Raw genomic sequence first — 144,179 nt, forward strand, 5'->3', positions numbered from 1 at the left:
TACACAAAGCAATGATAATGTTTGAAGTGACAAATATGTTAATTATCCTGATTTGGTCATTGTACATTGTATTTGATCATTGCACATGTATTGAAATATCACTTTATCTCATAAACAGGTCCAATTATGAAGTGTTACCTAAAAAGAAAAAGAAGAAAATATATACTTTTGGGACATACAAAAAAGCAGAAAGGAATAAAAGAAATAATAAAGCAAATATTTTCTAAAATTGCTATGATAGGTGATTTAATCTATTACTTAAACCTATTTAATCTAACCTCACATTTTTACAGATGAGAAAACTTAGATTCAGAAGGGTTAAAATCTGCCACCAAATTTTACAGTTTAGTAGAATGTGATTCAGCTGAAGTTCATCTACCTTTTTTTTTTTTTTTGAGATAGAATCTCACTCTGTCACCCAGGCTGGAGTGCAACCTCCGTCTCCCAGGTTCAACCAATTCTCCTGCCTCAACCTCCCAAGTAGCTGGGACTACAGGCAAGTGCCATCACACCCTGGCTAATTTTTGTATTTTTAGTGGAGATGGGGTTTCACCATGTTGGCCAGGCTGGTCTCAAACTCCTGACCTTACATGATCTGCCCACCTCAGCCTCCCCAAGTGCTGGGATCAAAAGCATGAGCCACCAAACCCAGCCTGAAGTCCATCTAATTCTAAAGCATAATTGCTTTTTACTAAACCATGATCCTCTCAAGGAAAAGTAACAAGGTTGAAAATAGAAATACGTTAGAGTGTAGGCTAAAATTTTCAGCTTGAATACTTCTATAATAGTGGTATTTCCGGGTGTTATTTTCAGGGGACTTTCCCCTTACAGTTTATGTATTTCTTGATTAATTTTCTTTTTGGTTGTTTAAATGAGCAATAGTATTTTTTAAGTAGAAGAGTATTAAAGAAATATTAAAGTACTTAGTAAAACTGAATTTAGACTGGTAAAAACCTTTTAAATTATTATCAAGTGTCGGTGAGAGATGTAGGGAGAAAAATCGTAACACTGCTAACTTGTAAACTAATGTGTAAACTAATAGTCTTTTTTGAGGGCACTTTGGCAACCTCTACTGTGTAATAAATTTATCCTCTGACTGGCTGAACCAAGTGGCTCACACCTGTAATCCCAGCACTTTGGGAAGCTGAGGTGGGAAGACGGCTTGAGATCAGGAGCTCAAGACCAGCCTGGTCAACACAGCAAGACCCCTATCTCTACAAAAACTAAAAATATTAGCAGAGCACGGTGGCATGCACCTGCAGTATTGGCTACTCTGGAGGCTGAGTGAGGAGGATTCCTGTAACCCAAGGGTTCAAGGTTACAGTGAGCTATGATTGAGCCACTGCCCTCCAGCCTGGGCAATGGAGGAAGATCCTGTCTCCAAATAAACAAACTAAAAACTTATCTTCTGATCCAATTTTAGTTCTAGAAATCTATCCTGCAGACATTTCTATATCAGTACACAAAGATCTGTATGTTCACTGCAACACTGCTTATAATAGAAAGGAAGAAAAGAACTAAAGAACAAAAGAATGAAGAGAGAAAGACAAAGAAAGAACAAACCTCAACTCCTTAATGGGGAACTGGTTAAATAATTTACCATAAAACCATATTATGGAATATAAATAATCATTAGAAAGAATGATGAAGATCAGCTGGGCACAGTGGCTCACACTTGTAATCCCAGCACTTTGGGAGGCCAAGATGGGAGGATCACTTGAGTCTAGGAGTTCGAGACTAGCCTGGGCAACATAGGGAGACACTGTCTCTACAACAAAAAAAAAATTTCTGTATTAGCCAGGTATAGTGGTGCACACCTGTAGTCCCAGCTACTTGGGAAGCTAAGGTCGGAGGATCACTTGAACCCAGGAGGTTGAGGCTGCAGTGAGTTGAGATCACACTAATGCACTCACAGTGAGTAGACCTAGGCAACAGAACAAGAGACACTATCTCACAAAAAAAAACAAAAATTGTGAAGATGTGCACTGCTGTGAAAACATGTATTTGTATTGACAAATATATGTATAGGTTCTGATGTGGAAACTGAAGCAAAATACAGTTAAAGAAAGGAAATCACAGAATATATATATAACATTATATTAAAAAGGGTAAATATGTTATAGATACATAAATAAAACTAGCCATAGGATATATGTGGGTGCGTATACAAACAGATACACAGACATATATAGAAAGAAAGATCTAGAAAAACAAAAAAATACCCTAATAGTGACTGCTTCTAGAAACAGGTGTGGGATTGGGTATATGCCTAAGTAACTTTCTCTTTTACTCTTGCAGAGGTTGACCCACATTTTCTGTAAAGGGCCAGTAATTAAATATTTTAGGCTTGTGGGCTATACAGTCTCTTGCAATTACTCAACTATGCTGCTGTGTAGCAATAAAGCAGTCATAGACAAAGGAGTGCAAGTGTGTTCAATAAAACTTTATGAACACTGATATTTGAATTTCATAGGATTTTCACACATCATGAAATATTATTAATCTATTTTTTTCAACCATTAAAAAATGTAAAGACCACTCTTAACTCCTGGGCCATACAAAAACAGGTGCTGGGCCAGATTTGGCCTACAGGTTACAGTTTCCTGATCCCTACTCTAGAACAATGCTGCTCAATACAGAAGCCATGAGCAGCACACCGCTACTGAGCACTTGAATTGTGACTAGTTCAAATTGAGATGTGCAGTAAGTGTAAAATTACAAAGGCTTAGTACAAAAAAAAAACCTCCTTAATGATTTCATGTTGAGTATATAGTATGTGAAAATAATATTTTGGAAATACTGGCTTAAATAAAATTTTTATTTTTATTTTTAAAGTAGAGATGGGGGGTCTCAGTATGTTGACCAGGCTGTTCTTAAACTCCTAGCCTCAAACAATCCTCCCATATCAGCCTCCCAAAGAGCTGGGCTTACAGGCATGAGCCACTGTACCCAGCCTAAATATATTTCTATTTAATACCACCTATTTCTTTTTATTATGTTTAACATAGCTACTAGAAAATTTTAAACTATATTTGTGGCTCACATTGTATTTCTACTGGATAGCATTGCTCTATATATTTCCACATTATCTGATTTGTTTTACAACAAGCTTTTATTTATCACCTCAGTAATTTTAATAATATTGAGTGAATAATAATCAATGCCAGGGTTCTACAAAGATTTGTCACTATACCTGAGAAACTATATTATTCAATTTTCTAAGAAAATTATTTCAAGTCAAGCATGGTGGCTTATGCCTATAATCCCAACACTTTGGGAGGCCAAGGTGATGAATTGCTTGAGCTCAGGAGTATGACCAGCCTGGGCAACATGGCAAAACCCTGTCTCTACAAAATATACAAAAATTAGCAGCGCATGGTGGTGCCTGCCGGTAGTTCCAGCTACTCAAAGGCTGAGGTGGGAAGACTGCTCGAGCCTGGGAGGCACAGGTTCAGTAAGCCATGATCATGCCGCTGTATTCCAGCCTGGACGACACAGCGAGACCCTGTCTCAAAGAAAAGAAAAAAGCAAAAATGAAAATTACTTCATTCCTGTAGCACCTAGAGGAAAGAAACACCTTCTATTACTGCTCCATTAACTCTGCTCTAACTACTTGAAACATGCAAACCTTCAGCTGCCCTTATAAAGAAAATGTATACAAAACAAATACTCAATTAAAATAGTTATCAAAATCATCTGGCAATGTAAGAATAGTCTCATTAACAACAGCTACTCAAAAATACCACAAATCAGGCCAGGCACTGTGGCTTATGCCTGTAATCCCAGCACTCTGGGAGGCTGAGGTGGGCGGATCACTTCAGGTCAGGAGTTTAGACTGGCCTGGCCAACATGGTGAAACACCATCTCTATTAAACATTAAAAAATTACCAGGACGTGGTGGTGCCTGTAATCCCAGTTACCTGGGAGGCTGAGGCAGGAGAATCGCTTGAACCCAGGAGGTGGGGGCTGCAAGTGAGCCAAGATCACACCACTGCACTCCAGCCTGGACAACACAGCGAGACTCCATCTAAAAAACAAAAATAGCATAAATCATCATCTATTAACCTTATAGAGATGTAGGAAAGCAGCCATAAATAACTTTAAGATTTCTTTTTCAACCCTATTTAGAAGATTTTTACATTTGAACTGTCAATGTTGATGACACTTAAGTTCTCTTCTATTGTACCTATTAAATGAGATAAACACATAAAGCTCATGAAAGTAGTATGTTAGTAAAAGATCAATAAATATTGGTAATGTTTACAATTTTTGACTTGTCTCCACCTTACAAATGGGATGTGTTCTGAAAAGTTCATTAGTAAGTCAACTGTTTAGAATTTGAAATGCATTTTCTTTTAGACATATATATATTCACATGGATATAAACATATAATTTCAAATAGTACATAAAAGTACATAAAGTAATACATATTATGTATACACATCTTAGTCCATTTGCTATATAGGAATGCCAGGAGGCTGGGCAATTTATAAAGAAAAGAGGTTTATTTAGCTCACAGTTCTGTAGACTGTACAAGAAGCATCTGCTTCTGGTGAGGGCTTCAGAGTGCTTCAATTTACCATAGAAGGTGAAGGAGGGCAGGCATCTCACAGCAAGAGGAAGCAAGAGAGAAGAGGGTGGTGCCAGATTCTTTTAAACAATCAGATCTTGCAAGAACTAAAGGAAGCACTACCAGGAGGGCAACACACCCTTCATGAAGGATGCCTCTCCATGATCCAAATATCTCCCACCAGGCCCCACCTCCAACACTGGGGATCAAATTTCTACATGAAATTTGGAGGGGTCAAGCATGCAAACTACATCAATATATAATTTTAAAATACTGCTCAATGTCAGGATATGAATGCCAGGTATAAGTTTATTCTCTCTAATATCAGAGGGGCTACTTCCCCAATTTTCTAAAGCACTAAGACAATCTTAAGCATAGTAATCACTAAATAAATTCTTAGTTAATATAATTGTATGTGTTCAGGCTGGGCGCGGTGGCTCAAGCCTGTAATCCCAGCACTTTGGGAGGCCGAGGCAGGTGGATCTCGAGGTCAGGAGATCGAGACCATCCTGGCTAACATGGTGAAACCCCGTCTCTACTAAAAAATACAAAAAACTAGCCAGGCGAGGTGGCGGGCGCCTGTAGTCCCAGCTACTGGGGAGGCTGAGGCAGGAGAATGGCGTGAACCCAGGAGGCGGAGCTTGCAGTGAGCTGAGATCCGGCCACTGCACTCCAGCCCGGGCCACAGAGTGAGACTCCATCTCAAAAAAAATAAAAAAAAATATATATAAATATATATATATATATATATAATTGTATGTGTTCATTCTAGATCTTTTTGCTCTGGAGGATTTTTTTAGTATGAAAAGGAGAAAACATAGGTAGAATAATATAATATTCTCTTATATTAAGAGTGCTTTGTGGAAAGGAACTAGAGTTATAGTTTGGCATCAAACAACTGATCTAGGACTGTTACCTGCAAATTATGGTGACATATTTAGCCTCAGTATCAGAACTTTCTAATAACTAGGATATCAAATGATGTTATCATTTCTATGAAGTCATCTTTTAAAAGCATGAAGCATTCCTGAATCAGAAGGCTACAAACCTGAACCTTATTTTGTTCCTAAACCTTAGAGCCCTTAATTGAGATGATTTGATGTTGAAGTCTCAGACTTTTTAGGAATGGCCACTATAACAAGTCAATATTTAAAAATAATTCCATCTGCTATAGAACTATTAAGATGTTTATATTCAGTGCTCCCTCCATGAAGCCCCCATGACAATTTTTTTTTTTAGAGCTGAGTGTTAGGAAATGCCTCTTTCCTTGAGAAATGTTGAGTGCATGTGTGTGTGTATTGGGAGGGTGTTCTTCCTAAATGCAAGGAAAATATAACTGACTTTTTCAACTGACTACGAGGAAGCTTACAGCCAAATGTGAGGCTCAACTGTAGGAATTCAGTAGGCTTTATAACCCATTTAGTTGACGTTTTTTCAACTTATATCTTAACTTCCTACTCTTTTATAAGATCCTTATTTATGAGTTCTTGAGTCTTACTAAATGTTTAAAGCACACAAATGTATTTATTTATAAATTGCCTCAGATTTTTTATGAATCAAGGCAGAGGAAGAATAAATGTTTATGTTTTTCTTTGTTTGCCTTACATATATCCTCTTGAGTCTCTAAGTCAAAATATCTATGTGAGAGAGATACATCTTGCTTGAACATATGGAAATGGGACAATCCATATACAGGAAGATAAGGACAGTTCGTGATTAGACTTTCTTGGGCATGAAACATGTTTGATCTTCATAAGTGTGTTTACCTATATCATTTATTACCTATAAAGTTAAATACAGTCACATGTGCATATTAAATATACAGAACATTCTCCATTTTCCTTTAACATGGGTACAGAAGCCCTGATTTGTTCATACAATATCCATGAAAATAATAATCTCTTTCTGCCACATAAATTTTTTTTCATGAGCAGAGCACTTAAACAACAATTGTACCTACTAAACCTGGGTTTTATGTAAAGATTATTTCAGAGGGCACTGGAAACCCCAGGTTTCTCTTCGATCCTTCAGTTCTTTAGAAAGCAATTTCTAACCCACCAGTTCTACCACCCTTTTAATCTCCATAAATTGTTAGTAAGAGCTGCATCAAGGCATTCTGCCATCAATTATTTCACAACGGTAGCTCATATATGCACTATCACTGATTATCCTAAAGAAATACTGCACTTAAGAGAACCAACTCTAAATCATCATACATCTCATTCCAGCAGGTGTAGCTAAGAAATGAAAATAAAACTAATTATATATACCTCAATATTTATAGAAAAATTAAATTTCATATAACTTTCCATTCAGGTCTTTCAGAGTATTTTGTTTATATATTTGTAATGGTAAACATATAAAGAATGTATTGAAACAATGGCCTTGTAAATTATTCTATTATCCAAATCCTAGAACAATAACTTATGTAAAACATTTAACCTTAATATACCCTTTACAGTTCAAGATTTAGTTCTTCATTAAAAAGTGAACTTTAAAATATATAAATTTGATTTAAAATTTTTTGAATATGTTATTAAAAAATCTTTCACTCATTGAAGTTTGCCATTTTTTATGGGTGAGTTTTTTTAAAAATTTATATTGGATACATAGCATATGCTTTTTGTTTTTGAAGAGGTAACCTACTCCAAATGTTCTATTTTCCTTCTGTTAGATAATTATACATTTTTAAAGACATACTACATGCCAATGATAAGCTGGTTTCATTTAAGCTGCTTCTGATTTTCTCAAGCAATTCTTATTTCTCTGGCTTGGTATTTTGGGCCAAATTCCAATGGCTGTGGTTTGTGACATTTTTGTGTAATTTCCATGATCTCTAAAAGTAAAAACACCAGTTTGAATCACCTTTTCAGTATTACCCCTACATAATTCCCTATACAGTGACAAGATCAAATTGCCTTTTACATTTAGTACTTCACTTTCAAAAACTTTATAATAAACCCTAGATTTACTAGAGTCAGATCCCACAATTTATTTCACAAACTGGATATTCTGGGGCAATAATCAGTAATTTTCAAGTCCATCTGACACATCTCTTGTGGTTTAAGACTCTCATTTTATTAGATTTTTTTGGGTTTTGGTTTTCTTGAGAAAATCTTATAAGGCAACTTTATTAAAAGTCAGGTTTTCCTTGTGGCACTCACTGTCTGAATAAAGAGGCTTAATGAATTGTTTCACATTAAGCTTTTTAATGCAAATTATTAAGCAATAATTAAATTGCTTAAAAATCTACCAAAATTTGCATTGATTTATGAGGTAAACATTAGCCTATTGCTTCCTTTTAAGAACAATTCTCAACCTACAATTCAGACAGATACATATGAATACAAGTATCTGTCAACTATTCCCTCAACATTAATAGTACACAGAAGAACAAAAGGGGACAAAATTGGGCGAATTACTCTCTAATTACTATATTGTCACAGCTGTTCCTTCTAAAATGTACACAGGAAAACTTTTTACTAACAAATCCAACAACCTAATAATCAATTTACCAAAACATCAAATATTGGAGTTCTCCTTCAAGTAAGTGATGGGGGCAATAAATAACCCAATTACTTAGCCCAGATGTTAAAAACTGACACCTTCCTTGATAATTACACAGTAATTTGTAAATGTAAGATGACACACCTTTAATGAGACTTGTAGGAGAAAAAGAGTTTACATTAGTCACTAAATCTCAGATTTGAAAAATGTGACAGTACGTGAGAAGCTATAAAATAATGTATTTTTAAAAGCTTTGTGTATTTACTCTAATTAGGTTGTGCTGGAAGCATGGTAGAACACTTAGAAAAACTAACACCTCACACGAAATAACAGAAATATAATTTTGCTTAAAATTCAAAAGACTCTTTTTTCCTATAAAAGAGTCATTTAATGACATTCCAAAACATCTAAAAAATGTTGTTCAATGGAAATATCACTATGTTCTAAAATATTTTAAACGTTCTATATGCACAAAATATACAATAAACTTGCAATTCAGAAATAAAAAATTGTATTTCAATATTGCCATTGTTTTTCCCATACATGTATTATTACTCTAAAAAATAATTTTTAACATAGAAAAATTTGAATTTGTGGCTCAGGCTTCTAAGTCTAGGGTGAAATAATTGGGACATACTGGATAATTTCCCTATTTTTACTCCCCTGTTATAGCCCAATGTTATTCTCTACTCTGACTGTAAAAACTGGTGTTACAGTTTGACCCTAGAAGGGGAGGTTTCTTGTTTTGTTTTGTTTTTATCGTTAGGAGGATGGGAGGAGGAATCATTTCATTGGACCATATTATAATAATTTTGACAACAAAATATCTTCATCACCTACTATTCATTCTCACACTGTACTAATAATTGTGTTAGCTTAAAATATGTTCATTGGTACCAATTATCATTGGTCAGAAAACAATTTTCAATTTAAAATATCTGAATCTCAGGAAAAGGATCACAAGATTTTTTTGAGTAAACTTCTAGGAGTTTCTATTTTGTGAAGAAAATATGAAAGGATTACTGTGTTACATAGAAATAACAAAGCTTTATAAACACAAGTGTAAAATTACCATAAGACATTTAAAATAACTGAAATGAACACTATTGGAAAAAGGCTTATAGAGGGACTAAAAAGAAATGAGAACTAGATCTCAGAAACTGATGAATTTAGCAAAAAAAAAAAAATGTAAAATAATTCAAATAAACTTTGTGTTTCATCTCTATGGCAGTTTTATTTTCCTCTTTATAACCTCAAATTTTGCTGCAAAACACTAGTTTCCTTAAGATGTTTCTTTATTACCTTCCCAACTGCAAAGACAGTATTTTAAGGCTACTTCTACAACATAAAACTTTTATTAGTCAAATTATTTCACAACTAGTTTAACTGCAAATGTAGCAAGTGTCTCAGTTCTAAAAGGCACTTACGTTTTTGGGTATCAAGCAGAAAGTTATATTTTCAGTTAGTCTTGATGAGGAAATACAAGACCCACTGGAAACCTATTCACCACCTAGAAAAACAGTATTTCCCTCTAAGTACTGCCTGGACCCCCACTTCAAAGTGGGTATGTCAGAAGTTTCTCAACTCCTCCCAAGTTCCTTTTGCTGAGCTTCTGTCTGCCAACAGCAAATCCAAACTGCAGAAGACTCTTTCTTCAGAATTTTTTTGCTAAATATTTTTGGCCCTAAGGCTATCCAACACATCAGAGATTTTCAATAAATTCCACATTTTTGCTAGAAAGCCAGGAGAGTGTTTTATCTAGAAAAATCTTATCTTTTTGTCTAGAAAAAATTTCTGTATCTGCCACAGCCTATCTTAGTCTGCTTTCAATGTTATAATGTGTGAAACTATAAAAACCTAAACTATGAAAAAGGCAGGTACCAAATCACATAGAGCATACTATCCTTTGTGTGTAAAATGGTAGTATGCTTCTAGATGGACAGGCTATTCCAAAAGAAACAGGTAACACCAAATACTCTGAGGGGAAGAACTGGGAGGCTTGAAGGATAGGAGAGTGAGAACCATTTCTTTTCACTGTATTCCCTTAGGTAGTATTTGCATTTTATTTTATTTTTTAATTGTATTATTTTGCTGGGTGCCAGCATTGTTTTTTAAGGAAAACAATAAGAAAACACTCCTGAGAAATACATTTCCTGTGAAATGCAGTTTAGTCAATAATATTTGAGAATCTACTAAGTATAAATTTCTACTAAGATATAAAAATCTACTAAGTATAATTTAGGTACACGATAATCTGATGAAATGAATACAAAGCTTCAGTGGAATATCAATTGGGTTATATTGTATCTATATATAAATGTACATACACATCCTTCAGACTATATCAATTTTCAGAATCATCCACACACATCCAAATAGTGTTTCCGGCATGAAGATACGTAATTTCTAGAGTGAGATACAAACAATTGACAGGGAGAAATGTCAAAAATTGTAGATTTTTCTTCCCCAGAACTGTTTACCTATAGTGATGGAATACTATTTGACTTATCAAATTCCTACGCAGTCAGAAAGTGACTCTGCAGAGAACCTTCAGATGTGATAAAGTGCTTTTAATTTAAAGAGGGAAGCATTCCAGATGTATATGCACTTATAACAGGACCCAATGCAGTTGAAAAACAAAATAAGCAAAAATTGTAGTACAACCACTTAATGTTAACTGCTACGTCAAAGTTCTACAAAGAAAATTACATGAGATGAAATGTATAGCCTGAAAACAGAGTAACTAATAATCATCTGGAAAAAATTAGAATTGTAAACACCTTTCAATTTGGACAACTAATCAATATGGAGATTATGATAATGGATTTCATTTTTGAAATACATTTGAACTTGAAAATTAAATATAATGGTCTACAAATAACTTTTATATTCACAGATGTCATAACACAATTATTTTTTACTCACCCTGTTGTCTCTGAGAAACGTTTGAAATGACTTTCTATTTTATTTAATACATACAAGTAAACAATACAATTTAAACTAAACTGGAAACGTAAAATCCAAACTGTAGTTTTCAGAAGGATCCCAGCAACTGTTTAAATACATACATAAATGCTTCTTTGTGTATCATTAGTTTGTTTTTTTAAGTAGGTAATTCCAGTGCAGGTGAGGATGAAGACCTAGCCCAAGTGTTTCAAGTTCATAAAAGGCCTGTAAAAGTAGCATCGTGTTAAAACTGTAGCAATATGAATCTTGCTAAGTCAATACTGATGTCTGTAAACAATTCTTGTAACCTTGCATTTTACTTTTACAGTACATTAAAACATTACTCTTAACATTCGTCTGTCACTTCGTTCCCATAGGTGACCTATGACTTTTTCCCCCCTAGAAAGGGCAGATTCTTTGCAAAACTATACTGAGATTAACAAAACAATAATTTAAATCATAAGAACAAAACCATGGAGCACATTGCCACCAAAGAGCTAAAACCAAACAGAAAAAGGAATATGTAATACTGTTCTTGCCTTCAAAACATGTACTGTCAGGTTAAACTTAAATCGTTTCCACACACCCTTTTCTGGAAAAAAAAAACAAACACACACACACACACGTAAAATACTGCTTAAGAAAGCACTCTCCGTGTTTTTCTTTCTCCTGCTCCAGTTTCCAAGAAAACTTACAAATTTTATCTTCATTTCCCCGTTATCATTATTATTGCTGCAAGATTGTTTTCAAAATTTAATCAAATGCTTTGCACTTCTTTTGTCTTACGCTTTGTCTTGTTCAGTATTTAGTAGAGAGTTCGTAATGTCTAAGTATTCGGATAAAACTGCAAGTCAAAGGATGACAAAGTTTTAAAAATCTGTTTATCTATGGTTTTGTATTTTTCCAAAGAAACTACAATTTTCACCTGATTTCTGCATCCACTTTCATACCGCTTGAACAGGTTATATTTTTCCAATAACAACAAAAAGACCCATTGCAAACAACTAGAAATATTTGGAAGTTTTGATGTTTTGTCTTTCTCTTCTTTTTGATCATGATAGTGATGGAAGAATAAACTTAAGTCAGAGATATTTATTGAGAGAAAGAGAGAAAGAACACACACAAAGGGAAAGAAAGCAGTAAAAACAACTTTTCAAGTGTAAACTCAGTATGAAATATTTTAGGAAATAAAAATGTTCCCCCTCTTTCCCTTGTTCAATCTCCATCCCCACAGAGGAAAAACAGAATACTTACAAGTTAGTATCTGAGTATTTATCAGTGTATGTGTATTTTCTCTCTTCTTTAGGCTTGGATACTTTGAGCTAATTTGGAAGTGCCCGTTTGGTTGCCCACAAAATGATGCTTAAGGGTCTAAAGACGCATAAATTAGGGAGCCCTACAATGGCAAAGGATGGTCATTGTACCTCCTCTCTTTATGCGCTCTTACGGTGGGACCCAAGAGCCTTTTTTTTTTTTAACACTTTAGGTGATGGAGCGAATGAGGGACTGGTAACTGGAGAGGACGAAGCGAGCCCCCGCAACACCCTCCCCCCAAACTTAGCAGCATGTTCCCCACTCCGCAATTATACCAGACTTTGCATCGAAGTCGCTTTAGAAAACTGGGGTCTGGACGGGACCAGGCGAGCAGTCCTTCTTGTCTAGCCTCGACGCCAACCTCGGAGTTTCTATTTGTGGAGCTCGAGGGCTGGGGTAACTGCCGCAGATGGAGGAGCGAAGGATGGGAAAAGCAACGGGGGGTGATCTTTCCAAGAAACACCCAACAGCCGCTTTTACCTTTTTTGCCTCCATTATGGGGCGGGGGCTGGGGGGGGCGAGAGAAAAAGATGTCAATGACCATTGTTTGCTCGTTTGGGATGTTGCTCCGCCCCCCGAGTCTGTCGTAAACCTGGCGCCGGACTAAAATAAACCCCAGATCCCGCAGCCCGGGGGGCTCGCCGAGCCGCCGACTCCTCGTCACAGGCTCTGCTGCCGCGGCCGAGGTGGCGGCGACGAGCGGCCGCCGCGTCCTGCCGGCGCGCGCCCCAGGCCCCCTACCTGGTCGCCCGCCGAGCCATGTCGTTGAGCCCAAAGCACACGACGCCCTTCTCCGTGTCCGACATCCTGAGCCCCATCGAGGAGACCTACAAGAAGTTCGGCGGCGCCATGGACGGCGCGCCACCCGGCCTGGGGGCGCCCCTGGGGGCCGCGGCCGCCGCCGCATACCGCGCGCCGCCACCCGGGCCCTCCTCGCAGGCGGCAACTGTGGCAGGCATGCAGCCCCCTCACGCCATGGCGGGTCACAACGCGGCGGCCGCGGCGGCGGCGGCAGCAGCGGCGGCGGCGGCGGCCGCCACCTACCACATGCCGCCTGGCGTCTCGCAGTTCCCGCACGGCGCCATGGGCGGCTACTGCAACGGCGGCCTGGGCAACATGGGCGAGCTGCCCGCCTACACGGACGGCATGCGGGGCGGCGCGGCCACCGGCTGGTACGGCGCCAACCCGGACCCACGCTACTCGTCAAGTGAGAGGGGCCAGGAGCGCGGGACTGCGGGCGGCTCAGGCGTTTCCCGCCACAGCCGAGGGGCGCGGGGGCGCGGGACGGGGTGCGCGCGGCTTAGGCTGTCCTGGGACCTAGCGGGCGCGCTGGGCGTTCTGGGACGCGGCCCCAGACGCGCGGGGTTTCCGCGGACTCCGGGCGCGCGGGGTGTCCTGGGACCCGACTGGGAACGCGCGTGGGGTCCTGGGACCCGTTGACGCGCGCGGTGTCCTGGGACCTGCCGAGGGAGCGCGGGCCGTGCTGGGGCCCGGGGCCGCGGCGCTCAGGGGGTCTTGGGATTCAGCGAGGGCCTGGCAGCGTCGCGGCCGCCGCGGCGTGAAGAGAGGCGGCGGCTGGAGCAGCTCCCGGCGGGCCTGGAGCTCACCCGCCTTCCCCCTTGGGCCTCTTCCCCAGTCTCCAGGTTCATGGGGCCGTCGGCTGGCGTGAATGTGGCCGGCATGGGGTCGCTGACGGGCATCGCGGACGCCGCCAAGTCGCTGGCGCCGCTGCACGCGGCGGCGGCGGCAGCCGCTCCGCGAAGGAAGCGCCGCGTGCTCTTCTCGCAGGCGCAAGTCTACGAGCTGGAGCGGCGGTTCAAGCAGCAGAAGTACCTGTCGGCGCCGGAGCGCGAGCACCTGGCCAGCATGATCCACCTGACGCCCACGCAGGTCAAGATCTGGTTCCAGAACCACCGCTACAAGATGAAACGGCAGGCCAAGGACAAGGCGGCGCAGCAGCTGCAGCAGGAGGGTGGCCTGGGCCCGCCGCCGCCTCCGCCGCCGTCCCCGCGCCGCGTGGCTGTGCCCGTGCTGGTCAAGGACGGCAAGCCGTGCCAGAACGGTGCCAGCACGCCCACCCCTGGCCAGGCCGGTGCGCAGCCGCCGGCCCCGACGCCCGCGCCTGAGCTGGAGGAGCTGTCGCCCAGCCCACCCGCGCTGCACGGCCCGGGGGGCGGCCTGGCGGCCCTGGACCCGGCCGCCGGGGAGTACGGCGGTGGTGTCCTGGGCGCCAACCTGCTCTATGGCAGGACGTGGTGACAGCGAGGGCGCCCCGGGGCTAGGACCTGGTGCAGCCGAAGGGTCTGCAAGAAACTGCTAGAACGGATGGGGGAGGCATGCGAAAACTGACTCGCGCGTGTAAACGGCGATTCAAAACGAACCGGTCTCAGAGAGGGGCAGGCTGTGAACGTCTTTGCTGGGGGCGGGGGACAGCGACAGCCCGGAAACCGAGTAGTGTAACTTTATGCCACGAGGCTTTGAGGTGATTTTCTCCTCCTAAAAGTTCTTAAATGACGCGAAAAGATGGAGAAGTTCACACGGCGTTCTTAACCACAGCTCTCAAAGTTGGAAACTTTGTTGGCGTTTGTAACTCTAAAAATCAACCCAGCTTTAACAATGAGTCCTTTCTGAAGTGGAATTTATCTTGGGAGATTAATTTTCGAAGGGCCCCCTAAGTGCAATTTCATTAATGTTTGATTGAAAGTAAATTGAATTGTAGCTCAAGGTGGATCATACACGTAGCAACATTATTGCAGAGGAATTATTGCCATTTAGGTAATAGAGCATTGGAATCAAAATAGAATACTGATTATATGGATTGATGGAGCTTTTTAAATTTAATGCTGATTTCAAAATGTTTTGATGGTTATTTGGCAAATGAGTGTTTGTATGTTACCCTAAAAGAGGATTTTCCCCCCTAAGATGCAGCTCACCATAAGAAAGAAAGGTTGTATACTATTTGTATATGCAATCTGGTCTCCCAAAATCAACTGAGAAAATAAATAACCCTACCCTTCTGTAAACATGGTATTTACTCTTTTTGAGGTATTTTCTTGTCTGAATTTGAATACCTTGATAAAGTACTAGAACAATTAAAATTTCTAGAATTTACATCAATTAATCTATATTCAAAGCATGAGAAGAAGAAAGGTGATTTATTGAATTGTAATCAAGATATAAGGAATAAGTAACTAAAATATTTATAATTTTCCCACCATATTTAGAACCTAGGAGTTGCCCTGGTTTTGTTGGTGTTTTATTGTACAAATAATGTATTTACTCTTTACTATGCCGATTTATATTTCCTATGTTTCAAATGGATATTTAAATATAACTTAAAAGAAACAAGTTCTTTTTTCTAAAAGTCAAGTGGTCATTTCTTTTTCAAGTTTATACAGGACGATGCGTTTTTAAAATACTAGTTGTCATGATGTGACAACACAGTTAACTCATAAATGACTGGTATTGAAGTAAAAATACTAAAAGCTGAAGAATGTGCGTTTATAAAATTAATGAAAATTAAATAACATGGATAAAGCATGATTTGCAAATGATCAAAACAAATAGTTACGGGAGACCCCAAACCTCTTCTAATTTGAGATTTTAGAATTACAGCTTGGGGCTGAAACATTGTGTTTCACTTCATTGTTAGAACGTTTTTCTGAATATGCAACCTGAATTCATAAGAAGGTGTTTTAGAAGTTAAACTTGCACTTTTTCTAGATTTTTTTGTATAGTAATTTTTTGAAACTCTAGTTTCTTTCACAGAGGGAGAAAAACATTAAAAGAAGCAAGGAAATCACCCTTTATCAAGGGGTTGTAAAAGAATTTTTAGAAAATGAGATCTAATATTTGAAACATTTTATGTAAGAACAAATAATTTGAGCAGACAAATTTGTATGAAAATGTTACAATACACCCACAGAAAATTCTCTCAACTTAGGGGTTTTTTGGCATATTAATGGAAATGACTTTAGAAATGTTAACCAAGCTAGTAAGACTATTATTGATGTGCCAAATTTCAGAATGTCTGTTTATATTAGTTTGATTTCCTCACAATAGTACCATAATTCTGCAATTTTACTTGTAGAAAACGTTCTAAAAGTCCACATGGTTGGCAGTGTTTTTTGTTACAGTCCAATACCTACAAAAACAATAATAGCTTATAGTCCAAGGGCTCCGGGTAACATATTTAAAGAAAATAAGTCTTCATGGACAGTTTATTTCTGGAACAAAAAAATCCTTTAGACTGAAGGCGTGCACTTTCTTTTAAAAATATGTCACATTAAGAAGAAACAACTTTTATATATAGTATTTTCTGAAAGTGTATTTTGTGTGGGCATATCTTTTTTCTTTCAGCATTCCTTTAAGCAGTAAAAAACCCCAAGCCAGAAATAATTGCTGCAAAGGGCTTAACATTCTATACCCAGAGACTTACTGAGTGTATGTGTGCATATCCTGAAATTAGGGAAAGGTTTGATTCTTGCAGCTTAAAATAGAAATGTTTTTACCATAGAATCCCACCTTCTGATTCATGCAAAACAAGAGCTGTTTTCTTCTTTCTGCAATTAGTGCTTTGCAGATCTTTTATAAAAATACAAACGGCCGGACTAGGTGAAACTCATTAACTGAAGAGGAGGATAAGTGTCTCCACAACTAAGAGGGAAGACTGGCGCAGGGTCTGAGTGAAACAAAGGCCCCTCAAAGTTTGGCAGAGGCCACAGCAAACCTGTTTCAAAAATGCTTACTCAGCAGATGTGACCTTTTCCTAAATGTTTTTGGGTTTTACAACAGTTTGACTTATCTTTTCCAATTGAGGCACGGAGACCAAAAGCCAGAATCAAAGTTGCAGAGAGGAACATAGGGATTGCAGGTACTTTTCTGTAATATGTGTTAGGATGTATATTGAAGTGCTGTGTGTGCGAGAATGTGTGCAGTTTAGAAGGACACAAGGAGGGTGTTTTGTATATGGAAGGATGGGGGTGTAACCCAGTTGTCTTCTATTTAAGTCTTTGCCTAGAGCTAAAACTTAATGGTCAGAACAAGTAGTCAGTCAGACTTCTATCAACACAGATGTTGTGTTCATACTCCATTCGGCTAGCGACTGTTTACTTTCAATTTAAAGCAAACCAGAGACTCAATCCTGTTCACTGAATGCAAGCATCTTCCATAGACTTGCTTTGTTAACTGCATTGAATACTGATTATTTTAAAAGACTTTTTAGAATAAATTTGTGAGCCATAATTATATAAAGACCTATCGATTAGATTTTTAGATGTGAATTTGTGTCGAAGAGAACATACTGCATTATGTGGTGGCAAGACAAATTTCAGACAGAGTTCAAAGCATGGATAATACTCCCTCACTGCTTACCATAACCCTAATGTGTGGATGAAACCCTGTATGTTAATTATTTGAGACAGTTTTTTGAAACACTATTACTTGTTACCCTGCAACCCAGTGAGAGAACAATGATACATTTTAAAACATATAAATACGCTTTCACTACTAGTGAGATTTGGTGAACATCTGGGGAAGTTTCAAAGAAGATACCTAGACTGGGGAACTGCATTCGCATCCCATCAGGAATTTGCGCTCTCCAGTAAGTATTGAGATAACTTTGTGATTTCAGTATCACTTTTGTTTTTATTATTTTTAACTTTGGAGGTAATGGAAGTTTCTGGGAGAGGTGGGTTTGGTTTTGTTTTTGCTTTAGAATGTTTACCTGCAATTGAATGAAATGCCTTTCGTTTTTTGAAATTCCATGTAACCTTCAGTAATTGTTTAGGTGACTTCTAAAAAAAAGTTTCACTAGGCACATTGCCTAAATTTAAGTTGTGCAAACTATTTTGCAGTAGTGAACAGATGTATTCCTATTTCATACACGTCAATTAAAGCCCGTTCTCTTTTGGCCCTCATTGCATAAATAAGGCATGGAGAAACAAGCCACAGGAGGATTCTGCTTTACTGGGTGGAGGAGAAATCCATCGAGAATGGGCCGTTTGCTAGTTCATTCGTTTGGTGACTTTTTCCTGATGGGAAATAGCAGAGCAGTGAATCACCAGGAATAAAGTCTGGAGAGATCGCAGCTCCAGGACCCTTTCGGGGTGGGCAGGAGGCGTCAGTCAGTGGGACGGAGCCAGATCGAGGAATTGGGGGCTCTAATTTGACTCTTCAGGGAATGTCCGGATTTTAGATTTCAAAGCATAGCTAAATTCGGTTACTTTCACACTTGGAACTTAAAACAGCAGCCTCAGAAGGAAGACTATTTCTGGTATTCTACAGCTCTGCTGCTTGCATCTGTACAGGGAGTTGAGATGCAGCGGCAGGTTGAGAAGCTGCGGCGCCGCGTGGGGGGACGCGGACGAGGAAGGAGCTTTCCGCGCCCATCCTGTGCGTGCGGCCGGCTCGCGGGGCTCCCGGGAGGGCCAGTCGCGGGGTCTGCGGGCTGGGCCGGGCGGCTAATGAGCCGCTGGGGAGACCCAGGCGCCGGGCGCGTGCCCCACGTGCATCGAGGGCCCGGCACTTCCCAACCCCGCTGGGAGAAAGTTGAGCCAAGCACCTAGGACCTGAGCTCTGAGTAGCCCGCGGGTCCCGGGAGCCGCCACCATCCCGCCCCTGGCTGCGAGGTCGCCGCGCCCGGGCCCTTCATTTCGGTCCAGGCGCGCCCAGCAAGGGAGTGCTGGGACCCCAGCCTCACCCGGCCTGTTCCTGGCATCCCACGTCATCGTACGAAAATTAACCTATCGCTCATTACACCCAATTTGCCTTTGTAACGCTAAATGGCAATCTAATACCAGTTTGTAGACGGCTTTGTACATTAACATACATTACCCCATTTGATCTTTAAAGGGAAGACAACTGCTCATTACGGGCCCTTAGCCCCAGAGTAGTCAAGCTGTTTCCAGGTTCTAAGATTTTTTTTTGTTTGTTTAACTTTAATAGAAGACCCTGAAAAAATGTGCCGTTTAAAGAGAATATCATTGCGTACAAATAACTACTTAAAATTGGCCCAACGAATTTATTCTTACATCAGAATTTGGAGGAGATATTTACAGCTTTAAACATTAAAGCTCTAAAAAGCATTTTGCTTATTGAAATGGGCAGGGCACTTTCCTGGAAGATTCAAACGCGGAGACAAGTTGGAAAGAGATGAAGACTAAGGATGGAGAGGAAGCAGCAAGGGTGAGGTCAGGAGCAGGGCCTGAAGCTGGCTCAGCAAGGGAACACCTGCCAGTTCTGCAGAGGAAATCTGCTGTCATCAGTTTCTCCATCAGGCCTTTTGCTCAGATGTCTTCCAAACAGTGCTTTAAACATTCAGTCAAAAACTGAATTCTCAGGACAGCTTAAAATAAAACTAAGTCAGAACTAAAGGTCTGAGAATATAAAGAGTGGAATTGTGGGTTTTGACTGTTAACTATGAACAGTAAAACTTTTACTCCTTTGGAATATGCAATGCTTTACTGAGATGGCTATCTATAGTTTTAATATTTGGGAGATAAACTTACAGAGAAATTGAATAGAAGACATTATCCCTTGAATGTTGAGCAAAGGCAATTATGTAAGGGTTGGATTGGTAATTCCTGATGGAGAGACTCTTTGTCTCAACAATAAAGGATCCTGCTCTGGTCACCCATCATTAGCAATGAACTCAATAGCTACAAAATACCTTCCTATTCAAGGTTGAGGTGAGATTTTTTTTTCCCCCCACAGACTAAGTTTAACAAGTATGCTTCAGTTGAATATTAAAGCAAAGATGCCCTAAGTCAGGAGGTCAAAGAGAAACTTTACCTCATAATCTTGGGCTAGGAGGGAAAAACTGAAACAAAGCAATAGTCTGTGTGTGTCTAAATATGTTTTGGTAATCAAATGAAAATGCATATGTAAGTGCTGTATGTGAACTCCAAACACACATTTAAGCAATTTATAGTGTGCTTAGTAGCAAGGAAAAACATGAGTACAAATTGCAATCTAATGAAATACAAAAAATATGCTAAGGAGCATAAGACTATTTGGCCATTGTCAACTTGAAGATTTAAAACAAGTCCTTAAAACTGGAGCACAAGTCTACATTAAATTTGTAAAAATGTTATTTATCTCATAGAGATTTTTGAGTTAGCCAGATCAGTCACTGTTGTATTAACAACAAAGTTAAAGCTTTTGTTATGTCTTGCTGATCCTATCTTTTAAAATCTGCTTCTTCAAATTGACTTCTTTGTCCTTTGGTTTGGACATCTGATTATAGAAATAAATAGTTTTCTGCAAAAGTTAGTTTTAAAAAACCATGCTTGGTCAAGATTTTCAAAGTAGAAATACTGCAAAATAACAAGAACACAAAACAGAGTTTCAAAAGTTTAACTTTATTTTTTTTTTTTACTAAAGTCCAGAAATTTCTGTAAGACAAGTACATTAATGAAATGTTTCCAAAGAAATACTGAACAATATATACTCTAGTTTGCTGAGGGTTCCAGCTCAAGAGTTCAAACCTAATTCTTGTGCAATAAAAATCAGCATGGATCTTAGATGATCTAGAATACACTGTGTTTTGAAATCCACAGCTGGTTTCGTTTTTAACCATAATGAAAAACCAGTACTCCTATTCCATCAAATTGTGTTTTATAAGCAATAATAAATTCAGATCCACTGTATTATGCAACATACATCTTTGGAAAGCAACATAAACAGTGAGATCAGATCAGTAGAAATATACACAGTTAAAAGAAATACACAAAGTACTGTAGTTTTATTAAAAACTACTACTTGAGAAAGAAATCTTTCCACAAATAGCATAAAACTGTAGAATGATGAAAGGATTTGGGAAAGCTTTACAAAAGCTTAATTCCAATTGTATCTTCCTGAGGGTGGTGGCAAAGGGTATTTCCTTCCTTCTCTGGGATATCCCTGAAAATAAACAAAAGAAAAGAGTTTATTTTCTGGACTGATACTCCTGCAAGTCAGTTAATTTTACACTTCTATGGAAAAATACATCATAAGGAAACTGAGTATGTGTTAAAGGTACAGCACATGGAAAGGTCCCATAAACAGGTGCTTTGATCCAGAGCTTTAACACAAAGTTGTTGCAAAGTTGGAGGCTAGCACAAATGCTATTACTGAAAAATTAAAAAAAACCTTAACAATCACAAATGCACACAAATGCACTAGAGTTAAGTGTTTTGTGTAAACAACATGTACAGACAGTGGTTCTCAATTTTCCCACCGTCCTAGCAGTAGTAATTCAAGTCACTTTGTTGTAAGATACCCACATCAATTTAGACTTATTACACAAGGAAAGTAACTTTGCTTTAACCAAGGCAAGAGCTTGCTAAGTCAGTTAAGGCCAAATTGATTTTAGGGATTTTTTTATTTAGCAAAAAAAAGTAGGACATTAAATGATATATTAAGGTTATTACACAATCCATTAGCAATGACCTTTATAACAAACATATCCTAGAATGCTTGCAAATAACATTTCTGTATAACAAAAGATAAACCTGACACCTCTTCATTGTAAGTCCTTTTCTAGGCCTCTAGGGTTTTGAAATGGAACCCCCTCCCACCTCACTTTGCCACCCAGACAGCACTTCAGTACTTTAAATATGAACATGTGCAGACTCAAGGCCAGAATGTAGGCTAAGGCCTTGTTTGGCGATATAAAACTTTACTAAACATACAATGAAGTAATGATTTTATGTTTTTAACAACAGACTTCTGCAATTCAATAGTGCTTCAAAAATTGTGATTTAATAAAAAGTATCTCCATGGAAAAGAGACTGAGAAAGAAGAAATGTTATTTTCAAAAAGTCCTAAAAGAATAATAAACTTACCAATTAGTTTGTATCTTTTAAGTAAGTAAGAATTTTATCTCCTACAACAGCAGAGAGTTCCTTTAAAAGGAAGATCTCCAAAGGAGGGAGGAAAATGGATGAACTGGGGTCAGCAGTCTAGGCAGCCAGCCCCCAGCTCTCCTGCACAACTGTGTGGGGTTTTTAGGGTTTCAGTTCCTGACTTTGAAAATGAAGTGACTAGACTACACATTCTCCAAGTTTCTTCCAGTTACAAATATGTCCTCACTTCAAAAATGCTCATCACTGAAACTGCGTAGTGCCATCTAACCACAGTAACATAAACAGCCGTAATTCACTGATGTGATTTTTAGAGGTCCTGGTTTGAAAGAATTCAAAGCAAAATTCTATAAACTGATTTAAATAAACTGTAAAAAAATCCTCTCAGAAGACATTAACTATTTGCAGTTAAGGTGATTATCTTCTTGTAAGGTGGAGATATTTGTAAGAATACATCAAAAAAGTATACAACATATGTTCCTTAGCTGTGAGAAGAGAGGTCTTACTAATTAATATGTGAAGCACTGCAGAAGGCCTGGAGGCAACACCAGGTAAGCAATTTAAAAACCACTTCACATCACTGCAGGTGCCAAACTCCATAAACATTACACTTTGAATCATAGCATTCCAATCTTGTTCTCTAGTAAGGATTCCATTAACAGCATGTAAATACTGGCCAGGGTGTCAAATTGCTGGAAGAAATTATGTCAAATAGACCTCCGTCTTAAATGCTAAAACTGGATGCCGTAAAGAGAAGGAAATGAAGCTTACATATACTAAATTTGTCTAGGAATTATGACATCCAGTGATACAGCTGCTTACATTGAGAAGAAAAATATGTGGAAGATTATCAAGCAGAGATTTCTTTTATGAGGAGGGATATCAGATGAATCAAGACAGGAGACTTCTAAAATAACAACATTTTAAAATGACTTCTAAAAGACAACAGCTGAAAAAGTAGACTTACTTTCCAGCTTCCAGAAAATCACCCATTACGAGGGATCTAGGTTCTACTAAAGAACAATACCCTTAAAGAAAAAACAATGTTTTGGTGACTGACTATATTTGGACTAATTATCACTGACTGCTATGATTTAAAGGGCTTTTGGGTTGGAAATTCTTTGGCATCTTCAAGGTATATAACCTATTTAGTGAGGCGGGTAGGTACTCAACCCATATACATTTTTAATGACAGACCAAAGTTCAGCTAAGCTACTCTCTCAGTGTCTTCTCCAGAAATGTTGGTAAGAAAATATGGAGTCCTGTGAGGCTTGTTGAAATACAAAGTGAGCAGTATGCTTTTCATCCCACAACCCATTTACCTGTCTCCCTCCATGATCATCTCGTCTGGGTGGATACCCACCAGGCCCAGCTAGCATCTGGTACTGGTTTGGCTGGAAGGCTGCATTCTGGGTTTGCAGCATCCGGTTCCATGGGAGCAGGGGTTCAGCCCCAACGCCTCTGTAGAAAAGTACCAGGTTTACATCAGAAGCCACGCCTACTATACAGCACAAAGCCTAAAATTGGCAGGTATCATCTCCAAATTTTAGTACAATCCAATTTACCTGGATTTATCATATGGGATACAGAGTATCAGAATGGCCTTTGTGTCCCTTATATCCAGTATAATCTAACATGTTTCATGAAGCATGAGCATTTATTACAATGGATGTTTAAACTCAACTGAGAAGTTCTGACTTTTACAAATTATTTTGTTCATTTTCAATTGGGAAATTTCCTTTTTAGTCACTTAAAGATGTAGACCCAAGATCACCAAGTTGGCTACATTTAAGATGCTATCCAAACAGTAAACATGTACACGACAGGAGAATGAGGCTTTATTTTCAAAAATGTCCAGACTCATTCTTGGATCCATTCTCTCTACTTAATTGCAGGTTGCAAATGAATTCTTACTGCTGAGTATTTTGAATCCAGGGTAGGAGACTTGGCTGTTTTTTCCCATCCATTATTCTGTTCAATATGTCAGAAGGTCTGATTGGGAGGAAACCTTTTCAAGTTCTATTGATGCAGCTTTCAATTGACCACGGTGACCTAGCAACATGAGCACTAATTGGCATGGGCTGACTGGCATTTGGTGTAGAGTTTACATGGGAACACAGATTCAACGGCTATTATAACCCAGTTTGCTGTCCCAGATTACTAGTCGAAAGAAATGTTTTAATTGTCTTCAAGTGCCTATTTTAACTTTGCAGATGCAAAGCAAAAGGTGTAATGTACTAAATCATAACTTAATTAAAAACTGTCGCATAAACAATGTAGCAAGGATATATACCTTCTAAAGGCAATCACCATTTAAGACTTTACTTTCCCCTTAAGGCACTTTCCATAACTTCCATTTTATGGAAGGCACTATAAAGAATAAACAGAGGCAAATGCGCCAGTATATTTGAACATTAAAAGCTTTGGGGCCACTGACCATGTTAGGAGTAATTCAATAAAACTTTAAATTCACTGAAATGCTGACTAGCTGGTAATCAGTTATAACCATAGCAGCATAAGAATTTCAATTCCGAGGTCTTAGGGGAAAAAAGCCCGGTGCTGCGCTCACTGGGTAAAGCATTCTTCTCACATCTTTTCAAGCCTGAATCCATCCTCTCTACCCCCACTCTCCTCCCTTCACTTGGAGCTTGCCTTCTTTTTATTAAAACAACACCAGAGATAATTATTTTTGTGTGATGGCTCGAAGAGATGAACTGCTCTCTAAAGAACTCTAGAAAGACTAAAGCTTTTCTGTACAGTTGGTAGCTGAAACCAGAGCTCTAATAACCGTATGTTATAAGTAATTCAGAATACAATTAAAAATTTAAAAGTTTTTATCTCAGAAAGAAAATCATATGGCTAGGGCTTTTAATTATTTTTCAGGATAATTACTAGCACAAATATATTTTAGCAAGAATGCCTCCATCTATTTTAGCAAGAACAGCTCCATGTGCAGAGATAGGAATGGTCTCTTTCAGTCTCTGCAGAAGTGAAGAGCTAAACTAAGGTTTGTGCTGTAACCAAAGTCTCCTCAAAACTGGGCCAATTAATGCAAAACCCATACGCTAAAAATACAATTCATATCTTAACTGTGATCAGTTTTTCTTTTGAGTCTTACAATAATAAAATTCAACTGAGTTTTAGGAAGATCTGCTGGCATAAATAATATACATTATAAATGCAATTCAAAACTTTTATGTTCCAAAAACAGATTAAGAACAAAGCCACAGTTTAAAAACGCAAGTTCTTTTTGTTTGATTACTTATAATGTTTTTTGACAAAGGTAATTTTTATGGAAAAAATCATCAATAATTAAAATTAAACAGAAGAACAAAGCAAGGATGTCATGTACTACCCTCTTCTGACTTTTATGACAGAAAGGCCTTTATTTTCAACAAGTTTATCTATATGTCTAGACTAATTATATAATTTGCAAATACTTACAAAACTAAAAATTTGCCTAGGAAATTATGTTTTAAAATCTGGGATGGAAGCACAGAGACTGACATATCCTAACTTCTAAAAATTAGCAATGAGGCCAGGCACAGTAGCTCAGCTTGTCATCCAGCACTCCAGGAGGCCGAGGCAGGCAGATCACTTCAGCCCAGGAGTCTGAGACCAGCCTGGGCAACATGGCAAAACCCCGTCTCTAATAAAAATACAAAAATCAGCCAGGCATGGTAGTGTAGGGGCCTGTAGTCCCAGCTACTTGGGAGGCTGAGGCATAAGAATCACTTGAACCTGGATGGCAGAAGCTGCAGTGAGCCAAGATCATGACATTACACTCTAGCCTGGGTGATGGAGTGAGACCTTGTCACGATAAATAAATAAATAAATAAAGTTAATAAATAAGGCAACTTATTTGAGCCATTTGGCATCACAGATGACAACAATATTCTTAAGTTTCCAAATTGTTTTGGAACGTTACTGGAGATGTGAACTACTATGAATTTGGATATTTTAATACGTATGGTAAAATCGGAGTTTTAAAGGATTTTTCATGATTGAGCTTAACACCCATAGGAAAAAAATTAAATGGCTGCCTTGCAAATGACTGAAAAAGAGGCCTCCATTGACAAGAAGAATCCAAACAATGTGACAGAACTCAAGTGACAAAGATAACGCTGGGTATCTATTAACTCTAGGCTGTGTCTGTGTTGGGAGGATGTTCCTGTTGTATTTTTAAATCTACTAGATATATGGATTATACATACCATCTTAAACTAGGAAATTATTCAAGAAATGCAATGTAATAAAAAAAAAAAACACTCAAAAGTCTCTTAATAGGATTCTCAACGAACACTCAGAATAGTGCCATGGAAACATACTGAACTAAGGACTGGTAAAACCTGGTTCTGGAACAAAATGGTGTATTTCTTAAATGTCTGTAGGACTTTTATGATAGAACTCTATTATGCTCACATTTACCTTTTGCTTTCAGGTAAAATTTTAAGTATTTGACTAAAACTAAACCAAAAAACATCCCCACAAAACTTGTCACTAACCAGCTGGGTTCACAAAGTCAGAATAATACTAGTACTTGGCTAGGGTAGAATAAGAACAAAACCTGATGGACAGCAGGGCAAGGGAAGGGACAATGATGATGATCTTAGGAAAACTTTTAATGTCAACAGAGGGGAGGAAAGCTGTTGGGGCCTTAGAAGTGGAAACAGATCTTTTACTTCCTTTGAAGTCCCTATGTCTTTATATTATGCTCAGAGTAAATATTCTGGTAAGTTTTGTTCCAGTGAAAAGTTTCTTGGTAAAGAATGGCACAAAAGAGTGACCTTAGGTAAGTTGCTGAACTTCTCTGTGCCTCACTTTCTTCATTTGCAAAAATATAAAAATAATAGCATCTATTTCAATGCACTGCTGGGAGGAATAAATGAAATCCTTCTTATTAAAGGATGTTAACAGTGTTAACACTTCGTAAGCAGACAAACATTTGCCATTATTATCAGTATGGAAAGTCAGCAATAAGATAGGGAAACCAAGTATATAATTTAGGAAAAATTTACCCCTTACTCATTTAATTTCTGCTTAAAATTGGTGGTAACGAGGAAAATGAAACAGCACATACTGTGTGCTTTCAGAAAATATACTAAAATCAAAACATTAATACACATATTGCTAGTCATACTACATTTAATGAGACTTGCACTAAGTTAATACTGTCAGTAAACATCGAATAACATGATTCCTTGTATCCTCTTGAAGATAACAGTGAAATCAAGTTTTGGAGTCTCTGAAGAGTTATAAAGTTTTCTTAAAAGGGGAGCTGCATTTAGAACCCCATTTATAAAAATACTTTATTCATTTCAGATGTGAACAGATTAGAGATTGTTAACATGGCAGAGGAGAAGATAATAGAACAGATTAAAACTGGGAAGGCAAAAAAGAAAGCCTTATTATGATGTGGCTTAATTTGTTTTTGCATTTACTGATGTTGGCAAAAGCATCGTGAAATGATGCATTTTAAAGCTGGCCTTTAAAAATTATTCTACAGAAGTTAATTATTCATAACGTGCCTAGTTATCTTGCTGTACAGAGTCCATCTGACTTAGGAGCACACAACTTATCAATGAAGGAATACATGTTAAACATCCCTTGTTATTAAACCATGTCACATTCTTCCTAGTCCATGGTACTTATTAGACTGCAGATCCCATAATCCTCTTCTGAGTCCCTTCTGCGTTTAATTCAGTTCAGTCTTAAGTAGTTAAAGAAACTGTTTTCAGTGGCAACTAATAACTACTGACCTACAGTGACACTGCCCTACAATAGGCTTGTCAGCCCTGAAAAAGTTGTACCAAAGAAGCTGATTAGGACTTCAAGAGGTTTGCAGCAAGAATCAATGGTTGGTCTGTACTAACGCTGCATTGCCCGCACAGAAATGATAAAAGTGGAACACCATTAGTTATGCCTCATTAAGCTGCACAACCCTTCTAAAAAGAAATTTGTTTAGCCTGACCAAAACCTAATACCGTTTTAAGCTGTGTTGCATTTTTCAGGGCATCTCAAAAGCATCAATAAAATAAAGGCGAACAACCAAGAAAGTAAGAAAGTATATTAAACATGAGTCTTTTAATTCAAAGTATTAGCTATATACTTTCCTTTTAAAGGACAGGCACAAGAGAAACTGTTTTTGGTGAGAAAAAGTACATTTCAAACCACGGAGGTTTTAGCTTCCATAAAACCCGTAAGCCCCAAATGTTGGTGTCAGAAAGTATTTAAAAGTCATGTCTACTTTAATATTACCTGTCAAACCTTTGCTGCTGGAAAAGGGGAGGAGGACCTCGCCAGGAATCCTGGGGCCTCATATCTGAAAAAGAAACAGAAAGGGTTAAGAAGATTTTTTAAAGTAACCAATATTCAACTACCCAATATTTTATAATTAAAAGTTCTTAAAAAGAATCTGAGAAAGACTGTAAACTAAATAAACTAGTATCATAATAACACACGCCACAAACGTATAAAGATAAGTAACTAACAGGGTCAGCAAATTTTTTGTTTTATTATTTTTCCTTTGATAACAAAATAGGTTTGGTAATCCCTGGCCACTAAACTCACATAATCGTGTGTGTGTGTGTGTGTGTGTGTAAGTAAAGATACATATATTTTACACAGTTTTTACATTTATATTTTAAGTGCTATGCAAAAGGAAAGGTTTAGTTCTTTTCCATAAATAGAATACAAACTGAATGAACAGTATCTACAACAGAAATCCTGAAATTTTCCTTCTGAAGGCACAAATTGCTATCATTAACATTAAACAAAGCACACACAATCTCTCCAACACAAACCAAGAAAACAGGTTAATGAAGAGACCACTCATTTCTCCATCTTTTCTGATAGTTTTCTTGTAACACAAAGCTGAACTAGCAACATCATCTAACTAGAAGAAACAATTAAATGGCTCCTGCTCTTCTACGTAAACTGACGGATATGGGATGAAAGAAGCATCTGGGCCTGTCTATATCAACGAACCACAGCTTGCAGTCACTTCACCTTCAGCGGGGTCTGCTGTGACCTAATTAAAACTGCTGGTTCCAGAAGTTGTCTAATGAGATCACCCTGCAAGGACAGTAACCTCCTCTAGACTCCCGAGACCAAGGACAACAAGGCTTACCATAATGTATTCAGGCTCACATTTTAATAGAAACACAAACTAAAAAATGCTTTTCAAAATTACTTTCTTAAAGAATAGAAGAGTTGACAGCTTATCTCTGGTTAGAAACCAAAAATATATATGGTTTTTTACTTAAGAGAGAGAGAGAAAGAAAAAAGTAGAATCATGCTTTAAAAGCCCCATGACAAAGAACATGGAATCAATAAAATATCTAGCTGCTCACAATGACTCTAGCTCACAATGATTCTAGCTCACAACTGGCGGCCTCAGCTCTGGGCTTCCTTCCCATCTTGACATGCTGAGAAGGCCAGACTGAAGAAAGTTTTCTTTATGTGGACAAACTACCTGAAGGCGGGCAATCTGCAGCTGCCACAGCCACTCCCACCTCAGTCCATGGCCAGCTGGAAAAGTTTCTGCAGCCATACCCATGGGTGCCAAACATACCTCTCAGAAAGGTGCAGGAAGCCCTTTATTAGCTGTCACTTCCAGGCAGATTCCCATTGTGAATTAAAAGGTAGTATCTTTAGTCAATTGGAATTAAGTTCCTTTTTCATCTCTTAAAAACCAAACTACTAGCAGTCAAACTGAGTAACAATGTGGAGGATGCTGATTACCACACACTCCACAGAAAACAGAGGAAGACAGTTCCCCACCCTAGGCCCAGAGTAAGTTCTAAGTCATTACTACAGACTATACACTATCAAAACATCAATTTTTTGAAGAGGTAAAAGTAAAAAATTCTTACAATAATGGCAATGATTTGTATGGTTTATTTCTATGCGAAAACTTAAGATACATTTACATATGACTTTCAATGAGTTACCATTTGTGAGAAAGTAATCTACTGAAAGTAAAATCAATGTTTGAGCCACTTTTTCAGCTCATGTACAAAATTAGTTTAGTGAGAATCAGTTAAAATGTTCCCAGAAGAATTTCATTTTAGTGCCCTTATATACACGAAATTTACAAATGTAACAGAAGTCAAAAGTAGTACAGCAAATACCCATCCGGACCCCTGTCTACCTCTGTACTTCACATCCCCTGGAATCACTGTGGTTACCCTGGAAACACACCCTTTTTTACCATTAGGACTTAATTCCATATTGTGGTTGCCTGGTGTCTCTTTATGTATGGTATAATCGCAGGATACACATTCTCCATGGTACTTACGAAAGCTTCCACGGTGGCTCCCTAATAACATTAAAATCGAATGAGGACAATACAAAGATACAGCTACATTAAGAGAAACCTTCAGAAACAATCTAATGTTTTAAGAAAAATAAAGATGGGAAAAAAACTTGTCTATTTTCTCCTAGAAACTGTGCTAATGCAGATGAAGCCATCAACACCCATAATATATATTCATTAGACTCAAACATGCTATTCTTAGATTAAGCACAGCAGTATTTCTAAGTAGAACTGGAAGGTAAAGTTTACTAATATAAATGCTTTTTTTGGAGGAGGAAATAATTGTCTAACCTATACACCTAGAAATGTCTTAAAAAACAGCAAATGTTCCTAATATGTCACTTCTAGTGTGCCAGGTGCCTCTCTATTTTCCATTTTCTATCTCTCACCGCCAGGACAATTATTTTTTCCATATAAATTCAGCACATACGAATATTAACAGTTTTTTGTTAAAACCTAAGCAAATTTTCCAAAACTTTCAATAAACTCTGATGCAATTTTTAAAACACTCCTTGTTTTCAATCCAAAAAGAAAAATAAAAAGGCTCAAAGAAATATTTCAAGGTTACTTTTAACCAAATTTCTTTATATGGCTCTAAGTAACATATATAACCTGGAAGTATTCATAAAGTAGAAATATTTCCTGGCTGATCCGTAATGAAGTAGATGGTAAAACAAACTTATTATCATTCATTTGTATGGCTCTAACAGAAGATCCATTTGAGAGGAAGAAAAAAACTTCTAAGGTAGTGAATTGCACTTCAGAAGGTACAGGCGAGAGTAGAAAAATGACAGTTAATTTTTTCCTTTGGTCTTTAAAAACTTACCCCTTTTCTAGAGCTTTAAGGCCATGTAAACCAAGCTTCGCCAATAGCTTCTCAAGTGACAATTTACCTAATCAGCGTGGCAATCACAGAAAAGATTCCATGTTTACTGATTGCACTAGGCAAAAATCACTTTTCAATGTGGCTAACTGACAAGTTTACAGACTAAAATGAAGAGAAGTCACATTTAAGGTTCTCTGGGCTACAAAAACCAAATGCTTTATTCAGACTGAGTACTCAGGGCTACACTCGACTCCAACAAGTTATCAGTACTCTGACAATTACTCATCAGTCAAAACTGACACATCAAAGACAAATCAAACACCAACAGTAAGAAACACCTACAGCAGACATTTGACAGAGAGTTGTCAGTTTGACCAAATGGCCCTTCTTGAGTGCAATTTCATACTACACGAAAATGATTATACTAAAAATACTTTAGACTGAATAAATGCCTTAGAACTCAATCTTACTAAAACGAGCTATTTGACTAAATTTTAAAGTTCAAAATTCTATAAAAGATGATCTTTTATCACTTAATACTTTCACAGTACTTACTATATACAAGGTACTATTTTAAGTGCTTAGCTTCTTAAATTCATTTAGTCTGGTTCTTTTGTCAGATAAATATTCTTATCCTCTGTACTAGTTTTGAAATGAGGAAACTGGGGCAATGACCAAACCTGTCAGAGGAGGTCACACAGCTATTAAGGGTCAGAGTGAGGCCAGGGGCTATGTTCTGATAACCACTCTCTACTACACTGTGCAATCTCAAAGTTTCACATGCATTTATGCTGTCGGTTGAGATGGCACTTCATATTAATTTATTTCAGAAGAAGCAGAGGAGAATCACCCATGATTTTGTGCTTCTTAATCAGGAGGCTCAGAAACTTAGGGTTTCAACAAGGTTGGATGGGGGGTTTAACAACTACTCTCAACATCTTAAAAGTTTACAACTGACATTACTACTCATATCCAATTAGGATAGGAAAGAAAAATAACACACATTTTAGTTGTAAACATCTAGGCAAATACAGGATTTATAGGGAGAAAATAAGAAAACATCTTGGCTAAAACACTGGAATCTCTGCTCTTTTTAAAAGGATAATACTGCCCCTCAAAATCTGGCACTAAAATATAAAGAGAAGGGATCAGGTAAAAATCAGTATCAGAGGTTCCTGAAGCGCAAACCAAAACCCAGTATCACTCCAAAGAGCTCAGCTGGTCTGTTGAGGGATGGAAAGAGCGGAGAGGCGCTCTCGAAGCTGTGACAGCCTGGGTGAAATGAACCAGGTCCCCTTCCTGGTCAAGCCTATCTCCCTAGGGACAAAAAGGTACCTCTCTGCCCTCATAGTCAGAGGAAGCAATGGAGAGACACTTTACAATCCCGTCCATCCAAGTCCAAATCATCTTAAAGATGCTTTTCCTTGCCCTCTATCTCCTCCCTTTGGTGTTTTTCTTCCTCTTACAGCTAGATATGGAAGAATGCATGAAAGACTGATACACAGGTGAGGACTGGTTCTATATAGATATTGAATCTAGAAGTAACGAGATCACAAGACAAATATGTCAGAAGTCTTAATGACAGTAAACTAAAAGAAAATAAAAACCACAGGCCAGACGTGGTGGCTCACACCTGTAATCCCAACATTTTGGGAGGCTGAGGCGGGTGGATCACTTGAGGCCAGGAGTTTGAGACCAGCCTGGACAACATGGCAAAACTCTGACTCTACTAAAAATACAAAAATTAGCTGAGCGTGGTGGTGCATACTTGTAATCCCAGCTACTTGGGAGGCTAAGGCAGGAGAATCGCTTGAACCTGGAAGGCAGAGGTGCAGCGAGCTGAGATTGTGCCACTGCACTCCAGCCTGGGTGGCAGAGCAAGACTCTGACTAAAAAAAAAAAAACCAATAAATCATATGTTGGATTATGTGTAAAGAATATTAGGAAAACATCAGATTTCCTTTTTTCATTGTCTGCAGCATTTGCCTGAGCTTATCATACTTTAATGACCATTCTAGATCAAGCTAATTATTTATCCAATACATTTCTTACAAAAGTATCAGGGAATGATTTGTGAAATGACATGGTTGCCTTCTAGGAAGTCCAAACTCTTAACTCAAGCTTTCCAAGGTTTTCTTATAACCAAGAGCAATCAAAATCCATTAATCTATTCAAATCTTTTTTGAGCTTTTACATTTCTAGTTTATATGCAGACAATCCCCAAATTTCTCCCCAACTACGTCCTCTCTCTCTTGAGCAAGAACCTGACTCCTATGACCACCTAGCACAGATGCCTCTAATGTCTTTCAGGCACGCCGACCCTCACAAATCACTCATCACATTCTTTCATATTCCTTCACCGTCTTGGGTTTCCAAAGTCTGTGAAAAGCCTCAGGAAGCACCCAGGCACCCACAGTGGACACACAGGACTCTTCATTCCCTTCTCCCTCTCCTCCTCACTCTTCATATTCAATTATCCAGACTTTCAGCCTTCCCTTCCTCCCACCTTCCAGACTTTGGATCCGCTCTGCCACAGTGTAGTTCAGACCCTCATCATCTCTCCTTAACCCACAGAGTTGTGGTTCTAGAATGGAAATGTTGGTTCATTCTTCTGCTAAAGTTTTTAAAACCTTATAAACAAACAGACTAGTGCCCAAATTAAATCAGCAAGGGATAAGAACAGCCAACTTACGAAAGAAAAACTGGTCAGTAAAAATATGACCAAAGAAGCAATTGAAAAATCTTATCTTAAAACAAAGACACATTATTCCTTATCAAATTAGCAAGAACTTTATTTTATGTTAAAGAGACAGGGTCTTGCTGTTACCAGGCTGGCGCTATCATAGCTCACTGCAGCCTCAAACTCCCCAGCTCAACCAATCCTCCCACCACAGCCTCCTGAGTAGCTGAGACTACAGGCACATACCACCAAGCCTGGTTAAATTTGTGCTTGGATTACAGGTGTGAGCCACTGCACCCGGCCAAGAACTTTTAAAAAATAACACCTGGTATTGGTGGGAGTGGGATATTAGACATTCTCATACGCTATTGTAGGAAGTATAAATTTGTATACTCTTATTTAGAGGTTAATGTGGTGATATTGACCAAAAGTCTAGAAATTCACCATACCTTCTGACCCAGCAATACCATTTCTAGAAATTTAGCCTGCAGTTAAGAAATAAATATATTTTTAAAAGATTATTAGAAAAGCCCTAGATATTAAAAAAAATTAAGCAATATACTTCTAAATAATCCGTGGGTACATAATGAAAAATAAAAATCGGAAAATACCATGAACTAAATGATAATAAATATGTGAGACAAAACTTTGTGGGACAAGTCTAAAGTGATTAGAGAGAAATCTGTAACACTGAAGTGCATATATTGGAAAAGACCAAAAATAAATGACCTAATTCTCCATCTCAAAAACTTAGAAAATAATACCAATTTAATCCCCCCAAAAAGTAGAAGAGAATAATGAAGACAAAAGTAAAATCAATAGAAAACAAATGCACATGGAGGAGGCAAAAGGAAGAAAAAAAAAAAAATATATATATATATATATGTCAAGAAAGCCAAAGGTTAGTTCAATGGGGGAAAAAAAACAATAAAATTAAATAGGTTCTCAAAAAAAAGTTTCTAGCAACGCTAATCAAGAAGAGTGACTATATATTATCAGTATCAGCACTTAATTTTGAAGTCTTACAGTCATTAAAAATATATTTTATTTTATTTTTTATTATACTTTAAGTTCTAGGGTACATGTGCACAACGTGCAGGTTTGTTACATATGTACACATGTGCCATGTTGGTTTGTTGCACCCATTAACTCGTCATTTACATTAGGTATATCTCCTAATGCTATCCCTCCCTTTTCCCCCTCCCCACAATAGGCCCCGGTGTGTGATGTTCCGCTTCCAGTGTCCAAGTGATCTCATTGTTCAATTCCCACCTATGAGTGAGAGAGAACATGCGGCGTTTGGTTTTCTGGTCTTGCGATAGTTGGCTGAGAATGATGGTTTCCAGCTGCATCCATGTCCCTACAAAGGACATGAACTCATCCTTTTTTATGGCTGCATAATATTCCATGGTATATATGTGCCACATTTTCTTAATCCAGTCTGTCACTGATGGACATTTGGGTTGATTCCAAGTCTTTGTTATTGCGAATACTGCTGCAATAAACACACCAAAAGCAACGGCAACAAAAGCCAAAATTAACAAATGGGATCTAATTAAACTAAAGAGCTTCTGCACAGCAAAAGAAACTACCATCAGTGAACAGGCAACCTACAGAACGGAAGAAAATTTTTGCAATCTACTCATCTGACAAAGGGCTAATATCCAGAATCTACAAAGAACTCAAACAAATTTACAAGAAAAAAACAAACCACCCCATCAAAAAGTGGGCAAAGGATATGAACAGACACTTCTCAAAAGAAGACATTCATATAGCCAACAGACACATGAAAAAATGCTCATCATCACTCGCCATTAGAGAAATGCAAATCAAAACCACAATGAGATACCATCTCATACCAGTTAGAATGGCAATCACTAAAAAATCAGGAAACAACAGGTGCTGGAGAGGATGTGGAGAAATAGAAACACTTTTACACTGTTGGTGGGACTGTAAACTAGTTCAACCATTGTGGAAAACAGTGTGGCGATTCCTTAAGGATCTAGAACTAGAAATACCATTTGACCCAGCCATCCCATTACTGGGTATATACCCAAAGGATTATAAATCATGCTGCTATAAAAATGTATTTTAAAATCTTACGAACAATTTCTGGCAATAAATTTGAAATTTTAGAATGGGCACACTCCCAACAACAAAGAACTTACCAAAATCAACATAAGAATTACTGAAAAATCTGAAAAGCCAGTACTAAAAAATTTGAATCTATAATTGAAAACCTTTTCATAAAGGAATCTCTAAGCCCAACTGGCTTGACCACTGAATTCTTCTAAAAATTAAGAAATGATAACATTCTTAAGATAACCCAGAGAACAAAAATGTAGAAAATATTTTCTAACTTGTTTTATAACGCCAAAAAAAACTCTACCCCAGAACATCCAAAAAAGGGAAAGTAATAAAACTAATCTCTCTCATAATACATAGATTTTTAAAATCCCACCATACAGTGACATACAGAATGTAGTGACATATAAAAAATGATGATATATTCCAGAAATTAGGTTTACTCCAGAAATGCCATGTTGGTTTACCATTTGAAAATCAATCAGTGTAATTTACCATATTAACACAACAAAGAAACAACAACAAACAAAACCCCCAGGTTTTAGAGAAAAAAAAAAAGCATCTGATAAAATTCAATACCCAGTAGAAACAAAGAATAGAAGAACTTCCTCAATCTGATAAAGGTTATCTACAAAGAAAAAAACTGCAGCAAACATCATATTTAAAGATGAAATAGTAAAAGTTTCCCCCTTGAAACTGATTGGGAATGAAATGAGTATATCTACCATCATCACTTCTATTAATTATGAGAGGTCCTAGCTCGTGCAATAAAGCAAAACAAACCAAACAAAAAAGGCATTAAGATTAGAAAATAAATAAATAAAATGGTCACTACTTGGAGATGACGTAATTGTGTACACAAAAAAATTCAAAAGAACATACAAACTATTGGAAGAAATGAATCTAGTAAGGATGTCAGAAACAAATATTGAAAACAAATTTTCAACGAAGTTGGAAAAAAATCAACTTTATCTCTATATACAAACAAGCAATTACAAAATGATATTTAAGATACTGTTACTTAAAACATCAAAACACATCAATTATATAATATTGATTATTTTTGTCCTGAATTTTTTACTGTGATGATTTCAGACTTAAAAGTTACAAGATGAGTATAAAGAATTCCCACAAATGCTGGCATAAACCTCTATTCATCATATGACACCAATAAAAAAGCGAAAAAGCAAACTGCCAAGTGGAGAAAGATATTTCCAATATAAAACTACTCTCATAGCCAGAATATAGGAACGTCTACACAACAAAAAGATAGACAACCCAATGTAAAAAACCACACAAACCTTGAACACTACATCACACAAACAAAAATATCCCAATGGTTAATAAACAGTTTTTAAACTGCTCTAATTAGTCACCAGGAAGATGCTAACTAAAAGTTCGGTGAGATACCCACTCCCTGCTTAGTCAAATGGCTAAAAGTGCAAAGACTGATGACATCAAGGGTTGGCAACAATACGAAGCAACCAGAACTCTCCTCCACTGATGGAGGAGTGTAAATTCATACAAAGTGAATGTCATTTGGGAAATGTGCCTGACACTTTCATTCACTAAAGCTGAACATACACACAATCCTACAATCTTGCAATTCCACTCCTATGGAGTACATACCTATCATGAGTGTTTACATATGTGCATCAAAGGACGCACAGGTTTCATAGCAGTCCAATCCAGCAACCTTAAACCAGAAACCAACCCAAATGTTATTCCTACTGGATAGGTAAATACATGGTGATATAGTCCTATGATTCAACACTATAAGCAATGAAAATGGATGAACTCATGCCTGTAATCTCAACACTCTGTGAGGACAAGGCACGCGGATCACGAGGTCAGGAGTTGGAGACCAGCCTGGCCAACACGATGAAACCCCATCTTTACTAAAAATACAAAACTTAGCCAGGTGTGATGGCATAAGCCTGTAATCCCAGCTACTCGGGAGGCTGAGGCAGAACTGCTTGAACCTAGAAGGTGGAGGCTGCAGTGAGCCAAGATCGTGCCACTGCACTCCAGCCTGGGCGACAGAGCAAGACTCCATCTCAGGGAGACAAAAAAAAAAGAAAAGAAAAAAGAAAAAGAAAATGGATGAACTACTGCTACAAGCAATATAAATCTCAGAGACAAAGATTGAAAAAAAGGCAAGCTTTTAAAAGGGTAGTCATGTAGTAGCTTTTTAAACTATTAGGTAAAGTTAAAAAAACAAAAAGGTAATGTATGATACTATGATACTGCAGTCAGGATAGCGGTTCCCTTTAATGGGGGTAGTGCCAGGAAAGGACACAATGGGGGGCTTCTGAGGACTGATGCGTTTCTACTGAATCTGAATGGTGGATACATGAATATATCCATTTCATAAAAACTAAACTGTACAGTTCAATTTGGCATTTTATATATGTTACATTTCAATAAAAAAGTATGTGTAAAAATACATATACAATAATCTAATTTTCAAAACTTGGACACATGAAATAATAAAAAGAAACACTGCTTATTTCAGGACTATGGAATTATTGGTGTTTTCTATGTTTTATTGCTACATGCCACATTTTATTCAATTAACATGTACTGTAGTTAAAAATGCATTTTGAAAACATTTTTAAAATTAGTTTTCTTCCCCTCGTAATCTGTTCCAAGTATGCTCCCGGTCTAATTTTGTATCAGTTATGCTATGCTTAATATCACCCAACTACTTGCCATGTACTTCAAAGCTCATTGTTTTCTCTCAGCCTAGAGTAGCCCAAATTCCCTACTTTTGGGCTCAATTTAAATACCACATAATTGCCAATTTTTTGTCCATAAACTTTTTCACTTCTCCCATTCCTACGCCCTTTGAAAAGATGTTAAATGTCATTAGAGTCCCAGCACTAATCCTCAGTTGAGTCAGTGTTTACAAGTCACCAGGCAGAGGGTACTTGTTTCTTGCTCTAAATCAATCCCTACTTTACAAAACATATCTCCCAATTTTTTCATGACATAACTGAAATAAAGATATTCTAACTGGAATAGATTCTAATTAAAGTTGTTTGTAAGTATTTTGTACTTTGTGAGTACACATTAAATCTAATAACAGCCACAACAATGGCAAATAAGGAGTTACTTAACCAAAGTAATATTAATAAAAGTAGAGAGGGGACTCCACTATTTGAAATAAAATGCACAGATGCAAACAAGAGTTGTCTGTTTCCAAAGAAGGCAGACCAAGAACTATAGAACTGTAGGCCCCTAAGGGCATGAAATTCTCTCCTTTGGTGTAAAGCTAATAAATAAAAGAACCTGGCTTCTTTCTTTCCCTATTATTGGAACAGGATCCTTCTGCTAGAAGCAGAAGGCTATGGTATCCATGTAAATGGTAAAGAGTAACAAGAGGCCGGGCGCGGTGGCTCAAGCGTGTAATCCCAGCACTTTGGGAGGCCGAGACGGGCAGATCACGAGGTCAGGAGATCGAGACCATCCTGGCTAACACGGTGAAACCCCGTCTCTACTAAAAATACAAAAACTAGCTGGGCGAGGTGGCGGGCGCCTGTAGTCTCAGCTACTTGGGAGGCTGAGGCAGGAGAATGGCGTAAACCCGGGAGGCGGAGCTTGCAGTGAGCTGAGATCCGGCCACTGCACTCCAGTCAGGGCAACAGAGCAAGACTCCGCCTCAAAAAAAAAAAAAAAGAGTAACAAGAAAAAAGAAACGGATAGGAATGTGTCAATAACAGCTGGCTTTAAAAATATGTTGGATATGCTTTCACCATTTATTGGTAAAATCTTACGGCAAAGATAGTTCATTCAAAATGATTAGACTCTCCTGTTGTACATGGTATGACTTGATACTGCATATATGGAAATACCTAGAAATGTTATTTGCTAAATCTTATAGGAAGCAGCTGTTAACCACTGCACCAAGCAGATTCCCACAGCACCACTGACTCTGTACCTCTGTACCCCTTCTGTGCTTCACTGAATAGAAGTCTATAGTTTTCATGATAGAGTCTCACAAAGCTCCACTCAATGTCATTAAGCCATATAGCAAAGCTATACCGCCAGAGAGAGGGACAGAGACAGAGAGTGAATACACTAAAAACAGAGGGCCCTGAAAGAGTAAGACCTATAGAACCAATTTCTTCTTGGGTACTACATCCAGAAAATCTGGACTTCTGGTGTGTAAATTAACTGGCATTACAACAGTGCCAGGTGCATAGTACAAATATTTCCCATCAATTATCCATTTTTAACCTGGCACATTCTTTAATAAGTACAGCTTCGGTTTAAAAACAGCTCTGAGGGGTGTCTATAACAAAGTATCACTCTGGTTTTTGGAAATCAAATTTTTATGAAATATTTCAAACAATCAGAAAAAAATGTTTTAATGATATGACACTCAGATTTAACAAACTTGAGCATCCTTCCACACTGTTTCTTCTCCCCTATGCTGCCCTTGTAGCAACCAGACAACCAGGAATGGAGACACAAAGCCTTCATGAAGACATTTGTTTTGAGACACTGGCACATGACTTATACTTTTTTGATAAATGGGCATGACAATGGAGCTCAAAAATAACATTAAATGGGGATACAATTTAAAACTAATGTAAAATCTACGAAGTCTAACATTCAACTATCTTTTCTCTTTCCCAATGCAATCCAAATGCCATGTTAATTATTTTTGCGGTCAACATTTCTGACCTGTCCACAGAACAGATTATGAGGGGTTAAGGAAAGACTAAGGTCTTCCAGAACTATAGGGTTAAAGGTATAGTCCACCTAAAGCAGTGCCTGGCTATACTGTAGGTAATACTGAGATACAATTTGAATCAAGAAAGGGACACCTTTGTCTTTCAGGCAACTAAGTGATGACAATCCATATCTATCACATCTGATTTAATTATACTTGTATTAATGAAATAAACTGCAATCATTTCCACATATTTTTTTTGCCTGTTAACTGAGAAACAGATTTGTAAGTGAAGATTAAGGAAGAAATCCAAATTATCTTATTCATTTAACTATATATAGTCAAGATAAAAAACAGACCAAGAATAATCAGTTATCCTGAGCAAAAAGAAAAAAGCTGGAATAATCACATTACCTAACTTCAAATTATACTACAGAGCAATAGTAACCACAACAGTATGGTACTGGCATAAAAACAGGTAACCCACATCAATGGAACACAATAGAGAATCCAGAAATAAATCCATATATCTACAGTGAACTCATTTTCGATAAAGGAACCAAACACATACACTGAGGAAAGGACAGTCTCTTCAATAAATGGTGCTGGGAAAACTGGATATCCATATGCAGAAGAATAAAACTATAACTTTATCTCTTATCATATATAAAAATCAAATAAAAATAGTTTAAAGACTTAAATCTATGAAACTACTACAACAAAACTTTGGGGAAAATCTCTAGGATATTGGTTTGGGCAAACATTTCTTGAGCAATACCCCACAAGCACAGGCAACCAAAGCAAAAATGAACCAATGTGATCACATCAAGTTAAAAAGCTTCTGCACAGCAAAGTGAAGAGACAACCCATGGAATGGGAGAAAATATCTGTAAACTATCCATTTGACAAGAGTTTAATAACCAGAATATGTAAGGAGCTCAAATAACTCGATAGGAAAAAAACGTAACCTAATTTTAAAGTGGGCAAAAGATCTGAACAGAATCTCACAAAAGAAGACATACAAATGGCAAACAGGTACATAAAAAGTTGCTCAACATCATTGATCACCAGAGAAATGAAAATCAAAACTACAATGAGGTATCATCTTGCCCCAGTTAAAATGGCTTTTATCCAAAAGACAGGCAGTAACAAATGCCAGTAAGGATGTGGAGAAAAGGGAACCCTCATAGACCACTGGTGGGAATGTAAATTAGTATAGAGCTACCATATGATCCAGCAATCCCTAATGCTAGGTATATACCCCAAAAAAGGGAAATCAGTACATCAAGGAGACATCTGCACTCCCACATTTACTGCAGCACTATTCACAGTAGCCAAGATTTGGAAGCAACCTAAGTGTGCATCAACAGATGATTGGATAAAGAAAATGTGGCACATATACACAATGGAGTATACCGTTCAGCCACAAAAAAGAATGAGATCTTATCACCTGTAACAACGTGGATGGAAATGGAGGTCGTTAAGTGAAACAAGTCAGGCACAGAAAGACAAACTTCGCATGTTCCCACTATTTGTGGGAGCTATAAATTAAAACAATTGAACTCACGGAGACAGAGAGTAGAAAGATGGCTACCAGAGGCTGGGAAGGGTAGTAGGGGAAGGGTTAGGGAGGGGAGGATGGTTAATGGCTATCAAAAAATAGTTAGAAATAATGAATAAGATCTAGTATTTGATAGCATAGCAGGATGACTATAGTCAATAATTTAATTGTACATTTCAAAATAACTAAGAGTATAGTTGGACTGTTTCTAACACAAAGGATAAATGCTAGAGGTGATGGATACCCCATCTACCCTGACATGATTATTACTCATTGTATGCCTGTGTCAAAATACCTCATATATCCCATAAATATATACAGCTACAATGTACCCACAAAAATAAAGATAAAAAATATATGAAAGATTTTGCATAAGGTATTCTCTTACGACTCTTCTAACTAACATGTTTTTAAAGTTCACTGTCTGCACTGATACAACAAATCTTTTTCAGCAACAAAGATTAGAAACCAACCTTTGCTGTGATATTTAATTCATAATGTAAAATAACCGATTTGTAAAAGCTTACTTGACATAAGTTTTGGAATCTGGGCTTGTCCTCTCAAAAGCGGCCTGTATAAGTTTCCCTGGTAAGTCGCAGGTGGTGGTGCAGCATTGCTGTAAATGCCAGTTCCTGAGCCTCTTGGCATAACATGGCTATAAAAGGACCCAACACAAGAAAAAAAAAAAGATTGTATAGTGATATACCCATAATAACACAGCTGACACAAATAAAACAAATGCTCACAGCCATGTCTTCACTAACAGATCTGATTAAGATAATACAAACAAAAAAGTGGTTTATAATTAAAGCTCAAAACTACATAATGGTAATAGTGAGAGCAAATGTTCATCTGCCACACCAAGACTCTTAATTGATAACCACTTAAATATTTACAGCTTACATCATACAAAAACTAATTTGAATGTTTTTTCTTTTTTTGCATTATGTTTCAGTTTTGTCCTTAAGGATCCATGTTCTTGCTATCACTGTATACATGACTACTCTACATCTTGCTATTTTTAATTTACTATATCAAATACTTGCCTATATCTTTTCTTCATCTTTGTAATTCTTTCTTTTTTGAGACAGAGTCTCGCTCTGTCGCCCAGGCTGGAGTGCAGTGGCACGGATCTCCGCTCACTGCAAGCTCCGCCGCCTTCCGGGTTCACGCCATTCTCCTGCCTCAGCCTCCCGAGAAGCTGGGACTACAGATGCCCGCCACCATGCCTGGCTAATTTTTTTTTTTGGTATTTTTTAGTAGAGACGGGGTTTCACCGTGTTTGCCAGGATGGTCTTGATCTCCTGACCCTGTGATCCGCCCACCTTGGCCTCCCAAAGTGCTGGGATTACAGGCATGAGCCACTGCGCCCAGCCCTTCTTTGTAATTCTAACACATAAACCTGTAGAATACTTTACTATGTTGATGTCTTACACTTTACTAAACCATTTCTCTCATTTTGTACTAGTAGTATAGATTACAATACAATAGAAATATTTGGGCATATAATTATGCTCATCTAAAATTACTTCCTCCTTACAAATCCAAGAGGTAGGAATTTGGACCAAAGGTTAAGACTATCTTCTGAACTCACCGCTCTATTCAGAGGAAATACTATGTTGCTTTCCAAAATAGCTAAAATAATGCAAAAAGTTATCTTAGGACTATTTTAAATCTGCATTTCTTTTACTGCTACTAAGAATGAAGACTTTCCAAAACAATGACAATCACAGCTAACATTTACATAGTGTTTAGGAACTACCCTAAGCGCGTGACAGACATTAGGCTCACTTAATTCTTACAACTTCATAATTTTAAGAATATGTAGGTATAATTACCGTCTCCACTTCAGGCATAAAGAACTGGAGGCATAGAGTGGTTCAGTAAAGTTCACAAATATATTAAGTGGTTTAAAAAAAAAAAAAAAAGGGTATCTGAATCCAGACATTTAAGATCTAAAGCCCAGGCCAGGCGCGGTGGCTCAGGCCTGTAATCCCAGCACTTTGGGAGGCCGAGACAGGCGGATCACGAGGTCAGGAGATCGAGACCATCCTGGCTAACATGGTGAAACCCTGTCTCTACTAAAAAATACAAAAAACTACCCGGGCGAGGTGGCGGGCGCCTGTAGTCCCAGCTACTCGGGAGGCTGAGATAGGAGAATGGCATAAACCCGGGAGGTGGACTCCAGCCTGGGCGACACAGCGAGACTCCGTCTCAAAAGAAAAAAAAAAAGATCTAAAGCCCATGCTCTTAATCCCTCTGCCACACTATCCGTCTTAATATTTGTTGTATAAATTACATGCTGATGGTGACCTTCTGCCTAAATAATTTTTTGAATCTTAAGGTTTCCCCACTAATTGGAAATATCTATTTATAAGTTATCATTATTAATGCATGAATCCTAACTCATTAATATTATGGCAAGCCTGTTGCTCTTTCTATACCAGCTTTACCTACTATTGTTTACAAGTCCCCTCTCTCTATAGTATCTTCTACAGCTAGGAAAAAGACAATTCAGTAACTAATAAGGGCAAAGGATAAAAATCAAAAATTTATAGAAGAGGAAATACAAATGACTAATAAACATATTAAAAGATAATTTCAGTAGGCAGGGAAATGCCAATTCAAGCAACTATGAGATACCACTGTTCAAGCACTGGGCAAACAAAAATTTAAGAGACTGGAGGCTTCCATACCACTGTATTGGTCAATACTTGAAAAAGAGTCTCCATCATACATTAATTAATTCAGCTAAAACTTTCTTGTGGGTAAAGAGGAGGTTTTATTCCCTTGAAGTAACAGTCAGAAAAATAGTAAAACATCTTAGAGAAAGCAATAGAATTCTCATGCAACACATATAGCAATACATAAATGGAGAAGTGAATTTTTAAAAATGAAGAAAAGCAGAGCAGTATCAAAGTTATTAAAATATCTATAAAACAGTTGTATTTTATGGTCTGTTATATATTTGTGGCGTACAATAATGTGTTGTCCAAAATGCCTGTTTAGGTTTTAAAGACGGAGCTCCACTCTTTGCTTGGTTTTAAGTATGTAAGCAATGTTATGAGAGGACATAGTAGTAGTGGTGGTCAGCCATGGTGGTGAGACAAAAATGTATGTGTGAAACAAACTATTTCTTTTTTTTCTTTTTTGTTGAGAAGAGTCTCGCTTTGTCGCCCAGGCTAGAGTGCAGTGGTGCGATCTCGGCTCACTGCAGGCTCCACCTCCTGGGTTCACGTCATTCCCTTGCCTCAGCCTCACGAGTAGCTGGGACTACTGGTGCCCACCACCACACCCGGCTAATTTTTTCTATTTTGTTTAGTAGAGATGGGGTTTCACCATGTTAGCCAGGATGGTCTCGATCTCCTGACTTCATGATCTGCCTGCCTCGGCCTCCCAAAGTGCTGGGATTACAGGAGTGAGCCACCGCACCCGGCCCAAACCCCGTATTTTCATAAAGTTAAAAAAAAAAAAATTATGGCATAAATACTGACTTGTCTTGAGAGATGATTCAGAAAAAGCAAAATATACAAGGGCTAGAAACTGACAACTCACCCCAAAGTCCTGAAGGCTGCCTGATCCAGGTGCACAGGCCTCCGGTCACGGTTAAAGCCAAGCTGAGGCTTCCACTGCCGTCCATTGCTGGATTTTTCCCAGTCACTAGGTTTCAGTACTGCTGCTGGTTTTCTGACCATTTAAAAAGACAATCCTTAGTAATAGGGATGAAAACCATTTGTACAAAATAAACCTAGGTAATTTACTGTTGTTACCTTGCTCCTGGAAGCATTACAGCTTTAAAAATGTAATCTTCAGCAAACTGTGGGTCTTTAAAATTAATACTGGAAAAGAACAAGAAACAATTCAATGATCTGATTATATTAGCCTGTCTTAATTATCATGTCGACTGAGGTATTTTTCATGTTTAAGTCCTCTCCAAAAATTATTTTAGTTAATAAATGGGTTTGCCAAATGGCTAAATATCTTCCTCACCAAACTGTCTCTAATTCCTGGTACATATAACCTTCGTGTAACTTTCTCTGTGGGAAAAGTCATGCTCTAGCTAACTATTGGTGATGACAGAGAAATAACAGACATTGCCCCAACTCAAATTTCAATATGATATTGTAGACAGGTCGAAGAGGTTTATAACAACAAAAAATAAAAATAAAATAACCTTTAATTTTGTTCAGTCCATGGCAAAAAACCCCTAAGCATCTTGAGGCAGATTAGCCCCTATTTTAATAATTGATATACCAATAGAAATATTTGCAAAATCAAAAAATGCACACAAATAGCTAAGAAATCTACGGGGGGTGGGGAGTAAAACTCCAAAAAAAAAAATTGAACTTCACAGTTGGACCTTTGTATCCTTCTCTCCTAATGTGTGATTTTAATAATTTTCACCATTTGACAACTACACAAATATGCTTTTTTTTTTTTTTTTTTTTTTGAGACAGGTCTCACTCTCTTGCCTAGGCTGGAGTGCAGCGGCAACTCACGGCTCACTGCAGTCTCAACCTCCCAGGCTCAGAGATCCTCTCACCTCAGCCTCCGTCACTAGTGAGACTACAAGTATGCAACACCACACCTGGCTAATTTTTAAAATTTTTGTAGAGACAGGGTTTCCCCACATTGCCCAGGCTGGTCTTGAACTCCTGGACTCGTAAGACCCACCCACCTCAGCTTCCCAAAGCAATGGGATTACAGACATGAGCCACCGCGCCCGGCCAATATGACAATTTTTAAAAGACATACACTCAGGCTTTGAGTATAAGATGGCCTGAACTTCTTTTCTGGTGGTGATGGCGGTGGTAGCGGTATGTGTGTGTGTGTACCTATCCCAAAGGTTGGTAAGTACCTAAGTCTGTCTTCTGACACAGCAATGCTTCTTCCAGGACTCTGGTTATACACCAGATTTATACTTAAGGATGCTTATAACACTATTATTCATAATGTTTCAAAGACTGTAAAACCCAAGGGTATGACTAATAGTGGACTGGTTAAAAAACTGGAGTTCTTCCTTTTTAGGAAGAACTCAGATAATGTTTTTAAAAATTTAATAACAGAAGGCCGGGCGCGGTGACTCACAAGGTCAGGAGATCGAGACCATCCTGGCTAACACAGTGAAAGCCCGTCTCTACTAAAAATACAAAAAGTTGGCCAGGTGTGGTGGCGGGCACCTGTAGTCCCAGCTACTCGGGAGGCTGAGGCAGGTGAATGGCGTGAACCCGGGAGGTGGAGGCTGCAGTGAGCCAAGACCGTGCCACTGCACTCCAGCCTGGGCAACAGAGGGAGACTCCGTCTCAAAAACAAAAACAAAAAAACCCCAAAAATTTAGTAACAGAATACTGAATGACCTTAATGACATAGGAAACATATACACAACAGACTAGACATATTCATCAATCGATTATCAGTGATTTTTCTCTATAAGTTAGTAACTTGTTTCCTTTTTTTTATATTTTTCAAAATTCCTCCAATGATTACACTTACACTTACAGTCAGTTAAAAAGGTTTTTTAAAAAAGTTTTATTAACCTGGTTGACATTTTTAGTTAGCTATTTTCTTTTTGAATACTGCCGCTTTAACTAGACTCTACCCGCTTTACAGAAATTTTCGTTTTCAATTTAAGTACACAAAAATGGATTAACTTACAATAAATGTACCATGAGCTCAAGAACAGCTGAACAATACTTATTACTCAACTGGTTCTTCTTACAACTCACTCTTCACTGGCAACTGTCTTTAGCTCAGATTTTTTTCTACTGGCAAGATGGCATGGGGCAGGGCAAGGTAGGACAGATAGCGATAAACTAAGAGGATGACAGAAAATGGTACTTATATTCGGGCTCGTCAGGGCTTTGCAGATAAAAAGTCAAGTAACAAAGCAAGACTTGCAAATAGTGTTTTGAAGCAGGTATCTGTGTTTCATCAGGGCTTTTTTTAGCAGTTTGCCAAACTGTTAGAATATCTATTGCATGCATGGTTCATGGTGGCAGGGGGGTTATGCACACCGCCAGGCATCAAGCCTGCCTTCCCTTCTAATAAGAGAAATAAGGAAGAAAGTGGAAAAATGCAACAACAGGCACAGAAAAGATGCTGAGTCAAAGCATGTGTGTGTATACACCTTCCATACAAACATCTTTGTCAGTGGAGGCTAAAGGTATGTGTGTACTGGGGGGAGGGAAGGGAGAGGGAATGGGGAGGATGGGAATTATTTCACCCGAGGACCAAGGAAAACATCATCCAAGAGGCTGCGGTTTAAGATGAGACAGGATTGGTTACAGGGTGGCAAGGGAAACAAATGGAACAAAGATATGGAAAGGGGTCCCAAGGACCAAGGAACAGTACAGTTTCACCGGAGCAGCCCTTCTCAGTGGGGACGTGGGAGGGAATTAAGCCCTACAAAAAATGATGAGTGAGTACATTCTCAATTCTCCCAAGGAAAAAACATAGCTAGTATCATTCTAGAGATACAGGACACAAACTGCTACCTACAATCTGATACGTACAACAGATGCTTTAAGATCACAAGGCAGAATTCTCCCATGGAACTCCAGATGATGAGAAGGGCTAGATTAGAGTAAAAACGCATTTGTGCATAAGTGGGGCAGGAAGAAAGGTAACTGAAGCGGGTTATGGTCATGGAGGGTTTGTGTGAGTATAATGTGATGCCTTTGCAAGTAGTCAATAAGGACGTAAAAGTCATCAAAGATCATTTCAGAAAGAACAACTCAGCAGCAGTGTGCGAGAGCAGAGGGACACCCACAAAGAGGTCACCAACAGAGCCTAAGCAACAGTCTTTGACACACATCTGGGATGGGAATGTTGGGAAAGTAAATAAAATAGTAAGGCTGGAACTAGAATGGAGATGGAGCTCAGAAGAAGATCTCCAAGTCATGCACAGAAAGACCCAAAACTAAGAAAATGAAGGAAATAGCCAAGGTAGTAAGCTCCCAGGGAGAAGGGAAAATCCCAGGGTCACAGAGATAATCATTTCTGCAGGAGAATGGTTATAACAAGAGATTTAATAAGATAGCTGAAACTAAAGTTTGAGAAAACAGATCCATTTATTTCCCAATTGTTCCTTAACAAAATTGTTTTTAAAATTCCATTATTCATGCTCCTGCTCTGAAAGGGAAAAACTTTCCAAGTCAATAGGACAGTCTCCAAGATCATCCCTACTTCCCCTCAGAACCACACTCAACAAAAAGATCTACACACTTAATAAAATACAAACCATTAGGAGATAGAAAAGGAGTATCTAAAAATAAGTTTGGAAGTTTCCATTCAAAGACAAGGACACTAATGACAACAAAGTATTAATACCATTTTTCCTTGGATTTCTGAGAACAATTTGAAGACACACTCTCTCCTAAAATGGATTAAGCTTCCAAGGGTTGAACAATTTTTAGTATTTTAATTTGTTCCCAAAAATGTATGCTAAGATCTATTGTGTTTTTAGAAATGTATTTTTCCAATGTGATAACAGCCATGACTCAGATTCAAACAAACTTCCTAAAAGTCACACAGGCTAAGCAGGAACCCATTAGGCAAAGACTCAAAAGGTAACTTTTTATATGGATCCAAACTTTTGAAGGTCTTTTATTTTTTTCATGTCTATGTCATTTAAATTCCATCATCAGACGCAAAAGGGTTTACTTGTGGAGAGCTTATCTAGGGAAGTAGTAAGTAACACTGAGGTAAAGAGAGAAGCACCCTCACACAAGCTCTGAAAAGCAGAGGAAGGAAATGAGTTAACACAGCCTATAGACTCAACAGTCTGCCCAGCTGAGGTAAGAGACTTGTGTTTAGATTTGTATTACTTCATCTAATTCTGTAAACTGAAGTATTTTTAAACAATAGTATTTTTATCCACTTTTTCCAAATGCAGGTGAAACACTGTTGATGCATCAAGCTTTTATGTACCAGACCAGCTTTCCCCCAAGCAGCATAACAGATCCTTTCCTTGACAGGTAACCTATTTTAATCGCTTGGTTGTCTTCATAAACACACCAAGGGAAAAGTAAATAAAAATTTAAAACCTAAGCATGGTTGAAAATAAGAAAACTGAACAGTGCTTTTGTTTATATCACAAGTAGCACTTCCAGCACTGCTGTTAAGAAAATATTGTAGCAAAGTCTCAGCAGAAAAGGAATGGAATATAGAACGCCTTTTTCTGATTCGCTTTAAGAATTATCCTTAGAAATGCTATTTTAAGAATTACTGTTAGAGAATGTTAGCACACTTCACAAAGAAAGCAGAAAACTCCAAATATCAAGTTTCATTTTTACACAACCTTTCCCTGACACATTCCATAATTAATGCTAAATTGGCATACAAAGGCAAACTGTTCTTGCAGGGAAATTTCATGATTCATATACTTGACATTTTAAAACACTTAAAGAGTTTATAGAATTGTGACATTCTATCAGAAGAGGTTAACCAATTCAGCATCCTATAAAGTACTGCAGGCAGTGAAAGTGAAACTTTCCCAACTGTTTTCCACCATCAAATCCACTGCTGACTACATGTATTCCACTTCCTTCAGGCTTTGGATTTCGAATTATCTGCTTGCCAAGCACAAGCCTTGCAAATGCTACAGAAATAGTTACTTTAAAAATCCATCTTCATACACATCCACATTAAAACAAAAAATCTCCTTGAAGAGACAAAACATTCTATACCTTGTCTGATTCATCCAAAAATGAATACAAAAAGTCTGAGAAACACTCCCCTGAAGAAAAAAGTTTAAGCTCTTCAAAGACTTTGGAAAACACTTGTTGCAACATTATGAACAACTGAGCTTTTTTATGAACAACTGAGCTTTTTAAATATGGGTTTATAACTATGCTGCTGGGTGCTATGAGGAAAAAAAAACCTAACGACACTACTGCTGGAAACAACATACATAAAAACTGTATAAATTATGCTTTAGAAGAAAAGAAAAGCAATAAACGGCAGGCTATGGGGCAGGTGGAGAAAAGAAAGGAAGGGCACTTCAAACAACAGGAGAGAGGGGCAGAGGTCAAAGGGTACTGAAGGGATCAGCCTGGGCAGGAAGGAAGCATCCTGAGGACTTGGGGGTTCAGGCACAGAGCCAGGGCCCTGCCAAGCTACGTCAGACCTTGAAAAAGTAAAAGCACGCATATGCACTTACCCTTCAGATGACAGATTGGGAGGAAAACTCTTCTATGATTTTAAAGTCACATGCAGAAGCTAATATGTTGAGTAATTTATGGAATTAGAAATGGGAAAAAAATATATGATCTCCTAGGTTAGAGTTGACCATATTCTCTAAGGGTCTGTCTACGAATTTAAGGGACTTCAACAGCCTGTATAACATACTTCCTGAGCACTACAGATAAGAATGAATACAATGGGAAGAACTTACCTAAACTCAACTTGAGGAAACGATTTCTCAAATATCAAATGGGATACTAGATGTTTTTAAATAAGGAAGAGGAAAAAATGCCAGGAGTCAAAAGAGAAATAACTGGCAAATGACTGGTGAGTATATTTTGAGATTTTTTTAAATCTGAAAATTATAATTTAAAGTTATAAAGCAAATTTAACACTGGAATCTATAATGAGCCCTAAAACAAACAATGCAAAAATCTGCTGTAAAACCTGGATCTCAGCCTAATGTTGCCACCCTTCAAAGAAAGCACTGAAAATTACTTTTACTTAAGGGAAGTTAACTTCAGTCTCCCACAAATCTTCAGCAAATTAACCTAATTTAATTGATTTTATTATAAAGTTATTTTCAACATATACCTGAATATGCATTTAGATCTGGGATTTGTTTAATACATTTTTTTTTTTTTTTTCAGATGGAGTCTTGCTCTGTTGCCCAAGTGGCTGATCTTGGCTCACTGAGGCTTTGGCCTCCCAGGTTCAAGCAGTTCTCTCACCTCAGCCTCCCGAGTAGCTGGGACTACAGGTGTGTACCACCACCATGCCCGGCTAATTTTTTGTAGTTTTAGTAGAGATAGGGTTTCACCATGTTGGCCAGGCTAGTCTTGAACTCCTGATCTCAGATGATCCACCCATTCTGGCCTCCTAAAGTGCTGGGATTACAGGTGTGAGCCACAGTGCCTGGCCTGTTTCATAAATTTAATAATCTTGTGAACACAGTGTATACTAAATACCAAAGGCCCCTTTAGGCTCAGAAACAACCAACCAACATCATCATCCAAACAAAAATTCCAAAATGTGTCCATTAATTCTGTAACTCTCCTCTAGGCAAGCCTCTCTATCCTAATTAGATAGTTAAGTAGAATTAACTATTTCTAGAGGGTTAGGCAGGAAGGCCCTTGAATATATGCAGAAAAATTGAGAAGCACAAGCAAACGTGACAATCCAAAGAGAGAACCGTGGAATTAATTGGCCTGAAGCGCCAATGCTTTAATGCAAGCCAGAGACCCCAAGGGTTAATACAGTGTTCACAATGAATTTGTCAGAGCCAGATTGTTTGTGATGGGTTTAGGAGCGTGGCTTTCAATTCTGTACCCCACCCTTAACAAAAGAGCACAAAGACAAAGAGCCAGGACAAATTAGGTGTAAAGATAAACAAAAACTTATACCTAAAGATAAATGTAAGCAACTCATCCAGAAAGATTTTCCGAATTCACAATAGTTTTCTTTAAATAAAAGCCTTTCCAGAATGGCAATCATTTACTACCTGAATCCATTAAAGACAGGAAATAAACATGTTTATACTTCACAAAGGCAAATCTAAAAAAAAATCTAAAATATTTCCTGAGGGGGAGAGAAACAAAAATGGATAGAAAAGGAGGATTCAGGATTAGCAGGCTTTTATCAAATTCTTGAATACCTGAGATGTGTTTGCTTTAGTCTTACCTAAAGATTGGTGAAAATGACAACTAAATTCTGCCATCAAAATTTGTCATTATATAATACAAAAGAGTAGTCAATTTGTTGGCTTTTAGTCCAAACGGTCATATTACATTTTATATTATTTTTACTCAATAGAATATGCTGTCAGCACCAAAGAACTGAGATATAAATTAGTTTTCCAGAGACAGGAAATTAGCCCTTTAAGTTTATAATTGCTAATAAAAATTTTCACAAATATATTCTGTTCTACGTCATCTTAACTAAAATATACTACAGAATATTTTTGTTTTCAAACCCTGCAGGGCCTTGATTATAAACATAAGTAAAATAGTCTGTTGTAATGCAAGGAAGCTGTGTGAACCTCTGGGGTGTAGAGTTCTGTTTGTTCCTATATAACAAACTGCTAGATACTCCTACTCTTTACTTCCCACTTGCCTAATCCAGGAAGAATTACAGGTTGTCATGGGAAACCAGAAAACAGATAAGCAAGCATGTTAAAGCAGTAACCTTAACAATATACATAATTTAGAGTCAAGAGGCTCTGCTCTAAGGTCTGCAACACAGGGACTCTCCAATCTCAAAGCACTGGTGGATTAACAGCTGCCATTTCCTTGTGAATCAGAGGTCTTTTAAAATGGATTTGCAAGTTCAGAGCTATGTTCTCAGTGAATGCCATGAATTTTGGAAAACTTACCTGACTACAGTGTTCTGTGTCAGATCCCTTAACATAGGAACAGGAGAACATACTATTCTAGAAGGAAACAAGAGAAGAAACATCTATCTGTAAACTGTAACCTTTTAGGTAAGTGAAAATAAGATGTTGCTACGTTTGTTAGTCTTCAGAAAAGATAAATCATTAGAATGCACTAACACAAACAATAAAACCATTTATATCTTTAAAAAAACAGTAAGTACCACATAAATGAAATGGCTAACTATTAACCATAAGGCATTCAATCTCATTAACACTCAGAGAACTGCAACTATAAACCACAAGATGTCAATAAGCATCCACCAGACTGACAGAAATTAAAAGTTGTGACAAGGGTTTGCCAAAATGTAGAGAAACAAGATCTCTCAGAAACTGCCACTGGGATTACAACACAGTGTAACCACTTTGAAAACCCATTTAGAAATATTACCTAGAAAAAAAATGAAGATACACATACTCTATGGCCAGCAGTTCCATTCCTGGAAATGTACCCTTGAGACGTGGTTCACAAACTCTGGTCTCAGAACCCTTTTACATTCTTAAATCTCAAAGGGCTTTTGTTTATAGTGGTTATATTTATGAACATTTACCCATTAAAAATTATGACTAAGAAATTTTAAAATAATTAAAGATAACCCTACATGTTAACATAAATAATTCTTATGAAAAGCTATTTTTTACAAAGCAAAACAATGTCACTGTTGTACACTTTCAAAAATTTCATTAATATCTGGTTAGTATCTGTTTAATAGCTACTTTCCTCTGCTTCTATCTCTTGAGAGGCCTCTGAAAAACTCCACTGTGCACTCAAGAGAGGAAGTATAAGAAAAGCAAGTAACACCAGAACATCTTAGTATCATTATGAAAAGAGCTTTGACCTTCGGAATATCCTGCAAGGGACTCCCAGATCTCCCTGCACAAGGTGACACAGCTACTATGAAGAGCTGGGCTTTGGACGCAAGCCTTTTTCAGTCAGCAAGGTTTTGTCTTATTTTAAACACAATTTTCTCACTATTATTAGAAAATAAACATTTAGACAACAAGGAAAAAAATCCTAACTAAACTTCCTTCCAGTCACCTCAATTATATACAAAATGAAACTTACTGATCTGGAAGAATGGCTTCTTCATCCAAAGAAAACTTTCCTTGAATCCCATGACATAGTTCAGGGGGTACATCCACTGGCTGTGGAAAAATGCATTTCTGATCTCATATGCAAAGAATGGAAAACTGGGACTCAAGCAGATTCTTGAGTGTTCATAGCAGCATCATTTATAAGAGCCGAAAGGCAGAAACAAACCCAAATATTTACCAATAGATAAGTGGATTAAAAAGTACACATACAAATAGAGTATTATTCAGCCATAAAAATGTATGAAATTCTGATACATGCTACAATATCAATGAACCTTGAAAACATTATGCTAAATGAAATAAGCCAGACACAAAACCAATACAAAATACTGTATCATTTCACTTATATGAAGTATCAAGAACACAGGTATCAAATTCACAGAGGTAGAAAGTAGAAGTTACTAGAGAATGAGAAGGGCAGAATGAGGATATATTATTTAATATTATTTAATATTATTTAAAAGGTACAGAAATTATATTTGGGAAGATGAAAAAGTTCTGAAAAAGTGTTGATGGTTATACAACACTGTAAATATACTTAATGCCACAGAATTATCACCACTTAAAAATCGTTACAATGGTAAATTTTATGTTATGCGTATTTTACAATTTTAAAAAGTGCATTTCTAATTAACCAAATTGCGTAACATACCTCTGTGGAACCTGTCTGGTACAGCTCTAAAATGAAGTCATGGAGTGGGTGATGTTTCCCCACAAATAAGACATCACCTCCAAGGCTGTTTCTTCTGGCTAGGGGAAAAGAAAAGAATAAGACCTACACATAAAAAACTGCAAGACCAATTTTTATGAGCATAAAACAAGGGAAAGCATCTAAATGTTAAGAACTTAATTATAAAATTTATGAAAAATAATTTTAAAGTGATAAGTTAGACAACAGTAAGTTCTAGTATTTGATAGTACTGTGAGGAAGTTAGTAATTTATTACATATTTCAAAATAGAAGAAAAAAACTGTAATGTTCCCAGCACAAAGAAAAGATAAATGTGAGGTTATGGATATCCCAATTACCCTATTTTGATCAGCACATATTGTATATAGGTATCAAAATACCACATGGACCCCAAAAATATGTAACTTATTACATATCAATTAAAAATCAATTTTTTAATTATAGTGATAATCTAAATGTGTGATGTGCCTCTACGAGAAAAACAATATTTTAACAAAAAAGTTTCAAAAAGATCAATAATTATCATTTAAAAAACCCACTGAAATATATATAAATACACTGCAAGATAAAGGACAATGTTTTCTTATTTATAATAAACTCAATTTCTTAGTATAATACATAATCATTCCCTGAGGAAACATAAACAGTGTCATCTGATGAAAAGATTGTTCTAAAAGACAATCCTTTTGATACAGAAATTGTTTCTAGAGGCTTATTATAATGGTATTAAATTTTTCAATAGAGCCCAGCTTTGCAATTTCTGAAGATGAATACTTTTTATTGTCAGTATTAATTACAAAATACCTCCTTTTATGTCATATTTCAAGTTAGCACTCTAAGAGTACATGCTTTTGTTTCACCCTAACCTTTTAAACAAAGTAGTTATTATTTGGGGGAAGGAGGAGTAGGGGAGAAGGCAGATGGAGAAAATGAGTAATACCTTCCCAACAGGCAAAAGATACTTTCGTGCGTGCATATCGTATAAGAATCAAAATGCCAAAGGATATTGTTGAAGTATTGCTTTTTTAAAAATTTAACAAATACTTGTAAGTTAAAACATTTTATTTAACTACTACTCAACTTACAGATAATGAATTAAGAAGCAAAGTCAACGTCTGTAATAAGAAAATAAAATCAATGATTTATGCCCCCCTTTATGGGAAATTTGACAAATGGGGGAAGGAAGGTCTAATTTTATACAGAAATATAAAGTGTATATTACACAGATCAATGTTAACTAAGAAGTATAATTCTTACTCTCTTCTGGAGTGAGGTCTGGGTATACCTCTTCTAGGGCAGCTCGTAGCCTTCGCTCATCCACGAATGGCAAGAGGGCAACACCTGGGAAAACAAGTGCAAATGAACCACCCCTGCTACCAGGATCACCCAAATTCCAATTTATCATTGGTCGAAATCAACCTTTCTAGTAGAGTTTCCTTGCTGATACAAAAACATTTTGGAATTGAACTCTTACTGTCTCATTAAGCCAAAACTCAGATGCTAATATTTTCCATGTAGTGGCAGAAGAAAAAATTCTACGTATTTTCTATTCTTTAATGGCTTATGTGGAAAATCATGTTTTCTGAATCTTAACTCCATGGTGATAAAAATTTTAAATAAATGAACAAATGGCTACCTAGATACCAGTATATGTTCTCACTTTAGTTACTAAGATGCCCCTAAGCAAGCCAGTTACTCTCCCTAGGGCTTAAGCATGTCCTTTCATCTTTCTAGTACTTGGTTTCATCTTTTGTAAAATGAGAGCATTTCAACTAAAATACTTAATTCTGTTCAACCAGAATTCAAGGATCTCCTCCTGCTCTAAAATTCCATAGTATTCTTTTTACATTTTAAAGCCTACTAATTATATACAAAAAAATTTTAAAGACTTGCTTAAATAACTTGGGGGCAGGGGATAGAACAGAGGCTATTCATTTGAGGCTTAAAATGATCCTCTGGAGTATGCTGAAATTAAGGGCACTTATTTGGACCCAGATGCATAATTTTTGAAGAAATACATCACTAATACAATGCTATAAGAAAAATATACAAAGTTATTGAAGCATATGTATTTTCTGCTATACACAGTATAGGTAGTATTTTGGCTAAATAAAAATTTTAAGATACATAGCAAAGACAAATGCTAAATAGTGTTAAATAATTCTGAAACTACTGCTACTCAAAACCACTGTTATTTGTGACTATTCCCTTTAAAATTACGAGAAATGAAAAGGTTTCCAAGTCTTAATTATTTAGCTACTGCATTTTCAAAGTTAGGAAACATGTTCGATTTTACTACCTAGTAAGATATATTTTTTTAATTTTTAAGATAAGGTCTCACTCTGTCACCCAGGCTGGAGTGCAGTGGCATGATCATTTCTCATTGCAGTCTCAAACTCACAGCCTCAGTCTCAGACTCGCAGCCTCAAGCAATCCTCCCACTTCAGCCTCCTGAGTAGCTGGGACTACAGGCACATGCCACCACCACATCCAGCTAATTTTTAAAATTTTTGTAGAGATGAGGTCTCCTTGTGTTACCCAGGCTAGTCTCAAATTCCTCGTTTCAAGCAATCCTTCCAACTTGGCCTCCCAAAGTCCTCAGATTACAGGCGTGAGCCACTGCACCTGATCTTTTTTTTTTTTTTAAGTTAAAAAGAAACTAAGTTCTAGTATGAATTTTGAATGGCCTAAAAGAGTGATTTCAAGGATCTTAATATCTAACATGTGAGTCAGGTTATTCAATTACTGGTAAACACATGAAGAAAACCTAGGAAATTGCTAAAATATTATTTAGTCATACACTTAAGAGAAATATATCAAGGGGAAACTACAGCATCATGTAGCTTGTTTCCTACCCACTACATTTAAGATATATATATGTCCTACCCAGTACATATACATATATAAAACCATGCTATATATTTATATATATATATATTATACATATATATAATAAGACTTTTCTACAGTATCAATTCCAGAAGCTAAATCCAATCAGTTAACAATGTGAAGTGCTACTCAACAGCAAGGAAGTTACTAAGCAATAAATTAGCCCTACTGGCCAGCATAGAAAGGAATGCCTTATATCCAGATATGACAGAGCTGGAGTGAGCTGATAGTAAACATGAGAATAGCAGCTACTGTTTTTGAACACTTCTTATGTTACATGCATTATCTCACTGAATTCTTTCAATACCCAGAGGGAGCCCAAGTAGTGGTAATAATTTAGGTATTACACAGTCACTTCAAACATGAGCTCAGTATCAGACTTTCTGAGTTCAGGTCTTAACTCTGCCACTGTGTGACTTGATGGACTTACTTAAATTTTCTATTCATATATAAAATATACAGCAATCAAAACTACTATGCTATATATCTATATAGTACTAGGCAAATGGACCAAAATGATATTGCCTTTAAATAACGTATGTTGGGCCCAGTGCGGTGGCTCACACCTGTAATCCCAACACCACTTTGGGAGGCCAGGGCAGGCGGATTACCTGAGGTCAGGAGTTCAGGACTAGCCTGGTCAACACGGCAAAACCCCACCTCTACAAAAAATACAAAAAAATGAGCCGGGTGTGATGGCACACACCTGTAATCCCAGCTACTCAGGAGGCTGAGGCAGGAGAATTGCTTGGACCTGCGAGACAGAGGTTACAGTGAGCCAAGATCACGTCACTGCACTCCAGTCTGGGCGACAGAGTGAGACTCTGTCTTTAAAAAAAAAAATTACATATAATGTTGATAAGCACAAGTTTAAAAATATTGAAGTATCCAGATATATTTTATCTTCTATTAAGATGTACTCATCCAGGTAAGAGTTTAAGTATTATCATTACTTTCACTAAGTAAGTTTTAAAAACATGTATGAGGAAGAAACTATATTTCCCAACAGTACTAAATTTTACCTCAAGAAAAGTGTGTTCTCGCTACTGAGCTAAGTAAAAATATTTATATAAAACATTGTATAAAATACAAAAATATTTGAGGTCAAAATTTAAACCCATCCTAAAATTCATGTGAAATCTCAAGGGACCTTGAATAAGAATAAAGTTGGAGGCCGGGCGCGGTGGCTCACGCCTGTAATCCCAACACTTTGGGAGGCCGAGACGGGCAGATCACGAGGTCAGGAGATCGAGACCATCCTGGCTAACCCGGTGAAACCCCGTCTCTACTAAAAAATACAAAAAAAGCTAGGTAGGCGTGGTGGTGGGCGCCTGTAGTCCCAGCTACTCAGCTACTCGGGAGGCTGAGGTAGGAGAATGGCATAAACCCGGGAGGCGGAGCTTGCAGTGAGCTGAGATCCGGCCACTGCACTCCAGCCTGGGGGACAGAGCGAGACTCCGTCTCAAAAAAAAAGATTAAAGTTGGAAAACACAATTTCTGACTTCAAAACTCACTACGAAGCTATAGTAATTATAACAGTATAGCATTGGCATAAGAACACATAGCTCAATGGACTAGAATAGAAAGCCCAGAAATAAACCTTTACATATATGGTCAATTAATTTTCAACAAGAGTGCCAACTTATTCAATGGGGGAAAGAATGGTCTTTTCAACAAGTGGTGCCAGGAAAACTGGATATGCACACGCAAAAGAATGAAGCTGGACCATTACCTTACACCATATACAAAAATTAACTCAAAATGGATCACAGACTTAAATGTAAGAGCTAAAACTGTATAACTTTTAGAAGTAAACATAGGAAGAAAGATTCATGATGTCGGATTTGGTAAAGATTTCTTGGATATGACACCAAAAGCACAGGAAGCAACAAAAAAGATAAATTTGATTTCATCAAAATTTAAAACTTGTGTGCATCAAAGGACATCATCGCAGGGTGAAAAGATAATCCACAGAATGAGAGAAAATATATGCAAATCATATATTCAATAAAAGATTAATGTCTAGAATATATTAAAAAACTTCTATAATGCAAAAAACAAAATCAATCCCAATTCAAAATTGGGCAAAGGACCTGAAAAGACATTTTTCCAAAGATTTAGAAATGGCCAAAAAGCAAACAAAATGATGTTCAGTATCACTCATCATTAGGGAATGCATATCGCCACCACAGTGAAATACCATTCACACCCATTAGCATGGTTATTACTAATGAAAACAAAATAACAAATGTTGGAGAGGATGTGAAGAAATCTAAACTCTTGTACATTACCTTACTTTTCCCCTAGAGTTAAGTTATATTGAAAATATCCCATCAGTGAAAGAAATAATACATACCACAATGACAGAGTTGACAAGTCACCTGCATGTTTATATACTTAATTATCTACTTAATAAACCCAATGATTTAATAATTTACTTATTTAACACACACAAACATATATTTGCTTCTTAATTAATTTACTTAGTACTTTTACATCTCTCACTGTCCTATGCATCTTCTCTCTCTGCTTTAATTAAGACATTCTCCACAAAGCATCTTGAAAAACCCGAATCTCCAATCCATTTAACATGGAATAATACATCATCATGAAGCACACAACACTTATATAACCCCAATGGGTGCATTTCCATGATCATTCTACTGAAGTGATATGATACTTCCACTACTACATAAATCAAGCCAACTCCAAAGCCTCATGATTTTTCAATTAGTAAATTATATTATTTATTCCCCTTTGTCTCAAGACTCCCTCTGTAAGCCATTTCATTGGCCATTCCAACCACAGGGAATAAGAAAAAAAAGAAAATATGATTTTACCAAATGTGTTTATTACCCTAGGAAAATGTTTGGTGGAAGAAAGGGTTAAATAATTTGCTGCAGGATGGCTTTAGTGTGAAACAACAGCTGGTTTACAGTGTAAGAGATATTTCTTTATTGTATTTTACATTCAATCATCATCACATATTGGTTGAGTGGTAAACAGCACCTTAAAGTCAGTACTAATTTTATATAGCCATTCCTACAAAATCTGTTAATGGAATGAAAAAGTAGCAGGAAAAGTAATGATCAACATCAAGTATTTAAACTAAATAAAAGTTTCTGGCATATTTTTCAAAAGTTTCCATGGAGTATACGTAAATCTCCACATGGACACTCCTGTGTTTCTGTATTTCTCAGCAACCTCAAAAGGTGATAATGAGCTACTGACCACTGAATGTAACAAGCCCCATTAATTAATCACAAAGGAACCAAAAGATGTAATTATCAACCTATTTCAACCCAATTTACTGCTTCTAAGAATGTTATAATTAAATTTGCTATTAATCATTGCTAATCCCAAGTTGGATGGAGAAATATCAATATTTCACATATAACTCTTAAAATATTTACCTTTTAAAGTATGTATGTATGTATGTATGTATGTATGTATGTATGTATTTATTTATGAGACAGGGCCTCACTCTGTCCCCCAGGCTGGAATGTGGTGGTGCAGTCATGGCTGCCTGTAACCCAGACCTCCTAGACTCAAGCAATCCTCCCACCTCAGCCTCCCAAGTAGATGGGACTACAGGTGCAAGCCACCACGCCAGGCTAATTTTTGTATTTTTTGTAAAGATGAGATTTCACCACGTTGCCCAGGCTAAAATATTTATCTTTTACAGAATTCTTTCATTTCAAAAATTATGTTTGCTCATAGTTTTACCAGAAAAGAACATCTAAATTTTACCTTGCCATGCATATTTCTTCCCATTCAAATCAATAGCAAAATCTTCAGGATAGAAGTCAATTATACTAGAATCCTGTATCAGGGAGAAAAGTAAAGAATCAAAACAGAAGTCACACATCTCTGTTATGAAGAATTTGATATGACTTTCATTCAAGTTATAAGGTCTGATGAGAAAATAAAGTGCATTCCTTTTAAAAAATGTTAGGAGATATTAGGTCATTAATCCCTAGTAAAACAAAATGAACAACGTCATTTTAAAAGATGAAAAGAAAAAGCATTATTGTAGAAGAATTTTAGAATTGACAACTATGGGCCTCAGGCAGGCAGAAAGTAAAGTGTTTACATACTCTAACACTTCCTACTTCCTGGCTCGGTCTCACTCTTTCTAGCTAGCATACAAAACAAGTTCACAGGTGATTTTGGGTAAGGCAGTCTCCTCATCTCTGGTGGCTACCATATATGGCTGGAACAAAGAAAATTAAAGATTTACAGGTAGCTAGAGAACAAAATGACTGTTATAAAAATTTCTCCCCAGCCAGGCGCAGTGGCTCACACCTGTAATTCCAGCACTTTGGGAGGCCGAGGTGGGCAGATCATGAAGTCAGGAGATCGAGACCATACTGGCTAATACAGTGAAACCCCATCTCTACTAAAAATATAAAAAATTAGTCAGGCATGGTGGCAGGCGCCTGTAGTCCCAGCTACTCAGGAGGCTGAGGCAGGAAAATAGTGTGACTCTGGGAGGCGGAACTTTGCAGTGAACCAAGATAGTGCCACTGCACTCCAGCCTGGGCAACACAGCAAGACTCCATCTGGAAAAACAAAACAAACAAACAAAAAATTTCTCCTCAAAACAAACCGATCTACCGTGTAGGGCCAAAGAAAGCAGGAAATATATGTGTGTTTGGAGTAAAAAACATACTTTCTTTCTGTACTTCACTGTTTTAACTATCAGCTGCAAAAGCAATTGTAACTAATAGTAATAAAATGTATGACAAAAATCCTGTCACCCACACATTCAAAATACTGAGACTCACAGGATCACTCATGAGCTTCCGCCATGATGGAGGTAGAAAATTACCACTTGCAGCTGGAAAAACTCCCATAAGTTGTTCCAGTGGTTTAAACTGCAAACAAACAAAAAAAAAAATGTTAAAAGACCCAAGATTATTACCTAATCCAAAATTCTATAAATTTTATGACTTTAAGTAACTAAGCTTACCGGTTTTGTACCCTTCTCAAAATCAGATGGCATGTCTGCAATGCCTTCAAAGTCTGAAGCAAATGGTGCATAATGAAATGGATAATACCACTTCCAGGAAGCACAGCCCTAGAATCATTAAAAAGTAACAACAAAATAAAAAACCTATGTTAATGATGAACACAATTAAAAAAACAAAAATTAGACTGTTAACCTATAATACTCTATTCATAAAACACATGACTTTTGGTATATATTCCAAATACTGATCTTTTCCATGACTCCTAAAAATTGTTTAAGTTTAAAGTTTCTAATTCATATCAACGGCTCTGACTTTAAAAATACTACAAAGCATCTTTGAAAAATCAGTAGTTACTGCCAAACTTCATATTCACAAACACAATTTGGTGAAAATTTCTATCCTTAAAATACATTTGGTGACATTTCTTTCCATCTCTAGAGCTGTCATCATCAAGTAAAACCAAAAGCAGTCACAGCTGACATTTACTGAGCATGTAAGGTGGTAGGAGACATTATTGGAACAGCGGTTGAGAGTAAAATAGCCATGAGTTTCATTTTAAAATTCACCATTATATTTTCACCTGACAAGTTTCTTTTGACTACAAAAACATGTGAGTAAACACACCAACAAGAAAACAAAAGCAAGTTATACTCATAGGAAAGATATCTGTGTTTTGACAGTGTCTAGTGAATTTAAATCTTGACAGTAGGAGTAAAACACGCAAACAGAATACTTAATAGTCAATACTCAGTGCACTGTGTTACTGTCTACTTGTCAACAAACTTCATCTATTCCCAGGTCACACCAAATTTAACTTGGTTTGCTCTCTAAGTACAAAACCAGATATTAACTATCAGTGTTACAATCCTCAATATGTCTACCTAATCTCTCACCAATTATCAAAACGTAGGATACAGGTTATTCCAATTAGAATGTGCTTCATGTATCATCACTATATTATGAAAAGGGTAGCATTCAAATTCCTTTAGAATTCTTACTGTTATTTTCCAGGCTTTGTCCTCTGTTCAGTCATTTAGTGACTGTCAATTCATTACTCAGTTATTTTTATACTCCAATTTAAAAAGCACTAACCTTTCATCATCTTAAAGACAAAGTGCAGTCAACCACATTCTTGATGCTGAAAATACTTTTAACAAAAATTAGCTTTGTTTCTATATTAATACCTAAGAAGCTTCCAAGTCTTCACAAATAAGTATTTACAATTATGGACTTCTGAATAGTGAGCTTTAAAAAATGAGCCTGGGTTTGTTTTCAGGATCCAGCTCAATAATACTATTAGTACAGAAATTACCTGGCTGGGCGTAGTGGCTCATGCCTGTAACCCCAGTACTTTACAAGGCCGAGGCAGGCGGATCACGAGGTCAGGAGTTGGAGACCAGCCTGACCAACATGGTGAAACCCCGTCTCTACTAAATATACAAAAATTAGCCGGGCGTGGTGGTGCGCTCTGTAATCCCAGCTACTCATTAGGCTGAGGCAGGAGAATCGCTTGAACCCGGGAGGCGGAGGTTGCAGTGAGCCAAGATCACGCCATTGCACTCCAGCCTGGGCGACAGAGCAAGACTCCGTCTCAAAAAAAAAAAAAAAGAAATTACTATTTTTCTTAAATGATTAACTACAAATTCAGAGGAAAATATTCTTTTTGTACCTGGTAATAATATCTAAGAACCCAGCAAAGTCCTTCAACGTACGACTGCACAACTTTCCGACGGAATTTCTCATCAGCTGCATCCACATCAAATTTGTTCTTGTAGTACCGCTGCTTCCAGCCAGCTTCCCATAACCTAAAACCAGGCACAGCTCATGTATGCTGAATTAACACACCTTCAGTAACAGGCTGTCTACCAATTTATACCCCAAATCAATTTATATTTAATATCCAGGGGAAATGTGAAAGAGTTAAACAGTCATGCTAACACAGATTCATTTAATTATTTCTAAAAAGTCTAATTTCATAGGATTTATTATCAACTTAAAGACAGTTAAACATACCCCAATCACTGATTCTGGTAAGACCATTATAAAACCACATTTTCAAAATGTTATTGAAAAAGATATAGAACACATGTTTGCTCAAATTTTACTACTACTTTACATGTTTCTTTGTACAATTCTAAAGCTACATGTTAAGATTCAAATATTGAAGATATTTTATATAGTTCAAGTTCCTTAGTTTGTTAAAATATATTTAAACCATACAAAGAAAGTCAACTAAATTACTTAAGACTCACACAGGTAACTTTTTTAAATGTAAAAAATAAATTTATAAAAGAATAATCTAGACATTAGGCAGAAATTATATGTATACCTACTCTCTCTATCCTTGCTTGGGCCTTATCCCTCTTTCAGCTAAGAGCTGTTGATGGCTTAAGGAAAGGAGATAGAGATATATATAGAGAGACATACACATTCTATATCTCTATATATCTATGTATACATACACACACACAAACATGTATGTTATGGTAAAATCTAGAAGCAGGTCAATGAAGCCACTAAATTATCATTCATCACTGAAAATACAATGTGACCAACCACATTTTCACCCAATGTATTATTTTTTTTAAGAATCCATTTCTTATTCTCTAAGATTTAACATTTAAGGAACATGAAGAAGCCAAAGAACACTTTTAAAAATATCAGAACAGACCAAGAACATCAAGATGATTCTCCATTTAGGCCTCTTTTCCACGTGGCAGATTTCATATATTAATTGCAGTCATGTTTCAGAATATACCATATCAGTTTTAATCTACCCCTCCCACAACACAAAAGATTCATAGAATAACAATTAGAAATATCCCCTATCCATAAGGTGGATTATCACTATTTTACAGAAAATATTAATGAAAAAATGCTAAAAGCCCCAAGCATTTCTTGGTAGAGGCATTTTCACCCTTAATTATCCTCTAGGATTAAACAATAAAATACGAAACAAATCAAGTTACCTATTAAACTAGTATTGATCATGATGGCTACATAGTAAACAAAACCAAAGACATGCTGTAAGAGGAAAATCCAAAGTACAGAAAGTAGAGGATAGAAACTAAAGATATACAGAGTAAGTAAATGTTCAATCACAAGTAGACATGGATCTGAAATCAAAGGATGTTAGAAAAATGGAGAACCACACATGACCCTTGCAAAGTTTCTAATCATAAACACAAATCACACACTTTCCATGTCCTGCAAAAGAAGCATGAGCTGTAGGTGACTACCGTCTTGTTTACCTTTGAAATAGATCGTTTTCCTAAATTCTTAATGAGCTACAATTATTGAGATTGTTGGCCTTTTGCACTTGGAGCCCACGGTTCAAATCTGGATTTAATTACATGAGAGGTTGTTAATCTTATTATATAATGATCTCAAACTTCAGGATGAATTAAAGAATCAGCTTCCTATTTTAAATTTGACGTATACAGTTAAAGGGAAACTCCTCTCATGAAATATAATTGTGCATATGCAAGTTTGTGGTTTTTAAAAAACATACATATTGATCTCTTAACAGAATGATTTCTGCATATTTCATTTTGAGGAAGAACTCTTTCAATTGAGAAGACTAAGACAACCTATATTAAGTGTCTAAGTATAACTGAACTTTCTAGGTTAAGCAGCTTGAAAATTTAATAAGTCTCCAAACAGCAACATTCAGATCACATAGTCACAGCTAAACACCTCATGTCTAGCCGATCTTGTGCCTGGTCTCAGAGGGAAAAGTGGATTGGAGGACGAAAGCCTGCACGCATACTAATCTAGACACTTAGGTTTAACAGCTATAGCTTACACATCTCACTGGAATTTACTGACTATTCTAACCCTCCACATTAATTACTGATGGATAAAAAGATCACAGGCAAGCATCTGAAGGCACTGCTGCTCTAAGCTAAATAGCATTAATTAGACTGCATCTATTTCAGCAATTTGCTAACAAAGTGCTACCAAAAAATGGCTTCACCTGACATTATCCTCTGGCTCAGGTTCACTGTCACTGTCTTCTGCTTTTCGCTTAATTCCTCCTATTGGAGACGGGGAGCCATCAGATGTGAAACTCGTATTAGGAGATATTGAAGGACTCTGCAGATAATGATGACATTACAGAAGAAGGATTTCATTATTCATTTTACATAAGAAGGTACATCCAACCATCACTACTTACCGTGTTTCAAGTAACATTTTTAAAGCTACTACGTAGAGATGGTAAATATATTTAGAAAGTACAGACACTGATCTTGCTCCATTTCACTTCCCCTCAAAAGAAGTAATGTAATACCCAAACTTCCCATGCTCAAACTGAAAAGAATTAACACTATTAGGGCCACAAAAAAAAAAAAAAAAATGTTTCTGAAGCAAAAAAAAAAAAAGTTTTAATTTTATAGATTTTTAAAAATTATAGTACTTGAATTTTATTTTCCCTTGGTGGTTCACACTCACTTGTGACAATCAATTGTAACAATTCCTGTTAGGAATTCACAATCATTTGCCACCTACCAAATGGCAAAGCTATGAGGGGAAAAAACATACATATATTTTATATATATGTATAGTTCTATGTTACATATAAAATGTATTACATATCTAGCATATAATATAAAATAAAATAGATGTAATAATATATAAAATAGTCAATGCTGGTGAGAATGCAGTTAAATGTTTACTTAAGTCTTCAACCTAGTACAACCACTCTGAAAAGCAAGTTTAATGAGACTGTGTTAGAAAACTTAAATTACTTTATATGTTCTGTTTTAAAAGTCAATCTATAAATACAAATCTATTAGTCATCCTAGAAAAATGCAGATTTTATTAGTATTTCAAAGACTTAGCTGTCACTTTAAATTCAGTATTATCTTCCCATTGTACCTAACTCAATTAACATAATAGTTTAATTTTAATTAACATATTTTAATATAACCCCAACATATTTTAATATTTAATCTAAAAATTAAAAGAAAATCTTCTGCAACTTTAGTTACTCAGGCTAAAGGACCACATCACCAAAAACATAAGGGGCAGAAACATTTCCACAGTCAAGTTTTTCTTCTGTTACTCACAGTGTATTAGCTATTTCAAGTAAATTGAATTTTTTTAAAACTGAAAGCACAGAAGGCCATTTAAATGATTTAACAATTACAGTATCCACAGCACAAACACAGTTCATACCACGGGTCAAGAAAAGTTAACAAAATACGAAATCATATTTCACACAGAACTTAGAGCACTTCTCTTTTAAAAACATATAATGTCAATGTTATTAATGAAAAGGTACAGACAATACTGTCAAAAAAAAAAAACCCCAATAAAAATAAATACAGGAAGGCACTGTTGTACTTGGAAAACAAGGCAGGTATTACCGTATTTTAGTTATACATATCTGAGTCTGAAATACCAAATTCAACCTTTACTGGCTGTGTGGCCTTGAACAATTTATTACTTAACCTCTGTGGGCCTCATCTTAAAATAGGGATGATAATGTTCTGTTTCCTTACAAGTTATTGCAAGGATTAAATGCATCAATACATGTGAAAGATAACTGGCATGCTGCCTACCTGGTACATGGTGGTTAATCATTCAGTAAGTAATCACCATTGTTTTTTCAACACTACACTAATCCATTTCGATTAAATTATGAGAGCGACATTCCCATTAATTGTCTACAGAGAAGTTGTGTAAAACGCAAACTTTAACAAAATTAATTATTGACTAACAAGACGTAAACTCTACCTTTAGAAAACAAAAATATAATATACTTTCTAGAAAAAAAATGCGGTTCACCATTTAATGCTAAATCTCCACTGCTCTGCCTCTACCAACAAAAATATTCCTTTCTCAACATAACCAGATTCATATAAATTCAAATTTCTTCTTAAGCTGTTTTTTAATCAAATAGATATAATGAAACCACACTGAAGAATGCTAAATATAAAACCACATATATAAGGAAATGGAAGCTATTTAATAAAACACTAAGAATGTTAATCATCAGTAGACAAGTACTAGAGACTACAACCCAACAGCTCAGAAAAATAAAACAACAGAAATCTGTTACTTAAATGGCTCCCTTTAAATAAACTGGTAATTTGGCTTCAAAATTTCCTTAAATTTAGAACATTCTAGGTGAAAATCCCACTCTGCAAAGATTCGAATTCCATACCTCCTCTATATAGAAATAATTGTGGCAAGGGGAGTTAATTAAGACAGAATCAAAGAAGCAACCTCATCACCCATCTCCCCATTACTAGTCCCGTGGCAGATGTTATCAATCTACAGTCTGGTCCTGCGGAGTAATCCTACGAGCCTGAAGATAACACTGGAATCCTTCTTGAAGCAACCACAGCTGGCAAATTTTAAACCTGCCTGCCTCCCAAGATCAAAAAAGAAAAAGTACTCTAACCCCAACAGGACATATGACAACACCAGTCACTCTCAGTTCTGCTCTGCAGGTATGGTAGTCATTAAAATCTTGAATGATGGGCATCAGCTATTTCCGTTCCATATGACCATCAATAGGATAACTAACAGAATAACAAAAATTAAATATCCAAGCTTATTCAATTTCCTTGGATATATCATAGCAAAAGTGTATGTTCCTTCCTCTACTGTTAGATCAGGGTCTGTTCCCTCAGCCCTGCTGCTGTCCCACTGGGTATTCTGAGAACTCATGCTTTATTTCCACTACAATAGGAAGGTGGTGGACACAGTACAGCCTTGCAGGATAGGTTGATTTGCTTCCGGAGTTTGGATTTCCAAGTTCAAATATGGAAGAATACAAGGCAAATAAATGCATGCAGTTGCTGAGTTCACAAACAGGGAGCAACCAGAGTTTGAATAGTAAGGGCTACCTTAAGATATTTATTCAGATCTATTTCATGCTGAATTGGAGAGCCAGAGTTTACACCTAAGGAATACTATTTCGCAAAATGCTCACAACTGCCCACTGAAGGAAAGGGGAAATAAGGGAATAAAATCCATCCTCCTCCTCTTGCCCCAGCTTTGAGACATATGGCTGTCCCTTGACAAGCTTCTAGCACCATTCACCACCCTATTCTTTGGAGAAGGGGGAAGTAGTGTGTGGTTCATCTGCATTACAAAAACACTGTAGCCACTTGGCTTATTTTTGAGACAGGGTCTCACTCTGTCACCCAAACTGGAATTAGCTATCTCTTTATATTCGCATGTTATCAACAATCCTACATGCTTTTCTTTCACATCATTTGGATATTTTCATATTGATAAAGATGGACTTAACAGAACTAAAAATATCTCAAGGCAAAGCAATTAAGAAAAATTATAAAACAAAACTCCAGGCTGTGATAAATTTCACACACACATCCCCCTACAAGAGGCATGTGATATTCACCCCTCTTAAATGCCACATAAAAGTGAGCCACTTACAGAGTTATTCTGCATCCTCATTTCATAGGCTGCTTGTCTCGGATTACTGGCTACTTGAGAACCTGGTGAATTTCTTGAACCCAAGGCATGAGGAGTTAATATTCCACTAGGAGTGAAAGCTGGCTGATCTCTCTAACATAAATGGAAATGAATGTAGAAATTAAAATTAAATCACAACATAGATGACACAAAGAAGGCAATGGAATAAAGTCCAAACTGTAAGCACTTTACAAAACCCACTAAAAGACCAAATGATCTTCGTCTTAATTACAAGGTTGTCTACACTTTGATTTGATGGTAACTTATACCTTCCAAACAATAGTGTATAATACTTAATAACTCTGCCCTAAAGTACATATAATACGTTGTCCTGAAACATAGAGAAAATCTTTCAAGTCTCATTATGCTAATCCACTGCTTTTTACAATTACAGAAAACATTCAAGACACAATTTCAGGCAAATAAAAACAATATAATTTAGGTTAAAAAAAAAGTTGAGTTTGAGTTATACTTAGGAAATACAACTTTTTAAATTTATTTATTTATTTTTGAGGCAGAGTCTCACTCTGTTGCGCAGCCGGGAGTGCAGTGATGCGATCTCAGCTCACTGTAACCTCTGCCTCCCAAATTCAAGCGATCCTCTCACCTCAGCCTCCCGAGTAGCTGGGATTACAGGTGCACATCACCACACCCAGCTAATTTTTGTAGAAATACAACTTTTATTTACCCTTCACCTTGCTAGAATTTAACTCTTTATTTCCAATTAATTAGATACAATTATAGCTAACATAGGTGATAATCTTGGCTGACTGATAAAAGATACCGACTAAAATAATAATATGTAAGTAGAAATCAAACAAGCCCCTCCCAATCTAAATGATTTTGAACCCACTGCAACAATAAATAACTCTACTTTTCTCCCTTCTTGTTTCCTGAAATTGCTTAATTCTAACAAAACGTAGTAAAAATCAGTCCTTAAACTCCACACGCTTGAAAATCTAGTAGGGAAGATAAGAAAACAAGAACTAAAGAAGTTAAATGTCTATAAAGCATTATGCAATTAGGTAAGAAAACATGTATCAGAGGTAGGAAGCACCAGAGTTAATAGAAAGGATTGCTCAATCTGTACTATGACCATAACCAAGAAGGGAGGCCTTGTAGAAAAGGGAAGATGTCAGTGAGCTGCAAAGTCAGAAATCCATTCAGATGTTATGAATGAACACAACACCCTTAGCAGGGACATAGTGTATTTAGAAGACAACAGGGGATATGCTGGACAGCTGGAATTCAACGAGATGACAGTGTGCTCTGAACACCAAACTAAGATAGAATTGGATTCTGAGGGGATTAAGGAGTCAGTGGTGCTTTTAGAGCAGAGAAACAAGTTTAGAGTGTTATGTTCTAGAAAGATTAATCGGACAAAGATGTAGAAACAAGAGTATAGTAACTTTCAAGGGGATACAAAAGACTGACCATTTTTACTTAAAAAACAATACTTGATTGCTGTAAACCATTCAAATAGCTAAATGCCACCCACCTCTCACCTCCCAAGTGTATCCCTTCAGACACCAGAGCCTAGAGGACCTTCTTTAAAATCGACACCAGTGTTCTTTCTACAGGTAAAAAGGCAATTGGGTGGACACTTACGTCCCTGACCAAGTCTTACTGGACAAAGAATAAAGCTACTGTAATGAACATCTTCCTCATAAACTGTAAAATTACGCTATTGCCAATCTCATGAAATCAATTAAAACTCACCTTCATTCTCTTTCTTTTTTCTTTCTGTCGTCTTCTAAAACTGTCCTAAAAGTATAAAATCCACATATTCTGTCAAATAATTACACAAAAATGTCAGAGTTAAGCATTACCAGGAATGATTTGGGAGACAACTTAAGTTTTAAAGGACGACACCAGAAATCTAGGTATATGATTAAACCAGGCAACAAGACTATATGTTCAAAACGCTGCTTATCAGAACTTAACAATAGAAGACTGAATTTAGATACAATTTAATTGTTCTTGGTAATTCTGTTCAGAAAGCTTCTGAATCATTTCAGGAAAATGCAAAGCCATTATAAAGACCCTTGGTTTTATCCTGGAGCAAACAGGCTGTCAATATGGAGAAGACACAAGTAAGTTTAAAAAGAAAAAAAAAAAAAAAAACTCAACAATTCTTAAGGTTTAGTTGAATGTAGTTAATAACTAAGGTATCCATTTTTTAAAAAATCAGCAAGACAATTTAATTAGACTCTGTTACCTAAAAAGGGCTCTTACTCTGTAGCATGCATGGCACAATAGAGAAAAGAGAGAAGTGGGACTCTATGCAAACATTATCCCCCACACTGGCCAGATTCCATCAATCCAACGAAAAAAAGGAAAGAAATTCAGATGTATGCACAGCTTACTACTCTGGGCCAATTTAATTCACAGGCGAGGGTCTAGCCCATGATGATTCTTTCCCCCTACTCATTTCCAAATTGCAGCCATGGTTTAAACTGGACAGAATGTTGTGTTCATCTTGTTCCCTGCTAACCCTGGGTCATTCGTGGGCCTCCCATGCCCATGCCCAAGTTTCCCTGAGTATCAAGGAACTGAAATGACAGCTAGGGTGGCCACAGCTGCTGTTGTAGCCTGAAACAGGGGTCAGCGGATGCTATACTGACGGTCATCCTAGTAGGTACACTTCCAAGTCAGCCCTATCAACTGCAATATAAGGCCTTAAGGAAATTGGAAATTGGTGCTTTCTGCCAGGCAAAAAGCTGAATGCTGGATACTTAAGTCTCCTGCTCTGAACTGGAGCCCAGGAGATCAACTACCCTAAAATCTCCTCTGATGTAGAAACCACTAATTTATTTAATCAAGCTTCTGTCCCATCTTCAATGAAACTTCTCATGTGTAGGTCACCAATGACCTGCAGACTATGAAATACGTTAGTGAAACTTCAGTCCTTATCTGACCAGGATTCTTTCCTCCTTGGATCACAGTCTTCACTTGGCTTCCAGGAAGCTACACTCACCTGATCTCCTTCCCTCTTGCTATGTCTTACCTCCTCAACTCCCCAACTTCTTAACCCATTTATGCCGGAGGCTGCAAGTTTTTTGTGTGAAAAATCAGACCTTGGGGATGACCTTGAGCAGTAGGTTATAAATAACTCCCACAAGCTTATCATTCCAATAATGTAATACTGGGCACAAATGGGTTAATGTTGGTGCTCCCCTAGGCCAAGTACCTCCACTTCTCTCCTCCCATGGGAGTCATCACCTGGTCTCATGGCTTTAAACACCATCTACATGCTGATGGCTCCCCAACCAGGGCCTCTTTATACTTAGCATCTCCATTTGGCTATCTCAAACTTCACATGTCTGAAATAGAATCCCCACCCCACCTTTGCACCTCCCAGTTTTTTCATGAGGGTTGCTCAAAACATCTTTCAGTCTTTTGTCACCTTTCCTTCTCTTACACTCTATATGGAATCCATTTGCCAATCCCACTGGTTCTACCTTCAAAATATGTTCATAATCCAACTGCCTCTGATCATCTCCACTGCTACTATCCAGGCTCCCTTAGATTACTGTAAAAAAGGTTCCTCACTGGGCTGGGCTCACCGCTTTGACCTTTCCCTCCACACAGTGCTTTCAACATGGCAGCTAGAGTGATCCTTTTATAGTATGTGTCAAATCTTGTCACTTTTCTACTCAAAACCTTACACTGATGCACAATGAAGTTAAAAGTCCTATGATGACCTGTTGGGTCCTACCAGACTGGGCGCTCCATCTCCTTTCTGACTTCATCTCCTACTGCTCTTCCTTTGCCTCCTCTGCTCCTTCCACAGTGGCTGCTTGGTGTTCTGTGAAATCCTGAGTATGCTCCCGCCCCAGGGCCTTGGCACTGGTGATTCCCTCTGTCTGTAAAGTACTTCCTGCAAACATCTGCACGGTGTGCTCTCTCACATCCTTTACATCTTTAATCAAGGTCAGCTGTCAGTGAGGCCTTCTCTTGCCACCTTTTCTAGAACTGTAATGCCCAACCTCTCCCTTCCCAGATGCTTCCTCACCTGCTTTAGTTTTCTTTGTGGCACTTATTCTCTAACATTTAATGAGGTTTACTTAGTTACTGTGTTTATCTTCCAGCTTACCCAAGAGAATGTAAACTCCATGAGGGCAGGGATTTCTGTCTGCTTTTTTGTTTTTTGCTGTATCACTAGCAATCAGAACACTGTCTGGCACATGGTAAATACTTAAGTATTTGCTTAATAAATGAACAACATTTCCAAGATAAAAGGCAAACATCAAAGTTCATATAATAAAAAGCAACACATTTCTTGCCTAAATGCTCAACTTTAATAAGCAATTTTTTTTTCCTTTGGAGACAAGAGTATCGCTCTGTTGCCCTGGCTGGAGTGCAGTGGCATGATCCCGGCTCACCGCAGCCTCCATCTCCTGGGTTCAAGCAATTCTCCTGCCTCAGCCTCCCAAGCAGCTGGGATTACAGACGCCTACCACCACGCCCATTTGAAATTTTTGTATTTTTAGTAGAGATGGGGTTTCACCAAGTTGGCCAGGCTGGTCTCAAACACCTAACTCCAGGTGATCTGCCCTTCTCAGCCTCTCAAAGTGCTAGGATTAGAGGCATGAGCCACCATGCTTAGCCAATAACTAATATTAATTTATTCCTTTTCTACCATTTGTTCTGCTGGTCTGTTAAATGCCTATCTCTAAGGGTGGTAGTTACACACAAACAGAAGACCACCTGGGTGGACCTCATGGATCTCTCCCTTTTTTGTGCTATGAACTCCTTTGGAAATCTGTCAAATGCCAGGGACACACTTCCCGGAAAAATACATACATCTGGAAACTTTCCTACTGCATTTTTGAGGGTTTCCCCTGGTGTCCAATCATGCTGAAGGACATTTCATGACTTCAGGGACACCAACAAAGATCCAAAGCTTTAAAATGCCCTCTCCTCCAGGTCAGCTGAAAAATAGTATTAATTAAATCTGTAACACTATGGTATCTACCAAATCCCATACTTCCTCCTCTAATGCCAACTTATGGTGCAGAGTCTGCTAATGAGAAAGTAGAAGGCTAATGTAACTTGAGGTTTTTAAACCAAGTGGTACAAAGCATGTAGCAGCAGATCAAGGGATGCCACTCTAATTGTTGAAAAAGTAGTTAAAAATGTCTGTTCCAGTTGTCATCTGATCATCCCGACAAAGCTAGTTCTGTAATTTGAATTCTATATGCAAAAAAACTCTTGACATCACATAAAAACATTACCAAGTACTGAAGGCTTTTGGAAAGAATGCTTACAGTCAACTCACTATGTTACATAAAATGATGCCCAAAGTTCTAAAAATAAGAGATCACTAGCTATAGTATACAAAGTTGATGAAAACAAAAAATAAGATTCAATGACACATTTTAATGTGTTGGGAGATCGTGAAGCAATGTAGCAGTAATGTATGTTGTTATCTGCTTAAAATAGCCATGTGACTTTTATAAAACCGGTTTCTGAAAGGATTTCCTTACTGTTTCTAAGAAGCTATTATCTGCTTATTTTGACCACTGCTGGTCTCCCTTGCTACACCCTGCAATCACCCTCCAACCACTTTGCCTCCAGGTTGCTGCCCCTCCAATCCTATCAGCTCACCAGGGGCTCCCAAACCCTGTCCACAGACAAAGTGCCTGTCCATCTCACTGTGACCCCTCGAGCATGACTTCTCATCTCTTCAGGAATTTCCTTCTACCTCTCTAGAACTGGCTCCTCTTTCTCCTTAAATGTCCATAGTTCCCTAGACTTCTGTTAAGGGTACTTTTACTCCACACAAGCTCCCAGGGTCACACTCATAGTTTCAAGTACCTTCCATTAGTTAATGGCTCTCAAATCTCTTTTCAAGACTTCTGCCCTGAGCTTTACACACATTTAACAACTGCTTAATGGACTTTTCTCCTCTGAGGTGTCCTATAGCCCGTCTCATTAAACATCTCCAAAATGAAACTCAATTTCTACTTTGTCCCTACCCCAACCCATTCCACCCCTAGTGCTTGCTATTTTAGTAAATGGCACCAGCAAATTCCTAACTGCCCAAGCCAGAACCTGGACTTTTCATGTAAGCACTCATCCATAATAAGCAATCAATTTTCAAATGCTTTGTTACTTTATTTCCTTCTTGTGTTTCAATTTCTTACTTAAGAGATGCAGCTCTCCACAGATCCTACATTCTCCCAACCCTCTGCCCTGGCTGATACAATCCAACCCACACTCCCTACACTATCAATTCTTCTTGACCTGTCTTCCTGCCTTCAAAACATGACAGTCACTAGTTCGATCCCAGTAGTCTTCCAGCCTTGGTACCAGCATTTCAAATCCTATTGATTAGAAATGTGTTTGGATTTATATTCAGATTATGAAGACAGAAAAAAACATTACAATGCAACTCAAACAGGATACAATACACAGTTTTACAGAGGAAGCAGCACAACCTTTATAAAATAATCAAAGCACTGACCACTGACGATTACATTAGTCTGGACACACCATAATGATATCAAAACACACTCAAAGAGATTAAAAGTAATCACAGGATCATCATAGCCTATTAGAGACAGGAGCAATTTTAGCTACTGCAATAGAAACACTTTACCTCATCATCCTTTCTCTTTTTAAAAATGCTATCCTCAACTTCACCAACTGCTAACATGATCATCTGTACTCTTTGCAGATTGACATAACCACTTTCTGTAAGGTAACCCTGTAAGTGATAAAATATATGTAAAATGATCTTCTTATAAAAGCAAATACTTCTGTTTTGAAATCATTCAAGAATGAACTTACCCCAGTTTTGTGTACCACATTTTTGTATATGTTAACCAAACGGTCAATTGCATTTTCCCTGTCAGCAAGAGACAAACATTATACATTAGGACCATTATGCTTTAGGCACAGTAAAGTCAAGAAGCCTAAAACAGTAGTTTGAAAAGCTACACAAATGCACATACCTAATCTCTAACGACGGCAAATGAGGGAGGAAGTCATTTCCCACAAAGAAGCACATGAAAACCCAGTCATCAATGCTCCTCTCAACATCAAATGTGAATGGTAGGCTGGCCATGGTGAGTTCTCTTTCCAAATACTGCAACCAAAAAGGAATGCTGCCATTACAGCTATCAAAGGCACCCTGCTTTGAGTGCTGATTTCAATGATTATTGCTACATACCTCACGAAGAACATTAAGCCGAAGGAAGATAAACTCTCCTTCTGCACAAGGAAGACTATCGGCAAGTTCATCATGCTGCAAGAACAGGAATGAAGATGAAACAAGTCTACTCTACGTCCAGTAATTTTTTCCAACCAAGCAAATTTTAAGGCTTTTTCTAACACAAAAAATTTTAATATCACAAGTATTAAATTTTTAAAAGCTCACCAATCCATTTTAAAATAAAAATTACCCATAAAATCAACCACATCTAGACCAGGGGTCAGCAAACATTTTTTGCAAAAGGCCAGACAGTAAATTATTTTGGCTATTGGGAGACATATATGATCTCTGTTGAATAGTCTTTCATGTTTTATTTTGTTTTTAACAAGACTTTAAAAATGTAAAAAACACAGCTCACAGGGCCAAACCTGGAGGACTGAAGTTTGCCAACTGATGAGCTATACCCAACCAACCATTACCCCTTCCTTGTGAACAAATGTGCATAGACAACATGTATACTGTCTTTATTGTATTACATATCTGAAATAATACACTATATTAATCTCTTTTTTCACTTAATGATGTCTTTGAAAGAGGCACCATCGTCTTTTTCCCCCCCCCCATAAAGTATATGACTCAAGAGGCACCGTATTATTGAAAGAGAAGCCCCTTTAAAGGGGACTGCACATAACCAAGTGAACCTAAAATACATAAAAAGTGGGAGTAACTTAAAAGTCTCAAGAAGTTGTAGTTCCTTTTAAGAGTATTTCAAACAAATAACTTCCACAAACAAATTACAAGCTATGGGCATTATTATCTATGAGAACTAAGCCTCGTGTGGATATAGGCGATGTCAGAAAAAGTGCTAAGTAGAAAGGATGAATGTGTGCATGTTTTTGAATGCAGGTTTATTTTAAAGTACTTTAAAAGATACATCTCTATCGAGACTCCGTCTCAAAAGGAAAAAAAAGAAAGAAAAAACATCTCTGTGAAGGGTAACAGAACAAGCACATAAAAAACTAATCAACCACAATCTTCTCTTCATTTAAAAAACAAGGTAACTCAAATATTTAATGCTATTTAATTGTATATTTTAAAATGGTTGAAATATTTATGTCATATACACTTTACTACAATAGATTTTTTTTTTTTTTAATGAGGCAACTACCATCTCAAAGTTCTTACCTTTCCCTTCTTTTCTCTTGGCAAACCTTCACAATCTTTGACCTCATGTCCAAACTGATTACAAAGACCACATGGTTTGGGCTTGTTTGGTTTGAATTCTTCTCTAATAATGGTAAAGTTGGGTTCATGTGTGGCAAGGCCAAGCATAATGAGATCAGCTATCAATCGACAATGAGAAAAACACTGAACAGTGAGTATTCTGAGAGGATTCTTACCATTAACTACTATGAGATGCCAACACAAAGAAAAGTCCAAATGAACACCCAAATGAGCAGCAAAGCCCCAAACCCTGACACTTCCTGGCAGTTCCCAGTTAACAGGAAGTCCTCCAGATATGTGGACCTACAACATAGACTGCCACTAAGGATTAAACACTTGGGAAATTTTCCATTTTAAAGGTATGGGGAGTTAAAAGGTTGAAAAATGTAAAAAAGAAGAAAAGAAATAAAAGATCATTGATCACAGATTAAACAGCAACTCAATACTAGTTCCTTGTCGAACATAAAATAACCAAGGCATTTTGGAACTTCCAGGTAACCATGAATAATCCATTACTGCACACCAACCCATAGACTTGCTATGGTTTAATCCAAGAGAAGCAAATCCCAAAGAAGAAACCTACCATCTGCTCCACATAAACAATGATGAGTATTTGGGTCATGGTTAGGCTGGGCTAAACAAGAGAGAAACAAATATTTATATTAATATATTATATTCCACAAGAATATCACTTCATACCAAATATTTTCTATTCAATGGCTTTTTAAAAATAGAACATACAATCAAATATTGGTTAAGTAAGCTTTACCTCTTTGCCTTCTAATGTAATCCATGATTTTATGTTCTCCTTCACCAGGAGCACTAGCATCAGATAAAATAACCTATAAAAAAATTAACACTTTCAGCTTATCCCCAATTTTCTATAGGCACAAATATCAAATGAATTATATGTCTCAAGAAAAACTGAGAAAAGTGTTACAGGAAAATTTTCTGAATAAGGTGGCTAGGTGGGTGGGGGTATGTGAAACACCAAAACTATTTCATTGAAAATTTTCTGAATAAAGTAGTGTCTGTGTGTATGTGTAACACCAAAACTACTTCACTGAAAATTTTCTGAGTAAAGTAGGGTGTGTGTGTGTGTGTGTGTGTGACACCAAAACTACTTCACTGATTAACTTACTACATGGAATGGAAAGGAATGAAATGTCTGGGTCAGACCTAGCCATCAGACAAATTTATCATTCACAAGTTCCTATTTTCACTGCCATGCAAGAATATAGTGCTGGACCATATATGCCCCAAGAATAATCAATAACAGATATCTATTAAATATAATTTACCATTTTTCATTATTAGGGAAGCCAGCTTATGAACCTAAAATTACAAACAAGTTCATTTAAATATTATTTAAATATTTGGGAACATAGCCATTTAAGGCAGCCCCACAACTTACTAATCTTGCTGTATTTTGATATGTAATAATGGAAATTTCCATTTAAAAATTACTTTCCTATATATATTTTTTAAATCATGAATCCCATTTTATGGCGTCAGAGTGATGGCAAGATGACAAAATTGGCTTTAAGAGAAAATTCAGCTATCTAAAACCTAACCATGTAAGGATACCCCATCTCCAATAACCCTGGAAGCTTTTCTTTTCTCCGATAGTCAACTAGCATTTTATGGGGCAGGGCCGAAGGATAAATAATGTCAGTCATATCAAAGTACAGCCTTGAATGATCACCCTAATCTTTCTGAAGTATCAAAATGTGAAACTTACTGTCAAATTTTTCCACCCAGGGTCATTATTTAAACGATCAGCTATGTAATAGCGAAGGCATTTAGCAAGATTGTCCATGAATTCAGTTCCCTAAAACGATAGAAAGAAACAAATTAACCTATCATTTACGAGTTAGCAATAGCTAGCAAAGTATGAGACTACTTACTGGTGTAATACAGTTGCTGTCGAATCTTTCTTTTATTTCTTCTGGAGGAAGAAAGCCACCTAGAGAAAAGAGGCAACATTTTGTTCTCCCCATAAAAAGTGAGATACATTACTCAATATTAAGCCAGAACAACAAAAACAAAAAGTTCAAATACAAAAGGAAGTGAAGTCTTGTCGTCCGAGGAACAATGTTCCCGCACTGGGAAGAAAATAAGATTCCATCTCTCAAATTTAAATTATTATTATTATTATTATTATTATTATTATTATTATTTTTTGAGACAGAGTATCATTCTGTCACCCAGGATGGAGTGCAGTGGTGCAATTTCGGCTCACTGCAACCTCCGCCTTCCAGGGTTCAAGCTATTCTCCTGTCTCAGCCTCCTGAGAAGCTGGGATTACAGGCGCCTGCCACCACGCCTGGCTAATTTTTGCATTTTTAGTAGAGATGGGCTTTCATTGTGTTGGCCAGGCTGGTCTTGAACTCCTGACCTCCAGTCATCCTCCCTCCTCGGCCTCCCAAAATGCCAGGATTACAGGGGTGAGCCATCATGCTCAGCCTTTTAAATTATGTTTTAACAAGACTGTAAAACAATATATGGTACACAAAATATATTATACTGTTACATAAAAATTATGAAGTTATTCACTCTGCAAGAGAATATACACGCACACACACACACACACACACACACATATATACATATACACCAGTTAGGGGCCATATTGTTGTTAACAGTTCCTAAAATAAAGGTGCCTAAGAGAAATGAAATTTTAAAGGCCAAGTTCATCACAGCTTTACAGGATAAGAAATACAATTATCAGACAGAGGAATATAAAAATCCTATTTTTTCCTCTATATTACTATTAGCTGATTCTCAAGAAACAAATATATTTCATCACATCTTCAAAAAAAAAGACATTCTTAAAATCAGAAACACTGTTATAAATACAAACTGGTTTTAGAGTCTTAATTACAAGTTGCAGCTAAAGAACTATATACTTGTACACTTCCAGCAAAATTAAACTAATATAAAATGTATTGTAATTAGAGGCCTGAGGTGACTATACTATGGCATCCTTTTTCAACTGCAGAGTGCAATTATCTGGAGCCAAGACATTGTGGCTTTTCTGGTCTATTATAACCCTGTAAGTAGCAGAACACCAAACAAACTACTCTGCTACAACCATACCCTACCTCACACACAGGTGTGGTAGGAGAGAACTGTTCCAATTGGCATCAACACTCCCTGATCTTCCTTTTCTCTGAGGCTTAGTCAGTTCCTACCCGTGTAGCCACCAGGATTTTTTTTTTTTGAGATGGGGTCTCGCTCTGTCACCCAGGCTGGAGTGCAATGGCGCGATCTCGGCTCACTGCAACCTCCACCTCCTGGGTTCAAGCAATTCTTCTGCCTCAGCCTCCCAAGTAGCTGGGACTACAGGCGTGTGCCACCATGCCCGGCTAATTTTTTGTGCTTTTTTTAGTAGAGACGGGGTTTCACCGTGTTAGCCAGGATGGTCTCGATCTCCTGATCCGCCCACCTCGGTCTCCCAAAGTGCTGGGATTACAGGCGTGAGCCACCGCGCCCAACTGCCACCAGGAATTGTAAGGCTTTGGGGAACTGCAAAAATGAAGACATCCCACCCCAACCCCTCCAAACTTGAAGGAACCATAAGTGCTGTGCCTGCTCCATCAACCTATACTGAAAGTATGCAAATGACTTAGCAACAACCTGTAAATGTGGATCGAATCACCTCTGGCTTCCTCAGATAGACCTGAGTTTCAAAAAGCAAGCAAACCAAAGCTGATTTGAAGAAAATGTTTACAGAACTATAGCTTTCTGACAGCTGCCACAGAGAAAAGTAGTAAAAAGTACTTACTGTATTTCTATTTTACAGAGACATAAAAGTTTGTTAAAGAGCTGCACTGGCCCTGAGAGGGGTTGACAATCTGCACTCTCCACCAGAATTCCCTATTCCCAAGGCTTCCTTTTACAGGAGAGTTTGAAAATAAACAAGCCTATTAAGCCTATTGGTAGGATTTCATGAACTACTTTTCCTCAACAGTGAACACTGGATATTCTGGGATCCTTATTAAATTAAAAGCTTGCCTATTTGTAAGAAAAAGTTGCCACCACCCCCTCATTCTGCATACATCTTATAAAAAATCCAACTTCAAGATACATATTCTTTACCTTTTGCCAATATTTCTTCCCTGACTCGCTGCTTCTCGACTGCTGCTTCCATTCCTTCTTTTGATGCTCTGAACCTCCTTGAACGCTGCTGGTTCATTTTGGCACGTGGTGCCTGAAAATTTCATATTCCATAATACTAATCAAAATATTCACAAATAAATCTGTACATTATTTTGAATCAGGTGTTCTTTTAAAAGTAGTATACTAAAATGGAAGAAAGGTAAGTAGTGTGTCGAATAATCCTTTCATGACAGATACCAGATCATGAGAACTTAAATTTGGACCAAGAACCTAAAAGCTGAGCTCAATCAGGTGAATGAGTGCCATGTCAAATGGACAAACATCCTATGAAGCCCGAGCACTTATACTGCAAGTCCTCCCAGTCTAACACCAGCTCCCCTCAGTTAGGGTGCTTGATTCAAGGCATCCAAGAAAGAAAGCTCACTTTACTCAAAAGACCCAGCCAGCATTTGATGAGTAGTTACTACTGAACTAAGATCAGGAAGACCTTCTCTATGTCCACACCTAAAAGGAAGAATGGTCTCCAGATGGAATCCACAATGTCTCATAAAAAAGCAACAGAAAACTATTTCTTTATCTGCAGAATCTCAGTGCACTTCTTTTTCCCATAATAAGGTTTATAATTATTAGTCTTTCTTTTCAATACAGCATCGCAGTTAGAAAAGAAATAATGTTTTAACCAAAAGTACTTTTAAATCACTCTAACCAAATGCAATTTCACTGGAAAAGCCCAAATAAAGTGAACCAGATTGTAAGATTTTGGAAGTTACTGAACTGAGTTTTGGGGTGGGAAGAAACTGTGAAACATCCTGTTTACATCTAAATATAAGTTATTTAATATTCTCTTTAAACAATTTCCTTTTCCGTAGAACAAGACCATCTAATGTAGCCCTCTCAAGTACAAAGTTCTTTATCTACATTTATATATGAACAAAAAAAGTGTGTATAAACATGTACACACACATATGCATATAAATGTGTACATACTTGATGCAGCAGAAAGAACACACTGGAGTAAAGCTAAAGATTTATTCAAAAAAAAGTAGCTGAATATAAACTGAAATGTGCTCTAAACAAGACATATTCCTTTTATTTTTGCTCTTTACTCAATTCTAACTGCAACTTAGCAAGTTATCAGATAGCTAAAATTTTTCACTGAGTAAGACGAATCTCACAGAAAAGTTAATCTTCTTGGATTCAAAGTACTCTGGATTTCCAAAATCATTCCATTAGCCGCTAGAATGCGCTAAAATTAAAAGAAAGAATCTACTTGCACATAGCTAAATAAATTTAGAGTTATATCTTACCTTACACCTCGATACAGTTTGCTGGTCATTTATAAAATGAGCTACTTGGTATTATTATCATAGGTCAGTAACTTACTCCTCTCAAATCATTTTCATCACTACTCATTGCCTAGAGGATACAATCCAAACTCCAGGTGGTAAGGCTTTCTCAAGCTTTTGCTATACTTCGCTTCTCAATTCAAACCACTGGTAATTGCCAAAACATGTCAGTGTGGTCAAAGGCATGGAAACTGTGTTTACCTGCCACATTTGAGAAATCTGGAAGGTTCTCCCTCCCCAAATCCTGTCCCATCCATCTCCCACCACTACCCACCAATCTCCCAATTATTCTTCATTGTTAAAGAAATGGAACAAAAGTCACCTCTTCTCTATATCCTAACTTCCCTAGCAGCACTGACTTCCTCTTCCCTCAATACCCTGCATGTATTGTGCTTATAATGGCTATAAATAACTAAGCTCACTCATTTATCTATGCCTCCTTCCCTTTGACGGTAAGCCAAAAGTTCAGAAGCAAGGACAGTCACCAACATCCCCAGTATTTCACAGTACTGAGCACAAAATAAGCACAAAACACATACAAAAAAAAATCTGAACGAATGACTGAAGGATGAGGCTTTCTTTCTCAAGTTCATCACTGTCAACATTTTTCATTATTTAGCGGACTTTCATTCTAGACACTGGTAACACAGCAAAAACCAAAATGGAGGCTTCTAAGTTAATTATTTTAGCACTTACCACTCCATCTATTGCCATGTAGAGAAGTCGTCTTGGTCTTACAATACTGAAAAGTCTGTCAATGTACTCAAAAATTGCAACCATCATTTCATCTTCATTTTTTGGTGCTGGTCTATAATGACAACCAAACAATGTAATATAATATAGTGTTTCCTCTGTGATTTGCTATATCAGTGACAAAAACGGGTTACGTACTTGTCTTCAGGATGAGTACAGGGATGGATGATTCCATTCATATCCAAATACAGATTATCAAACTCCACATCATTTGGATTAGGTTTACTGGCATCAACTGGAATCTTTACACCATTGCATTCTTTTGGCTATGAGGAAGTGATAATTAATAGTAGTTTGATTGTTCAAGTCTAAAAATGACAGATCCTAGGCTCAGTATGAACTTGTGTTTCATTTCTGAACTGGAAATAAAACACTTCAAGTAACCTTTAAATTATAAGAAGTTATTTTATTCCTTAAAGCAAACTGAAGCAGGTATTTTATCTGTAGAAGTGGATGGCTTCTAAAACAGTTATTTTTGACAATGTAGGAGATGTATAGAAAATTCCCAAATCATTCAGGTTGTTCAAGTGAGAGATCATGGGAGTCATCTTAAAATTCATTCCCCTCACCACTCACATCAGTAAGTCTTGTCAAAGTAACGTAAAAAATGCTTACCTACTTCATCTCCTTTCATTCCCACCACTATGAACAACAAGAAGTTACCATCTCTAACCTAAAAGAGCACAACCTTCATCTAGTCTGCCCAACTTCTAGACTCTCTGGTCTCCAGCTCACTCTCTGCATTGTCAGAGTTCTCTTTCTAAAACATAAAACTATAAGTCTTAATCTTACCTAATTTTTCTAATGATTCTCACAGCAGGCATTTACCAATGAGCCTGGACCCTTCCTAGTCTCCTATCCTGCCATACTATTGTTGAGGCCCACTCACTCTCTTGTAAGTTCCTGGAAAATGCCTTTTAATCTCTCAATGTGGTCACATGATGCTTCTTTCAGAATGCCTTTTTCCTCCCTTGCCAACACCCACTTCCTGAAATATTACTAATTTCCAGGGTCTAGACTCAAATCAAATGTCACTCACTTTATAACATCTTGTACGTATCTCCCAAGAAATTAATTGTTCCTTCTGAATTTCCTCATAATTTTGCTTATTCACTTGTGGCACTTGCACTGTTTTACAATTAGTCAATCTACCCCAGCTACAGAGTTCTTCGAAAGGCAAGGACTTACTCACTGCCAGAGATACTCGATTATGTTTTTGTAAATGTTATTACCTTTGTTTTTCTCTCCCAGAGCCTCAGCGAAAGATTAAGACTATGAGATCTCATTTTTCCTATTAACAATAAGTCACTTAAAATAACAGTTCCTCAAACACATATAAAGCATCACTTGTAACAGCAAAAACTATAAGCAATTTAAAAGCCCATCATGTACATACTACATCATGGATGAAGCGCAAAAACATTATGTTAGGTGAAAGAAGCCAGTCACAAAGTACCAAGTACTATACAATCCCATTTATATGAAAAGTCTAAAATAGACATGTTTGCAAATATAAAAAGTAGATTAATGGTTACTTCATGTGAGAATGGAGACAGGGGAGGGAGATGGGTAGCAACTGATAATTACTTTTGAGAATGAAGACCCTCTAAAATCAGATAATAGTGATGACTGCACAGCTCTGTAAATATACTAAAAACCACTAAATCATATACTTTCAGCAGGTCAATTTCATGATATACAAATTATATTTCAATAAAGCGTTAGAAAAAGAAACAGAAATTTAAAATCAGGTATGGTGGTATGTGCCTGTAGTTTCAGCTACTTCGGAGGCTGAGGTGGGAGGACTGCTTGAGGCCAGGAGTTCAAGGCTGCCGTGAGCTATGATCACACCACTCATATAACATCCATATACCTGTGAGATGCAAGTGAGATTGGAAAAGCTAGAGCTAGATGGTCACAAATATACTGCCAAGACCAAAAAAAAAAAAGAACATATACAGTATACCATGTACAGAAAGTTATGAATAAATAAAACAGCATTCAATATCCCTCAGGGACGAACACATACGCAATAAAAGCATGGTGAAAAGCAAAGGAATGATAAACACCAACTTCAGGATATTGACTATCTCTGAGAAGGAATCACAGGAATGGAACTGGGCTTCAAGTTGCATTCAGAACTGAAGGGAAAGAATAACAAAAGGGATTTAAGGCAGAACAGAGAAGAAGCCATTAGACAATCTTCTGTACACACATGCTGTGAATCAAGAAAAAAAGGCTTGATCAGGAACAGTGAGTGGAATAAGTGGTAAAGAAAAAAGCAGGTCAATTCTTGGGGCGGGGGTGGAGTCCGTAGAAAAAGATAATTTGATGACCCCAAAATTAAAACACACTCTATGATGGCAAGAGGCTCTCTAACTTCTATACTGCGAAGTCCACATCTACCTTCATCCTGTCCAAGGACCCCACCACACTCAGGAAAATCAAAACTCATTCTTTGTGTCCCCCAGGAGAGCAATCGGTAAATATTTCAGACCTGCTGGCCATACGATCTCAGCTGCAACAACGAATATCTGCCTTTGAAGAGTGAAAGCAGCCATAAACAACACAACATGAATGGGTATGGCTGTATTCCAATAAAACCTGACTCAAAAACAGGAAGTCACTAGCTGGCTAATCCCTGCCCTAGTGCCTAGCACAAGAAAAGGCACAGCTCTTCATATGGAGTGGCGCTACTTCATATGGAGTGGCGCTACATTTTTTTCTACTATCTAGGAAAAAAATAAAGTATGGAGTAGGTGGGTCCTAGTTTTGAGAAAAGAGCTCCGGGTATTCCCAATAAGAAAACTGAGTATGTTTTCCCCTCAAGAGTACTGTAGACATGTCCAACACACTTACTATGTAACTTTAGAATTCCTTTCATCAAGAGAAGACTTTGATGCTCAACAAAGAACTGACTCCTCAAGAACCTTGTCCGGCCGGGCGCAGTGGCTCAAGCCTGTAATCCCAGCACTTTGGGAGGCCGAGACAGGTGGATCACAAGGTCAGAAGATCGAGACCATCCTGGCTAACATGGTGAAACCCCGTCTCTACTAAAAAAATACAAAAAAATTAGCCGGGTGAGGTGGCGGGCGCCTGTAGTCCCAGCTACTCGGGAGGCTGAGGCAGGAGAATGGCGTAAACCTGGGAGGCGGAGCTTGCAGTGAGCTGAGATCGCACCACTGCACTCCAGCCTGGGTGACAGAGCGAGACTCCGTCTCAAAAAAAAAAAAAAAAAATGAACCTTGTCCAATGCTGTACCAACACATTTCCTGTTCAGTTAAAGAGAGATCCTTAATCAAAGGGCAGCTAAAAGGAGAGCCACTCTGAACCCTAAAACCAATGTATTTCAAGTAATGACTTTTTTTTTTTTTTTTTTTTGAGAGATGGAGTCTGGCTCTGTCGCCCAGGCTGGAGTGCGGTGGCCGGATCTCAGCTCACTGCAAGCTCCGCCTCCCAGGTTTACGCCATTCTCCTGCCTCTGCCTCCCAAGTAGCTGGGACTACAGGCGCCCGCCTCGTCGCCCGGCTAGTTTTTTGTATTCTTTAGTAGAGACAGGGTTTCACCGTATTAGCCAGGATGGTCTCAATCTCCTGACCTCGTGATCCGCCCATCTCGGCCTCCCAAAGTGCTGGGATTACAGGTTTGAGCCACCGCACCCGGCCTTCAAGTAATGACTTTTAATTATTTTTTGGATTCCCCAGATGACAGACTGAGCACACACTGCAGTCTTCCCTTTCTACCCCGAGAACGCATGAAAGACCAAAAAAACAAATCTACTGTATAACTACAGCAGAAAACCAGAATTTCTGTGGCTGAGAAATGATGAGGGATACCTAAAATATGGGGAACCAATAGCCCTAACTGAAGATGGAGCGCAGTACCTCCAACATGTGAGAAGAGATATGCTGCCAAAGGTGGGCTAACACAAGTGGGCTCCAGGCCCAGAGAGGAGACTCAAGGAACAGCTTCTGGATGATTCATCAGTGCCAGTCACAGGAACAGCCAGGTGGGTCAACTCCTGCCCTCTCCTCTCCCTTCACCCAGCCAGGTCCCATGTGAGCCAGGCAACTTGAGAAAGGAGCTCCCAGAGAACGTGAAGGCTTAGGTTAGAAAGGCAGTGCAGTGCCCTGGCTGAGTAGCAATTCTCAGGAAGGAACAGAGAGCACCCCTACCAGAAGGCTGGCAGTCAAGATAGCTCTGCCTAGTAGGAAGCCTGCTCCTTCGTGACTTCATAGATAATAAAGCAGGGGATATATTTATTCCAGATAGGCAGTTGGGATATCATTCTATTGTGCATGAAAATGCCAAGAAATCAAGATAAAGAAGGGATTTAAAGAAGTAAATATACAAATAATGATGTTTGTATAAAATACATTACACAGGTTTTGAAGTCCTAAAATGAATTTCATGCCAACCTACAGTCCCAGTCAACCTTATGAAGATAAACCACCACCAATAGCTCAGTAGATGCATTATTTTTGTTTAAACCTACAAAGGATTTAAAAGCAACATTAGAAAAACCACGAATCATGTCTGAGATTCCAGGGCCATAGGAGTATCCCACTGAGGGAAGTCACTTGCCAAACCATACAACTCAGTTTTAGATTTCCCTTAAAGAAGCTTGAACTAGGAAAAGAAATTCAAAACATGGGTGATATTTTAGAGAGAAATGGCCAAAGGGCTAATGAAAAATTTAAATTACAGTATTTTGGCTTAAAAATTCAACCTATAATAAGACATTTTGACACTTGTGCGTGATTAGTATTTTTTCAAGTTGTACGTGTGTTAGATCTTCATTTTTATACGATGTTAGTGAATGAGGACTAATAATTACCACTAGCATTTATGGAGCACTTAACATGTGATAAGCACTGTTACAAGGGCTTTTACTCATGGATTATTCCATTCTATACTCACAACAACCTTGTGAGGTGTGGAGTATTCCACTTACAATTAAGAACACAAATGCTTAGAGAGGTTAAGTGGCTTTTCCAAAGTCACACTACTGCCAGGTTCAGGAACTAGGATTTAAAACCATGACTAAGAGATGGTACCTTAACCAGTATGTTAAACTCATTAATTGTAATTTCACTAGATTCAAAGTGATGTGGGCCGAGGTCTATATCAAGTACTACACAGGATACAAAATAGGCAAGGTGTGTGACATTGATCATCATTCCCTACATAAAGTCTTATCAGAAGATTTTATTCCAACATGACAGCATGAAGAGCTTCAATGACCTGCTCCCAGTGAAACCGGTAAATATTACTTTTAAAACAAAAACATTCAAAGCCTTTGGAAATGATCCTGAGGGCAAACAGCAAGCAACTCAAGAAAACCTGTAAAAATTTTAGAACGAAATTCATTTGCAAAAGTGCACAGTAAAGTTTGAAAAAAAAAAAAAAAAAAACAGCTGTTCTCAAAAACAGTGAAAGTAGAGTGAGGCCCAGTGGCTCAGGTCGGTCATCAGCATTTTGGGAGGCTAAAGTGGGGGAATCACTTGCAACTAGGAGTTTAACGCCAGCCTGGGGAATATAGAGAGTCCCAGAGCCCCACCAAGAATCAGGCAGGTGCAGTGGCATGTACTGTAGTCCCAGCTACCTAGGAGATTAAGGCAGAGGACTGCATGAGCCCAGGAGTTGGCAGATACAGTGAGCTGATTGCGCCACTACAGAACCATAGCCTAGGTGATAAAGTGAGACCCTCCACACACACACACACACACACACACAAAGCCAGGCACAGTTGCTCACAACTATACTCGGAGCACTTTGGGAAACCAAGACAGGCAGAGCACTTAAGCCCAGGAGTTTGAGACCAGCCTAGGCAATATGGTGAAACCTCATCTCCACAAAAAATTAGCCAGGTGTGGTGGCACATCTGTAATCCCAGCTACTCAGGAGGCTGAGGTGGGAGAATCACCTGAGCCCAGGAAGTCGAGGATGCAGTAGGCCAGGATCACACCACTGCACTCCAGGCTGGGCAACGGAGTGAGACCCTGTCTCAAATACAAACAAACCAAAACAGTGCAAGCTATGGTGAAAAGCAATTGGAAGGAGACTAATGGATCTAATGAAGATACAGGCCTGGACTACAAGCTAGTTTGCAGAAGAAAACTAGGCATTAAAATGGCTGGGAGGAGCCCTCCTGGGGTTGGCACAAATACCAAACACTGACCTCAGAAACTAATCCCCGGAAAGATCTACAATTTAGGAGTCCGAGTTCAGCCTGGCCAACATGGTGGAACCCCATCTCTACTAAAAATATAAAAAATTAGCCAAGTGTGGTGGTGCATACCTGTAGCCCCAGCTACTAGGGAGGCTAAGGCAGGAGAATCACTTGAACCCAGGAGATGGAGGTTGCAGTGAGCCAAGATCGCGCCACTGCACTCCAGCCTGGGTGACAGAGTGAGACTCCATCTCAAAATAAATAAATAAACAAATAAATAAACAAACAAACAAAGAAGGCCAATAGGTAGTGGGATAACATAAAAAGCAGTGAAGAAGTGGAAACAAACAAACAACAACAAAAGAACCCTGTCAACCAAGAATTCTCAGTCCAGGAAAGCTATGGTTCAAAACTGGGGTGACATAAAGACTCAGATGAATGAAAAGCTGACAGAATTGTTGCTAACAGACCACACTTTCAAAAACTACTAAACCAAGTTATTCCAGCTATAAAGTTACAAAAAGTTTACTAAAGTTACTAAGGCAAGTGACTCCAAATGGTAATGCAAGTCCATGCAAACAATAAGCACAAGTATATTTTCCCCTCCTTTATTAACTGAATTAAAAAGCAAATGTGTAAATATTATGTAGTATAATGTTGAGCTTATAAGGTAGAATGTAATATATGTGTAACATATTTGCCCTAATAGCACAAAAGGGGTGGATGGAAACAAAGTTGCAGTGGGCTAAGGAAATGGCTGCAGATGGTAAAGTAACACTTAAAAAAAAGTATTGTTGAATTATGTCAAATAACAATAATATACAAAGGGGGGATGGGAATTGAACTATATAGCAGTAAAGTTCAATAAATTTTAGCATATATTACTGAAATTAAGCTAGTATAAATCTGAATCTGATTCTGATAAGATACATAGGGTAATCTCTAGAACAATGACTTTGAAAAATATATATAGTGGGAAAAAATTACTAATGAAATTAGAATCCTTCTAGTAACTGGCCGCTGAATAAGAAAAGAAAAAACTTAGAACGCTGTATTAGAAAATAGCCTCTCATTGCAAAAGAAAGCACGAAGGAGAAATAGAGAAAAATGACGTGAGACATACAAAAAACAAAAAGTAAAACGTAGCGCTATCAATAATTACATTAAAATGTGAATGGATCAAACAATCCAACGAAAAAGTAGCTTGTCAAAGCAGATTTTAAAACATGATCCAACTATGTGTTATTTACAGGAGATATACTTGAGATTCAAAGACCCAAAAGAGTAAAAGTAAATCGATGAGAAAAGATAATCATGCAGACAGCAACCACAAGAAAACTGGAGTGGCTATACTGATATCAGATGAAATAGACTAAAACAAATAAAAAAATGTTACTGGAGGTAGAAGGTCATTTTATAATGATAATAAGTAAATCCATCAAGAAAAAGATGTAACAATTAAAAATACAGGTGCACCTAATAACAGCACCAAAATATACAAAACAAGACATATGGCAATTTAACAATGATAGTTGGAGACTTCAATACTCCACCTTCAATAATAGAACAAAACAGAAGATCAACATAAAAACAGATAACTTTAACAACACTATCAACAGAGACTTAACAGATGTTTATAGCACATTACACCTAACAACAGAATATATATTCGCAGGTGTACATGAAATATGCTCTTGAAAAAATTAAAAGCAGAGAAATAATACAAACTATATCCTCTGACCACAATGAAATTAGAAACCACTAAGAGAAAAAAAAATGGCAAATTCACAAATATGTGGAAATTAAACAACACAGTCCTAAATAACCAAGGGGTCTAGGAAGAAATCAAACAGGAAATACTTTGGGATCAATACAAATGAAGACACAATATACAAAATGTTTCAGAATACATATAAAGCACTGTTCAGATGGAAATTTATAGTTGTAAATGCTTAGATTAAGAAATATTTCTTCAGAAGTATTTGGCTCTGAAAAAGTTAATTTAAAAAAAATCTCAAATCAATTACCTAACTTTCCACCTAAGATACCAAAAGAGAGTAAACTAAACCTAAAGCAAGCAGAAAGAATAAAAGATTAGAGCAGAAATTAATGAACAGAAAATTTAAAAATAGAGAGAATCAGTGAAACCAACAAAGCTAGTTCTTTAAAAAGATCAACCAAAAATGACAAACCTTCTGCTAGTTTGATTAAGGAAAAAAGGAGGAAGACTCAAATTACTAGAATCAGAGACAAGAGAGGACATTACAGTTAAACTTATAAAAACAAAAAAAGGATACTAAAGAAACACTATAAATAGTCATACACCAACAAATTAGATAACTTAGATGAAATGGACAAATTAGTAGAAAGACACAAACTACCAAAAATGATTCAAGAAAGAGATAATCCGAATAAACCCGTAACAAGTTAAAGAGATAAAATCAGTAATCCACAAACTATTCACAAAGAAAAGAACAAGCCTAAATGGCTTCACGGCTGAATTACATTAGACATTCAAAAGAAGAATTAGTACGAATTCTTCATGAATTCTTCCCAACAATTCTAAACACACTTTATTGGGCCAATATGACCAATACCAAGACCACACAAAAACATGAAAGAAAAAACTGCAGACCAGCGTCTCTTATGAGCATGGATGCAAAAATCCTCAACAGAATAGTCAGCCCTCCATATCTGTTGATTCTACTCTGTGGAATAGGCCAATCACGGATCGAAAATATTCAGGAAAAAAAATGGACAGTTGTGTTGGTACTAAACATGTGCAGACCTTTTCTTGTCATCATTCCCTAAACGATACAGTAGAACAACCACAGCATTTACATTGTACCAGGTATTTAAGTAACCTAGAGATTATTTAGAATATACGAGAAGATGCGCATAGATTATATGCAAATACTAAACCATTATATATCAGAAATTTGGGCCTCTATTGATTTTGGCATCCAAGGAGGTCCTGGAACCAATCCCTCACAGATACTGCAAGACGACTGGACTAGCAGTCAGCAATATATTAAAATATTATACACCACAACCAAGTAAGATTTATCCTATAAATGCAAAGTTGGTTGAACATCCAAAAACCAATCAATGAAACACATCATATGAACAGATTGCAAAGCAAAATCACATGATCATCTTTATACAGAAAAAGCATTAGAAAAATCTAACACTTTCATGATTAAAAAAATACTCAACTAGAAATAGAATGGAAATTCTTAACATAAAGGGCATCTGCAAAACAAGACAAAACAAAACAAAACATCCAACAGTTAACATCACACTTGGTGGTCAAAGCCTAAATGCTTTCCCTCTAAAATCAGGAACAAGACAAAGATGCCTGCTCTTGCCACTTCTATTCTGGAGGTTCCAGCCAGGGCAATTAGGCAGGAAAAAGAAAACGTATTGGTATTAGAAAAAAAGAAATTAAACTGCATTTGCACATGACATGATTTTCTATATAGAAAATCCTAAGGAATCTACTAGAAAATTATTAGGATATACGACTTCGGCAAGGTTATAGGATACAAAATCAATATATGAAAATAAATTACATTTCTATACACCTGCAATGAGTATTCCAAAAATAAAATTAAAACATTCTCACAATAGTATCAAAAAACTAGGGCTAAATCTAACAAAGAAATGCAAAATTTATATTTTGAAAACTACAAAACATTGTTGACAGAAATCAAAATAGTTCTAAATAAATAGAAAACATCCCATATTTATGGAACAGAAGACTCAACATTAAGATGACAATACTCCTCAAACTGATTGACAAATTCAATGTGATCTATACCAGAATCCTAGCTGATTTATTTGTAGAACCTGACAAGTTGCTTATAAAATTTCATATAAAATTGCAAGGCAGCCATAATAGCCAAAATAATCCTGGAAAAGAATAAAGTAAGAATCATACTCTATTTCCTGATTTCAAAGCTTACTACAAAGCAACAGTAATCAAGACAGTGTGGTCCTGGGACAAGGATAAACATTTAGATCAATGGAATGGAATTGAGTCCAGAAATAAATGCACATAGCTATTATTAGCTGATTTTTACATGGTGTCAAGATCATTTAATGGAGAAAAGAACAGTCTTCAACAAATGGCATAGGACAACTGGAGAGCCAATGCAAGAAAGTGAAGCTGGACTATTACTTCACACCTTAACTCAACTCAACTCAAACAACTCAAAATGGATCATGAACCTGCATTTAAGAGCTAAAACTATAAAACTCTTCCAAAAAACAGGTGTAAATCTTTGTGACCTTGAATTCGGCAGTGGACTTCTTAGATATGCCACCAAAAGCACAAACGATAAAAGAAAAAAGCAGATGAACCGCACTTCATCATCAAAATTTTAAACTTTTTTGTTTGTTTTTCGAGACTGAGTTGTGCTCTTGTTGCCCAGGCTGGAGTGCAATGTCTCAAGCTTGGCTCACTGCCACCTCTGCCTCCTGGGTTCAAGCCATTCTCCTGCCTCAGCCTCCCAAGTAACTGGGATTACGGGCGCCCGCCACCACGCCCAGCTATTTTTCTGTATTTTCAGTAGAGACGGGGTTTCACCATGTTGGCCAGGCTGGTCTCAAACTCCTGTCCTCGAGTGATCCGCCCACCTCAGCCTCCCAAAGTGCTGGGATTACAAGCATGAGTCACCACACCCAGACAAAATTTTAAACTTTTATTCTTCAAAGGACACCATCAAGAAAGTAGAAAGACAATCCACAGACTGTGGGAAAATATTTGCAAATCATTTATCTCATATGGGGCTTATATTCGGAATATATTCTTTAAAACTCTTACAATTCAATAACAGGACAACCCAATTTTAAAAGGGCAAAGAGTCCGGGTATGGTGGCTCACGCCTGTAATCCCAACACTTTGGGAGGCTGAGGCAGGTGGATCATCTGAGCTCAGGAGTTCAGACCAGCCTGGGCAATATGGCAAAACTCTGTCTCAACCCAAAATACAAAAAGTTAGCCGGGCGTGGTAGTGCCTGTCTGTAGTCCCAGCTACTCAGGAGGCTGAGGTGGGAGGATGACTTGACCCTAGAAGATGGAGGTTACAGTGTGCTGAGATTGTGCCACTACCCTCCAGCCTGGGTAACAAGAATGAGACTCTGTCTCAAAGAAAAAGGGGGAAGAGGAGACAAAGAACCTAAATAGACATTTCTCCAAAAGATACACAGACGGCCAGTAAGCACATGAAAAGATGCTCAACACCACTAGTCATCAGAAAAATGCAAATCAAAACCACAGGAGATACCACGTCACACACCCACTAGAATGGCTAAAGCCAAGTCAGGTAACAAGTGTTGGCAAGTGTGGGATAGTTCTTTGGCTGGCCTTGGACCAACTCAGTTCCTTTTCTTGCTCATAGTTCTCAAAAGTGACTGTAGAATGTGATGGGAATGCAATATCCTGAAAAAGGGAAGAACTGCCTGAAAATGTCCAGCCTTGCTCCTGTCCCTCCCAGGAATGTAACATCTTGAGTGATGGCACTACTGCCTGGGACAAGGTGGGCTTTGTACCTTTCACCCCTGGAAGCAGGACGTTTTCCAAAGCATTAGCTCAGTGTGTCACATGAACCCTGAGGTGTATAACCCAGAGTGGGCTGCCTTTCGGGGTTCCTCTGCCGCCATGCAAGTGTGGCCCCTGCAGTCAAGATTCTATCTGCCCTGGGCCCATTTCCTGAGCCATGGGGGACCCATTCAGAATGAATCCTAGGCTTCTGTTGTCCTTTAGTGTCTATTTGTAAATAATAAACCCTCTTGTTGTAACACCGTACATGGATGTCCTTATCTCATCAGACTCAGACAAGCTGGTAAGCAGCACACAGTAAACATGCTTCACATCAAAAATGTGGAAAAACTGGAACCCTCATACATTACTGGTGGGAATATAAAATAGTGCAATCACTTGAGGCTAGGAGTTCAAGACCAGTCAACACAGGCAAACGCCATCTCTTTAAAAAAAAAAAAAAAAAAAAAAAGCCAAGCATAGTGACACATGCCTCTAGTCCAAGATATTTGGGAGACTGAGGCAGGAGAATCGCTTGAACCCAGGAGTTCAAGGCTGCAGTGAGCTATGATCATGCCATTATACTCCAGCCTGGGCAACAGAGCGAGAACCTGGGAAAGCGGCTGGCAGTTCTTCAAATGATTAAACCATGTAATCCAGCAACTCTACCCCTAGGTACACACCCAAGAAAAATGAAAACATATCTACATAGAAATGTAACATGAGGCCGGGCACGGTGGCTCAAGCCTGTAATCCCAGCACTTTGGGAGGCCGAGACAGGCAGATCACGAGGTCAGGAGATTGAGACCATCCTGACTAACATGGTGAAACCCTGTCTCTACTAAAAACTACAAAAAACCAGCCGGGCACGGTGGCGGGCGCCTGTAGTCCCAGCTACTCGGGAGGCTGAGGCAGGAGAATGGCCTGAACCCGGGAGGCAGAGCTTGCAGTGAGCTGAGATCCAGCCACAGCACTCCAGCCTGGGTGACAGAGCGAGACTCCGTCTCTATCTTTTAAAAAAAAAAAAAAAAAAGAAATGTAACATGAATGTTTAAAACAGCATTATTCATAATAACCAAAAGATAGAAACTGTTCAAATGTTTATCAACAGATAAATGGATGAACAAAATGTGGTATATCCATACAATGGCACAGTATTTGGCCATAAGCAAATAATAAAGTACTGAAACGTGCTACAACATGGATGAACTTTGAAAACATAATGTTAAGTGAAAGAAGCCAGCCAGAAACGACCATATTCTATAGATTCCTCTCATGTGAAAGTCCAGACTAGGAAAAATCTATACAGACATAAAATACATCAGTGGTTGCTTAAGGTTGGGAGAAAAGGTGACAGCAGATAGAGGGACAATAGCTAAAGAGTACAAGTTTCTTTTCAAGGTGATTAAGATGTTCTAAAATTGACTGTGGCGATGGATGCGCACATTTGTGAAAATACTAAAAATCATTGAGTTGTACACTTTAAATGGGTGAATTTTATTGTACACAAATCATATCTCAACAAAGCTGTTTAAAGAATGTGGTAACCAGCTCCAAAAAAAAATCATATTGGAGAAAATAGAATGTAGGGTAAGGATAAATGTCCGTCTTATTATTTTTCTCCCTTCCCTCAGAGTGATGCCTATCACAAAAGTAGTACTCAATGAAATGGAAGAGAGAAAAGAGGCAGTCGAGGAAACCTGGATTTCATTACATGAAAACAGTAAGACCACACTGTACACTACAACGCAGTATCACCAAGAGTTAGACTCAAAAACATCTCTGCCTTTACTTGGACACATAAAGTACTAAAAATTAATTCACCAAATAAAATTCTGAAATCAGATTTCCCAAATAGTTGCCATTTAGCAAATGCTTCTGTACTAGGAATGTATAACTGGTATAATACATCTAATCCACACAACCACCCTCTGTGATACACACATAGCCAACTTTCACTATTCATGAATCCCGTATTTGCAAATATGTCTACTCACTGAAATTTATTTTTAACCCCAAAATTAATAATCATGATACTTTCGCAGTCATTTGTGGACACGCACAGAGCAGCAAAAAATTGAGTCACCCAACACACACATTCCCAGCTGATAAAAATGAGGACACACAGCCTTCTGGTTTCAGCCCTTGCACAGAGATCACCAGAGGGGAAAACTGTAGGGAGCAGCACAGTGTAGCATAGTGTGATAACTTACACCAACTTTGGCCTGAGAATGGCTCCTTCCTGATTCTTCACTTGAAGAACTGCAATATTACTTATATAAAGTCCATTAAGGAAAAGCCTAACTTAGGAGCATGCTTTTGTAATAGAAAGCAGAGTCTCGGCCAATCACAGCAGTTGAGCTTCAGTCAATCACAGGTTGCCGACTTACCTGGCCATATTCAAATAAGCCAAAGATCAAACTGTTTCTGTATCTCACTTCTGTTTTCGAGAGCTCCCCAAACCTTCTGGTTCTGAGGGCCACTCAATTGGCAAATTGTTCACTGCTCAATTAAACTGTGTTATTTAATTTATCTAGGGCCCAGGCATGGTGGCTCCACCTGTAATCCCAGCACTTTGGGAGGCTGAGGCAGGCAGATTGCCTGAGGTCAGGAGTTCAAGATCAGCTTAGCCAACGTGGTGAAACCTCTACTAAAAACACAAAAATCAGTCGGGCGTCATGGCGCACATTGGTAGTCCCAGCTACTTGGGAGGCTGAGGAAGGAGAATAGCTTGAACCCAGGAGGCAGAGGTTGCAGTGAGCAGAGATCGCGCCACTGCACTCCAGCCTGGGCAACAGAGCAAGACTCCATCTTCAAAAAAAAAAAATTTATCTTGGGGTTTGGTTTTAACAAGAAGCTCCAGCTCTCCAGAGTTTAGGCATTTAAAAAGTCATTTTCCGATGGTCAGAAAGCTGATAAATGGAAGACTGCATGAGCCAAGCAGTTAAAGTACATGAAGTGAAGAAGCTGATGATTGAATCAGTAATGAGTACTTAGTAAGTGAGCAAAGAGAATAAAATGAAATCATAAAAACACAACCTAAAGCCGGGCGCAGTGGCTCACACCTGTAATCCCAGGAAGTCAGGAGATCTAGACCATCCTGGCTAATGCAGTGAAACCCCGTCTCTACTAAAAAAAAAAAAATACAAAAAATTAGCTGGGTGTGGTGGCGGGCGCCTGTATCCCAGCTACTGAGGCAGGAGAATGGCGTGAACCCAGGAGGCGGAGTCTCGCTCTGTCGCCCAGGCTGGAGTACAGTGGCCCGATCTCAGCTCACTACAACCTCAGTCTCCCAGGTTCAGGTGATTCTTGTGCCTCGGCCTCCTGAGTAGCTGGGTTTACAGGTGTCGTACCACTACACCCGGCTAATTATTTTTTTTGTCACTTTTTTAGTAGAGACAGGGTTTCACTATGTTGTCCAGGCTGCTCTCAAACTCCTGGCCTCAAATGATCCATCTTCCTTGGCTTCTCAAAGTGCTGGGATTGCAGGCGTGAGCCAACGTGCCTGGCCATCAATAATCATTTTAAATATAAATGTTCTAAATGGCCCAATTACAAAGCACACTAGAAAAACAGGACGGGCGCAGTGGCTCAAGCCTGTAATCCCAGCACTTTGGGAGGCCGAGACGGGCGGATCACCAGGTCAGGAGATCGAGACCATCCTGGCTAACACGGTGAAACCCCGTCTCTACTAAAAAAAAATACAAAAAAACTAGCCGGGCGAGGTGGCGGGGTGTCTGTGGTCCCAGCTACTTGGGAGGCTGAGGCAGGAGAATGGCGTAAACCCGGGAGGCGGAGCTTGCAGTGAGCTGAGATCCGGCCACTGCACTCCAGCCTGGGCGACAGAGCAAGACTCCGTCTCAAAAAAAAAAAAAAGAAAAACAATTTGGTGGTTCCTCAAAATGCTAAACACAGAATTACATGATCCAATGATTCCACTCATAGGTACATACTCAAAAGAATTGAAAGCAGGGACTAAAAAAGATACTTGTACACCAATGTGCACAGCAGTGTTATTCAAAATAGCCTGAAGGTAGAACCAGTCAAAAGTGTCCAGAGTGTGACATATACTCCCATATACTCCCACATACAATGGCAGTTATCATTCAGCTTTAAAAAGGAATAAAATTCTGAGACATGCAACAACATGGACAAACCTTGAAAACACTATGCTAAGAGATATAAGCCAGACACAAAAGGAAAAATATTACATTTACCAAAGGTAGCTAGAATAGGCAAATTTATAAAGACAGAAAGTGGGAAGGGGGACAAGGAGTTACTGTTTAACGGGTAGAATTTCTGTTTGGGATGATAAAATTGTTCTGGAAATAGACATTGGTGACAGTTGCACAACAACGTGAACATACTTGGTTCCATTGAATTGTACACTTAAAAACAGTCAAAAAGGTAATTTTATGTTATGTATGTTTTACCCCAATAAAAAGAGGGAGCAGAGATTCTCAAACTGTACTAAAAAGCCAGACCCAACTGTTATGTTACCTACAAAAATGTCCACTGTAAACATAAAGATGCAAACAGACTAAAATAAAAGGATAGAAAAAAATACACTATGCTAACACTAATCAGAATAACTGGCTGTATTAATGATGAATAAAATAGATTTCTGAGCAAATATTAACCAAAAATAGTGAAGGTCATTTCATAAGCGTATTATTCATCAAAAAACTAGAACAATGTTAAGCACTTATGTACCTAATAAAAGAGCTTCAAAATACACGGAGCAAAAACCAATAGAACTGAAAGGAGAAACAGGAAAATCCAAAAGTTATAGTCAAAATTTCACAGCAGCAGAAAATATATCCTTTTCAAATGCACATAAAACATTTATAGAGACCATATTCTGAACCAGTCTGATAAACTTCAACAGAACTCAAATTAAGTATGATCTCTGATAAGTGAATTAAATTAAAAATCACTAACAGGAAAAAATACCTGGAAAATCTCCCGTGTGTGAAAATTAAGTAACACTCTTAAACAACCAATGGGCCAAAGGGAGTTCTAGAATATATTTCTAAGTGGATGAAAATGAAAATACAACATCTCAATATTTGTGGCACACTGTTTAAACAGTATCTAGAAGGCAACTTATGGCACTCAAGATCTGTATCAAAGAAGAAACGTCTCAAAACAATGACCTCAGCTTCTACCTTAATAAACAAGGAGGAGAAAAAACAAATTAAACCCAAAGTAAACATAACAAAGAAATAAATATAAGAGCAGAATCAAAGAAATAGAAAACAGAAAAACGATAAAGAAAATCAATGAAACCAAAAGCTAGTTATCTGAGAACAGTATAGACAGACTGATAATGGGACAAAACAAAGAAAGTAGAATTACAAGTTTCAGGAATGAAAGAGGTAACATCACTACAGATTCTAACAATATTAAAAGGATAATAATAAGTTAATAGGAAGAAAAAACAAAAGAGAAGTAAAAACAGAAGGAGCGAAAACATTTTAATAACAAAAAAAAGGATAGTAAGAAAATACTATGAACAACTTTATGTCAGCCAATTCAACTACTTAGATCAGGGGTGTCCAATCTTTTGGCCTCCCTGGGCCACTTTGGAAGAAGAACTGTCTTGGGCCACTAATACTAATGATAGCTGATGAGCTGAAAAAAAAGAAAAGGTCTGTGCATAAATCCCATGATGTTTTAATAAAGTTTAAGAATTTGTGCTGGGCAGGATTCAAAGCATCCTGGGCCACATGCAGCTCGCAGGCCACAGGGCAAAATCTGTGAAAGATACAAACTAAAAAAGCTCATCCAAAAATAAATAAATAGATAATCTCAATAGTTCTAGATCTACTAAAGAAACTTAATTTGCAGCTTAAAGCCTTCCCACAAAACTCCAAGTCCAGATGGCTTCGCTGGTAAATTCTATCAAATATATTAGGAAGAAACAACACTAACTCTATACAAACTCTTCCAAAAAACTGAAGGAACTCAATTTGAGGTCAGCATTATTCTGACATCTAAACTAGGCATTAAGAGTGCTACAAGTATCTTTTGTGAACAGAGACATAAAAATTCTCAAGAAAACTTTAGCAAACTGAATTCAACAGTAAAATAATACAACATGATCAAGTGGGGTTTATCCAAGGAATGCAAGGTGGCTTTAGGATTTAAAGACCGATAATTCACCATAATTAGACCAAAAACTGGAAACCACAGAATGAACTAAAACTATAAAACTTCTCTAAGAAAACACAAGAGACCTTGGCTTTGACAAAGGATTTCTTAAATACAAAAAGCAGAAATGTAAAGGGAAAAAATTAATCACACTTCATTAAAATTTTTAAATGTTTGCTCCCAAGACATTGTTAAGAAGTAAAAAGACAAGCTACAGATTAAAAGAAAATATCAGCAAAAGATATATCAAACTAAAGATTTCCATCCAGAATATGTAACAAACTCTACATTTAAGTAAGACAACCGAAGGTAAAAATGGGCAAAAGATCTGAAGAGATGCCTCACCTCACCCGTGATAATATTCAGAAAGCTAACAAGCATTTGAGGGAAATGCAACTTAAAACCACAATAAGGTAACAGTACACTGGAATACCTAAAACTAAAAGGGCTAACCATATCAAGTGTTGGTGAGGAAGTTGAGCAACTGGAACCCTGATATGCTGCTGATGCCAATGTAAAATGGCATAACCAGTATGAAAAAAAAAAAGTCTGGCAGGTTTTTCTATTTAAGTAACCACACACCTACTATACAAACCAACCATTTCACTCCTAATCTTTTTTCCCCCAAATAAATGAAAGTGTATGTCCCTACAAAGACTTGTACACAGATGTTCGTAAGTTTCTTTTTCTGAAAGTCAAAAACTGGAAACAATCCCAATGTTCATCAATCATCTGAATAAATAAATAAAAGGTGGTGTATCTACACACAGAATACTATCCAAAAATTAAAAGATGAGGCAGGCAGACCACTTGAGGTTAGGAGTTCAAGACCAGCTTGGCCAACATGGTGAAACTCCGTCTCAACTAAAAATACAAAAATCAGCCAGGTGTGGTGGCATGCACCTGTAATCCCAGATGCTCAGGAGGCTGAGGCAGGAGAATTGCTTGAACCCGGAAGGTGGAGGTTGCAGTGAGCCCAGATCGCACCACTGCAGTCCAGCCTGGGCAACAGAGTGAGACTCTGTCTCAAAAAACAAAACAAAAAAAAAAAAAAAGAAACTACTTACACGTACAGTAATGGATGAATTTCAAAGTAAATAAGATGAATGAAAGTAACTGAGGCAAAAAATGAGTATATACTATATAATCTCATTTATAAAAAATTATAGAAAATGAAAACTTATCGATAGGGTCAGAAAGCAAATCAGTCAGTGGTTGACAAGACAGGTGGCAGGGAGGGATGGTAGAGAGGAACTACAAAAGGGCAGAAGGAATGTTTTGGAGCTCACGTTCACTGTCTTGGTTGTGCTGGTTTCACAGATGTATGCAGTGAGCCGTGATTGCACACTACATTCCAGCCTGGTGACAGAGCAAGATCTCATCTTTAAAGAAAGTAGGCCGGGCGCGGTGGCTCAAGCCTGTAATCCCAGCACTTTGGGAGGCCGAGACGGGCGGATCACCAGGTCAGGAGATCGAGACCATCCTGGCTAACACGGTGAAACCCCGTCTCTACTAAAAAATACAAAAAACTAGCCGGGCGAGGTGGCGGGCGCCTGTAGTCCCAGCTACTCGGGAGGCTGAGGCAGGAGAATGGCGTAAACCAGGGAGGCGGAGCTTGCAGTGAGCTGAGATCCGGCCACTGCACTCCAGCCTGGGCAACAGAGCGAGACTCCGTCTCAAAAAAAAAAAAAAAAAAGAAAGAAAGTAAAAAAAAAAAAATTGTACACTTTAATTACCTGCAGTTGATTCTATGTCAAGTATACCTCAACAAAGCTGCAAAAAGGCCAAAGGCTGGCGGAGGTTTCAAGGAAAGCCAGAAAATGAGAGAGAAAATAAAAATAAGAACACATGAGTCTAGGAGGACCAGTATCCTGAGTCTGGAAAGGGAAAAGAAAAACGTCAAGAAATCATTAAACAGCATTCCCTAAAACCGAAGAACATAAGACTCCAGACTCAAAGAGTGAGCCACGTACTGATCAAAATGAATGTGAATTTAAAATAACATCTATACCTAGGTACCTAATAATGAAAGTTTACACTATGAAGAAAAAGATCTTTTTAAAATCTAGAAAGGAAAACTGATCACAAAAGAATGAAAGCATACAAGCATAGAAATTAAGTCCTTCTGGTTTCCACACTAGCTCTGACATTTATCAGCTGAGTGACCTTGGTCATGATACTCTACCCTGCTGTGTTTCCATTTTCTCATCTGTAATAATAACAAACAATAATAATTATTATTTTTCTGAGACGGAGTCTCGCTCTGTCACCAGGCTGGAGTGCAGTGGCCCGATCTCAGCTCACTGCAACCTCCACCTCCCGGGTTCAAGGGATTCTCCGGCCTCAGCCTCCCAAGTAGCTGGGACTACTGGCACGCCACCACATGCAGCTAATTTTTGTATTTTTAGTAGAGACAGGTTTCAGCATGTTAGCCAGGAGGGTCTGGATCTCTTGACCTCGTGATCCACCCACCTCAGCCTCCCAAAGTGGTGGAATTACAGGTGTGAGCCACCATAATATAATAACAACATTGGTTGTCTCTAAATATCATGCTTCTATTATTTGTACATAATAAAAATAATTACAACAGTAGGAGTCATGTGGTTGTAAGGATCAAACAAGTTAATAAAGTTCTTAAAACAACGGTAAATGCTATATAACTGCTGGTTAAATAAATATATCACATTAACACCGAACTTGTCATCAACACCACTAGATGAGGGAGTACAAAAGAACAATTTCTTTCAAAGTTTTGAGGGAACCTAATACTAAAACTCGAATTCCTGGCCAGGTGCGGTGGCTCATGCCTGTAATCCCAGCACTTTGGGAGGCAGAGGCTGGTGGATCACCTGAGGTCAGGAGTTCAACATCAGCTTGCCCAACATGGTGAAACCCCGTCTCTACTAAAAATACAAAAATTAGCTGGGCATTGTGGCGCACCTGTAGTCCCAGCTACTTGGGAGGCTGAGGCAGGAGAATGGCTTGAACCCGGGAGGCAGAGGTTGCAGTGAGCCAAGATCACACCACTGCACTCCAGCCTGGGTGACAGAACTAGACACCGTCTCAAAGAAAAAAAAAACCTCGAAATCCATGCATAGCTAATGATCGATCATTCACGTGTATAAGGGTAGAATGGAGCTATTTTGGGGCCTACAATGACTCGGAAATCTCACATCCCACACAGCATTTCTTAAGAATTAAGAATAAAAACTAAGAAAAGATTTAAAGGAAGAAAGATGGGCCAGGTGCCATAGCTCACGCCTGTAATCCCAGCACAAGGGGTCCCAGGCAGGCGGATCACATGAAGTCAGGACAGAGAACAGCATAGCCAACATGGCAAACCTCGTCTCTACTAAAAATACAAAAAAAAAAAAAAACAGCCAGATGTGTTGGCTCATGCCTGTAATCTCAGCAATGTGGGTGGCTGAGGCAGGTGGATCACCTGAGGTCAGGAGGTCGAGACCAGCCTGACCAACATGGCAAAACCCTGTCTCTACTTAAAAAAAAAAAAAAAAAAAATTAGCTGGGCATGGTGGCGCACACCTGTAGTCCTAGCTGCTCCGGAGGCTGAGGCAGGAGAATGGCTTGAACCCAGGAGGCCGGAGGTTGCAGTGAGCCACTATCACGCCACTGTACTCCAGCCTAAGAGACAGAGGAAGACTCCGTTTCTAAAACAAATGAAGAAAGATGCTGATCCAGAAAACAGTACCTCCCACTGAAGAAAGATATGACAGCAATAATAATAACAAAATCTCAGATGCAGCTTTCCAGCAAGCCTACAGAATAGCCAGGTGTGACAGCAACAAAAATAAAGAAGACCCCAAGGAGGACTCTTCAAGAAGAAAGATGACTCTTGATAGACTACCTGGTAAAACAGAGTTTGGACGCAGAAAGATGTAAAGTGGAAAAAGAAAGGCACCCCCAGGGAAAAAGACAAAAGCAGTACAAAAAACAAAATCGCAGTACATAACTTGAATCCACACAGTGTCAACACTCAACTATCCGATTTGATTTTTCAGCTTTTTAAATCTGTATAGTCAAAGCCCTGATCATTAAATTTTGGATGCTCACAACGCAAAGTATAGCTGACAAACTTGAGGTGAAAGGGAAGAAAAGCTAAGATCGACCTTAGAAAGCATTAAGTCAAGGGATACTTTACACAGGTGATGGAATGAAAAAGGCAAATTACTTCTTTACAAAGCTTACCAATAAAATATATATAGTGATTTACTCCATTAAGAGTATAGAGGGAGGCTGAATAAGTGACTAAATCCTCTCCTATCCAGCTAGAATTCAACACATCTAAAAGCGATAAAGTGTAAGCATACTTAGAGACAGAACCAAAACAGTTAAAAGTGGAGAAATGGGATGAGAAGGGGTAGAGCAAGAACTGTTGGTTTTTGTTTAACCCACGTGAAAGTTCAATAAAGTTCGATTAAAATTTTACAAAGGAAGCAAGCATTCAATTTAGCAGTTGCTTTTTGAAAAAAAGATACAAGAAATAGTGGGAATGTCACTAAAACAAGGCTTTTGGTTCCTCCTTGGATAGAAGCCAAGAAAGTTAAAAAAAAAAAAAAAAAAAGCAGAAATAAGTTCACACTGACAGGCAAGCACTGCCTTCAAAAACCAAGGAGTGAGGTACGCATGATGTGCCTCCGAACATTTCCAATCCAGAAATTCTAATTAAGAGTACAAAATCGAATTCGCACGGAATGACGAAAACAATAAAAACAAAACTCAATAATGGCCAAAAATCTACTTACATATTAAGAACAAAAATTGTACTGCTCAAGTATATCCAGTAATCTTGAAATTTTCAACAAGCATCCACCCTGTCCAGTAGTCGGGGCACACAGAGAAGGGTAACTTTTCAGAATTGTATAGCGCTCGTCCTGGACCTGACATACTGCTTTCAGCGTCCAATCTAACCAGAACAACAAATGGTCCTGAACACCAGGAGAAAACCTTTCAGGCACGACTGATAACGAAAAGCTCGCCGCCAGGGATTCCTTTAAAAGGTTGTCAAAAAGCAGGCCTCCGAATCCGTGCATCCATAACCCGCTAGCTCAGCCGACCTGGCATGCATTGCTCAACAGCCTCTGAACAAGAGCTCTTCCTAGACCCAAAATGCGCGGTCTCGAGAGGAAACAAAGCAGTGGGCGGGGTCTTCCGGTGCCGGGAAAAAGCGGGTAGGGGAGGAGCGGCCCTCCTGCGAGTTCAGAACCGGATAGGCCCTTGCCCAGCCAAGGGTCCCGAATCCCTAGCCCCCGGGGTCCTGAATCCCACAGCCCGCGTCCCACCGCGTGTGGGGCTGCGACTGCTCGCGAGGCTGGCAGCAGGGCGCGAGCTCCGGCAAGGCTCCCGGGGGCAGGCGGCGGAGCCCGAGGGCCGCGGCCTAGACGTGCCAGGACCCCCGGCTCGAGTGTGGCGGCCGCCTGGAGCCTCCTCACCTTCTCTTCCACGCAGTTGACTATGATGGACGGGTACTTGCGGCTGAGCCAGCGGAAGAACGCCGGGACTCCCATAGCTGCACACGGCTGGAGGCGGCGGCCGGCGGGCTGAAGAGCGTAACCAAAGAGACGGGAGCGGCGGCTGAGGGCACCAGCACTTCCTCCCACGTGCGCCCCTGAGACCGGAGGTGACGTCACGGCGCCGCCGCCGTGGGAAGGAGGCTCGGCTGGGCGAGGGAGCGGCGGAAAAGGGGCTGGCCGGGCTCCTTGTCGGAGGCGGGGTCCGGCAGCGGACTGAGTGGCGAAGGCTGCAGCTCGCCCTCGGTGGTCCCAGCCACGGAGCGCGAAGCCGAGCGCGTCTGAGTCGCGGGGGCTCATGGGCGACTACTCTGCCGCGGCTCTGCCGGGGTCTCCCAGCCCCAAGCGCCCCGGCTCCCTGGGCACAGAATCTCTGCACTCTGCATGCCCAGGGGGAGGTCTCCCTTGCCCGTTTGGTTACCTCTTGTTTGGAAGAACATGTCTTCTTTTGCCTCCATTCTCACCCATTTCTATCTAGGATAGAATCGAAGCATCAAAACTCACTGGTTATTTCCATTTCCTGGTTTCTCCTGGTTTTGTGCCACAGTACGTACCTGGACTATCGAAAGGAGCATTTTAAAGTATTTTACAGTAATAATGGCTGGTTTGCACCAACAATTTGCTTGTTATTTATGCAAATAAATAATTATAATAGTTACCGAATGGAATCTAGCCGGCATTTAGCATCCAATACAACCTTCTAGCTACAGTTATGGGTATAAACTAATTGCTAATATGATTTTCCAGCATTTTCTGAGCGTTTACAGTGTACCAAGACGTTGACTAAGGGATTGCCCTATGTAATCATCACTTGAGCCTTATGAGGGTACTGTTAGCACCCTCGTGTAAATGATAAGAAAGCCAAGTTATAGAAGGGTTAAGTCACTTATGCACATAGCTTCTGTTTCAGTTCAAGCAAAGGTCATTTTTAATCCGTCCTTGTTCTAACACGATACTTTTATCTTTTGTTTTCTGGTGGTCTCAAACGAATTTTTTTTCATATGTAAGGAGAGGTCTGGAAGAGGAGGTTTATTTGTCCGTTTGCTCAAACCTGGAAGTCTCCCTGAATGCCTTCTTGGTTTGACACACATCACACACAGTGCTAAATGCTCACCTCAAGAAGCCTCTGTGAAAGTATTTCTCCGAGTTACCTCGCAGGCAGTATTTATTGCCCCTCCTCTGTGGTCTGATGACTACTTTGTTTAAACTACTAGTGTGGAAATTAGAGAAATTGTCATCCCGTGTTTTACTTAAGGATAGTCAAAACTATTCCAAAGTATTATGTCTGTGGTGAAATGCCTCCTTTTACCTGGAAACAGCCCCTCTGGTTTTTCTGGGAGGTGCGTTATAGCAACATGTACACCATAGGTAGTTCAGGGATAGCTGGCCAAGTTGAGCCATTTAGAATCCTCAACCAGCATGTTGGCGTGTGTGTGTGTGTGTGGCGGGGGTGGTTATTGTTTTGTTTTTGTTTTTTCAGACGGAGTCTCGCTCTGTCACCCAGGCTGGAGTGCAGTGGCAAGATCTTGGCTCACTGCAACCTCCACCTACCGGGTTCAAGCGATTCTCTTGCCTCAGCTTCCCGAGTAGCCGGGATTACAGGTCCCTGCCGTGACACCCCGATGGTTTTTGTGTTTTTAGTAGAGACGGGGATTCACCATGTTGGCCAGGCTGGTCTCAAACTCCTAACCTCAGGTGATCCGCCCACTTCGGCCTTCCAAAGTGCTGGGATTATAGGTGTGAGTCGCTGCGCCCAGCCTTACCAGCATTTTTGAGCTTTGAACCGTAAGAAATTTAAGACTGCATCTTTCCAGTGCGTGAACACTAAAAGATAAGAATTGGGACTTGTTGCCAGTAGACAATGAGAGAAGCAGTGTTAATTCCCTGGTTCCAGTTAAATCCCTCTCTTCCTGCAGTTTGATTAAGTCTGTCCTTTGATTCTATGAACCAAAAAAGTTTCTTTTCTTTTTTTTTTTTTTAGAAAGAGTCTCTCTGTTGCCAGGCTGGAGTGCAGTGGCGCCATCTCAGTTCTCTGCAACCTCCACCTATCGGGTTCAAGCGATTCTCACACCTCAGCCTTTGAGTAGCGCCTCAGCCTCCCGAGTAGCAGGGACTACCAATGTGTGCCACCACGCCTGGCTAATTTTTGTATTTTTAGTAGAGACAGGATTTTACCATGTTGGCCTGTATGGTCTCAATCTCTTGACCTTGTGATGCACCCGCCTTGGCCTCCCAAAGTGCTGGGATTCCAGGTTTGAGCCACCATTCCCGGCCAAAAGTTTCCTTTTGCCCTAAGCTGGCTTAGACTAAATTCTTATCCCTTGCAAAGGAAAGAGTCCAGTAACAAAATTTAGAGAGTGCAAGCTAATTCACCTGGGTGGTGAAATTGGTTTGCATAGAAGTACAAAAATTGGAGTTTTGGCACTCAGAGAAGGGGCGAGTAAAAGAGAGAAGAAACTTGAAAGGTGGCAGGAGGATATGGACTAAGTATTGTAACACTTTCCCTGGCCCAATGTGTCCGGTAAAGCCTGTCAGACTCAGGCTTGATATGGGTTTTTCTTGTAGAAGTCAAATTAAAAGTCTCCAGTTGGGGCCACTGTGGTTTGGAACCACCACGGGTTGGGCAACACAGAGCTCTAGAAGCAAAAGAGGTGAGAATTTATTAGTGTTAGAAATTAACAGGGAGGCCAGGTGTGGTGGTTCACATCTATAATCCTAGCAAATTGGGAGACTAAGACAGGAGGATCACTTGAGCCCAAGAGTTTAAGGCTGCAGTGAGCTATGATTGCACCACTGCACTCCAGCCTGGGTGACAGAGTGAGATGCTATCTTAAAAAAAAAAAAAAGAAGGCCGGGCATGGTGGCTCACACCTGTAATCCCAGCACTTTGGGAGGCCGAGGCGGGCGGATCACAAGGTCAGGAGATCGAGATCACGGTGAAACCGCATCTCTACTAAAAATACAAAAAATCAGCCGGGCACTGTGGCGGGTGCCTGTAGTCCCAGTTACTCAGGAGGCTGAGGCGGGAGAATGGCATGAACCCGAGAGGCAGAGCTTGCAGTGAGCCGAGATTGCCCGCCACTGCACTCCAGCCTGGGCGACAGAACGAGACTCCATCTCAAAAAAAAAAAAAAGAAAAGAAATTAGCAGAAATACTGAACCAGACTTCGGACTTATGCAGGCAGAGAACCCAGAGGTTTTGAAACATTTTTGCCTAGATCTCCAAGGGAGAGAGGAAGGCCACAGCTAGTATCTGGATTACATTAATGTGAAAAGCAATATGACAAATATATAGTATATAGAAACTAGGATTTTTTAAATATTCATCAATTCATTTTTAAGCCCCATTAACATTGTGATTATCGTATAAAAAAAAACTCAGTTTTTTTTTTGCTTACTGTTGGTCCCTCTATCCAGTGCTTCCTTTCCCTCTTTATCCTTGAAAAATTCATTGTGAATAACCTGATGTATTTAAAACAGAAATTGTGGCCGTTTTGGGTTGAGATAAACATTTTTAATCTGTAGAGTAAAGCAGATTGCCCTCCATAATGTGGGTGGACCTCATTTCATCAGTTGAAGGCCTGAATAGAACAAAAAGTCTGGCTCCCAAGCAAAAGGGAATTCTCTAGCCAACTGCCTTGAGATGTAATCTGCCTCCTGAGTCCTGAATCTGCTGGCCTACACTGCAGATTTGGATTTGCCAGTCTGTATAGTTATGTGAGCCAAATCCCTTATAATAAATGTCTTTGTGTATACCCACCTGTTGATTCCATGTCTCTAGAGAATGCTGACAGCTACAGATTCTGGTACTAGAAGTGGCTCAAATGAAACAATCTTAGGAATGCATTTTCACAATTGGTTCTGAGGTTTCTGGAAGTGGTTCTCTAGTCTGATTAGATTAAAAACAGGATTAACTTTCTAGTAGTAAATAAAACACTGATAGTCTATGGCATGATGAAGTAATAGAATTGCACAAAATATTGCCAAAACTAAAAAGAAGCAGGATCTGGGTGACCATGCGTATGATACTTTATAACATATTTGCCAAAATAACAAGTATAATGAGATTAGTTGCCCCTAATGTTGCTGGACAAAGTGGGAAAAGAAAAGGATGAGCTCAGGGATTCAAATTCCCGCTCAAGTGTAACATAAGTGACCTGAAACTTTCTATTTCTGCCCTGAAAGAGACCCTTATCTCCGGTAGCTGCAGAGCCAAGATTGTTAAAAATCAACTCCAAATCACATCCTGTAAGTGGCTGAATTAAAATGCAGATTGAATTCTCGACTTTGCAGGTTGTCTACTTCTAAATTGAGGGCATTGATTGGGAACTAATAGGATCCTGAAAGATGGAATGGGGGCATATGGAAAGACCTTGATGGCACTGGGGACATTGAGTTCCTAAATTCCAATGAGTCATCTTTGCCCGTATAAGCATTTTCTCCATCCCAGTAGATATATCCTCTCCACCCCCACCTGAGGGAACTAACCTTTCATTGCTTGAGGAATCTATCGTGTCCTCCCCTGACGCAGTTGTCTCACAAGACAGTGCTGATTCTCCTCAGGACACACCCCCATTACCCTGCTTGGCTTCTAGAACTACGGCTAGACTCAAGTCCTAGCAGTCCCAAAAAGTGAGGCACAAAATGTGATCCACGAGACATACCACACTCCAAAAGAACTACTTGAGTTTTCTAATTTAGTCAGAAATTCAGGGAATATGTATGAGAATGGAAATTAAAGGTGTGGGATAAAGATGGAAGAAACATAAAATTGAATCAGGCTGAATTTATTGATAGGGGCCAATTGAGCAGGATTTCTGCATTTAATGTTGCAACTCAGGGAATTAGTGCTATAACTGATGGGTTGGTTGACTGAAACATGGAGAAAAGGTGGACCACAGTAAGTAAGTGAGAAATGCCAGGCCTACTTGGGTTTGATGTAGAGAAGAGAAAGCTCAGGGCTGGTTTAGAGGTGGTTCTGCGTGATGTGCAGGCACCATCTGAAAGTGGACACTGCGGCATTACAGCCCCTGAGACTGACCTTCCCTGAGCAAGAATGGATTCTGCCAGCAGCACCTCTTCCCTGGGTCTCCAGCCTGCTGGCCTACCCCATCAGATTTTGGACTCATCAAGCCCCCACAATCGTGTGAGCCAATTTCTTCAAATAAAACTTTCTCATCCTGTTGGTCCTGTTTTTCAGGAGAATTCTGACTAATGCATTTTCAAGATGCTTCACCTCTCTAAGCTTCAGTTTCTTCATCTGTAAAATGAGGATCATAGACCTCATAGGTTTTCTGTGGAAATTGAGTGATACCATGCCCAGTGCACAGCGCAAACTGGGCTGTGATCCAGAACCACGAAGTGATAGCCATTGTACGGCTATCTGTTGTGCTCCACACTGTTTGCTTTGAAGAAGCATCACTATTTTATTAGCATGTTTCACTTATTTTGGACAATTTAATAATCTAACAGAGCCTCATTTTGCCACTCCCCAGCTAGTGTTAACTTTCCTTCCTTCCTTCTTTCCTTCCTTCCTTCCTTTCCTTCGTTCCTTCCTTCCTCTCTTCTTTTTCTCTCTCTTTCTATATATCCTTCTTTCTTTCTTTTTTTTTCTCTCGTTCGTTCATTCTTTCTTCTTTTTCAGACAGGATCTTTCTCTGTAACTCAGGTGAAAGTGTAGTGGTGCAACACAGCCTCCATCTCCCAGACTCAAACAATCCTCCCACCTCAGCCTCCCAAGTAGCTTGGACTACAGGCTTGCCGCCACACTGCTATGGTGTTAACTTTCTAATATTGACTCTGTCTTCATTTTCCCTCACTTATATTTCCTGCTCATTCCCACTTTGCTAAGTTTACACTCCTAGTCTTCCCACCACCTTTTTTATAGTTCAAATTCTACTCATTCAAATTATCTCTTCCCCTCTTCTCCAGAAAGTCTGTCCCAGCACATGAGCCCAAACTGGCTGTTGCCCACTCTCATCTTCCACATCACTCCTGACTTTTCATACATAGTGTTGTGTCTTACATTATTTCCTATTTCATTTATGAACATTCTTTTTCCACTAATATTCCAGGATAAGGAAGGCTTTGCTGTCGTAACAAGTAATGCCTGAAACCTCATTAGCTTAGTTTATGTGATATCAGGCTACTCTCCAGAGCTGTCCTCCGTGTGGTGACTCAGGCATCCTGCTGCTTTCCTCCTGGGATTGTGCCACCTCAACATGGCCACCACAGTCACTACTGAAAGGGAAGACAGGACAGGAGGGCCACACTGGGTGTTTTTAAGGGCCAGGCTTCGTGGTGACTTATATTCTGCCGGCCCAAACCCAGTCCCATGGCCCTAACCCAGTTGCAGGAGAGACTGGGAAAGAGTCTGAGTGCTCAAAAACAGGAAAAGGAAATAGGATTGGTGAGCACATAGCTTTGTCTCTGCCACACTCAATAGTTGCAAATGAAACTACTAAATACCGGCGTAAGATCCACAGTCTTCACTACTTACCTTGAGCACCATAAGTAAAATAAGTTATTGCTCTGAAAGAGTCTACCATCAGTAGCAAGGACAAAATATAATCACGAAATATGAACTATTAATAAGCACAGTTTGATCAATAATAAGTCTCCCTCTGTGGTGTATGATTAAAATCCCAAATGAATTGCACAGGTAATAATTGCTACAGACACTTAGGAAAAAAGTAGAGCTCTTGTCATCTAATGGGATTAAAAAAATGACAAGGAGGAAGTATTATGGAATGACACTGAGTCTTGGAATATTAAGATTTGGTTGGAAATAAGGAGGTGTGGAAGGGGACACTGCAGGTTCCTTGGAGGCGGGGACGTGTCTTTGTATTTATCTTGTGGTGGGCATCCAGTAGGTTCTCAATAAATACAATACTTTTATTGAATTGAATTATTAGAGCAGTAGTTCTCAAAGTGTGTTTCAGAGACCCCAAGGGCCTCAGAGACTCTCTCAGAGGGTCTGTGAAGTCGAAACTATTTTCATAATAATATTAGGATGTTATTTACCCTCTTTGTTCCCATTCTTAAGTGTAACAGTGAAATTTTTCAGAGACTCTGTGACATACAATATCAGCAAATTGAATCGGAAGCAGATGTGACAATCCAGTTTTATTCTATCAAACCAGACATTGAAAAGATTTCCAAAAATGTCGAACAATGCCGATATTCTCACTGATCTTTTTGCTAAAATGTAGCTATTTTCACAAAACTGTTGCTTATGGTAAGATCTTATGGGTTTCTTATTTTTAAGGGAATAAATTTGTATTTTTAAATTTTCTCAGGTTTGATTTCTAACACAATAAAAGTTAATAGATATAATCCACTTACACAAAAGCTCCTTGGGATTTTGAGTGTAAACAAGTCCTGAGACCAAAAATTTGAGAACCGCTGTCTTAGAATGTAAAACTGGAAGTGGAATGTACCAGTTTCTCCTCCTAGAACCCATCCAAAGCTAATTTTTCACATTTCCAGGATTTTGTTACATTCAGATCTTGTCTCAAATGTTCCTTGTTACCTGAAACAGTCTGCAGTGATTATCACCAAGTGTAATTCACAGGTACAAATGAACAAGACATTGGTGAGCAACCGTACAAAACACTTTTGTGTATATCCAGTTCTATCCTCATTGAACTTTAGAATATAGCTCAGAAATGTCAGTACGGAAATGTAATACAGATACATAGACACAAAAATGTGCCTTTTTAGGGCCTCAATAAGTGTACATTGATAAATATAGAAAGATTATTTAATTCTGGCTTGGTGCAGTGGCTCCTGCCTATAATCCCAGCACTTCAGGAGACTGAGGTGGGTAGATCACTTGAGACCAGGCGAAACCCTATCTTTACAAAAAATGCAAAAATTGCCGGGCATGGTGGCACGTGCCTGTAGTCCCAGCTACTCGGAAGGCTGAGGCGGGAGGATAGCTTGAGCCCAGAAGGTCAAGGTTGCAGTGAGCCGAGATTGTGCCACTGCACTCCAGCCTGAGCAACAGAGCAAGACCCTGCCTCAAATTTAAAAAAAAAAAAAAGGAAAATTTATTTAATTCAATTCTAAATTGTCTCAATCTATGTTTATGCCTTAAGTCACCCAAAAACATTTTTGTGAGTAATGTATCCAAAAATATGTAAAAAGGAGGTTCTGTGGTCAGATAACTTTGAGAATTCTGGCTTAAATTGAGCTAAACAGACTACATTTCTGCAACCATCTTAGAGCCTTTTTGGTTGCACATTTCTGAATTTCTCTAACCATGACAATCCTTTTTTGCAAGCCATACTTGTTATCACATGGATTTAGATGACAAATCCCATGCTCTAAACCATAACCCCAACCAAAGCCTGCTAGAACATGATTTGCTTGTAAAGCAGATACAAGATCCTAGATCCATTACTACGAAAGGTGTCCTAGATCCATTACTACATTTCATTCTCTAATATGACATTTAAGAAAATTCTGGCAGATTCCTGTTTAAGGCCACAGGTTCTATTTTTCCTTAAAGGAAAAGACAGGGAGTTGACAGGAGCCATGTGTTTCAAAGAGCTGAACAGTAATAATCCCCTGGAAGAAGCTGGATGGAAAAGACCTTGTTTAAAGAATAATAAAGTGTAAAGCACTCTGAGAAGTGTTGAAGGTAAGACCTCAACCCTACAAGCTGATAAGCAGGCCTAGACTTTTATTTATAGTGACATGAGTGACATTTATCTGCCTTTCAGTAGAACATGTAATCCACTTGTCAAGTTGTGTCTTAAACGGATACCTGATTTCTGGTCAGAGTTGGCAGGCTTCGAATACAAATATGACTGCCCTGGCTGAAATTCCTGATTGGAAAAACAAAACAAAAAATTGAGATATAAAATCATGGGATGGGGTAACTATATCAACTCACTTTCAGTTTGCCTCACAGAAGTCTTTGACTGAAGAGGGTCTTGGCTTTGTGATAGAAAGTATGGTCTGTCAGTTAAAGGAGGAGTGGAATGAATTACCAAGGGGTTCACAAACCACAATACCCCCCTACTTAGTCCCTAGGTACAATCATAATAGAATTGTAGGTTTCTCTTCCTTACCCCAAAATGTTAACCCAGTCCAGTTTTAGGAACTGAAAATCGATGAATCAAGAACATCTACAAAAACTGCCCAGCTGCTGTAGTTAAGGAACTGTGGGGAGATCCAGGGTACAGGACTCTCTTAAGGAACTTGTGTTCTATGTATGAGATAAGCCATAAGCACATTTGAAATTAACTAGCAGTAAGCAATTTGAATAGCAGTTCAAGAGAAAAGAGGCCATAGCTATTTACACATACATTAAGCAAACAGAGCTTACTATAACAGTACAAAAGAGGGAAAGATGAAAAGGTTGCTCTGGGTCGGGACTCAAGCAAGAATTTGTGAAGATGTGGGATTTGAACAGGCCTTGATGGATGAGTGAAATAAATAAGACCTTCTCTAAAATGATGTATCATTCTTTAACTCCAGGCCATGGTGGATCTACTCCCCCACCTCTCTCTCTCTCTTTCTCTCTCTCTCTCTCTCTCTCTCTCTTTCGAGATATCTCTCTCTCTCTCTCTCTGCCTCCTTCTCTACTTCTTGTCAGTAGGCTTCTTTGGCCGCTTAATCCATTCTGCCACCCATTGCTCCCAAGTACAGGGCCTTGTGCCATGGATCTGCACCTCCGCTTTGTACTAAACCATAAACACCTTAGGAAAGTCTCTTCTGTTTCCTCCCCTTGGCCTTGTGTAAAGCTATGCCCAAATATAGGTCTCTTTGTTTATAACTGGTCAACTTCATTGTGGTGTAATTTTCAGATATTAAAATGCATCCATTTGAAGTGTACAGTTCAATGAGGTTTGACAAATGTATACACTTGGGCAACCACCACTACAATCATGATATATAACAATTTTGTAACCCCCAAAGGTCTCTTTTGCGTCTTTATGGTAGAAACTCCCTCCCTAGCCCTAGTCTCAGGCAACCATTGATCTGCTTTTTGTCCGTATACATTAGTTTCATTAGAGTTTCATGTAAATGAAGTCATACTATTTATAGTCTTATATCTGGCTATATTAAGTGTAATGTTTTTGAGATTCACCCATGTTGTGTGAATCGGTAGTTTTTTGGTTTTGGTTTGTTTTTTGTTTGTTTGTTTTTGCTGTGTGGTATCTCGTATAGATGTAACACAATTTGTTTACCCAGTTACCCATTGATGGATATTTGGGCTATTGGATTTCTTGGAATAAAGCTAGTATGAATATTCATTCACAAGTCTTTTTGTGGAAATACATTTTCGTTTCTTTGGAACAAATACCTAGGAATAAAGGTTGCATAATAGTGTATATTTAACTTTGTAAAAAACTACCAAACTGTTTTCCAAAGTACTCGTGCCATTTTTCCTAAATATCTGCTCGGTGATTATAGGAATGGCCTCCATGAGCATTACTGCCATTGTCAAAAACTCTGGAAGCCGCCGGGCATGGTGGCTTATACCTGTAATCCCAGCCCTTTGGAAGGCTGAGGCGGGCAGATTACGAGGTCAGGAGATGGAGACCATCCTGGCTAACACGGTGAAACCCCATCTCTACTAAAAATACAAACAATTAGCCGGGCGTGGTGGTGAGTGCCTGTAGTCCCAGCTACTCGGGAAGCTGAGACAGGAGAATGGTGTGAACCCGGGAGGTGGAACTTGCAGGGAGCTGAGATCGTGCCACTGCACTCCAGCCTGGGCAACAGAGCGAGACTCCATCTCAAAAAAACAAAACAAAACAAAAAACTGTGGAAGCCTCTCTGGTTATCTGTAGGCTGGAATTCACACTCCCAAGTCTAGCATCCTTGGCTCTCCACTGTCTGCCCTTATTTCACTTTCCAGACTTGGCCTTCCACTGACCTGGTAAATGCTTGCTTCACTTGCTCACTCACCATTGAACCACTTGCTTATCCACAACTGAGCCATACATTACAGTGCTTCCAGGGCTGCAAGTGAACTTAGCCTGGCCCAGTGCTGCTTTTTGCCTGACTTTCCACGTGGCCAATGACACAGAATGACCAACCAAAAGGTCAGGGTTAAGATCAACAGGATCCTCAACAGGATCTAGGTTAGGCAGCAGCATGGATATGTGACTCACTATATTCTTAAGACAAATTTCACAGACATTATCCATCTTGAAATTTTATTTGTCTCTAAGGAGAGGCATACCAAACATACTTCTAGGATTTTAGAAATCCCCCTTTTCTTTTTCTTTTTTTTTCTTTTTCTTTCTTTTTCTTTTCTTTTCTTTTTTTTTTTTTTTTTTTTTTTGAGACAGAGTCTCACTCTATCGCCCAGGCTGGCGTACAGTGGTGTGATCTCAGCTCACTGCAACCTCCGCCTCCCAGGTTCAAGCAATTCTCCTGCCTCAGCCTCCCAAGTAGCTGGGATTACAGGTGCACACCACCACACCTGGCTAATTTTTTTTTTTGTAATTTTAGTAAAGATAGGGGTTCACCATGTTGGCCAGGCTGGTCTTGAACTCTGGACCTCAGGTGATCCACCTGCCTTGGCCTCCCACAGTGCTAGGATTACAGGTGTGAGCCACCTCGCCCAGCCAGAAATCTTGCTTTTTGAAAGGAGGGGAGTACAGAGGGCATTCTCTCTTCAAAGATTCATTCAACAACCATTTGGTGAGCATCTACTATAAGCAAAACTTCGTGGGAGATACAAACATGTGCTGTCTCTGCAGGATGGCTGAGAGTCACTGCCTTTGAAACCAGCAGAGGCTTATAGAGAGCCTGAAGAAACTAAGTGGACTGATGTGATTTTAACTGAAGCACAAACTGGAAAATTGGAATGTATGTTTCATGACAATTACAAAGAGGAAGAAAAAGAAGAATACAACCCACCCTGTCTCATTATTCATTCATTGCTTAAGCAAACAACTTAAATCATCTATTTGGGTGATACTGAATTTGAATGAAGTCTGTGCCTGTTAGTAGCATCGTCATGGGCAAGATTTGGTTCCATAATGTCTCCTGGGTTCAGCTGTGGTTTGTTCAAGGTAATGCTAGTCATGAAGATGAAAACAAGATAGGAGGGGGGTGAGGGGAGAAAAGTTATGCATTTTTTAAATCACCAATGGCCAATTTTGCTTAGTAGACAATGATATCAATTTGAAGGAGAAAATACCTTAGGAATTTACTGTACAACGTGTTTAACCACCATTTCTCATTTCTTCTATTTTTTTTTAAACCTGATTTGCACTGTTCTGTGAATCCCCATACTCTTTTCTGAAATAAGTCTTCCACCTGGACTAGTGTATTTCTTTGTCCTAACACATGTTACTTAAATAGAATCAGTCAATAAACTTGAATAATAACTAAAACAGGGAATTGGACACTTGCGTTATGCAAAAATGAATCATTATCTGGCTATGGTTGACAATGTGGGAGCTGCTTATACTGTAGAATTTAGTCCAGCATAATAGAAGAATGCCTTGAATGAGTGCTCTCAGAAATGTAACAAAGTTAAGGATCAAAAAGCTTTTCTTCCAGTGAATGGCAGGAACACGTTTCTATCTGTTTATCATGGAATCACTTGCTTAAAGAGAACCAGCTTAGAAATCACTACCTTTTACAGAGAGCACTTTAGCGTATGGTTAGAAAAAAAGGGGATATTATGACACCCAAAGATGAGGAAATTTTTATGTGGCTGATCCCACCACAAAAGGTAAATTAAAAGACCTAAAACTCCAAAGAAAATGCATTTTCCTTCTGTCTAGTACAAAGAGAACCCTCAAAGTATGAGCCTGACTTTTAACATCCAATTCAGAGTCAATATTGTTTCTGACATCTCATTCGTTTCTACCTAACTGCACTGCCAGGCTAGGAACCCTCCTTTCCTAAAAGATGCTGCACTTGGCGGAGGAGGCAGCCCTGCTGCAGAAGACCAAGAGCCTGGAGCTCTTGCTAGTGACCCACGTCACGTGGCCTGCCTTCTAAGCCTGCTGCTGTGTGTCCTTGAAAGAGCCTCTCATCTCCTTTAGATCCCACTACCCTCACCCAGAAAATGAGTAGCTAAACCAAGTCACCTCTAAGGAGCCTTCCAGCTCTCATGAATCAGGATGAGATGCTCTCTCCCTTGTCTGAATGCCTGTGACATTGGTGATCTGCATTTAACACACTGATAACTGTGTTATCAATGGTCTGATTGCCACTTGTTTTCAGCTATGTAGGCTCCGCCTCCCTTCCTGGAGTTACTCCATTCATTTAATTACCTTCGACAAATCCTGGCTAAGCAGCTAATGTGCACCAGATGTGGTTGTAGGTGCTGGGTGGACAGCACAAAGTGCCTACTCATCTAGATTTGACGGTCTTCTTGGGGTGGCAGGTTGGGGGAGAGAGAGGCAGCGAACAGGTGGGAAAGACAGTATGTCATGCTGTGATGGGTTGTGATAGGTGCTATGAACTAAAATAAAACAGGGCAAAGGGACGCGGAGTAACCATGGGCTGGGGACTCTATTTTGGGATCAGGAAAGGCCTTTTTTCTTTTCTTTTCTTTTCTTTTGAGACAGGGACTTGCTCTGTCACCCAGACTAGAGTGTAGTGGTGCAATCACGGCTCACAGCAGCCTTGACCTCCTGGGCTCAAGCCATCCTGTAGTCCCAGCTACCGAGTAGGGACAAATCCTACCGAGTAGCTGGGACTACAGGTTTGCACCACCATACTCGAGTACATTAAAAAAATTTTTTTGTAATTTTAAAATGTAATGTAATGTAAATGTAACTCTAAATTTAAAATGTAAATTTAAATATTTTTCTTTGTAGAGATTAAATCTTGCTTTGTTGCCCAGGCTGGTCTCGAACTCCTGCGCCCAAGCAATCTTCCTGCCTCAGCCTCCCAAAGTGCTGGGATTTCAGGTATAAGCCACAGTACCTGGCCCATTTTTCTATTTTTATTTATTTACTTATTTATTTAGAGATGGAGTCTCATGCTGTCACCCAGTCTAGAGTGCAGTGGCGCAATCCCAGCTCACTGCAACCTCTGCATCCCAGGGTCAAGTGATTCTCCTGCCTCAGCCTCCTGAGTAGCCGGGACTACAAGTGCCCACTACCCTGCCCAGTGAATTTTTGTATTTTTAGTAGAGATAGGGCTTCAACATGTTGGTCAAGCTGGTCTCAAACTCATGACCTCAAGTGATTCACCTACTTCAGCCTCCCAAACTGCTGGGATTACAGGCATAACCTACCACACCCAGCCCCATTTTTCTATTTTTTAAATTGGAGTGTAACTGACCTACCATATGATGCACAGTTATGTGTTCAGTTGATAAGCTGTGACAGTTGTACAGAACTGAAATTCTATGACACTGTTCCCATCTTTCCCACTATTCCCATCCCATTCCTTGATTTTATTTTATTTTATTTTATTTTTTTTGAGATAGAGTCTTGCTCTGTCACCCAGGCTGGAGTACAGTGGCACAGTCTTGGCTTACTGCAACTGCTGTCTACTGGGCTCAAGCAGTTCTCCTGCCTCAGCCTCCTGAGTAGCTAGGATTACAGGCACACACCACCACGCCTGGCTAACTTTTTTGTATTTTTAGTAGAGGTGGTGTTTCACCATATTGGTCAGGCTGGTCTTGAACTCCTGACCTCTAGTAATCCACCTGCCTCGACCTCCTTTAGTGCTGGGATTAAGACGTGAGCCACCATACCTGGCCTGATCCCTTGATTTTAGACTGGCCTTGTGACTTGGTGTCAATGCACACAATGTAGCAGAAGGGACATGGTATGATTTCTGAGACTAGGTTAGACAAGCAAGACAGCTTCCATCTGGCACATGCTTGCCTGGGGTTTCCCCCACCCCCTCCTCTCTCTCCATCCATCCCCCCGACTCCCCACCTGCACCACCACCAACCTCATGCTTATCCTCAGAACCCACCCAACTGCACTGTGAGGAAGCCTAGTGGCCCTGGACAGGCCATGTGTAAGTAGGTGTTTTGGCCACAGCTGAGGTCAGCCAACAGCCGACACCAGTCACCAAATATGGGAGTAAATGAACCTTTGGATAATAGCAGCTCGTAGCCTTCAAGTTTTCTAGCTGAGGCCCCAGACATCACAGAACACCCTGTCCCCTTCAGTGCAAAGCTGTTGGCCACAGGGAGGACTGATCAACACCACTACCTTATTGTGGGTAGATGGAGTTGCACCTCCACCCACTGCCAGGCTGCTAAGGTTTCCCTTCTTTCTCCCTCTGCTTCTATTCCTGCCTGTCTGCTCAGCAGGCAGGGTTGCTATGCAAGCCAGCGAACTGCCTGCCCTTGCACAGGGATGACATGCTCTGTCCCTCTCTGTTCCCTTCTTATAATACTGATCTTCTGAGATCAGGAGAAGTAAAGCCATGTCCTCCCTTGAGTGAGGGCTGCCCACTTTTTCACTAGCACTAGTTTGGGGTCCAGGCCTCCACATTCCCATCTCTAGTTGCCTCATCCTCTGGATTCTAATGGTCCTGGTTACACATTAATTGACCAATGGCCTTGGACCCTGGTAGCGCTCAAAGGTGAGAGTGCACGACTATGGGGTGTGTCTGGACAGTGTAAACAGAAAGTGAGGTCTGAGCATTAACACCCATATGTTAAGACCTGGTTTCCAATCCAAGTCAAAGATCCTGGATGGGACCAAAAGAAAGAAATCCTGAATTAAAAGAGAGCTTGCCCTCAAGGCTAGAAAGATTCAAGGTGGAAGGAGCACAAACAGTGCCCTGGGGGAAGGCAAAGAAATTGCTTTGCCATCTGAATACAGTAGTTTACACATTGATTTTATTTGGGAGTGAGGAGACACTGACAGTGACCTCTGAGCACAAAAGAGGGTTAGTGGTGCCCCACATCAGGAAAAAAGAAAACCTATGCTTTGAAAAACTTGTTTATTTTGGAATAATTTCACACTCTCAGAAAAACTGCAAGAATGGTGCACAGAATGCCCATATACTCTTTATTCAGTTTGATGACGTGTAAACACTTTGCCACATTTGTTTTGTCATTCTGTCTCTCTCACACACACATTACACATATTTTCTGAACCATTTGAGTAAAGTTAGCGCTATAGTTTGGATGTTTTTCCCTCCAAACTTCATGTTAAAATTTGATCCCCAGTGTGGGAGGTGGGAATAAACAGGAGGTGTTTGGGTCGTGCACGAGGGAGGATTCCTCATTAATAGATTAATGCCCTGGGAGAGGGGTGAGTGAGTTCTCACTGTTAGTTTCCACAAGCACTGGTTGCTAAAAAGAGCTGGCCCCTCCCCCTTCTCACTCTCTCTTGCTTCCTCTCCTGCCAGGTGATCTCTACACAGCCAGCTCCCCTTTGCCTTCTGCCATGAGTGGAAGCAGCTTGAGATCCTCCCAGAAGCTGAGCAGATGCTGGTGCCATGCTTCTTCTACAGCCTGCAGAACAGAGTCAAATAAACCTTTTTTCTTTACACATGACCCAGCCTTGGTCAGGTGCAATAGCTCACACCTGTAATCCTAGCACTTTGGTAGACTGAGGTGGGTGATTGCTTGAGCTCAGGAGTTTGAGACCAGCCTGGGCAACATGGTAAGACTCTGTCGCTACTAAAACTACAAAAAAAAAAAAAAATTAGCCCGGTGTGGTGGCACATACCTGTAGTCCCAGCTACTCAGGAGACTGAGGTGGGAGGATCACTTGAGCCCAGGAGACAGAGGTTGCAGTGAGCCGAAATTGCACCATCCTGGGTGACAGACTGGGACCACATCTCAAAAAAAAAAAAAAAAATTACCTGGCCTCAAATATTCCTTTATAGCAACTCTAAACAGACTAAGACAGAGATCGTGCTCCCCTTTATCCCTGAATATCTGATAGCATTTTGTAAACCTCTGTCCTGATTTTGATAAAAATCAGGAAAACTATTGATACATTGTTACTACTAAATAAACAGTCCATGTTCAGTGTTTGTCCTTTGTCCCCTAATAATGTCCTCTACAGCAATGTTTCCAGGCTGGGACCCCAGGGTCACACATTTGCACTGAGCTGCTGGGACTCTTTACCCTACCTCCATCTGGGACTGTTCCTTCTTCCTTCTTTGCCTTTCTTGACCTTAATGTTTTTTAAAAGTGCAGAACAGTTCTTTTGTAGGCTGTTCCTCAATGTGAGCTTGTCTGATATTTCCTCATGATTAATTTTAGATCATGCGTTTTGGGGAGGAACAGCACAGCAGTACACTGCTGTCTGTATAGTGCGTTGAAGGTCGATATGTCCCATTGCTGGCAGCACTAACATTGATCTCTTGGGTAAGGTGGTGACCCCCAGGTTTCTCCACTGGAAGGTCATTATTTTTCTCTTTGTAATTAATTAATAAGTAATTAATAAGTAATTGGGGAGTTAATATTTTGAGAATATGTAAATGTCCTGTTCTTCATCATATGTTCATGCACTACTTTTAACATCCATTGATGATTCCTGTGTGACTCAATATCATGATGGCTGCAAAATGATGATGTTTCTTTTCTCTTTCTTCTTTCTCTCTCCCTCTTTCTTTTTCTTTCTCTCTCTTTTTCTTTTTCTTTTCTTTTCTTTTTTGAGATAGAGTTCTCGCTCTCGCTCTGTCACCCAGACTGGAGCGCAGTGGCAAGATCTCAGCTCACTGCGACTTCTGCCTCCCAGGTTCAAGTGAGTCTCCTGCCTCAGTTTCCCAAGTAGCTGGGATTACAGGTGTGTGCCACCATGCCTGGCTAATTTTTGTATTTTTCAGTAGAGACGGGATTTTGCAATGTTGGCCAGACTGGTCTCGAACTCCTGGTCTGAAGTGATCTGCCTGACTTGGGCTTCCAAAGTGCTGGGATTATAGGTGTGAGCCACTGCACCTGGTCCAAAATGGTGATGTTTCTAACTTCATCATTCCTTCTACATTTGTTACCTAAATAGGAGAGAAAGGAAAGTTTTGTTTTGTTTTGTTTTTCTGAGATGGAGTCTTGCTCTGTTGCCCAGGCTTGACTGCAGTGGTGTTATCTCGGCTCACCACAACCTCTGCCTCCTGAATTGAAGTGATTCTCCTGCCTCAGCCTCCCATGTAGCTGAGATTACAGGTGTGTGTCACCACACCCAGCTAAATTTTGTATTTTTAGTAGAGATGGGGCTTCACCGTATTGGCCAGGCTGGTCTCAAACTCCTGACCTCAAGTGATCCACCTGCCTTGTCCTCCCAAAGTGCTGGAATTACAGGTTTGAGGCACTGCACCCAGCCAGAAGGGAAAGTTCTTCATAGAAGAATGCCAACTAATAATGTATAACTGCTATATACAAATATGCATGCATACATACATATTCATAATATACAAAAGACACATATATACATATTCATAATGTGCTAAATATACTAAAACACATTATACTATGTAGTATACTATACACACATATATAATATACTAAAAATTATATTTATATTTACCATTTATATATAGAATACGTTATACTATGTAGTATAATGCAGTATGTTAATGTATACTACTATACACACATAAATAATATACATAATATACTAATAATGTATATGTGTATATATGTTATATGTATTTGTTATTAGTTGTCATATATACACACACACACACACACACACAAAGAGTGTATGTGTGTATAATAACCATGGAGAGATGGATTCTTCTTTTATTTATGGGTTGTAATCGTTTGCTGTCATTTTTTATTTTGATTTTTTTAATTTTTTTTTTTTTTTTATAGAGACAGGGTCTCGCTCTGCCATCCAGGCTGGAGTGCAGTGCCGCAGTCATAGCTACTGCAGCCTCCAACTCCTGGGCTCAAGAGATCTTCCCACCTCAGCCTCCTCAGTAGCTGGGATCATAGGCACGCGCCACCATGCCCAGCTAGTTAAAAAATTTTTTCTTTTGTAGAGACAGGGTCTGTGTTGCCCAGGCTGGTCTCAAACTCCTGGCCTCAAGGGATCTTCCCACCTCAACCTCTCAAAGTACTGGGATTATAGGCATGACCCACTGAACCCGGTCTTATTTTGGCTTATGTTAATGTTCATATTGTCTCAAATGTGGTCAGTGGGAGCCCCTTCAAATTAGCTCCTGCATCCTTTCGATGTTTCCAACCTTTATAGAGTTTACCCTTTTCTTCTGGCACAATAAGATGTTCCAGGCTCATCTTGAACTTTCCCTGTGCCAGCTCTGGAATCAGCCATTTCTCCAAGTTGCCCTAGAAGTCTACATGTTCAGAAATGAAGTTAGTCCCTGTCTAAAGCTCTCAAAAGTGTGCCGGCTGCTCTGGTGGGATATCCACTGAGCTCCCTACTAACATGCCATATCAAATTAAATTTTATCTCATTTAATTTTATTTTATCTTAATTATTTGTCATATGACACATTGTAAAATGATTGTTTATTAACAGGGAAACTTTTTTTCTTTTTTCTTTTTGCGATGGAGTCTCATTCTGTTGCCCAGGCTGGAGTGCAGTGGCACGATCTCAGCTCACTGCAAGCTCTGCCTCCCGGGTTCACACCATTCTCCTGCCTCAATCTCCCGAGTAGCTGGGACTACAGGTGCCCACCGCCACGCCCAGCTAATTTTTTTTTTGTATTTTTAGTAGAGACGGGGTTTCACCATGTTAGCCAGGATGGTCTTGACCTCCTGACCTCACGGTCTGCCTGCCTCAGCCTCCCAAAGTGTTGGGATTACAGGCGTGAGCCACCACGCCTGTCTCTCTTTTATTTTGAGGTGCAGTCTTGCTCTGTCGCCCAGGCTAGAGTGCAATGGCGTGATCTCGGCTCACTGTATCCTACGCCTCCCAGGTTCAAGTGATAATCCTGCCTCAGTCTCATGAGTAGCTGGGATTACAGGCACCTACCACCATGCCCAGATAATTTTTTGTTTTTTCGTACTTTTAGTAGAGAAGGTGTTTCACCATATTGTTCAGGTTGGTCACGAACTTCTGACCTCAGGTGATCCACCCCCCTCGGCCTCCCAAAGTGCTAGGATTACAGGCGTGAGCCACCACTCCCCGCCTAGAAGATAAACTTTTGATTTACTCTATATGTTTAAACATCTTATGAAAGTTAGAATAAAATTTATCTTCCTGCTTTTTGTTTTTGTGCAAAATTAGTAATTGCAGCCATGTTATGGGGTGACTAAGCTTTTGTGAACTGATCTAAACATTCAATTAGCCATCATGTAGAATCCTGATTGCATGAGATGAGTTCTGAGCATGAAACAACCAATTTATAAATGGACTTTGGAAGATGGGATATTTATAAGATGGGCTCACAGGTGGTTAAACTAGTCAGTGAAGTTTAAATTCTCCTTCATTCCTAAATTCTTTTTTTTTTTTTGGAAACATAGTCTTACTGTGTTTTGCAGTGGCATGATCTTGGCTCACTGCAACCTCAGCCTCCCAGGTTCAAATGATTTTCCTGCCTCATCTTCCCAAGCAACTGGGATTACAGGCATGCGCCACCACTCTCGGCTAGTTTTTGTATTTTTAGTAGAGACTGGTTTCACCGTGTTGGCTAGACTGGTCCTGACCTCAAGTGATCTGCCTGCCTTGGCTTCTCAAAGTGCTGGGATTATAGGCATGAGCCACCACGCCCGGCCATAAAATTCTTTTGCTTGTATTCATCTGTGATTACCTTTGACCAGAAACCAATTCAAAGGTCAACTCCTGCGGTTGGTGGCGCTTGTATTCCTTTCAACGTTCCACCAGGAGTCAATTCAGAAAATACCTGTCAAATGAACTCTGGAGAGAAAAGGGTCCCATGGTTTGGGGTCCTAGTTTGCGCACAGTGTGAGGATGTGCTCAGAAAACAAGGAGACAGAGGGTAATTACTGGATACCACGGAGATCTAAGGCAGTGGTTGTCAAAGTGTGGTCCCTGGTCCAGCATTAGTATTTCCTGGGAACTTGTAGGAGATATTCATATTCTCAGGCCGTAAACCAGACTTCTGGATTTGAATCTCTGGGGTGGGTCCCAGGGATCCAGGTTTTAATATGCTTGCCAGGAGACCCCAGTGTCACTCAGGTTTGGGAACTGCCGCTCAAAGAAGGGTGCAGAGTCAGGGCTGCACCCGCTAACAAGCCAGCCAGCGTCCCAGCAAGCAGCCAGCCAGGGATCTGGAAAGGGAAGAATCTTCTACCACGGGGACGGGGACTGTTCCTGCCTCAGGTCTTGGCCACTCCCGGGTGTGCCCAGAGCCAAGTGTTCAGGTGACCCAGGACCTGCAGGAGAAATCACCAGGAAGCGGTTATGTTCACAGAAAATTCACACGGGATGGGGCAAGCCAAGGTGCGTGGGTATCTGCTATCTCCAGTGGTTCCCCATGCTACACCTGATTCTGTTTTCAGAGCCATCTTCTTGGGATATTGGTTCTTTGCCTGATTGTGTCTCATCTGACAAGTAAGGAAGCAGGGAATTCAGAGCAAACAACTATGCAAAGCCCTGCAGAACATCCTTATGGGGAGACGTTCAAGGGCTCAGGGATGGTGGGTGGGGGCAAAGAGGGAGGAGCTTCTCCTGGACCCCCACTCCACAGTGGGAATGTGGCCACCTCAGAACTTCTGTTTATAACCACTAAGATGGCCATGATCCCAAACTACAGCTATAATAATATTTGACATCTATTTTGAAATCTCAGAACAAAGCTTTGGCTGCCCTAGAAAAGGGACTGGCTGTGTTCAGCAGATGTAGGCAGAGTTTGCATGGAGGGGTCAGGAGTGGTCACAGACAAGCCTTGTGATCAAGCTATGCAAATAGGCACCCATGTGCTATTCTGGACTCAGGGCCAATGTCACTTCCCATTTTCTGAAAAGAGAGCCTTGGAGTGACTTCCACCTTAGCATCTTTAGGAAATTAAAGCCTGGAGCTGTGACGAATGCCTTTCTGACCAGGGCAGCACGGCCAGTGTAAAGATCTACGTGCTTCTTATTTAATGATGAGCTCAGGCCAAGATCAGCCTTCAAGGGGAAACCACTGCGTCTCCTTTCTGCTCACTCCAGAGCAGGGCTTGAGAGTCCTACTGGGCTGAGAGGCTCTTCAAAGATCTCAAGTTTACCCAGCAGAGATGATATTGACCTTCCGTTTTTAATCAGTGGTTCGTCCCCCGAGGCCACACAGAAGATGGAGCCTGCAATCTGTCCTTTCGCCTTCTTTTCTCTAATTCCTTTCCCAGTTCTGACAATGCTGTTTCCTTGGGAAAACATAGGTAAACATTTACATCAGACTCCCAAGGTCCTAGTTATAGCCAGTGGGGTCCCACAGCCTTCTGTTTACTTATGGTTTCCTGGGGGAGAGCATGGAGGAGGGAAGCCATCTAAACCAAGGGTGATGGTTCCTTTCCCTTCTTATAGGACTGCAGAATGGGGACTCACAACATAAAAGGATTGAGATCACCAGTCAACCTTTGCATATCTTTGTGAACCGTTTAATGTTTATTACAGTAAAATAATGACTTCCGCACCATGTAAAGGCAGTGTAAACTCACTGGTAACCTTCAGTGTCCTCCTCTGCGATGTCAATAAGAATCTTGTGAATTCACTCAGCTTGGGAGCAGAGCAGATAATGCACAAACCAAGGAGAATTAGTGTGTGTATGCCTGGTTCTTCATGCAAACAAAAAATTGATTTCAATGCCATGATAGCGTTTCTAGACTCACATATCCTGGACTCCTCTGGGTTTCTGGAAATGTCCTACTGCCTCTTCCACCAACAGGGGCAGGAAAGCCCTGTGTTGAGTTACTATCCCTCTCTCCTGATACTGCACTGCAAAAACTGCTTTACCTTCCTCTTCCCTTCTCCCACTCGAGGTCTCATTCCTTCTAAGCAACCCCCTGCAGAGTGATGCATCTCTACCGAGAAAAGATCCACTGAAGGAACCAGATGTTTCCGTAGGAGAAATGCACAGCATGGAATTACTATACAGAGAAATACATGAGCCATCAAGAAGTAAAGTGAGAATGTGGATGAGGCCCGTGAAGAAGCCAATATGCCAAACAGTGAGCACACCAGGTGTGTATGCGTGACCGGAAATGAAAACAGTTTCGGTGAAGGCACATTTTCACCCAGACAAGACCAGTTAGAATAGTGTTTGCCACAAGTAAATGACTTTTACTGAAACTTATAACCTGAGAAATAGGTAGAACAGGTGTTGTTCCCAGTTCAGAGAGCAGCAAAGAGGGGCCCAGGTAACAATCACACCGTGAGACAAGGCCTGGCTCTGTCACCCAGGCTGGAGGGCAGTGGCGCGATCACAGCCACTGCAGCCTCAACCTCCTGGGCCCAGACAATCCTCCCACTTCCGCTTCCTGAGTAGCTGGGATTACAGGCACATGACACCACGCCTGGTTAATTTTTGTATTTTTAGTAGAGATGGGGTTTCACCATATTGGCCAAGCTGGTCTGAAACTCCCGGGCTCAAGCCATCCTCCCACTTCTGCCTCCTAAAGTGCTGAAATTACAGGTGTGAGTCACTACTCCCAGCTGACTTCTAGTGAGGATCTTTTTTCTTTAGTAAAATAAATGCCTTTCAGGAATTCTTCACATTCATGAAAGCCAAATGCAACGAGGAAGCCTTAAGTAGCTCCTTGAGTTTAAAAAAAATGCTAGAATAGAAGATTTTTGTGCAAATTGGGAATTGTGAATGGACTATATGTTGGATGGCATTCTTGAATTAGTGTCAATGGTCCTCATGTCATGATCGTGTTGTGACTAGGAAGGACCCATCCTTGTTCTTTGGAGATGCTGGCTGGGGAATTTAGGCCATAAAGAAAGAAGTGACCACAGAGGAAAGGAGAGTGAAGGCATCAGAGGACCTAGCTGGTCTGCTCAGGACTCCACTCAGCTAGATGGAAAACACAGTTCTGAATATCTATTGCTGTGTAATAGACCAGCCCAGAATATGGAGCATAAAAAACAACAATTGCTTCTTTGCTGCCAGTCTGCACTTCGGGCAGGTGCTCCTCTCTGGTCCTGTGGCATCACCTCTGGTGCTCCAGTGCTGGGGGCTGAAAGCAGTCACTTGCTGTTGCCTGGGTTCCTGGGTTCTCTCCACATGTGCTCTCCATGTGGTGAGCTTGGGCTTCCACACAGCATGGTGGTCTCAGAGTAGCTGGACTTCTTATACGACAGCTAAAGTGCAAAAATCGAAGTTGCCAGAGCTTCACAGGGCTTAGGCCTAGAACAAGCACTGTGTCACTTCTGCCACAGTCACAGAGCCCGGCCAGCTTCAAAGGAGTTAGCTACAAGGAGAGGCTTATGCATGTGGGGGTCAATAAACAGACAGTTAACCACACATAGGGATGAGGAGCTATGGTTAGTGGAAATTTACTGTAGGCCAACATCCACAGGAACAGGGTACTTGATAAGACCGTGTCTCAAAATTATTTGCTCATTGGCCCTACCAAGGCACCTAAGTTGAATGCAGTGATCAAACCGTTCAGTGAAAAATGGGGAAAACAAGAGTTTCCTTATTACAGGACTACTCCAAGAATTTAAGAAGCTCACACACATTGGGAGTATAATAAAGAAAGGACTCCCTATTCAATAAATAGTGCTTGGATAACTTACTGGCCATATGCAGAAGATTGAAACTGGATTCCTTCCTTACACCATAAACAGAAATCAACTTGGAATGGATTAGAGTTCAATGTAAAACCTAAATCTATAAACACTCTGGAAGATAACCTAGGAAATATCATTGTGAACATTAAGCCCTGGCAAAAATTTCCTGACGAAAATGCCAAAAGCAATTGCAACAAAAACAAAAATTGACAACTGGGACTTAATTAAACTAAAGAGCATCTGCGCAGCAAAAAGAACTATCAACAGAGTAAACAGACAACCTGCAGAATGGGAGACAGTATTTGCAAACTATGCATCCAACAAAGGTCTAATATCCAGCATCTAGAGGGAACTTATTAACAATCAGAAAACAACCCCATCAAAAACTGGGCAAAGGACATGAACGCTCTCCAGAAGACGACACACATGCAGCCAAGGAGCATATGAAAAAATGCTCTACACCACTAATCATTAGAGAAATTCAAATCAAAACCACAATGTGGTACCATCTCACACTAGTCAAAATGATGATTATTACAAAGTCAAAAAATGGAGAGGACGTGGAGAAAAGGGAACACTTAGACGCTGCTAGTGGAAATGTAAATTAGTTCAGCCATGTGGAAAGCAGTGTGGCAATTTCTCAAGGAACTTAGAACTGCCATTCGACCTAGCAATCCCATTATTGGATATATACCCAAAGGAATAGAAATCATTCTACCATAAAGACACATGAACACGTATGTTCATCACAGCACCATTCACAATAGCAAAGAACAAGATCATGTCCTTTGAAGCAACATGGGTGAAGCTGGAAGCCATTATCCCCCCCAAAAAAATGCAGGAACAGAAAACCAAATACTGCACGTTCTCACCTATAAGTGGGAGCTAAACATGGAGTACACATGGTAACAAAGAACCGAACAACGGATACTAGGACCTACTTGATGGTGGAGGGTGGGAGGAGGGAGAGGATTGAAAAACTACCTATTGGCTACTATGCTTATTACCTCGGTGACAAAATAATCTGTACACCAAACCCCCAGGACATGCAATTTACCTATATGCAAGCCTGCCCATGTATTTTAATTCTAAAATAAAATATTTTAATTCTAAATTCTAAAATAAAATATCTTAATTCTAAAATAAAAGTTAAAAAAATAAAGCATTTGCCAAACCTATCTGACTGCAGTGCACACTTTTTAAAAAAGACTATCATTTGAGACATTAGGATTATAAAGACTCCAGTTTGGATTCTTATCCTCCAAGACATGGAGGATGAGTTTCTCATTAGATCACAGTCCTGGGTTTTCTGCTGTTTGTCCTCAGTTTCAGCACATTCCTGTTCATTGATTCTCATGATGTATGTTGATAGTCTCTCTTCTCTGTCATCCTCCCAAGGGGATTTGCTGAGGTTCGATGTTCTTACAGGGTGAGAATGCGAACCTCAGGAACCTAATACGAGCTCCCTTGGTATGAGAAAATTCTTACTGTTCACAGGTAAAAAGAATATCGTGGTCACACACTTCCCTTGGCACACCCATGCCCAGCATGACTGAACCTCCAATTGTGCACATGTTGAACTCTTACTGGACCTTCAAGACTCAGCCCAAAGTTTCCTTCCTTATCTAAGCCTAATAGGAACCACTCACAAGCAGTCTATCCAATCCAAGTGTGTTTCCATGGAATAGTAAATAACAATGCTGTCAGCTAATAATTGTTGGGTACTTACTATGTATGTGACACTGTGCTGAGTACTGGGATTTGAATGTAGATTTGTCTGACTCCTGAACCAGATTGTTTAACCATTGCATGGTCTGGCCTCTCCTGAGCTGTTCCTCTACCAGTATTTAGCACATAGCATTGTGTCATAAAGACTGCCAGTTTTCCACCAAAATTCACATTGCTCTTCTTCCTGAGAATACAGCTGTCCAGGTGGTATATGTTTCCTGACCTACCCCATGGCCAGGTGTGGCCAAGCAGCCAAGCATTCACCAGTAAACTAGAGAAATTCCCATGGTCCTCCTTAAAAGGACATCTCTTTCCTAGGACTTCCACTCTCTCCCTTCTCCAGTGCCTGGAACTCACTTGGCCATGCAGACCAGCATGGTCCCCTGGGGTTGGTGGAGGGATGAAATGGAATGAAATGGAAGGGCTTCAGAACATGCGGAGCAGAGCCACTTGCCAAACTGGAGGCTGTTAATGGATGAGAGCAAAATGAACTTCCCTGTTCTCTGAGCCACTGTATTTCAGGGCCTGTTTGTCACAGCAGCTGAGACATTGCCCTCAACAATTCACCTTGAGATGATCTGGTTTTTCCCTACAAGACAATGAAGTCCTTGAAGTCAGGGATCATGCCAAACTCATTTCTCCATGTTTCCAGCCTGACATGGTGCCTGGGGCACAGCAAGTACTCCCCAGTGATGCTCCTGTTGAATGTGTGAATAAGTAAAGTGTTACTTCTTATATTGCTGCAAAAATGCCAATGAGAAATGTTTGTACATTGAGACTACATGCAGGTATATCTGAACAGAGAGAAAGACTGGTCCTTGGTGAGAATTGGGACCAGGAAGCAAGACTGACAGCATTCCCAGGGCACTGGAGGGAGCGATGCGTCTGATTTCAGTTGATTTCATATAGTGGCAATGAGTGTGCTTGCAAATGTCAGGAAGGCTTGGCTAGTGGCACCCTGTGAGCATCATTTCATGAACTACTATGGTGATGAAACCTCAGCGTGCTCCAGAGAGGCTTTCTAGCTCTTTTCCCTGGCACATCCCTCTCTTGAGTAATGCCGGGCTTTAAATTTGGTAAGGCAGAAGATGGCAGTCGGGCTGTCTGTCAGTCTCATCATCTGTCATCATCTTCGGGCTGCCAGTGGGACAGCTGGGGAAGAGCAGGATCAAGTTGACTGGCAGAGGGTTTTACATCTAATGAGTTTGTGTGCAGTAATAGTATAATAAACAAGGCTCTGGAGGAACTCGGCTATCACTTGCATTCTAAAAGTGAGATATGGCCTTCCCAGAAGCTCACGGAACCATCTGTCACCAAATACTAGTCTGTGTCAGTGGCTGGACTGCCTGAGGACATGGAAGATGTCAGTGGAAGGAGGCAATTGACACACCATGTCATTCAAAAAGATTTAAAGGGAGCCACCTTAAGGAGCTGGAGATTTCCAGGTGATTTTTGAAATACACATATAAAACCACCACCAAAAGCAGTGAGACTTGAAATTTCAGCTGCTGAATGCTAAAGAGTCTTTCCTTAGGAGGAGTTCAGTTTCTGTCACTTGGGGTAAATTCTTGAGTCATATCATCCTTATCTGCTTGCTTTTGGGGCTGGAATTAATGCAGTGTTTTGAAATGTGTTTCTGCCAGTGTGAGCCATCAAGATCTGATTGTTGCGGAAGAACTCTGCCAATGACACAGCCATTAGTGACAGGAATATCGAGAGCAGACGAAAGCTTGAGTATTGGATAAAAGCTGTCAGGATTGGTAGTTGTTTGGTTTCGTTGTTTTTTTGTTGAGGAAAAGGAGGAGGAGGCTTACTAGCTGTTACAAATAAAGAACTGGGGCCTGAATAAATCTTGTGTTGGTAACACAAGTCCATGCTGAGCTATTAAACCACATGGTAATGGGGAAAGTCAGGGGACAGAGGGGCATGGTGACCCTTTAAAATGGAGGCAAAATTAGGCAAACAATTCCTTGTGCTCACTTGAGCAGCACAGATAGTAAATTTAGAAAAGCAATTTATTGAAATGAAAAGTTCAAGGATAGCCAAGTCCCAGTGGTAGCAAATGCAGGAGATTTTATGGGTCTCATCTGTGTGAGGTAAGGTAAACCCACCAAGATTTGCCTTGGTGTGTTTATGCCTGGAGAAATTGTGCTTTCCCATGTTGATGGAAGACCCTGGATTGGCCTCTGCTGGGGAGTTGCAGAGATGGGTCCCTAAGGACAGGGTTCAGTGAGGTCAATTTTAGTGCTTCAAACTCACAGAATTTACCCCTCATTCCTTGACAAGAACAATCCTTCTCAACTGTATTCCAGGACCAGTACCGGCAGATTTCTGTGGTGGATATGGTAGAATGGTACTCCACATCCATTCCAGCCCCTTCTGGTATGCCTACCTACACTACAGAGCATGGAAAGCAAATCACTACATTTCCTAGACTCCCTTGCAGCTAGGGTTCTGGTGTGCTCTAGGTAGGTCCTACTAATCAGATGTGCTTATAAGAGATTTGGAGAGTGGGAAGCAGGCAGAGCTGTGCCGCTGCTCCTGGGGCTGAAAGCTTGCTTATGGCAGTGTCAGTGGAGGACCCAGGGCATTGAATCAGAGCACACAACATCCGTTTTGTCCTGGACAGCTATGACAGTGATGCTCAGTGGCTCACCTCGGGTCACCCTGGCACAGGAAGCCCAGTAGTGTGGGTGGGACTGTGGCTTTGGTTGTAGCCCTCACACACCAGGGCTTCTGACCTGAATCCTCCACTTCCCCATGTGCATCTCAAGCCTGACTTGAGACTCCATATTCAGTCTCTCCTTTCACTGGGGCCCACATGCAGTCATCCTTGTGCTTAGCTTGGTCCCCTCCCCGGGTTGCCTCCCGTCAACCTGGTCCCAAGCTATGCTCCCAGAACCGGCCCACTGAGGCCTCACCTCAGCACCCAACTCCAGGCCGATCTGGCTGTCTCTCACATGCGTCAGCCTTTACCCTGTCTTGTCACCTGGTGCCTTTGGTCACTTGTGTATGTTTACATGTGCGTGTATCTTGTCTCTCCAAAGACCCTGGGGGAGCTTGCCCCAGCCTTGTTCTGCAGCCCTGGCACGGAGCTAGGTTGCTGACAAAGGCTCAGCTTGCTCTTACTTGGATTCAGTGTTGGACCTGAAGCCCTGGGGCATCAACACTGGGCTCTCATCAGGAAAGCCAGCTGGTGTTTCCTCCCGGCATGAGTGGTCTGGTGAAAGATGAGGTGGGAGCTCTGGCCAAAGGTCTTCCCGCACTGGGCACTGGATGCAGCGATGGGGTTTCTCCCCACCGTGCGTCCGCTGGGGCACCAGGAGGTCAGAGCTGCAGGTGAAGGCCTTGCTGCATTCAGAGCACTCACAGGGCCTCTTGCCTGTGTGGCTCCTCTGGTGCATCAGGAAGCAAGAGCTGTCTGTGGTTGAGGTCTTGCTGCACTCAGGGCACATGGATGGCTTCACACTGTGTGCACACCTGGTGCACAGTGAGGCTGGAGCCCTGACTGAAGGCCTTGCTGCATGTGCTGCAGACCAAGGGCTCCTCCCCCGTGTGCACCCCCTGGTGCCACCTTTAGTATGTGCATAGAGATTCCTGCTGCCGCGGCCAGGCTGGGGCTGAGGCGGACAACTTCCCCGAGTTCCAGATGGTTCTGGCCTCACTCCTGGGAGACATTTCTTTTCTGTTGCTGGGGTCTGCCTGGTGTCTTTTCGTTTCTCCCCATTTGCTCGCCTGCAGGCTGTTCCAACAGCTCTGCTCTTCTGTTCCCTGCTTCTCGGGCTTCCCCAAATGCACAGGCCTCTGGAATCTCACCCTTGAGTCTTCCAGAGAATTCTTCTTTCCGATTTGTTTATTCCAGAATCCAATCCTCCTTTTCAACTTTGGTCTCAATATCCAGCATGGCTGAGGCCTCTCTACTCAGCCTTAGCAGAACGTCTCCAACAGTCACCCTCAGGGCAGGGAACAGATGGGTCCCAGGCAGCAGATGGCCTCAGAGGGCTGAAGTCAGAGGAAGCCCAGGCCCTGCTCTCACGGTGGCTTTCTCATCCAGAGCTCATGCTGCTGTCGCCAGGCCAGTTCTGAGACTCTCTGCTGTGGCACGCCAAGTTCCTATGGGAAATGCCCACACTCTGCTTTGGTGGGGGAGCTGACCACTTTACGTCAACTTCATACAGGCACAATTTACATGTCATAAAATGCTCCATGTTAAGTGTACAGTTTTGATAAATGCATACACCCATGTGATCACCACCACAATTAAGAACAGTGGTGAGGCCCGGGCTCCTCCTTCAGGCTCACAGGGCTCTCCCCATTTGTATGCACCTCATTTGCGTCTGACCCCAGGTGACTGGAGAGAGGAAACCCTGATGTGTTCTATGGGCTCAGTGAGTGTCACCAGAGTACGCCCGGCAAAGCCTGAAGCTCAGATCCTTAGGGTCTGTCCAATGCTCTGTCCAAAAACTCTTTAAGCCATTTTATGGCCTATTGTTGTAGAGAATCTCCAAATACAGCTCTGTGATAGTTTCTGTTGTATACACATGCAACTCTACCCATTAAGAGGTGAGGTCTCATACTCCTCCCCTTGCTGGTCCCAGTGACTTGCTTGAACTGCAGAATGCAGCAGAAGTGACTTTCAAGGCTAGGTCATAAGAAGCATTGCCGCTCTGGCTGGGCCTCTTGGCATTCTCGCTCTTGGAGGACTGAGCTGCCACACGGAAAGTCTTGCTGCCTTGAAGCCACCGTGCTTTGAGGAAGTCCAAGATGGCCACAAGGGAAGCCAACCACAGTCAGGAGATAACTTGCCAAGCAAGAACGCAGCAAGGGGAATGAGTGGCTGGCATTTCTGTGATGGCCTTGTGCATTTCTCCCCACTAAACCTAATATCCATGCCAAATGAATCTATTTTATGCACTGACTGGGAACATGGAGAAGACACATTACAAATACTTGCTTCTCTTTTTAAGAGCTCATGCTGGCTGTTCTTAATTGTGGTGGTGATCACATGGGTATGTATGCATTTATCAAAACTGTACACTTAACATGGAGCATTTTATTACATGTAAATTGTGCCTCTATGAAGTTGACTTAAAGCTGTCAGCTATCTCTCTGGAGGCCAAGTCATGCCACAGGTCTTCAAGGTGGTGGGGTGTGTGGTGACTTCTGCAGATGTCTTTGATACCTGGCTTCATGGAGCCCAAATATTGTAAATTATCAGAGATCTTCAGGGAAAAAATATCTCTTGAGCTACAAGTGTCTAATGTATTTGGTTGAGCAAAAGTAATTGTGGTTTTTGCCATTTTTATTGCCAAAAACCACAATTACCTTTACACCAACCTAATAAGAAGATTATATGCTGTACTCCTTGTGTGATTCATTCAATGAATCCTTTGGGAATGAAGTCAGTGTATAAGTAAATCTCCCTTAAAAACTAAGGGAAAACTTCATAATGCAGACTCGGCAGAGCTTGGATTTAGAATGGATGACAACTCCTATTAGTCCTATCTCGCTAAAGATAACAGGCTCTCCTATAACAAATGATGAATGGGGAGGTTTTGTCTATTCCCGCCTTAGTCCGCTGTTTTGTCTCGTTCCTTTTCTTCCTCTAAGGTTGATGCTTCCTTCACTTCAGATATCCAAGAAACCCTAGTCTCTTCTTGGGAGCCTGTCTTACTGAAGTTGAGAAAGATATAAAGTTAACTATTGTATTTACGCCTTCTTATTCTCCTTCTCCTCCTCCTTCTTCTCCTTCTCTTCCTTCTTCCTCCTCCTCTTCCTCCCCCTCCCCCTCCTCTCTCTCCTCCTCTCCTCCTTCTTCTTCTTTCTCTTCCTCTTCTTCTTCTTCTTCCTCCTCTTCTTCTTCTTCTTCCTCTTCTTTTTGGTTTTTGTTTGAGACGGAGTCTTGCTCTGTTGTGAAGTCTGGAGTGCAGTGGTTGCAGCCTTAATCTCCCAGGTCCAAGTGATCCTCCTACCTCAGCCTTTCTAGTACCTGGGACCACCACACCCAGTTAATTTATTTTTGTAGAGACAGGGACTCACTATTTTGCCCAGGCTGGTCTCAAACTCCCGGGCTCAAGTGAACCTCCCACCTCGGCCTCCCAAAGTGTTGGGATTACAGGCGTGAGCCATCGTGCCCGGCCTATTTATGCTTCTTGATTCATTGTTTATATTTCAGCTTGTGTTTCAGTCCAGGAGTTTGGCAGCTATTGTTAGGTTTGCCAGCTCAACTTACATTCCTATTTCAATCCCTGTAGGATTTGTCTGCCTATGTCATAGAGGTGAGAGTGTGCAATATGATCTTTTCTAGACTCCTATGCAGCTGTGATGCAAACATATGACCTCGAACCTCCCAATCATGTGCACGCCTGTAAGACCTGGATGTAGAAGCAAACTACAGGACCATCCCTCTGTAGAAGAACTGGGCCTTCCAGCAAGCACAGTGGCAGAGGAGTCAGGTCCTCCCAAGCAGTCAAGGCCGAGTTTGTGACATCACAGTTGGCAGGCAGTGGATGCAGCAGCATTTTCACTAGAACGAGAACGAGGCATTTTTTTCTGGTTTCATTGTAGTGACCATATGAAGACACAGCCTAGTTGGCTAGTTCTCCTGGAGATTCTAGTGTTGTCAAATATTTTTCAATAAATCCCTTTCTACCTAATCTAAGCTAGAATGGACACTGTTGCCTGCAACTAAGGACTCTGACCATTACAAGTGATGATGATGACCAGACAATTGTATTTTAAGTGTTATCTCTTATCATGAACCAAGAACCTTTTTATTCAGTGAAAGAAATTTCAGGCATCTGTGACAAAGGAGTAGAAAAAAATAGGGGGTAAGTCTAAGAATTTTCTGCTATAACAATAGGCTAACGCTGGGCATGGTGGCTCATGCCTGTAATCCCAGCACTTTGGGAGGCTGAGGCAGGTGGATCACTTGAGGTCAGGAGACCAACCTGGCCAACATGGTGAAAACCCGTCTCTAGTAAAAATGTAAAAATTAGCTGGGTGTGGTGGCACACACCTGTAATCCCAGCTACTTGGGAGGCTGAGCCAGGAGAATCACTTGAACCCGGGAGGCAGAGGTTGTAGTGAGCTGAGATGGTGCGAGTGCACTCCAGCCTGGGTAACAGAGAAAGACTCTGTCTCGAAAGAAAGAAAGAAAGAAAGAGAGAAAGAAAGAAAGAAAGAGAGAGAGAGAGGGAGGGAAGGAGGAAGGAAGGAAGAAAAGAGGGAGGGAGGGAGGGAGGAAATGAAGGAAGGAAGGAAAGAAGGAAAGAAAAAAATAGGCAAGGTCTACTAGACATAATTTGATTTTATGTTGTCTTCTTTCACCAAGGAGGTAGTGAACCCGCTCCTTCTTTTCCATGAAGGATGATAGAATTTTTAAAAATCTTTAGAGCAAATGCATACTGATGCACTGTCTCCTTTTCGCTTCAGTTTTTTTTTTTTTTTGAGACGGAGTCTTGCTCTGTCGCCCAGGCTGGAGTGCAATGGCCGGATCTCAGCTCACTGCAAGCTCCGCCTCCTGGGTTTACGCCACTCTCCTGCCTCAGCCTCCCAAGTAGCTGGGACTACAGGCGCCCGCCACCTCACCCGGCTAGTTTTTTGTATTTTTTTTTTTTAGTAGAGAGGGGGTTTCACCGTCGCTTCAGTTTTTGACGTTATCCCAAACTTCTACTTGCCGAAGTGAAATTATAACTGTTTATTCCTACCTAAATTTCAACTATTCTAATTCATTTGATACCATATTTGGATTCAAAATAATTTCCTGTTTAAATATACTTTAAATCTTACATTCTTATGTGTTCAACATTCTTTTATTTATATAAATATTTAAAAATTATTTCAGTACATTTGACAATAGTTCATTAAATCATCCTCTCATTATAACCATTATTTAATTGAATCTAAAATGCTATTAATGGCCAGGCATGGTGGCTCATGCCTGTAATCCCAGCACTTTGGGAGACCGAGGTGGGCAGATCACTTCAGGTCAGGAGTTTGAGACTGGCCTGGCCAACATGATGAAACCCCATCTCTACTAAAAATACAAAAATTAGCCAGGCGTGGTGGCATGTGCCTGAATCCCAGCTACTAGGGAGGCTGAGGCAGGAGATTTGCCTGAACCCGGGAGGTGGAGGCTGCAGTGAGCTGAGATCATGCCGCTGCACTCCAGCCTGGGCAGCAGAGCGAGACTCCATCTCAAAAAATAAATAAAATAAAATGCTATTAATTGTAAGGTTTAATGTTATTTTATGTACCATTAAGAAGGACAAAAAAAAAAAACCTTCCACTTAACCTGTGATATAATTTTTCCTTTTCTCTTAGAATATTTTTTTACATTTGTTGAAAACACTCTTTTAGGCTTAAACATAGATTTAAAAAATCATTTCACAAAAAACCAAGCATCTTGAATAAAAAAATGGTCAAAAGACTTGAATAAACATTTCTCTAAAGAGGATATACAAATGACCAATAAGCACATGAAAAAATATTCAACATCATTTACTATTAAGGAAATGCAAATCAAAACCACTATGAAATATCACCTCATGCCCATTAAGATAATATGGTTTGGCTGTGTCCCCACCCAAATGTCACCTGGAATTGTAATAATCCCCAGGTGTCAAGAGTGGGGCCAGGTGGAGATAATTTCTTTTTTTGTTGTTGTTGTTGTTGAGACGGAGTCTCGCTCTGTCACCCAGGCTGGAGTGCAGTGGCCGGATCTCAGCTCACTGCAAGCTCCGCGTCCCGGGTTCACGCCATTCTCCTGCCTCAGCCTCCTGAGTAGCTGGGACTACAGGCGCCCGCCACATCGCCCGGTAGTTTTTTGTATTTTTAGTAGAGATGGGATTTCACCGAGTTAGCCAGGATG

At 39.5% G+C, this 144,179-nt stretch overlaps 2 protein-coding genes across 3 annotated transcripts; one reads left to right on the forward strand and one right to left on the reverse strand.

The window, feature by feature from the left end:
- Positions 1-12,977: 12,977 nt before the first annotated feature.
- On the forward strand, positions 12,978-15,141 carry NKX2-4 (NK2 homeobox 4). Its single transcript, XM_023191880.3, has 2 exons — positions 12,978-13,545; positions 13,975-15,141. The coding sequence occupies exons 1-2, from the start codon at positions 13,098-13,100 to the stop codon at positions 14,595-14,597; spliced, it is 1,071 nt and encodes a 356-aa protein (XP_023047648.1). The 5' UTR covers positions 12,978-13,097; the 3' UTR covers positions 14,598-15,141.
- Positions 15,142-20,679: 5,538 nt separating this feature from the next.
- Positions 20,680-109,692, reverse strand: XRN2 (5'-3' exoribonuclease 2). 2 transcript variants are annotated; one of them, XM_023191881.3, is made up of 30 exons: positions 108,955-109,692; positions 85,777-85,904; positions 85,582-85,693; positions 83,519-83,630; positions 81,325-81,383; positions 81,159-81,248; positions 80,187-80,259; positions 80,001-80,051; positions 79,379-79,536; positions 78,212-78,286; positions 77,994-78,127; positions 77,830-77,887; positions 77,639-77,746; positions 72,754-72,798; positions 70,996-71,127; positions 67,562-67,680; positions 65,255-65,390; positions 63,585-63,692; positions 63,400-63,489; positions 62,363-62,435; positions 56,981-57,064; positions 55,686-55,783; positions 55,005-55,084; positions 53,882-53,938; positions 46,098-46,166; positions 45,883-46,014; positions 42,855-42,982; positions 28,439-28,502; positions 23,503-23,641; positions 20,680-21,239 (listed from the first exon to the last, which is right to left on the reverse strand). In XM_023191881.3, the coding sequence occupies exons 1-30, from the start codon at positions 109,330-109,332 to the stop codon at positions 21,174-21,176; spliced, it is 3,156 nt and encodes a 1,051-aa protein (XP_023047649.2). In that variant the 5' UTR covers positions 109,333-109,692; the 3' UTR covers positions 20,680-21,173. The 2 variants fall into 2 exon arrangements, with proteins under 2 accessions (XP_023047649.2, XP_023047650.2); XM_023191882.3 differs by lacking the exons at positions 83,519-83,630; positions 85,582-85,693; positions 85,777-85,904 and having other exon boundaries at positions 108,955-109,052.
- Between the last annotated feature and the right edge of the window lie 34,487 nt (positions 109,693-144,179).

Source organism: Piliocolobus tephrosceles, chromosome 20 (genome assembly GCF_002776525.5).
Source record: "Piliocolobus tephrosceles isolate RC106 chromosome 20, ASM277652v3, whole genome shotgun sequence".
Classification (NCBI taxonomy): domain Eukaryota; kingdom Metazoa; phylum Chordata; class Mammalia; order Primates; family Cercopithecidae; genus Piliocolobus; species Piliocolobus tephrosceles.

Excerpts from the sequence above, each read along its gene's own strand:
- NKX2-4 (XM_023191880.3), top strand. The coding sequence starts at position 13,098 with ATGTCGTTGAGCCCAAAGCACACGACGCCCTTCTCCGTGTCCGACATC. Across the intron at positions 13,546-13,974 it reads GGACCCACGCTACTCGTCAA|TCTCCAGGTTCATGGGGCCG; the intron begins GTGAGAGGGGCC and ends CCTCTTCCCCAG.
- XRN2 (XM_023191881.3), bottom strand. The coding sequence starts at position 109,332 with ATGAGCCCCCGCGACTCAGACGCGCTCGGCTTCGCGCTCCGTGGCTGG. Across the intron at positions 78,287-79,378 it reads CAAGAGAAAAGAAGGGAAAG|CATGATGAACTTGCCGATAG; the intron begins GTAAGAACTTTG and ends CTGTTCTTGCAG. Across the intron at positions 65,391-67,561 it reads GAGCCAGAGGATAATGTCAG|GTTATGGGAAGCTGGCTGGA; the intron begins GTGAAGCCATTT and ends GCCTGGTTTTAG.